General features: G+C 37.9%; 12 protein-coding genes and 3 long non-coding RNA genes across 26 annotated transcripts in view; 4 read left to right on the top strand and 11 right to left on the bottom strand.

Moving 5' to 3' along the window:
- Positions 1-32, bottom strand: part of LOC116192131 (phospholipase D gamma 1-like) — a 4,928-nt gene extending 4,896 nt beyond the window's left edge. The window contains exon 1 of the mRNA XM_031520582.1: positions 1-32. This exon is cut by the window's left edge and continues 934 nt beyond it. Within this exon, the coding sequence (XP_031376442.1) occupies positions 1-32 (32 nt within the window).
- Positions 33-3,667: 3,635 nt separating this feature from the next.
- Positions 3,668-6,888, bottom strand: LOC116196885. Of its 2 annotated transcripts, none has more exons than XR_004154931.1 (2): positions 4,560-6,888; positions 3,668-4,451 (listed from the first exon to the last, which is right to left on the bottom strand). It is a non-coding gene; the product is annotated as an uncharacterized LOC116196885 (long non-coding RNA). The 2 variants fall into 2 exon arrangements; XR_004154932.1 differs by having other exon boundaries at positions 3,668-4,442.
- A 463-nt stretch (positions 6,889-7,351) lies between these two features.
- Positions 7,352-8,377, top strand: LOC116196834. Its single transcript, XR_004154906.1, has 2 exons — positions 7,352-7,699; positions 7,794-8,377. It is a non-coding gene; the product is annotated as an uncharacterized LOC116196834 (long non-coding RNA).
- A 3,934-nt stretch (positions 8,378-12,311) lies between these two features.
- On the bottom strand, positions 12,312-16,839 carry LOC116188663 (homeobox protein HD1). The gene is made up of 5 exons (XM_031518155.1): positions 16,024-16,839; positions 15,666-15,786; positions 13,467-13,657; positions 13,209-13,340; positions 12,312-12,882 (listed from the first exon to the last, which is right to left on the bottom strand). Exons 1-5 carry the CDS (start codon positions 16,342-16,344, stop codon positions 12,739-12,741), a joined length of 909 nt encoding a protein of 302 aa, XP_031374015.1. The 5' UTR covers positions 16,345-16,839; the 3' UTR covers positions 12,312-12,738.
- An 18,553-nt stretch (positions 16,840-35,392) lies between these two features.
- On the bottom strand, positions 35,393-39,242 carry LOC116189266. The gene is made up of 2 exons (XR_004152412.1): positions 36,649-39,242; positions 35,393-36,508 (listed from the first exon to the last, which is right to left on the bottom strand). It is a non-coding gene; the product is annotated as an uncharacterized LOC116189266 (long non-coding RNA).
- A 1,763-nt stretch (positions 39,243-41,005) lies between these two features.
- LOC116213434 (ubiquitin carboxyl-terminal hydrolase MINDY-1) lies at positions 41,006-47,083 on the bottom strand. Of its 4 annotated transcripts, none has more exons than XM_031548378.1 (13): positions 46,673-47,083; positions 46,273-46,391; positions 46,056-46,162; positions 45,878-45,965; positions 44,780-45,629; positions 44,555-44,707; positions 44,418-44,472; positions 44,245-44,326; positions 44,094-44,174; positions 43,624-43,728; positions 43,500-43,549; positions 42,746-42,866; positions 41,006-41,240 (listed from the first exon to the last, which is right to left on the bottom strand). In XM_031548378.1, the coding sequence occupies exons 1-13, from the start codon at positions 46,890-46,892 to the stop codon at positions 41,160-41,162; spliced, it is 2,112 nt and encodes a 703-aa protein (XP_031404238.1). In that variant the 5' UTR covers positions 46,893-47,083; the 3' UTR covers positions 41,006-41,159. The 4 variants fall into 4 exon arrangements, with proteins under 4 accessions (XP_031404238.1, XP_031404256.1, XP_031404248.1 ...); XM_031548396.1 differs by having other exon boundaries at positions 44,843-45,629; XM_031548388.1 differs by having other exon boundaries at positions 44,798-45,629; positions 46,673-47,082.
- A 12,452-nt stretch (positions 47,084-59,535) lies between these two features.
- Positions 59,536-66,260, top strand: LOC116212487 (agamous-like MADS-box protein AGL19). 5 transcript variants are annotated; one of them, XM_031547158.1, is made up of 8 exons: positions 59,536-59,678; positions 60,014-60,218; positions 63,826-63,907; positions 64,463-64,524; positions 64,646-64,745; positions 65,249-65,290; positions 65,496-65,537; positions 65,638-66,260. In XM_031547158.1, exons 2-8 carry the CDS (start codon positions 60,037-60,039, stop codon positions 65,788-65,790), a joined length of 663 nt encoding a protein of 220 aa, XP_031403018.1. In that variant the 5' UTR covers positions 59,536-59,678; positions 60,014-60,036; the 3' UTR covers positions 65,791-66,260. The 5 variants fall into 5 exon arrangements, with proteins under 5 accessions (XP_031403018.1, XP_031403010.1, XP_031402992.1 ...); XM_031547150.1 differs by having other exon boundaries at positions 59,645-59,793; XM_031547132.1 differs by lacking the exon at positions 59,536-59,678 and adding an exon at positions 59,685-59,848.
- Positions 66,261-66,334: 74 nt separating this feature from the next.
- On the bottom strand, positions 66,335-70,639 carry LOC116212468 (protein FIZZY-RELATED 2). The gene is made up of 10 exons (XM_031547102.1): positions 70,050-70,639; positions 69,819-69,941; positions 69,275-69,379; positions 68,654-68,833; positions 68,112-68,174; positions 67,790-67,984; positions 67,384-67,485; positions 67,228-67,290; positions 67,034-67,102; positions 66,335-66,920 (listed from the first exon to the last, which is right to left on the bottom strand). The coding sequence occupies exons 1-10, from the start codon at positions 70,554-70,556 to the stop codon at positions 66,867-66,869; spliced, it is 1,461 nt and encodes a 486-aa protein (XP_031402962.1). The 5' UTR covers positions 70,557-70,639; the 3' UTR covers positions 66,335-66,866.
- A 4,305-nt stretch (positions 70,640-74,944) lies between these two features.
- Positions 74,945-76,289, bottom strand: LOC116212477. Its single transcript, XM_031547112.1, has one exon. It carries the CDS (start codon positions 76,095-76,097, stop codon positions 75,186-75,188), a length of 912 nt encoding a protein of 303 aa, XP_031402972.1. The 5' UTR covers positions 76,098-76,289; the 3' UTR covers positions 74,945-75,185.
- A 1,472-nt stretch (positions 76,290-77,761) lies between these two features.
- Positions 77,762-79,584, bottom strand: LOC116192283 (expansin-A18). The gene is made up of 3 exons (XM_031520789.1): positions 79,264-79,584; positions 78,844-79,159; positions 77,762-78,333 (listed from the first exon to the last, which is right to left on the bottom strand). Exons 1-3 carry the CDS (start codon positions 79,442-79,444, stop codon positions 78,021-78,023), a joined length of 810 nt encoding a protein of 269 aa, XP_031376649.1. The 5' UTR covers positions 79,445-79,584; the 3' UTR covers positions 77,762-78,020.
- Positions 79,585-80,837: 1,253 nt separating this feature from the next.
- On the bottom strand, positions 80,838-83,613 carry LOC116210645 (PGR5-like protein 1B, chloroplastic). Of its 4 annotated transcripts, none has more exons than XM_031544887.1 (10): positions 83,276-83,613; positions 82,632-82,690; positions 82,448-82,544; positions 82,246-82,346; positions 82,034-82,167; positions 81,841-81,892; positions 81,576-81,686; positions 81,388-81,485; positions 81,222-81,298; positions 80,838-81,147 (listed from the first exon to the last, which is right to left on the bottom strand). In XM_031544887.1, exons 1-9 carry the CDS (start codon positions 83,469-83,471, stop codon positions 81,229-81,231), a joined length of 918 nt encoding a protein of 305 aa, XP_031400747.1. In that variant the 5' UTR covers positions 83,472-83,613; the 3' UTR covers positions 80,838-81,147; positions 81,222-81,228. The 4 variants fall into 4 exon arrangements, with proteins under 4 accessions (XP_031400747.1, XP_031400671.1, XP_031400504.1 ...); XM_031544811.1 differs by having other exon boundaries at positions 80,838-81,158; positions 82,632-82,753; positions 83,276-83,605; XM_031544644.1 differs by having other exon boundaries at positions 82,632-82,753; positions 83,276-83,603.
- A 19,351-nt stretch (positions 83,614-102,964) lies between these two features.
- LOC116213234 (anthocyanin synthase) lies at positions 102,965-104,432 on the top strand. The gene is made up of 2 exons (XM_031548104.1): positions 102,965-103,555; positions 103,650-104,432. The coding sequence occupies exons 1-2, from the start codon at positions 103,053-103,055 to the stop codon at positions 104,215-104,217; spliced, it is 1,071 nt and encodes a 356-aa protein (XP_031403964.1). The 5' UTR covers positions 102,965-103,052; the 3' UTR covers positions 104,218-104,432.
- Positions 104,433-104,857: 425 nt separating this feature from the next.
- On the bottom strand, positions 104,858-106,594 carry LOC116213244 (glyoxylate/hydroxypyruvate reductase HPR3-like). The gene is made up of 2 exons (XM_031548114.1): positions 106,056-106,594; positions 104,858-105,572 (listed from the first exon to the last, which is right to left on the bottom strand). Exons 1-2 carry the CDS (start codon positions 106,536-106,538, stop codon positions 105,051-105,053), a joined length of 1,005 nt encoding a protein of 334 aa, XP_031403974.1. The 5' UTR covers positions 106,539-106,594; the 3' UTR covers positions 104,858-105,050.
- A 20,867-nt stretch (positions 106,595-127,461) lies between these two features.
- LOC116208047 (acetyl-CoA-benzylalcohol acetyltransferase-like) lies at positions 127,462-129,503 on the top strand. The gene is made up of 2 exons (XM_031544809.1): positions 127,462-127,621; positions 127,905-129,503. The coding sequence occupies exon 2, from the start codon at positions 127,938-127,940 to the stop codon at positions 129,288-129,290; it is 1,353 nt and encodes a 450-aa protein (XP_031400669.1). The 5' UTR covers positions 127,462-127,621; positions 127,905-127,937; the 3' UTR covers positions 129,291-129,503.
- An 11,072-nt stretch (positions 129,504-140,575) lies between these two features.
- Positions 140,576-143,428, bottom strand: part of LOC116207075 (glyoxylate/hydroxypyruvate reductase HPR3-like) — an 8,054-nt gene continuing 5,201 nt past the window's right edge. Inside the window, exons 3-4 of the mRNA XM_031539937.1 lie at positions 140,970-140,994; positions 140,576-140,873 (exon numbers count right to left, since the gene is read on the bottom strand). Of these exons, the coding sequence (XP_031395797.1) occupies positions 140,576-140,873; positions 140,970-140,994 (323 nt within the window). The remainder of the gene's footprint in view (positions 140,874-140,969; positions 140,995-143,428) is intronic.

Below are 143,428 nucleotides of genomic sequence, written 5' to 3'. Positions count from 1 at the left end.
GACATCATCTCAGAGTAGATGGGCTTAGCCATGAACTGAAAAGACACTCCTTTGAACTGATGGAACAGAAGAACTTGCTATAATGTGGGCAGGGCAACCACCCAAGTAAGAAAAGATCCCCCAGATACAAGCAAAGGCTTCGGGACAATCCTTAACATCGGAGACCAATCTCTTCCGGGCAATTCATCAGACAGTTGGCAGTCATGAAACAGCCCAGAGAGCTTGAAAACCGACGGGGTTGATGCCGATATGACCCGAAATGATTGAGTCCGGTGAGCGAACGGAGATGGGACTCCAAGAAAAGGGTGAGAACTCTGCAAATACAGACACAAAGTCCACATCGGTGGTCGACATATAGCAAAATGTTAAACAACTGGGGTCCCCCGGCAGCCACCACCATGGTCTCGGCTGCAGAATTTTCAAAGCAGGTAATGCAGCAAATGTTCCCATCCACTGTTTGGGAGTGTCCCCGGGTACTCGTTTTCCCTCGTTTCATTCGTCAACAGAAAATCAAACCGTCAGTCAAAGTTGACCCGGCCACGGCCTTCTCGATGCCTGCGACGGGACCTTGGTGTATTTGATTTTAGAGTTAAATAGAGTTGAATTTTGATTTTAACTGAATTGTAATGATTGTGTTGTTGAATTATGAGAAAAAAAATGTAAAAATGTAATGATAGTTGAGAGAAAGTAATGATTGTGTTATTGAATTGTGAAAAAAGTAATTAATAGTTGAGAGAATTTAGTATTAAAAATTGAATTGAATGATTAAAAAAATTAAAGAAAAATGAAAATGTAATAATTGTGTTGTTGATTTTTGTTATATAGTGAATAGAGTTAAAATTATAGTTAAAATTTTAAAAACTTGATTGCAAAACCAAACGGTGCATAAATATTCAAGATTGTAATAATTAAAAATATTTTGGGCAATTAATCAGTTGACACTCATTGTCCTATTTATTATAATTTAATTAATACTTTTATACATCACGTGACGTAATAGAATCACTGACGAATTTCTTGTACCTATATATACATTTATCAGGAGTATTTTCTTTCTCATTTTTTTTTATCAATTGATATATATTTATAGCTTTTTTAAAAAATATTCTTGACGGGTTCTAATGATCATTTTTATTATTTTTCAAGAGACTCCGAGTTATTTTCAATTTAATTGCCGATCAAGATTAGTTCTTTTACAGGCGCCAACTTGACTCTAGCCACGAGATACGTACATTTTCAAATCAATGCTTACAATGTTCTAACCGCTAAAGCTCGAAGTAGAAATTTCCCTCATAACTTACGAAAACCATTTGTTAATTTTATTCAGACAATTTTGCACTGGAGGACCAAAATTTGAAGAAGAAATCTATAATTACCATCTCTAATGTTGAGTTCGGTCAATTAATATGATTAAATGTCGAATAATATAAGTGAGACCTGACCAATTCAAGTCCACCTACTCATGCTACTTTGGAAGGTATTCAATTTATGATGCTGTAAGGTAGTAAATTCAATTCGATCATCAAGAGCGTTACATACTTGATGGCGTTTGCAAATCATACATATAAGTGACCACGGGTATCGACTTAATGGTCTGGTGGTCTTATTCGATGATCATATACTTTCAGTTTTGGAGCATTCAGCATGTCCCCATTACCGATTCCTTTGTAATATTCGTTGGTGTCAGGTTTTCTATTAAGTTGGTACTAGAAAGATCCCTGTCGGTTGATATCGACACAACGGAGCAGTTCCGACCATAAACTATATCTGACAGAAGCTTTGTGTTATCCACATAAATATCTTTAATTACTTCAGTCATACACATAATTGTGCACAAACATATTTTTAATTTCAAAATATTTGCATGGTTGTGCTACAGCAAGGGAGTGATGAGTTCCCACAGATACTGTGACGACTTCCTGCAAATTTTGGATATTAAGCCCTTATCAGTTGAGATAACTTGCCTATTTTCCGCTGATGACACCGATGATTGTTCGTTTACATACTGAAACTGGGACGAATAAGTTATATGACTTTCGTCTCGACGCACTAAATTCTTGAAAGCCTTGTGCAGTTAACTTCGCAAAACTTGCCCGTACTGCTGCCGGGTAATTATAATATCACTATTGCATTCAAAGATAGCAATCTCCATGAAATCATAAGCAAATCACTGCATGTCTTTTGACGTGAATTGTTTTAATCCATAATGATTGACTAATAAAAGCACAACCGAACAGAATTTCTAGAGCTTTTAAGCGATCACAAAATGAAACAAATCTTCCAGTTTATTGTCAAGTTTACTACTGATCCTGATCGGGATTTCCTCGTATATTCCTTGATTTTACCATCCTCATCAGGGAAATTCTTGCACTCTGGAATTGGCTTCACCTTTCCCGTCCAATAGATCTGGAGAGGATACTTTCAGAAGATTACCTCTTTTTTCTGCTACATCATCTGCTACTTACTGCTTCCAGTTTTAACTCACTTAGCGATCTCACCCGTCTCATGCATTCGAGACTCTCCGGTTCCTTAAAGCACTCCTCAACCATCCCAAGATGCTCTGCCCATAACGACATTCTATATCTATGTATCTGCATTCGCACTTTTTAGTCAATAGATGCTGTTGGCACACTTTTCTTTGTTAGTTAAACCGAAATGTCAATGATCAGCTACGTAATATGATCAAGGAACATTGCTTTTGAATCAAGTCATGATATTCCAGTAAGTTTTTGAGTACAAGTATGAAGGTTGTCCTGCACATGAGAGACTAGCAGAGTTCCGGAACCATAAAATGGATGAATCAAACAGCAATCAGATTCCAATTATTCTCTATGAAATCATATGTGGAGACTTGCACGATACAGGGCCAGAAATGCGTAAGATTACCTGTCCTTTTGGGTAAGAATTCTTTTTAGCGTAGGTATGATGAGACTGATATGCACCTATTGCTATTTTCATGTCTCGAGTGCCGTCGAGCGATCGCTGGCTGACATTGGCAGAGCCCAATATCACGTACTCGTCGTCGACTATCATTCCTTTTGAGTGCACATATATCATGATGCGCCGGTTATTTTTGGTAGGTTTCTAGCCCCACAAGATGAAGTGAGTGCAGAGTTACCCAACTTGATCAAGTGTCTGACAATCGATTGCAAATGTAAAAACTTCTGCAGGAATGATACCTGAGCCAATGGAGCAGCTGGAAGTTCTAGGTCTATTTTCTTTTTTCGGTATGCAGCCATTCCCGGGTGCCGTCAAGGCAGAAGAAAGTCAAGTAGTCTTGCGGTTCATATTCTTCCTGAAGCCTGGCCTCAACTAGAGCCTCATAGATGGTCTTGTACATCATTTGCATATCTTGCGCTGCGTGGCAATGCATGACATAAAGCGTTGAAGATGAAAACCAAAAGAACATACATGTGGAATTGTAACTGATCATCACGACTATTCGCCTTCACTAATCTACGAGCGGTCAGACATTTCACCACTCATTGGTCATCACATAGACTTTACCAACAAACTCGGATTTCACCCTTATCTGACGCTTAAATTATTAGGAACACCTTCCGATTGACAAGAAGGAAAGCACCCGTTAATAGAGGATGCCCTGATGCCAGGGGTCCGGTCAGTAGGATAACCCTCCGGCCACAATGGAACTAAAGACAAAGGTATGGATGGCTAAATTGCTCACTTACTATGTGAGGTGATTTGTATTAGATTATATAGTCGTATACAATATTCTATTTATGAAAAGTATCTATACATGACTAAAATACATGATCTGTACAAGGTAAAATATAATGACGATTAACTATAATCTTTGACTACTCTATTACTCCCCCGTAAGTTATACAGGGAGTGCTCCACGTACAGCTTGGATTGAAGAAGTGAAAACCGCAAGGATGATAAGCCTTTGGTGAGACCATATGTTATGTGATCATCGGAGCCAATAAAGCGAATGAGTAATTGTTTGTGCATAAAACGCTCTCGAACAAGAGATAATCAATCTCGATATACTTGGTTCGGGCATGGAAGACTAGATTCATTGTGAGATAGATAGCATAAACATTGTCACACTAGAGAGTGGGAGGATGTTGTAGTAGAAAGCCCAGTTCTCTAAGTAGTGACTGCAGCAAAATGATATCAGCTGTGGTATTGGCTAGAGTCTTGTATTCTGGTTCGGTGCTAGACCTGGTAATAGTGCGTTGTTTCTTGGAGCTCCAAGCAATTGGATTGGTGCCGAGAAAGATAACAAAACCACTCATAGAGCATCGATCATCAAGACTCTCCGCCCAATCAACATCAGAAAATCCATGTAGAAATGAAATAGGGTCAAGACGAAGATGAAGGCCATAAGTTTATGGTGCCCTTGAGATACTGCAAAATACATTTCACCGCGAGATAGTGAGTGGTAGATGGCCAATGCATGAACTGGCAAACTCGATTAACTGCATAAGCTATATCAGTTCGAGTCAGTGATAAATACTGGAGGCTGCCAACTACATTCTAATAACGAAATGGGTCATCGAACAAGTCACATCATGGAGTGATAGCCGAGAGCCTACCGTTATTAGAGTATTTACCGGTTTGCACTCCAGTAGAGAGGTGCAAGAAAGAATATCATGAATGTACTTCGACTAGGTGAGATAAAGACCGATAGAGTCAACACGAGCTTCCATTCCCAGAAAAAAGTAAAGTGACCAAGATCCTTAATAGCAAATTCCTTATGCAAGGCAAATGACAGAGACGTGAACGACGCACCAGGCATCCCAATCAATATGATGTTGTCGAGATAGACTAGGATGAAGATAACGTAAGAAGTGCGCCGAAGAACGAATAGAGAAGAGTCCGCCTTCGAGACAGAAAACCCGAGTTGACATAGGAAATTGCTAAGATGTTGAAACCATGCACGCGGTGCCTGTTTGAGTCAGTATAAAAATCGACGGAGTTTGCAAACATGATCAGGATGAGAGGAATCGATAAACCCAGGAGGTTGAGCCATATAGATCTCCTCAGATAGATGCCCATGGAGAAGCGCATTCTTCACATCAAGTTGTCTGATGGACCATTGTAGAGAGACCGCAATGGAGAGCACCGTACGGATGGTCACTGGCTTGATAACGGGACTGAAAGTCTCATTGTAATCAACTCCTCTTTGATTGAATCCCTTGGCTACCGATCGAGCCTTGTAACGATCAATAGTCCCCGTCAGACTTCTGCTTGACATGATACACCCATTTGTAACCAACGATGTTCTGGGAAGATGATGGAAGGACAAGATCCCAAGTGTGATTCTGAAGCAACACCTGATACTCCTCATGCATAGCTGCTCACAATTGAGAGTGTTTCCGAGCTTGAGCATAGGACCTCGACTTCTGGGGAACTGCGGAAACAATGAAAGTAGTAGGGTGACGAGAAATCACAAAATGAGGAGCAGAAAGAGAACCATCTCAGGATCGCGCGAGTTGTGACCAAGCAATGAGTCCTCTTGGGTGCCTCAATAGTAGTCGTGGGAGGCTTCACTATAGGAACTACAAAACCTGCAGACTGATTAGAGATTCTAGGAGCTGACGCTCTCACATCAACTTCAGAACTAGTAATCTTAGGATGATGATCAGTAATGGATGACGAAAGGGGAATCTGAGGTTCAAAAGGATAAAATCAAGAGTATTATTGGTCGTAGAGGAAAGAGTAAGGACATACTAGGAGGTTGTGTTGAACCCAGTAGTGATGTCTCAAAGCTCACAGAGGTGGGCATATTAGATTGATATGGGAATGAAGTCTCATCGAACATAACCTGAGGAGAAATGAAAACTCGATCGAAGGTAAAATCAAGACATTGGTATCTATGATAGTTAGATGGATAACCAAGAAAAACACACAGGCAAGAGCGAGGTTCTAACTTATGACGAGTGTATGAACGCATGTATAGATAACAGAGACACCCAAAAACCCTGAGTGAATAGTAATCAGTGTGGCGACCATAAAGAATCTCATGTGGAGATTTGAAATCAAGAGACTTAGTTGGCAGTCGATTAATGAGAAAAATAGAAGACTCTAAGCATAGTCACAAAATTTCATAGGAAGAGACGAGTGAAAAAGAAGAGTAAGACCCATGTCGACAATGTGTCAATGCTTACGTTCTGCTGACCCAATTTGTCAGGGAACATGTGGACATGAGATGCGATGAAAAATTCCATTATTTTGTAACTTGGTCTGAAAGTCTGCAAAGAGAAATTCTTTGGCACCATTAGTTTGAAAATATTTAATTTTCTTTCCAAAGAGTTTTCAACTTGCAGACGAAAGGCATGAAAAATTCGAAAAACATCATACCGATTCTTCATCAGATAGAACCAGGAAAATTTGTTGTAGTCATCGAGAAAGTGGATATAATAGACATGACCGGTATGAGAGGTAATAGGAGTAGGACCCCAAATGTCTGTGTGAACGAGTTTAACATGAACTTGCTTTTATTATTTGCAAGAGCAAAGGAACAATTGATTATTTTCTCTTGCTGGTAGGCATAACAAATACGATGAACATGATCATTATTCAATTTAGAACCTAAAGCACGACAACTATAGGTTTTGACGGATGACCAAGACGTTGATGCCATAACCAACTAGAAGAGGAGGTAGACAATAGTGCTTGAGGATCTTCAATACACCTGTCTCTCGACTGAAAGCAATAGAGCCCATCTCTAACTGGGCCCCGCATTAGTTCCTGGTGTATCCAACAGTCCTTAACAATAAAGTAGTAAGGATGAAGCTCAAAGAAACATGTATTACCCCGAGCAAATTTGGAAATAGAAACCAAATTTTTGAAAATATGTGGTGCATGAATGATATTAGTGAGATGTACGGAACAAGCAGGTAATTTTGTGATGGATGAGCCAGAGGCAAGGATAGGTAAAGATTAACATCACCCAGGAAAATATGGTCGGAGCTCAGATAATCATCCTTGATATTCATATTACATAGGTCTGAAGTGATGTGATGCGTCGCCCCTGAATCCATGTGCCAATCGAAAGCCGGTAATCTTGCAGGAGAGGCCTGGGTGAAATGGGCTTGAGGACCGAAGACTGAATAAGCCCGACAATAAAAGGCAGCGTGGCCCGGTCAGTTGCATAGCTGGCAGACGACAGAGGAAGAAGGCCCATAGGAGCGGGCTGGACTACCGGCAGGACCAGATGGGAATCTAGGAGGTGGACCGCGAGGAGATCAGGTCGAGCCCAGCTTGTTTCCACTCAGGTGGGCCTGATAAGCCCGCGGATCGGTAGACTGACCCGACTGGAATGTGCGCGAGTCATAATATTGACCCGACCCGAAGGGAAGACCTCCTTCTCCACCCAAATGGAAGCTCGGGAAGCCATAGACGCTGTTTGCTTCCCCCATCCGAGCGTCCGTTGCCTTTTCCTTTACCTTTCCCGTTGGCTTTGTTCTTGTCTTTTCCACTGGAATTCTTCTGTCGTCCGTCCGCATAGTGAATTTGAGTGAATTGAGTAGCTAATCGTTTGGCAGCGTTGACATAGCTTTCCATGTATGAGCTCCCCTTATGAAGGTCACGCCATTTTTGCTCCAGAAAGTCCTCTTGAGCAGCAGTTTAGGAGATATACTGAGTCTCGAGACTGACCCACGCTTCATTCGAGGTTGAGGCAGAGAGAATGCTGCAGCCGATGTCTTCAGTGACCGCAAGCATGAGACAGGTAAGGGCAAATTTGTCCCTTGATACCCATTTCCGATAATCTGGATTCGGAGCAGAGTTACCATCCGCACCAGTGACGGTTTTGCTCGGCGCAGGAACACGGCCCTCGACACAGTCAAGGAGACTGTAGGTGTCGAGCAGAGGGCTCATGATGCCCTTCCAGAACGAAAAATTCCGTCCATTTAGCGTTACTGGAACGGTGGGCAAAGAAGAAGGAAGAGAGTCTGCAGAATTTTCCATTGAAGGAGGAAGCCGTTCAGAGAAAAGCGGAAGCTGATCGGGGCTGTTCAAGGCCGACAGAGGTAGGATAATGGGCTGAACAGGACCGAAAAGGGGTTTACGAGAGTTACCCGATTTTAGGGCTCTGATACCATAAAGACAAAGGTACCAATGGTTGAATTCCTCACTCGAGATGATTTTCATTAGAATATATAGTCGTATACAATATTCTATCTATCACAACTATCTATACATGACTAAAATAAGTCATACATAAAATATAATGACCGATTAACTAGAATCTTTTGACTACTATTAGGAACGACAATGTATGCAGATAATGCTGATTCAATTTTATTTTGCTGGCAATCTTATGAGCAATTTCCATGGGTATTAGAATGTTGCTCTCTCCCGCAGGTTTTAAGCATGTTACGGGAATTTGATGTGTCAACTGCAAAAAAAAAAAAAAAAAACTCAAAAAGTACACAGTTCCAAAGCGATATAATCTACCACTTGAATCATTCCATACTGTTGAGCGACCGCGAAGAGTTTCAAACTATATGAAGAGCCTCACTACGTATTTAAAGTTCAAGATAGTTCACTGTTTCTTTCTCTTAAATGAAAATTGCTGCTTTTACGGTATAGAAGCAAGGAATAGATTCAACATGTGCAGTCCGTGGGGAGGTTCAAGACAGCAGAAGTCATTTGTTCTTTGCCTGCAATTTCTTTGAAGGAATTCGAAACACTATTCTGCATATGAATGGAGAGAGTAGAAGTAGCAAAGAATGGATTCATGAAGTTACTTGGGATGTTAGGAAGCTGAGAGGGAAAGGTCTGCAGGCTGTCATAGCTAGATTGGCTTGGCATGCCTATGATCTCTACTAATATGGATGGACCGGCATGAATTTATATTCTGCGTAATTGACACTATATAATTGACGTTACATATTTGCAAACATCCAGAGAAAATATTCTTTTTCATGGTACGTTCTATCCGAACACTATTGTTTGTGCAACTTGCGCCGGCCGCCATATGTTTGATTTGATCCCGATAAGAAAAGGACCACGTAATTAAATCAACATTATCCACATCTGAAGTAACAGACAATTTATAACTAAGAAAATTCAATAATCTACTAGTAATTAGTTACATAAATGATATGATGTGGAAATGGAATTAAATTTCCTCTAGAACTGGGTAGAACTGTTTTTTTCTCTTCTCCGAAGTCTCGCGTTTAATTAGTGTCATTGGAGGTGACTCTGAACCATAGAAGAAAAGGTAAGCAAGGTAATGGAATGTTGTCCCAAGGGAAACCACTTCCGACTGGAGGGGCTCGTCCAGTCCCATTCCGATGGGAGGGACTCCTCGAGCCTCTCGGCTGAGGTTGAAGAAGAAAAAAGAACGAAGCTGTCTATCTGTTCATATCTCCAGGAAGATTCATGATTGAAGATTCTATTTCCAGATTCTTTTTTCACGTTAATATACATAATTGTTGCTTGTATAAATAAATAGAAGTCCACAGACTTGATTTATAGACTAAATGCTGATGAAGACTTAAATCTCGGTGTTTGTAGTTTACTTTCTTCAATACAAATTGCCCACATTGTAGACATATCCAACATGTGTGTTTGTGTTTTTTTCCCTTAATCTAGGAGTGTGTGTGTGTGTATTTTCTTCTTGGTCTATCCTATGTAAGTTCATCTCAATTGACTATTCTCCTTTAAAAGCTGTCTTTTCATTAAGAAAATTCGCCATGTAATATCGATCAAATTATAGATGGGATTGTTGAGGGTATTAATCTCACATGGAAATGGTGAATCAAAATCCATTGGTTTATAATGAGAGTTCGGTACCAATACTTATTAGTTTGAACTTTTAAGTGGAAATGAGTCCAAACTCGTATGAGCCCAATGGAAATTCAATAAGGTATCAGAGACCAAGTTACGCGTATGAGCACCCATACGCATGTGCGCACCCACATCACGTCAAATCCAATATGTCCAAATGCAGTTAAGAGTGCGCCTCGTGTTAGTGTCCCCCTCGCCTGAGCACAGAAGATGAGCACGTGATGACGAGTGTTGAAAATATTAATCCCATATGGAAAAAATGAATCAAAATTTATTAATTTATAATGAGAATTGGACACTAACATTTATCAGTTTCCTTGATAAAAATTGAAAAGCATTATACAACATTCAAATATTGGTGATATGTATGCATATATAACAAAACCTCGATTTCATCAAATGCCAATTTTGAATATGATAATTGCTCATAACGGAGTCCAACTTTTCGTGGACGCCTTAACTACCTGTATCAATTTATTTAGCTTGTTTTTCATTTTTTTGTAGTAGATTCATAAGCTCTCTCTTTTTTTTTAACCGACCAAAAAATATCTAATTTTGTGTTCAATAAGTTTCATAGTTTAATTAAATTTCTAACAGTTATATTTGTTGTCTGACTAAGTCAAACCTACTAACATAACAGTGCATGCATAGACATCCCACTAAGAATTCTATAATGATAATAATTTAAGAAATTTATATATATCCAAGTGGAGTTTTCACCCTCCCAAACATTGACTTAATGTTTGATATAAATGTCGAGAAAAAGGGCGATGTTCTAAGTGGTCCCAGTGATATATACTAGCTACAATGCTAATTAGGAGATTATTACTGGCATATACTATGCTTAGTTATGCATATCTTCGACCATTTCATCGAACAAATTTTATACAATCACGTCCGGCAATTGGGAGCATTCAGCAGTATTATTTGTATTTTCGACTCTTCTAAATGTCCATCGACGCATTAATTCAGTTCTATCTGTAAACTATACGGATGGAATTTTTTGCTATTAAATGAAACTGTCAACCACTGCACTAATTGCACTTGATATATCTAGTCGCACGCGTTATGGATGATAAAGTTTATGCTTATGTATGTATCTTCTCCACGACGAATATATTAAAACATTTACACCCAACTGACTGGTGTCAATTTACACATTATTGGTCCGGCTGATGCCTACTAGATTCGCCATTAGTTGAGAGTTAGGAGATAATAATTAATTAATTGAGGTGATTGATGTGGCTAATCAGCTATCTATCCATATACAATAATAAAAGGAGGAGCAACGCGTAAGAGAGAGCCACGTAGGACAAATGTGTGTTCAGGTTGAGTGATTTTTCGAGTCTCGCCAATAGAATTACGACAAATGGTACAATATTGTGGTGTCACCTGGCTCATGGAAGTCCAAAAGTCCATAGATTGCAAAAGTCTAAAGGTCATAACGTACCAAAGTCCAAAAGATTCAAACTGAAGGAAGTCAAATGGTCGCAACCCATAGAATTCCAAACATCTGAATTATTGTAAGTTAAAAAAATCACTTAAATTCAAAAGTCCTATATATTATGGACAAATATTTCTCTTTTGCTACCAGATGATGATATGATTTGCTCTCTTGATTTTCATACTTACAAAGTTCGCTACCACTAAGTTGTTTATATGAAAAAGGATTTAGTTGATTTCTTGATGACTTTGAGGTGATGAGGTTATGATTTGTTATTTTCATTTTCTTAGTCGTAAATTTCTTCATTTTTAATTGACGACTCAATGTTTTTGTATGATAAAGGAGACGATAGAGATGCACTTTTTCATTATTGATATTATATTCCTATTTTTCAAGTTTATGATATCTTGATGAGGTAAAGTAATATTTTTACAATGGTAGTTGATTAGTTCATTGTCATAATAATTCTATGTGCGGGCCTTTCGTCTGGTTTCAAATAATGGTGAAGATGCCATGTCTCGATGCAAACCCTATTGACTGTGTGATAACCGTGTCGCCCGAATGATCATTGCGAACATAGCATAGCCAACCTAAGTACTTTCTCCAGATACTTATGCGCTCATGCATTTCAAATTTCAGTCGTACATCTTATGTTCGGAACTGTTGGAAGATATATACATAATTCACCGTAGAAATATATATATATATATATGTATGTATGGAGGCTCTGCCATCATCACTTGAAGGAACCATATTACTTGTCCCTCATTCATCTGTTTGCATCAAGGTAAGTGATCTCAACCTTTCGATATATAATAACCCGCGATATCGATCAGGCTGAGAGAAGTGACGATAACTCGAAGTAAGCATATAAATCTCCATGAAACTCAAAACTATAAGTTTGTAGGTCGCTAGTGCTCAAAGCTATTTCTACTAAATTTGGTTGGAATTCTTAAGGCTAATTTAGTTACACATACGCATCGTGAGTAGTCTCCAAAACTGTGGGTTCGAATCGCTCTTGCACGCATAACACAATGAGAAAAAAAAAAAGCATACGTAATGAATAAAAGTACTTTCAAACTGTGTTGAAGAGGATCCATCATTTCTCTCTGGAAATGATACAAAATGCAAACCATATATATCCCAAGGGAAATTTAATTTCGACTGCAGACCGAACCAGAAATTTGAAGTACATATCCCTGAAAAGTAATTAATAGATCACTGCAAGCAATGACCTAACAGATTGACTTCCATAATGCACAAAAGTCGAGTTAATAAAGCTATTCAATAAAAGCCCCCCAGTTTTATACCTATACATACACTGTATATCAGTAAAAAGAGAGAAGAAAATTAATGATGAGTTCTTGAATCACATATTAGCTGGAGATGAGCAGCCACTGATGATTAACTTCTATCGATTTGTTGATGTTCATCTTAACTTCTATTCGACTTTCTAGCTAGTTATTGTAGTGTTAATAATACGTCGCAATCACACGAATGATCGAGCGAGTAATGTTGATGATGTACGTCTACCTCTTGCGCTTGGACTTCAAGGAAGTGACGGAGTGGGACGAGTTGTTATGCCAATTGCGCTTCCTCTGGTTGATGAACCAGTTGTTGATTTGCTTCAGCTGCAGCCCCGTCTCCTCCACCAGCTTTGCCTTGTCATCCTCCTGCATTCATTTCCAGCCATGCATGCAAATTAATTACTATCATTAACGTTACATAATTAACGAATTATCTATGAAAATAATTATTACTTATCACATCCATAAATATCTAAACATAGCTCTCATATTGATCAACCATTGAACCCGCACATTTTATCAAGCATTCCGCACTTAAATGTGTATTCTGGTTTTGTTGATCAATGCACATGACGCAGCTGAATTAATCAGAAACTGCCCATTGCCGGCTAGTGGCCAGATGCATTAAAATCAGCCTATGGGGATGCTATATTATTTGGTGCAGTTCATAATAGTTATGATCATATGCTTACAGTAGGGTAGGGCCACTTAGAGTGTTGCTGCCACCAATTCTTGAGGACCGAGGTGGTGTCACCAGGCAACTTCCCTGCCCTCCTCTTTCTCAGTATCTCCTCCCTCACATCCTCAATCTTCGACCTGAATCCCTGATGACATCCACATATACACCAAATATACGTATCATTTATATATAGCTTGCCTGCTTGACCTCTCAGCTGTGTTAATTATCAGCTGGTGTATCCAATTGACATGAAGCATATATGAGGCAATACCTGCTTGAGCTCGATCTTTAACTCCTGACGAACTCTTTCCATTAGAGACCTCTCGGATTCAGTGGGAAGGAGAGGACCAAATCCCATCATGTCGTGGCCCTCAGCTCCAGACTGATCCAATGAGTAATCCATCTGAAGATCATCCTCATCGTCCGACATTGTTGCCCCTGTCCCTTCACCTAGAGTTGCTCCTATACAAAGCAACGGTGCATAAATGTCATATATAATATTGTGTATGTGTGTCTCAATAAGAAGCTTCCTCCCATATCATATCATCACATGAAGCCATACATATATATATGTAAGAAGCCAAGAACCTATTCTGTTTAAGCTCATGTCGGGTAATTAGTGATCGATCCATGTCTTCTACATAAATAAGTTTAATATAGAATTGTCATTTTTTTTTTGTTTTGATTATAAAAGAGGCTATAGTGAAAAACTAAATAAAGGAGTGCATGAAAATATCTCTTCGCGGATTAAGCAAATACATATATTTATACGATGAAAGGAAAGATTTTTTTTTTGTCGAAATACTGGACTGAAACCCAATGTCATTAATTATTACGAACCAATTTCTTTTGGGTGAAAAAAAAAAAAGATAAATTACGGAAGGCATAATATAGGAGCGAGGACGAGCTGCAGTAGTAGCTGGAGCAGCGGAGCTGCAGTAGTAGCTGAAGCTGCAGCTAGTTCATTAATAATTATTAAAAGAAAAGACAAGCATTTTGCGAAGCATATATATATATATATATGTTTTTTTTTCACACATACATATATATATATATATATATATATAATTTTCCAAGATGACCCGGGTGAGGGTGACACCGCGTCCCCTCACTGTCGGATGCCACAGTGCGAGCGGCCCCATGCACATCCGACGAGGGGGAGAGCGTGTCCCGGTGACCGGGAATCACCGGATAAATATGGGTGAACTAAGAAACAAGAAATCACATCATATCATATTTATATGAATGTACGTACCAACAACCATGCATATTGCCGTCAAGGCTTACTTTGCAAGTAAGCTCACGAATATGAAAATGTACCAACTTCTTTAATTAAAGGGTTTTATATAATGTACAAATCACCAGAAACAAATTAAGATGGATTATTTTCCAAGAAAATTAGTGAGATGATAAGATATTCCAAGCTAACTAGTTGGTTCTGATAAATGGTATATATATGTATATATGGTTGCCTCTCCACCAAACCATGTCACCAACTCCAATTTACCAACAAATATTATATATATGATCATAAGAAACAAACATTTGCATAGATATACGCAAATATATTTTATATATATATATATATATATATATCTGTGTGTGTGTGATCTCCAGCATATTCAAAATATGCATATATGTGTGTGTGTGTGTGTGTGTATAGGTCTAAAATCTTAGCTGGCCTCTACGGCTTGCCCCTTTTCTAACAATGCCCAAACTCAACTAAAAATGTCTCGTTTGTTGCCCATTTCGGACCCGCCAAGCTCACAATAAATGTAGACTGAAAAATAAATACATTCTCTCTTCCCTTCTTTTTATTTTTATTTCTTCTAAATAACAGCTCTTGTTTCATGTGAAATCAAATAAAACAACCACTCGTTCAGACATATTAATTGAATATCTTTCGGTTGAAAACCGAAGCAAAGGCTCAAAGAAATAAGTTATCTAGCAATAATATTAAATTGGGACACAATAATCTCAACAATATCTTCTATGTGGTGCCTCGTATAACTTTATGGTACGTATATAGCTAAGGGGGATTCATATTTTGGACCTCAGTAGAAAAATGGTTTTTGACAAGATAATTTATTTAAATATATAACATAACAAATTTATACAAATATTGTTTGATTAAAAGATATGCAGTGCACACGTGGTTTTCTATTTTTATTTTTTGGCCAATGCACACGTGGTTGATTGTTTAGAAATAACAAGCATTAATTAGCTCTATCGTAAATATATCTTTACCATGATGTGATTTTGAGATCGGGCCGTGGCTCAACATTTCGTTTTATAATATTATCATAGCTACTCATAATATTTATTTGCATAAGCATTAATTTGTAAAACACTACATCTGCATAAATGAAAATACGAAAAGTCGGGCCTTTTTCCGTAGCGATTAAATTCCTTTTTTTTTTTCTACGCAGAATATTTGACATGAATATAAGGAGCGTGTGAGATTTATTACCGGTGAGAGCGTGGAGGTTGTTTTCGATCTCCCGGCAGGCCATGACAGCTTCCACAGCATGAACCCTTACATGTTGCTGCAGCTGCTCCTTGAATGAGCACAACACTATCAGATATTGTGCCTGCACATATACATATGACATGTTCATTTACAATGGGCAAAAAAAAAAAAAAGAATCAATCCCATAATTTAACCAATGATAAAAATAATAAATAAATAAAGTAGCTTGGAGGAGAAAGGGCGGTCGGCTCGTCGTGCTCGTAACCGAGAGGAGTGTCGAGTCGACGATGCTCGATTAAGTCGATATTGATTGCATACGGTGATGAATATATATAAGATGATTGATTATAGTAGTTACCAAGAAATTGTCGAGCTCTTGGCGGTCGTGAGGGGAGAGGGAGTGCTGCTGCTGGGCGGCGGCAGCGTAGGAGCGGAGGAGGTGGTGGGCCTGGGCGAGCTGAGCGTCGATGAGGGGGAGCTGGTCGATCGGGGTGGCCTCGCGGAGGCAGGCCACGTGGGCCGACATCAGCTGCTCGTACAGCGGGTGGGTGGCTATCTCCGCCTTCAGCTTCTGCAGGTCCGCCGCCGAGACCGTCCCTTCCCCGGCGGCAAGGCCGCCGATCCCCCCTCCGCCGCCGCGGCCGCCCCCCATCATGGCCAGGTGGTTCTGCTCCTGCATTCACCTTCGCCGGTGGGGGAGGGGAAACGCTAACAACAGTAGTACTATGGAGGGGAGAGGGAGTGTGGGGACCACAAGAGAGACCCCTCTTGTGGGCAAGAGGAGAAATTATGAGACCTGAGCTGGGCTGAGCTCTGAGCTCTCTGCTTGATGATGGAGGAGGGAGGAAGAAGAAGACGGGGCGGAAGGGAACAGAGGGTTGTTTGTCGCATAGAGAGAGAGAGAGTAGAGAGAGAGAGAGGGGGGGGATATTGGGATCTGAGACGGGGAAACTTTATGTACCGTTTCTGAGAGAGAGAAGCAGATTTTGCTGCCGCAGTGAAAGGGAAAATTAATTTAGCAGAAGAGAATGGAAACAAAATCCAAAAAAAAAAAAAAAGGAAGATGAATCAGAACTGAGCAGAGAGAGAGAGACAGAGAGAGAGGAGAGAAGAGAGACAAAGCTTTATATGCTATGGAATCATCATTATCAGAGGAAGGAAGGAAGGTTGAAGAGAGAGAGAGAGAGAGAGAGAGAGAGAGACAGAGGAAGGAGACGAGAAAAGGGAGGCAATTTTTATTTTAAGAAGAAAAAAAAATGACAAACAGAGATAAAGCTGTGTGTGTCCCCAGTGAGGCTGCTTGACTAACTGGATTGCTTTCTTTTCTCTTCAATTATTATTATTATTATTATTTAATTAGGGATGGATTTAAGGAGAAACGTGAAATTGTTCATATATTATGTCGAATTATCGTGAAGTTCTCTCTTTTAGTCCACTTGATTTACCGATGTTATTGTTTATGTACCTTTCCTCGAGTTTCATCCCTTGATAAAATTCCCTCTCTAAAATTGTAATTTCCTATAATTTTCTGATTTTTTGTGTTATATACATAGATTTTTTTAAAAAAATAAATTCATAAATGGATAAAAAAAGAGGATATGAAAAGTCCAATTCCCGATAATGGAACGAAGAGCATATGATATGTTACAAAATATCTCTCATCGTATTTATAAAATATCTGTATTTATAATTAATATATGTTGTTAGTTTGGATTAGAAACATGATCTTTAGTAGGTGCGAGAATAAAACTCTGTCTAGGTATAATAATATTCAACATTAGGTTAGGTAACGACGGTATCCTTATAAAATTTGTTACATATATATATATATATATATATGAGAAATTCTCAAAAGTAACAACTACAACATGGTTAAACTGAGGCATCTGAAGTATATAATTAAAGAACCTAGCTGCTTAATAATTTCAAATTATTTTCATTACATTTTTATACTTTTAATTAATTGGCTATACGCTGGTGTGCAGCGGCAGTATCGATCGGCATATTAACGATGCTGACAATTTCAATTATATGCTCTTGCAATATTTCGGTCGGAATTTGAGCTTCGACCCTCTAGTGTTTAATTAATTAATTTTTTTTAGTTGTTTTACTCATCAATCGATTCCTCCTATGTCCTGATAAACTTCATTTATAGTTAGTATCTTCATTCCAATAGCATAGAAGGTCCCACAAAGAAATACGTGCCAGGCACATTATTAGTAGTATTTGGACGGTAGTAGAGAGAAAGAGACAGACGATAATGTTGAATTAGTTTTTTTTTTGTTTAATTATAAGAAGAGAATTTGGATTAGGTAAGACACATCGCCTGATCTCTCTTTAATTAATTATTTAACTAATTTAGTTATAATGGGTTCTGTATTGCTTCCTCGTGGCTGAGTGAGTTGCTCGTTTCTCGCTCTTGCTATTTGATTTCTTGTTAAATTCCATTGACTCTCCTTATAGTTTAAAAAATAAACAGTAATACAACACTTCCTCTTTTAAAAATTAGATATTCATCACATATACGTCACATGTAAATTTGATTGACGTGGCTAGTGCATTAATATTTTCTTCTAAAAAAATTTAAAATATCTAATTTTTTATAATAAAAAATCTAAAAATTGAAGTAAAAATTACAAGGGGAAGTCGATGGTGGTGGCTCCGCCCACCAAACCCCTTCCTACCCCTTCGACAAACTCCACCGGGGTCTTGATCACCTTAGGGAAGCTCCCTAATGATATGCACCCCCTCCCCACTCTCTCTCTCTCTCTCTATTGTCAAAGAGAGAGAGGGGCCATGAGGGATTCGGTCGCCAGCTTCAGTCATCGCCCCTTGGTGGAGGTTGTAGGAGGAGGCTCCGTTGACGTCCAACAGGGGTATGGTTGCTGGCAAGGAAGCCCCTAAGATGAAAACTTCTTAGGTCACATTAGCTGAATATACACCTGGCACCTAGTCCGTAGCCACATCAGTAAAAGTAATAATGGTGAGTATCCTATTTTAAAAGGAGGAGATGTTACCGTCAAGTTTCAAAATTATAGAGGAGCCATTTAAATTACTCTTATTATCATCGTTTTCTATTCAACTTTTTCACTTGTTCTTTTGTGGAAATTTTCTTATTCTATATTTATTTAGGGAGTGCGGTACCGATTGAATAAGTGTTTATTTTATTGAGTTTTCAACAGAAGCAGTGTTTGGTAAATTTTGCCAAAACCATGTTTTGATTAATTTTTGAGGTTGGAAATGTTATTTTCTTTAGCAGATTGATAAATGCTTATAATAACTGTTTTTATTTATTCTTTAGGTTAAACATTAATTTGAATTTTAACAGTTTTAAATTGTCTTCCCCCAAACGTTTTTGCTTATTTTAAAATCATCACGTATTTTTCAATAATTACATTTTTAGCGCTTTTATTTCAGTAACAACATTTTCAAACTAAGCATTAATTTGATAGGTCATGTATTTTTATTACTATTTCCCCATATTTTTATAAGTTCATGAGTTTCTCTCATATCTGAATGCCCCAGTTATTAGGCATGACATAGGTTATTGAGTAGTATATCCATCCTAATAATTTTGTATTTTCTATTGCCGCATGGCGCCAGATTCTCTCCCTTCCCCTTTTAGAAAACTGATTTTTTTTCTGTGAAATAAAAGTAATATTTAAATCTTGTTAAATTTTTGTTACAAAGTGCTTTTCATTTTTTTTTGGGGGTGTGTGCTTAGAGATCCTCTCCTGCTCTGTCCCTACTGAACTGCAACCACTCAAGAGATGTGATGTGGACGTATCCTTAATTGGGAGCCCTTCCTATCATTAAGGACTTATGTAGAGCTATATACACATACACCCTGCTTAATCGTTTTAATTGCAATCCTGACACACTGACAAAAAGGTTTTTTTTTAAAAAAAAATAGAACCTGTTATTTACTTAAAAAAAAAGATTTCGGTTTTCTCGTTACACTCAATCTATTAATTAAAACTAATTCTTATTTAAGCACAAATTGATTCTGAACATGTTGTGCTTCCCTTTCACTTACTTATATCCAATTCCTATTTTGTTGGTAATATCAGCCAACGTGAAATGGAGTTTATCAAATTCATCAAATATCTCGTGATTAGAACATATATCTAGGCTGTTATGTTTATTAGACATTTAAAAAAAAAGGAAAGGAAAAATCACAGAGACACAAACTTTTGACAAGAGACAATTAATGATGTGTTTGGTTTTAGAGTTAAGTTGAGTTGAGTTTTGATTTTAATTTGGTTGTAATAATTGTGTTGTTGAATTATGAGAAAAAGTGTGAAAAAGTAATGAATAGTTGAGAGAATTTCGTATTAAAAATTGAATTGAGTATAATGGAGTTGTATGTGGGTTTATGTATGGGGCTCACCTTTTTGATTTTGAAGAGTTGATTTTTATTGTGTAGTGAGAACAACTACTTAAAGGCAGACATAAATAGTACTCTTTCTAGAAAAACTATTTTCTCTTTTGTTATTCATCACTTTTTATGTAACAAGACAGTGGAACAGAGAAATAAGTAATAAAAAGAAAATGCTAACAATCTTAATTAATATAATTTATTAATTATAGTACCAAAAAGTAATAAAAATGTGTCGTAACTTCTTCTTCTTCTTTTTTACTGTGAAGCTCACAATATCAGTATGAGGTTATGTTAAAACAAGCACCGGTATTTTAAAGGATACGAATTAGTTCTAATCATATACATGTATTTATGATAAAATTTATATACAATTATAAAATTTTTAACAATGCATCGGGATTCATCATGTAGGACTAAGAAGGTCCTTGGTTGCTTGACCTTTCGGATTACCACTAATAAAAATACGACAATTGGTGCGATGTTGCTCTACCACCTCACTTCTAAATATAAAAAAGACTCGCACGTTTGGAAGATCATAAGTCACATATTTAAATAGGTATATTTATTTATAGAATGAATTTGATTAAGCCTTCACGGAACTTCATATTCATTGGGAAATTAGACATTTTCGAATTTTTATGTTTTGCGACAGATAAGGGAATTTGAACGAGGAAGTTCATGAACTATATATCCAAAACGAAAACTAAGAAGGTGTGCTTTTGGAATCATGAAGTTGCTCAGCATCATATGGTAAGTGAATTATATTGTATACGTATTAGTAGGGAGATGATTTTTTTATTAAGTATATAAACCAAGATTTTATTAGGACAGTCGATGAACTCTCTATTGTTGAGAGAAGACACAGTGATGTACTGAAAAATATAGCATATAGTGTATACATATATATTGTGGTTTTTGATTGGTTAATAAATGCAATAATTATATCACTGGTATTTTTTGAATTAAGGAGGACTGATATGATTGCCATCATATTGAGATTGAGTATTGATATTATTCAACGTATCGAGGTAAGGATTGCATTCATAAAACATTATAGATGTGCATGAGAATAAACAAGCATTCACTTTTACAGAGGTTGAAATGAAAAAACAATTATGCTATAAGTTGATTGGCATTTTCAATGGTGATCATCAGTAATTTTATTAATTATAATTATTTTAGCCTGCAAATATGCGCCGACGCTTTCACCTAGTTTTATCTAATTCTTTCTCACAATATAATTGACGAAAAGGAATTTAAATTACACAAAAAAAATTTAAAGTTTTCACTATTGTTTCAATTTTGACACTACTTTTCATCTTTGACTAAAAAAATAGCTTTTGTTCTCGTTCAAATATGGCATGTTGTTTTCCTTTGGTCACATATTTTGTCTAATTGCTTATGCTGATGTAACACCGTCAAGTAGACCACGATTGGCCAATAAAAAAGTGACACGTGTAATATTATCTCTTAAAAAGTAAAAAAATAGACCCCCTTATTATTCTTAATTTTGCAAACTTGCTCAACTGTTTCCCTCTCTAGCCCCTCCCTTATGCAACTCTCTCTCCCCCCTCTTTCTTTCCCCTATGTTTCCTCCATGCGCCACCTCTTGATTATGATATTAGCGATCATAGGATTTCAGGTTTTAAGGTTTTAGAAATTCAAATTCTAAACATAGATAAATCTATTATTGAGGAAGCTCGATAGCTTAAGAGTTTTTCTTGAGTGGAAATTTTACTGTCGACCATAGCTTTTTCCTCAGAGAAAGTTTGGAGGACCCTTATTGTGAGCGGCAATGAGGACGGACAAAAAGAAAAATGGCTTTGGATCAGACATCATCAGTCTGAGAAGATCAATCATGAACTCTAGATAGCTCCTTGTTCTTGGGACGGAAAAGAGTGTTGCCATGGCAATCATGCTCAAAGGATCCGACATATGTTACACTTTTAACATAGTCAGGCAGTTATATTTTTCAAATTTCAGCTTCCAATCATCAATGAACATTATTCTAAATATTGAGATTCAACAAAATTTTCTCATGAATCAAATAATGATTCATTTCATATCAGTGGTTGCGTGGATCGACAGCTCTCACCACGTAGCTCCCCTCACCACTTGCGAGACCCTCTGATCTGACGTACACATATATTGCTAGGAGGGGGAGCTAAATACGGAAGCTGAAAGGAGAAAAAAGAGAGGTGATAGCAAAGGTGTTGGTGTCGAATGGTGAGAGGAGAGAAGAAGAGAGATGAGAGAGAGCGAATTGCATGAAAAAGGGGCTAGGAAGGGAGATAGTCGGGGCAACTGGGGTCCATTTGATGGTGTTATTATTCACATAAATAATTAGACGGAAAATGTGACGGAAGACAAATAATATGCATTTTTGAAAAGAAAACAAAAACTTGTTATGTCAAAAATGAAATGTCGTGTCAAAACTGAGACAAAAGTAAAAATTTAAAATTTTTTGTGTAAGTTGCCCTTTAAATTATTCCATTACAAATTTTAAGGCTCATGATCCATTTTTTGCAAGCATGTCAATGTTTTCTCAGACTATGCAGTGAACTCTGCACGTCTCTTGAGACAAAAATATGTGAAATTTGCAAGCAAGCATGCAAAATGAAAATAAAATATTCGATGGGGAGCGACGGTTCTTTCTTGCGAGGAAAAAGAATTGCCACCCCAAACCACCCCCACCCCAACAATTCAAAGGGACATTTGAATCAACCAATCACGAAAAAAGCTTCTTCCTTTTTCTTTTTTTTGGTGAATTGAATGAAATTAAATTAGTTGATATTATTATTTATTAGCGGGGAGGGGGAGTTGAACTGTCACTGTTCCGCCTCCTTTGGCTTTGGCCGGTGTTGCTTTTCTCAAGTCTCGGCCCTTTTTGCCTTTTTTTCTTTTCCAGGCCAAAAGGAAAAATCCATATAATAAAGTTTCATAATTTCTTCCCTACCTTCAATTTTCTTTTATTTATTTATTTATTTATTAAATTATATAATTTTAGTTAAATCCAAAACACTTTATAATCCATGCGCTCAATTTCTTTTAGATACGTATACAAGTATTGCTTCATAAGATAATCTAAATAATTCATATCCATGATGATGAAGTCAAATCGTGAAGTATGCTGTAATAAATATGATGGCATGAATTAGTATGTGTTGGTTCAAATGGTTCGACGATTATTTTCTTTAAGCAAGATTTCAAATTCGAATCTTGTGAATGAAATAATCCGCATTAGAGAGTTTTTCCCACTTAAAGGATCGACTCAATTCAAATTGAAATAATTAGGAAGCAAATGAACATTCGGCTTCCGAGGTGCACACCGAAAAATATATGATAGCATGCAGCGCGATGGCACTTGCCTTCACCTTAAATGGAGAGACTTTGGATTCGATCCTTGTCATAAAATTTCTTGTGTTTGATTATTAATTTCCATAATTTCATATTATCCAAGAAAATTAAATTAAAATCAATAATAAGAAATAAAAGAGAGGGATAAAGTGGATGGACACCGATTTGTTTGTTTGTTAGGACACAGGTGACTCCGTACCAACTCTGCAATAGTTGATGAGGGGACGTGGCATGCAACAACAGGTTGTTGTGTACGTTGTTGGGTTGGTGGGGCCACCAGTTGGAGTTAGAAGCTTGCAAGCCTTTGACTTTGACATCTGATGGGTTCATAATAACCGTTTGATCTGTCACGTCGGCAATAACTTTGACGCAACCCAACGATTTGCAAAAGTTCTCTCCTCTCTCAGCTTTTGCTACCTTTCCGTTTCTGCGTGCGCAATGGCCCGGAGGGATGAAGCTATAAGATCTAGCCATGTACTGTTAGATTGTTAGATGGCCAATAATTAAGAGTGTGTTTGGATTCGCATGTATTTTCAACTCAACTCAACTCCACTTATGTTCAATTCAACATTACAATCATTACATTTTTTATTTTTTAAATATTTTTAACCATTCAATTCAATTTTTAATATTAAATTCTCTCAACTATTCATTACTTTTTTACAATTCAACAACACAATCATTACTTAATCATTATTTTCTCTCAATTATTTATTATTTTTTCACACTTTTTCTCATAATTCAACGATACAATCATTACAAACCAATTAAAATCAAAACTCAACTCAACTCAACTCTCAATCCAAACATACCCTAAGTTTTTCATGTAAAATGATTTTGTAAGCATCTATACGTGAACCAGTATGTACCAGTCGGACATAAATATGCGTATATACGTTATATAATGAGACAACTTTTTTTTTTCGGTGTGAACTCTGATATTTGAAAGTCAAATTGGACCTCAATTAATTTAGTCAAGCCGGGTCGACTCACTAAGGGATAAAGCTTTCATATCATTAATTTTCTACATTCACAAGAATTCAAACCCAAGACATTACTTAAGCGGAACAAACATCAAACCGCTAAAATCAACCCATGTTGGTATATAATGAGATAACTTGTTCAGCATTTTAAAATAGTATTCGTTACTTAGCATATAAAACTAACCATATTAGAATGTTCAATTTGTGTCATAGTTACTCTAGAATTTGATGTTGCGTTTGATTTCAGAGTTAAAGTAACTTTCACTTTGATTTTGATTTTGATTGTGGAAAATGATAAATGTGATGGTATTATAAATTTGACTTGGAAAACGTGTGTTTTTGTTGTGTAGTGGGTAGAGTTAAAATCAAAATCATGATTCTAAAATCAAACTATCAAACCAAACAAGCCTAAATCATCGCGACCCTGATAAGACTTCATACAGGAATACCATCCATCCGCCAATCTATAACTAGAAAACTACTAATAGCAAGCAAGTTCGACAAAAAATGGAGATATCTTCCCACCCTTATACTCTCTAGCCTCCAAACAAGGTCTGAACCCCTGGCCTGAAATTTGAAATATCAGTGAGTCACCAATTGAGTTACCACCTCATTGGTTAGCGACCTAAATGCTCAGTAATAGTAAACCTACAAAACATAAGCTAATAACCAATCCGTCCTAAATTCAAACCCCTCGTCGACTATAAGGATTCTATTCCCTTTGTTCCAAGCAGTCTATAGCTCAAACTTCTAACATATAATTAAAAGTGAATCTCTATATTAGAGCAAAATGTATGGATTCTTTGGCGTGAATCCTAATATTCGGATCTCAACTAATTCAATTTGGGCAAGATTGACGCATTGAAGGGTAAAATTCTCCTGCGTTAATTTTTTCTATTAATAGGATTCAAATCCGAAATCTTATTTTAAAGGGAACAAATGTCGAATTATTTGAACCAATTTACGTTACCACAAAATATATACGTTTGAACGTTTGACTAGTGTTTCGTGGTGGTTGGGCCAGTTTTAGAACGAATTTGGAAGTAGGTCCAACGGGGTAGGAAGCAATTTTTGGTGGGTTCACAATCACTGGAGTTGAACTTAAGCAAAAGCCATGAATGAAAGGATTGAGTTAAGGTCCTCCTTGGTATGTGCTTGCGTACGTAAGAGACAATGAACCAATTTAAAAACGTTGTCCTTTACGTTGATTTCTAGAACACATAGTTAATCAAAATATATACTTAAGGCGCGGCTAGCTTCATATCGAACATATAGAATATCTATATATACATATATACAAACTTATATATAATACTAAAGGTTAAAAATCACCAACACTTTTTTCTCAAATTTAGCATGAACATTTTTAAATGATACGTAAAATCACCAATTCACCTTTCGTTATCAAATCTAGCATTCTATCAATCTTCCCGTTAATTTTAACGGATTTTACTTAACGGAGCCACGTGGTACATTTGAATTGGATGAGTGGATCCCACTGGATTTATTAATGATTAATTATTCTAAAAAAAAGAATAAAAAAAGAATAATCGGAAGGAAAGAGAGGAGGGGGTTGGAGGCCATGGTGGCCTCAATCGTAGCCGCTACCTCCCCAGTCTGGGTCGGCAGCAACCTTTATCGTTGCCAGCTACCCCAATTGTAGGGGGGTGGGGGTGGTTCCGTGATCGAGGCACCACTAGCACCAATCGAGAGCAATCCCAAAATTAGGGGTTTTCTCGATTGGAATGGGTGGGCCTCCATCCCGGTTGCTACCCCCCAGTCCGGGTCGGCGGCAACCGGGGCGAAAGGGGGGTGGCGGCGATTGCGGTCAAGGCCCCACTAACTCCAATCGAGAGAACCCCCAATTCCGGGGTTCTCTCGATTGGGGCGTGTGGCGCCTCGATTGCGACCGCCATGCCCTCAATCTGGATAGCCGGCGACACGCGATCGAGGTTACTGTGGCCACCAACTTCCTTCGATTTTTGTTTTTGTAATTTATTTATTTATTTTTAGAATAATTAATTATTAAATAAATCCAGTGGGATCCACTCATCCAATCCGAATGGGCTACGTGGTGCCGTTAAGTAAAATCCGTTAAAATAAATAGGAGGATTGACAGAATGCTAGATTTAAGAACGAAATATGAGTTGGTGATTTTACGTATCATTTCAAAAAGTTTGTTCTAGATTTGAGAAAAAGTGCAAAGTTGGTGATTTTTTCAGCAATTAACCCTAATACTAATTATATCCAAATATTTTTAGGAATTTTGATCAATTCATATATTACAAATACGTTAGAAAAGCAAAAGAAAAATAGTGATGTAACGTTTTCAAAATTATCATCTTTCCAATATGAAAAAATTAATAACTATAACTTTTTTCATTGCACTTGCTTTCCTATTATCTTTTATTGCTGTGGGTAATATCTTTAGATTTTGATCTTTTGTTGTACTTTACAATAGTTCTCTTAATTGAGATTTTTGATGAGTTATTAAAAAAAAGTTTTGACGATAATATTTATTTTAGAAGAAAATCAAATTTCACTAAATGTTGTGCTATTCTTTGTCAAATCTCATACATTAAATTTCGTGAATTTGAATAATTTTAGCTAAAATGAATCAATTATTTCCATTTGAGATTTACTTAATTGAACTTATATAAGATTGGTAATAGTTTTAAAACATCATGAAATAAAATTTAAAATTATATAATTACAAATTTTCTTTATTTTCCTAAGATTACGAATATTTATTTACTATTAAAATAACAAATAACAATAATTATTCGAATTAATGTATTCTTCATTTTCATATTTACTACTATTATTTATAATAGTATGTCATATTAATTAATTTGTACTTAACATATTAATCTATGAATTACAATGTATTTACTATTAGACCCCATTTATTATACAACATTGGTGATAAAATTTACATTGAATTGGCATTGGCATTGATGGTAAAAATACTATTATGAGATCATTTAATACAAATAACCAGTACTTTATCTTTTATAGCTAATTTATTAGTGTTGGGTGGTGAAAATCAATACTTTTTATTATCATAGTTAACAATTCAAATTATTGGACGTAATTTATTTCTTTGCATATGTATAATATCTCTCTACTAAAACATATTGACCATAAGGCATATGTCCATTCTAATCCATTAATTGTAGTCATATATATATATATATATATATAAAGTTAGCTGAAAATTGTACAATTTAACTAAAATGACTCATTTATTTCCATGAGAGATCAAAGTAAATATTTATTTTAATAAAATCTGATACAATTATTTATGTTTTGAGGATAACTGAAAAAAATTACATTTCTATTTTTTGGGTATATATGTATTAATTGTATATATATTTTCAATTATATCACTATTTATCTGCGTTTATTTCATGTAAGTATATCATTAATATAGTATTTATTTTTTTGAGATAATATTTTTTTTAATTTTGAATATTATTTACATATTTACCTTTATGATCTTACAATATTTTAAAATTACATTTCAAACACAATTTAATATGTGGGATACAACGTTATATATATATTTATATGTGTGTATATATATTTATATAATTGTACATCTGTACTTGTCACATCTCTATATTGAAAATCATCGTGGCTAATGTAACCCAAAAAAGAAAAAAAGAAAAATCATCATGACTAAAAGTGGGAGAAGTCGTTTTCTTTTCTAAGCTAGTCCATATTTGCGGCTATTAGTTACCAAATAAGAAAATAACTAATTAAGATATGAATTAAGGAGACAATTATTGGCTAATACTTCTTATGACTCCAGATATTAGGTAAATTACTTCATCATGACTGAACGAAAAGATATACATGATCTACAAAGCATCGATGAACCTTTTTTTTGTTTGATAAATAAGATAGGGGGTTATATTAATGCATAAAAGGTATATCGAGGTTTGGATAACCCTCAAACAATCAAAAGGAAGGAAAATTTGACTTATTGTCAAGTTGGCTTAAGTCATGAGCTTGAGAGTTATCTAAGCGTGGAGTCCAAGTACATTTCCAGTCCCATAAAAGAGCTAATAATCTAACGATATCGGAGACTAAAGGTTTGATTTCCCAAGGGGAACAATGCGAAAAGATGATAGCGTCGATTAGCAGCAGGGCATCTGACCTAATCCAAATCTTTCGCCATCCTTGGTCAAGTGCCACAAAGATTGCGAGCAAGACTGCCCGGGCTTCAGCTTGCAGAGGAGAAGTCATCTCTGCTTTAGAGATCCATGAGTGTGATATGGGCATGTTTGGTTGGCTTCTAGTTCCTGCGAGGCTAGCGTTCTCTGTGGTCCATGCAGCATCAGTGTGTATGAAGTTCCACTCTTCAGAGAGACTGTTTGCTTCCTCTTCACGCTGGCCAATTCCCGAATTGGGCTCAAAATGAGGCAGTGGTGACTGACAGGTGTTGTATTCTGTGAAAGCGCATATGATGCTGCGAAGGCAGTCGGATAGGCCTGCAATGCGTCCTGCAAATAAGACAACATTTCTTAGAGACCAGAGATGATATAAGATGATGGATCCATAAAGAGAAAAAGGTAAGCTGTTGGTCAAGTGGCGAGAAATGTAAACAGGAGGATTTGCAATGAAGTTGACAATATCAACGAGTGCTATGCATGGGATTGCTTCAGCGCATATATCCCATGGCGATTCCCTCCAAGTAACACGATAAAAGATGCATTCTCGGAAGAGATGTGCAAAGTTATCAGAACTGGTACAACATCGATGAACCTGATATAGAATATAGTAGGGGCTCGATTCACCAAAATCACAAGGGGTTGATAGAAAAACTCAACAATGATCAGGGCTTTTATTTTGTCAAGCTTTTCTACGCACCGTTCAAGCTTGTAGTCATGAAGGGCCTTTCTAATTTCCTATTTCTCGCATTGTCTTGCTCGGGCCAAATCGAGCTTTAGAAGCCGATTTTAGCCAAAACATGCTTATCTTTTTTATCGTTAAAGGCCGGGATAATACAAGGACTAACTCATTCATCGAAGTTCATGTAATGCCTTGGTCACGTTTTGTCGGTCCAAACCTATTCTCTCATTTAGCTAGGTAATTGATGCGAATATTTATTTATATGATATCGCGAAATTAAAGCTTTGAAATCTTCTAATAATTAATAAAAGTTCGCAGCTACATTAGTATATTATCGAGGATGAATTTAATTAGGAAAAGGAAGTTATTAATTGAGCTTGAAAGATTAAGCCAAATTAATTAACTAAAATAGAAAACGAATTAAAGATGTCATTTACGAACTTTTGACACAGTTTTCGATGAAATCATGAGATGTACTCAGTCTATTATTTAATACTATACCTTGTTCGAACTCTGATTTATCATAATCATAAAGTGCTTTCAATGATCTAAGATATTTTAGATCTGATTAATTGAACCAAATCTCCTAATTATTGGGGGGAAAAGAAAGGAAAAAAGGGAGAAGAAGTTGAGGGAGACGTATGGCAAGCATATGTAGGGATAGGGAGTGGGGTCACAGTCACAGCTGTTGGCCTTTGTCGCCTTCTCAGTCTTAAGACTGCGACCTACGTTTAGGAAGGTGCCCCTTCCCTCCAATTCCAAAAATTGAATCTATAATCAATAATAAACACTTCAAAAGTAGTGCTCGAAAGGAAAAATAAATACATAAATAAGTAAATAAGGACAACATATTGCATCTAATTAAACTGGTCCGTGTGCTTAATAACAAGCGTATGTATCCCATTTTTTATTTTGCTGTTTTCTCAAGTGATGTTTAGTGTATTATCATTTGAAATTACTGATAATTTTAAATTCTCATTGAGATAGATATTCACTTTTAAAATTATCGGTAATGTTCATTACCATGTTTGGCATAAACTGATAATGTTATACATTATTGATAATCTTGCTGGTAATCTAGATAGACACATTTCCTACTAGTAAAGTGTACTACCAGCTGAGGGGGAAAGTGGATTACTTTGGGATCTAGATTAGTACTTATATGATTCAGTCAAGAATGATAATCTAGTGCTCTTAAAATCATGTTCTTAGTAATTCACATGAATTATCTCGTACCAAATGCCCTCTTAATTTCTTATAATTTGTCAGACTTTCGTATAATTTTTTTCTTAGTATCATATAATATATGTCCTTACGTTTTTTCCTCTTATTTGTAACGATTTGTTTTGTGTGTTTTATCCTCCTTTAAAGTATGCTCATCTAACTTTTTGTTTTTGTGGATATTACCAATATCTTCAATCTATTTGATAAGATACACGCTATTCGACTTGGTTTTGATCATGATTACGATGTGTTTTTAATAAGTTTAAAACTAATCGTCTAAAAGTAAGTAGATATTTATTAGCTCTCAAAATTTCAAATATCATCATGTACTCTTTCCTTTTCAATTTCTAACTTAAGGAGTTTATATGTAGCATTAGATATGAAAATTTCACTTTTACTTATAAAAGGTTATTACGCCAGATATCTCATGGTATCACCTGTTTCTCGAATCTATCTCATGATTTAAAAATTCTCCAGAAATGTCCATGGTTTACATCTGGTTTCAAATCTATCATGGCGTTAATTTCTCCATTAACATTTAACGACGTTGCTAGCGTGAAACGTAAGTGGGCCTATTCTAGTCACTGTGGCTCTTTATCCAGGATAGATTTCAAACAAATTAAAATTATGGGATAGATTTGAGAAAAAATTAAAATTATGGGATAGGTTTGGAGTTTATTTACGTTTTATTAATGGATAATTTGACGGCGGGATAGATTTGGAATAAGATGTAAACCATAAGTCTTTTTGAGTAATTTTTAAAGAATGAGATAGATTTAAAAAAAGGGTAAAACCATAGCATACATGGCGTAATAACTTCTACTTGTAAAAGAAGTATATAGATTTTTTATTTTGAAGTAAAATTCATCCTTAATAATATATAAAAGTTTACCAGTTGTTTCATTATAGAGTTAAGTGGTATTATCAGTAATCTTCTCTTTCATTACACATTTTAAATTTTTTATTTGAAAAAGTTATAAAAAAATATAATTGATGTTTCTCCTACTTTATACAACTTTTTCTACTTGAAAATCGACCGTTCATTTGACCCACTTCATCTTACTCTTTCACTTGCTTCATTATTGATACTTCTTTTCTCATATTTTTCAACCAAAAGTTACTACAAAAGATTAACAAAAAAATCTTCGTCGATTCTTTTTATAATAATTTGACATCACTAGATCAATACTGTCTTAAATTTTTAAAGTTTCATTATTATTGATAACTTGAATTTGGTATTTCTTTTGAATTAATGACTGTCATGTACTAAAAATAAACTTTTGTGTAAAGAAAATTTTAAATTTTAAATTTTTCGTTTTTTTTATCCATAATCAAATAAATTTAAGATCGGATAAAACCACAAGATTTGCATTCTAAAACAACAATTAAAAGAGTAGGTCTTGCCCCCTGTGAAGCGAAGCTCCTACTCAAGTATCAAATAAAACTGGAAGAACGAGGAAACAAAAGTTATAAGTCAAGCTGTGATCATGGAGGTACAATCGATACGAGTCATGGAAGCATTATCCTATCATCGATCTATCCCAAGATATTATTATGGGTGACCAACTGCTCGATAATCATGAGATTGTGTAGCAAAGATGACCACATTAATATTTGTTACGTGATGAATATATATGTCCAACATGTATAAATATGTATAAGAAATAACTTTATAATTGTAATTGATTTTGTTCATCATAATACGTGCAATGATTGCGTGTTATTATATTTTCGGGTACTCTGGTTTTCTTGGAGGAAGAGAGAAAATAAAGAAGTGGTAGTAGGTGGTCCCAAAAGAGGCATGGGAAGCACAAAAATGTTGGACTTGTTGCTTTCACATTTACAAATTTAGGAAAAAAAAATATTACTTTTAACCCATTAATTTTTTGTGCTTTTCTGTTTTCGTCCACTTTTTATTTTATTTTCTATTTTCACCCACTACTTTGATTCATTTTCTATTTCTCTCCTTCAATAACTTTTATCATTAAATAAGCTAAGTGGGATGTCCATGTAATAGAAATAAGAATGCAAATGATGCATGGCACATGCACAGTCCTACACTAGACCCTGACCCTAACCTTTACGTACGATTATCTTCTCCTCTCCATTTCGAACAGTGCCATCTGTTCAACCGTGTTCCCATCCTCTTCTCTCTTCTCTCTTCGTTGATTTGCTCTACAGTGTGAATATGAGAAGATTTTGAGACCTTAATTGCTTCTTACCTTCTCTTTGAGTTTGAGAAATTTCAAGCCTTAATGGATCTTAATCTTCTCTCTGTTCAAATGTGTTCACCTGCTCTTTCTGCTTGTTTCTTTGTTGAGCAGTGAATTTGAGGAATTTTGAGGCCTGCATGCTTCTTATATGTCTATGAGAGAAGTTGGGCCAAAGTTGGGTCAAAATTAGAGTTTGGTTTGACGAGTTTGTGGCAGAATTTAGATGAAATTAGGTTCAATCTTCTAAGCTAAGAACAAAATGAGGTGGAAACAAATTGTGTCGATGAATCTAAACCCAAGTGGGATAATTATATGGGTTTGTGTTAGGAAAATCAAAATTCATACTTTGTTTCATTTCTTTATTTAAGAGAACTTATTTCTTTGTAAATCCAATGCAAATTGTTTCTGTCGATTTTTTTTAAAAGAATCATCCTTCCTCTTCCTCGTACCACTCTAATCCGTCACCGTCTATCCCTCCAAGGATGAGATATATTTTGGATGGGCCCCACAATTTTGTACGAGTCAGCTTAACTTAATGGTAAAGGTTACAAAAGTAGGAAAAGAAAAAACTCATCAAAGGTATAGGACGGACCAAAATAGAAAAGTTGCCAAAGTTAATGGGTTAAAAGTATATTTTTCCTTATAATTTTTTTTTTTCTGATTTCAAAGAAGAGAAGAACTGAACAAGAATAGTACCTGACCTTTCCCTTTCTCTCAAGTCTGTCTTTTGATCCACCCCTTCATATTTTCTCTCTACTTCCCTACATCCCCCCCCCCCCCCCCCCCCCCCCCCCCCCCCCCCCCCCCGCGCGCGCGCGACCACCCAAAAGTCAATGCTTAACACTTGCTCGATTAGTTGGTTTGCCCTATTGCCCCTCGAATAAATCGAGCACTGACCAAGATACAAAAATGTTTACACTAAATTTATGCACTTAGCGATAATTGCGGAACTCATGGGGGACATGATGGATAAGATAGATTTTATGAGTATAATTGGACTCGAGAGAATAGCTCGTGATCATTTCGTTGTGCAAGGAGAATGGCCCATGACCAAAGCCCAAGACAAGACCCGATCTAGGCCTGCGGCATGACCCAATTTTGGACAGCTGTGTGGAGATTGGGTGGCACAAGGAAGGAAGTTGCGGGTCATTTCCAAGCTAAGGTGAGAATGAATATGGACTCGTCTGGAGATGGCAAGAAAGGATATATCATTGGTGCTCAATTGCACATTTATTATTATGCACTTGAAGCTCAAGACAGGGGAAAGTTATCCCATGCACAAGATATATACATAAAGCTCCAAATAGGAAATTTAATATATTGCATGAGGCTAACTTGCAGAGAACCAAGATATTGAGACAAAAGGCGTCCAAGGTATTTCTTGAATGAGAGAAGAAAATTATATAGAGGGTTGACTTCCATGTAAGAGTATGCATGGAAGATAATATTGGAAATAGATGGACGAGTTTTGGATTGACATGATGTTGCCTTTCATATGTGGATTTCCTTATCTTAGTTTTGGCAATTAGGAATAATGGAGATTTATCTCCAAAATTACTAGACTATTTGTTTCTTTTATTAGTCTTAGATATTTAGGCAATAAGTGGAGATGATATCTCCAAATGGGCAAGTAATTTCTAGGATAGTCTTCTTCCTATTAGATGTTTCCCGATTACAGTATCTTGGGCTCTATCCTAGGTCAAGTCTATATATACCGGTTCAGTATTCATTTGTAGCTTTCCTTTGATACAACTACAAAATATGCATTTTTAATATATCTTTCGTTCCTTCATCCTTTACTTTTCTTATATCTTTATATTCCTTGCACTGCACCTTACATATCTACTTTTCCCGAACTTCAATACCATGCAGCTTTAATTCCCGTGCAACGCCGATCCTTTGGCACTTGCCTCTTTTGCCCTTTTTCGAGCTTCTAGGCAATGAACGAGCTTTCATTCGAGTTTAGGTTTTCAGACCTAGGTATGGTTTCTATTGGCTTTGCTAGGCCGAGCTCCGCATGCTACGAATCTTCTGGGGTTCGTAGTTGCATTACTCTCAGGACCGACTTTCGGGTCGTCCATTCTATCGAGTCGGGGGTTCTGACCTAAGGTTCACATCTTTCGACTTACCAAATAGCCGAGACCCACATCCAGCCTCTTCATCAGAGTTTAGGGTTCCAGACTTAGGCTAACATCTCTCAGAGGCCAGTATTTGTTACAAGCTAGCTCAAGTTAAGGTCGGTGTCCCTCACAGATTGAGGCTCAACCTTTCGAGCTAAGGCCATGACCGTTATCCTCCAGGCCGCCTTCCTATAAGTATCGGGCTACTTAATCACACGTACGCTTGGGAGGATCGAAGCGGCCTTACCCTCGAGGTCGCGACATCGTATGAAGCTCATCATCATCAACAGTCGATCAATATCACTATCACTATTTAGAAACCCAACTGTTGACTAGACCTGTGGATCTTAGGGGCCGTTACACTTTACGCTCTAGCACGGTGTGGTGAGGACGGCTGGTGGTTTCGCCCTACGCACTCTTAGGACAGTGCCCTGGCACGCTTGGCAAACTCAACACCAACACGCATCACCCGGAGAGTATAATTCACAATCTAGGCAAAATAATTGTCCGGCACGCCCGGTGGGACCGTGCAGTGATTTCGTGCCCATATTGACCCATACTGCGAAGAAGCATGCATAAATAGCTTCTCAAATCCGGGACTATGAAGAGCTGAGTGATATTAAAGAATCCCACGACAATACAGTCGAGCACCACATAGCCGGTTATAGTTCGGCTAAAGATTATCCAGCTGTCGCAAGGAAAGGAAATCGTCAAGATGGATACAATCGCCACGAAGGAACATCAGAAGTTCATCCAATTTTTTCAGCCCCATGCAGTTCAACCAACCTCAGCCAGCTCAGGCCGGCCTGAACTATCCAGCATACCTGTACAAGCATTCTTCCTATGGGTCGTCGCCTCACAAGTCAACGGTCCTTTCTTTTTCTACTTCAATATATAGCATGCCCAAGGCGCAAGTAACATACTTGCTGCTGGCTCCTTTCGTACGTCAGGCAACAAGCCATTCTTCGTCACCTACAAGTGATTGGTTGTCACAGCCTCGACTGGCCTCTAACCTGTGACAGCCGCAGTCAATCTCTACAATATCTCAGTTGCAATAATTGAGGCCGACCCCTCATGACCAGTCAGTGCATCCTCAGGGCAATTCTATAGAGCAGCCTCAAGCCAACAAGTGCTTCAGTTTTAACCAACCAGTTACTTATCGCAACCAACGTTCGCCCCGCCGACTGCTTTCATGTCTCAGCCTCTACATCAAGCAGTGGCTGAGATTCCGCCCTCATCATTTCAAGATTTTGGGATTTGGTAATCGGTTCATGAAGTACCATCTTCAGCGCCACGGGAAGGTCAACAACTTGGCCTACAGTATATGCAGCCGTTGGTCAGCCAATCGACAACGTATGAGCCTCAATTTCCCATGCTACCAGCCTCGAGTACTTTTCATCCAGCCCCTCAGCTTATATATCAAGATTGCTAGAGGCTGGAACCAACAAGCCAAAATACCATGTTTGTCAACTAGTTTACAGAGCAACTGATTTAGCAGCCGCAACACCAGAACCAGCAGCCCCAGCATTACCAATTGGCCCCAGCTGCATTCCAGGCATATCAGTGGCAGTCTTTACAAGGGCCACCGGTTGCACAAACCATCTAATAAAGGCTACAGTCGTTGCAGCATCAGCTAGCCACAGCTATACATATGCAGAGGCTAGTTGACTATGTTCAATCGCCTTCGATCTAGATGGGAACATGTAGCCTACAGCAACAAAAGGCAGAGATGTGCTCAAAATTCGAGGGTCTTACCGTTGAAGAGTTAAAACAAGAGATTAGAGAAAAAAGAAGAGTTCTTCGAGATATATAAGCCAGGCCAACGGCCGACAAAGCTTCAACAATCACCTCCGTTTACACCAAAGCAAGTCCCACCATCCCCATTGTCGCCACCAAAGGGAAAGCTCAATCAAGAGTCTCTCACTCGACAATCAAATAGTTGCGCAGGGTAGGCTAACCAACAGCTCTCCCCTTTGCAGGCAGATGCGACTAAACCTTTGGCCCCAAAGTTTATTGATGTGGCCAAGACATCGATAGTCAAATCAACCACAAAAGAAGGGAGCAAAGAAGTTCCTGATTCAGCATTGAAGCAGCACAAGAGGTCGGCCTCTCTATCGCCTAAAGGCCAACCTAAAGTACCGTATCTTTTGCCCCCTGTGAAAGCTGCATCTTCGCATTCATCCTAACTCTACCTAGAGGTTAAAGATCTCCAGCGTCAAGATGGCGCCGATGTTATCGAAGAGGCCTTACCCTATGAAAAGGCTAAGCAAACTCTTGACCGAGAGCTGTCCCGCTACAAAATTGTAGATTCTACACATACCGTTTTAGAGGCCGGTTTGATTAAAGTCTTCGTTGATGAGTCAGCCTCGGGCAATCCAACATGTCGACCAAGCTAGAATGATGAGGAAAGGTCCGTGGAGAAAGGCTTGCCTTTATCATCTTCAGCCCGTTAAATGCTAGGGCGAATTCGCCCAAAGAAAATGGCGGTGATCATGAATCTGACAAATTCTCGCAACATTTCAAGCTTCAAGATGATATTGAGGATTTTTCGCATGCCGCCTCAAAGGTTGACGTGATCAAAGCCCTTATTGATGAGTTAACGACCGACATCCCGTCAAGGCCAACAGCCAATGATAAAGACGAAAAATCAAGGCACAGTTTTTGCAAACAAGGCCAAACCTCTAGCAGCAAACAATTCTGTTGGAGAGGGCGGGCCCCTAGCCTCTAGTTCAGTAGTGAAGCTCACCTCCAGTTCAGTAGCCAGTTCAGGCTAGCTCTTGGCCATCAATTCAGCTAGTTCCTCTATTGGCAAGGCCAAAGCATCGGTTGTCATCTCAAATGGCACAGTAAGATTGAAAGGTGAAAGGGTTATGGCCAGGCAAGGGCTACAAGCATCTCCTGCCACAATCGAAGCACACATGATGGAGGAACACTGGTTCCAAGTTTCATCAACCTTCGACTAAGACTCAAAAGCGTCGTGAACAACGACGTCAACGAGCCGGTAGATTTATGGCTGATCAGTCAACATCTATTACTATCTTGCAAGGCAACGTGGTCAAACCTCTAGTAGCCACCAATTCTGTTGCAGAAGCCTAGCCACTGGCCTCCAATTCAGCAGTCAAGTCAGCCTCCAGTATAACAGCTAAGCCATTGGCCCCTAGATCAACAGTCAGGCCAACTCAACTACTGGCTTGCAGTTCAGCAGAGAGGCCAACTCAATCATTGGCCACCAATTCACCAAGTCTAACCAAACTATGGGCCACTAGTTCTGTTGGCATGACCAGATTAGAAGCCAAAGGAGTTCCGAGGAGGCAAGGCCAATTAGGCTTCCAGCCTTAACCCCAAAATATGAACGGAGGAGAATCACACAATCGAGAGACTTTCGGCCAATAACTCGAACTCAAAAGCACCAAGAGCAACGGCGCAAACAAGCTGAAAGAGTATTGGCTGCTCAATTAGCCAACTCCAAGGGGAAATGCCCTTATCCCCTGCAAGCGGCGATCCAAGACTTGAGAGGCACGATAAGGCCATGCCCACTTCTACGAAGAGACGTACTAAAGAGTTCAGCCATGGCACCGACCATCCTCTAACTAGTTCATCCTCTAACTAGGACACAATTTCGATACCTACCTCTTCTACCCCTTTTTGTGCTTTCGGGCAAGGGACGGGCTTCCGCCCGAGCTTAGGTTTCCAGATCTAGGTGCGGTTTCTCTCTGCTTTGCGAGGCCAAGATCCACGCGCTACGAATCTTCCGAGGTTCGTAGACGCATTACTCTTAGGATCGACTTTCGGGCCATCTATTCCATGGAGTCGAGGGTTCCGACCTAAGGCTCACATCTTTCAGCTTACCGAATAGTTGAGACCCACATCGAGCCTCTTCATCAGAGTTCAGGCTTCGAAGCTGAAGCAGCATCTCTCAAAGGCCAATATCTACCATAGGCCAGTTCAGGTTGAAGTCGCTGTCTCTCACAAATTAAGGCTCAGTTTTTCAAGCTAAGGCTGTGACCATTATCCTTATGGCCGACTTCCAAGCAGCCAGGAACTACAAATATTGGGCTACTTAATCACGCGCATGCTTGGGAGGATCGAAGCGGCCTTATCCTTGTGGTTGCAAGTTGCAACATCGTTTGAAGCTCATCATCATCAACACCCGATTGACATCACTATTACTATCTTAGAAATCCAGTTGCCGACTAGACCTGCGAACCTAGGGGCCATAGCACTTTACGCTCGAGCACAGTAAGGATGGCTGGTGGTTTCGCCCTACGCACTCTTGAGACAGTGCTTTGGCACGCTTGGCAAATTCAACACCGCCATGTGTCAGCCGGAAAGTGTAGCTCACAATTTAGGCGAAACAGGAAACTTAACACAACCATGTGATTGATCTTATCAAGAAGCACGCAAAAAGTGTGGTTAGAAATCAAGACTCGGGCTAGGTCGTTTTCAACTAATTAGTCATGGAGATAGGCATTTCGAGACAAATAGTTAATGCAAAGAATAGATATTGTCAGTCATGACTTGAAATCGCGTGTTAGGATGATTGAATTCGGTTGGTGGCTAGTTCAATAATGTTATATAATGTTATATAGATAATGTGCAATCTTTGCTGTTAAACATGGATAATGTGAATACAATATAAATATTGCTAATGAATATATATTATTATGTTTGGTAACTCAGCTTTTATTATCATTTCTCTTTCATTGATTCTTTTTCTCTTCCTTTGTTCTCTTCTCTAATTGTCACTTATCTTGTGCATAGAAAACAATGACAAACAAACTCTAAGGAATTCGGCCTAGGAGCTCAAATATCCATCTGATCCCGAGTTCGAAATTCTTTGGAGTCATCGGAGTGCCATTGGCTTGATTACCTGCTCCATGCGTCACCGGAAGTTCATGAAACCTCGAAATTAGTCGGGCGAAATCTGGACACCATATATTAGCAAAAAAACAAAAAAGAAAACTATGACCAACAAGATTCGACCCTACTAGTGGTGGTGGGTTCTTCTTGTCTCCCAAGGTTCAGGTGATAGGACATTCACCAGAAATCAATGACTAGCCACCAGGAATGTGACATGTGGCATTTCCATTCATACATATATATATATATATATGTATGATGTATGTATGTATGTTAAGAGTAGTAATTGTAGCCTGTGGAAACTTATGTTAGATATGAAATGCGAACAAACCATAGCCTTGGCTTCACCAGCAAGCTTGCTGCTCCTAAAGTAACCGTTGAATTCATTTCGTGGCAGCATGGACCTGCCACCAGGAGCCATGACCAGTTCATCAAGATCGTGACTTCCTGTAATACTGGCGAGTCGTGTTCTATGTTGATGGAAGATGATACTAAAAGAGAATTAAGGATCTAGAATCTTCTTGAGCCATGGGATCTTCTTCGTTCTCGCATCTCAAGAACACTTGATAATTTTCTCACCAGTCTTTTGTGTTTAGTGCCACTATTTATTTCACCTAAATCAATAAAAGAAAACGCTAATAGGGCGTGAGGTTGATCCCATAGCAAGGAGAGGGGCTCATGCCCCTTCTTTTGGAAGGGGAGGGGTTGAGCCCCTCATTCCTTCTGGTTGGTTGGGGAGTGGGGTTCCAGCCCCCTCCCTTTCGTGGAGGGAGCTCCTCGACCCCATGTCCAGATGAGCGGGATGGGTGGTTGGGCCCCTTAGCCCCCAAGCCAAGGAAAGGGGCTTAGAACCTCCTCTTCGCTCGAGGCACCAGTCGCACTTCCACCTTTGTGAGGGCCAAGAACAACAGCCCATGGGCCCCTCTTAGGCATGCTACTCTGGGTGGTTGGAGCCCATGGGCCCCCATTAGGTCCATTATTGTGGGTGCTAGGCCGGAGTATTTTCGGTCGCTTTCCTGGCTCAAATGGTGCGAGTGCCCAGTTCGAGCTGATGGTAGACTATCCTATCACCCAAGTCATGGAAGTGTAAGTCCTTACACATGACAGACGATGGTCATGCCTTGGGTACTTCATCGTGTGCCTGTATCGGCATGAGCATGTTCACCAAAATAAAAGCTGCCTGTTTTTCAGTAACCATTCACCAATTCCCATAATAGAACAGGAGAATCATTCATATTAGCAGACCTGGTTTTGTGGAATGGTATTGCCTGATCTAGGAGCAAATGAGAAATTGAGAGCTTTCCTAATTGAGTGCGAAAACACTAATTAGAGTGCGAAAAGAAAGGGGATAAAAAAGGAGATCCGATGTTGAAACTTTCATATACACTAAGCAAAGGTCCAATAATGTAAGCATACACAATTGGATCAGAGGGCCCAGCATTTACAAGACGATCAACCTCCTTGCCTACAAACAAGCAGACAGCTGAGAGCTAGACGATTCACATAATAATACATTTGTCCTTCGATTTGGCATCGGGCCGACTGGTAGATGAGGCATATCTAGCATTGTTCCTCGGCACCTGCAAAACAGACATTGATAAATTTCTCATGGCAAACAAGCATTAATATAATGCAAACTTAATCATAGAGGAAACCTGAAACAGAGCAGCTCAAGAGTAGGCTACCAGAGGTTACATGCAATGAAAATCTTTTCAGAAATATGATTAACGTATGAACTAGAAGGCACGAACATCTCCAGTTAACACGAAATTGGAAACAAAACTATGCATTTATCAAATGCCTATTGTTTCTCGACCAATTCATTTCCAGGTCATTTTTGGTTCTGGGTATAAACTTCTACTAGTTTCCACACGAGAAAAAGCAGCTCTCCTTAGGGTCCAAACTCATATATTTCGGTTCTCTCTATAGAAAGTAGTAACTTCTTCAGTCTAATAATCTTTTGATGTGCTGATGGTGGCTTAAATTGTTCGCATGTTGGTTGAAAGCTTTTCCACGGGATTCTACTTACATTTATCAGTCATGATCTAATCCCTTCATGAATCCGGGCAATATATCTTTCTGTTGTTCAGGTATGAAATTTAGGTTATGGGAATCTAAACAGGGGAAACGGGATTGGATGGGGGTAGATGACAAAGAACCCGACCTATGGCTGAAGGTTCAAGGATCCTACCTGCAGCACCAGAAGTTCCACCAAGACCAAACTAGGCTCCTAGAAGAATGATAACAAGTTTCTAAACTGCTAACCCATTGACATGTGGGACCTAAAAGAAAAGCCAGTTTTTATTTAAACCATTGGAGGGATCCTCCAGAAGAGGCTACTGAGCTCCAGGCACTCACTAGTTGGCACTAATGTTTATATTTTCAACTTAAAAGAGTTTGAAATAATCTAGTTATTATAAACACCCGATCTGTTAAAAAGACATCTAATTTGGAAGTTCATAGATTTAGCCTTCAAATCTTGAAATCATCTTGAATTTGTCATGCAAAACCAGGAATTGGCAAGGGTAAAAACCAATCTGGAATTCCATTTGCGGGATAAGAAAGCAAGTGAGAATAGAAGTATGAACAGGCTGCCACATCAAGCGCGTGCTTGAAAACTTGAAAAGAGAAAAACAGTACATCCACGGTTCCCCTTGCCATCTGGTAGTCAGGCTGGTTGAAAGTCAATGACTGTAGCTTGCTTGAAAAGAAAGAACCCAAGGTTTTTTGTTTTACCACAACTACTTCAGTTCAAGCTTGATTCACAGTCAGAGTGGATCGTTGCAGTTTACATGCAACCAGACAGACATCCTACAGCCATTCATCCAATTATCGTACTTGACAAAAACCACCAAATTTTTTAGGAGTGAGAGTAAAACTTCATCTTCAGATTGAAGCTGTATGCCAAAGGCAAAGGGGAAAAGTCACTGAACCTGTGACGAATCTAATCCACTAGTAGAAACAGAAGCTAAAACTTGTCATTTCCACAGACAACAATAGTATCTGTGGGACTTGAATACATGCAATCTAGCAGTTTTTTAATTAATAAATTTGTTAAGGAAAACGGGATAGCAATAGAGAGTACCGGGGGGCCGGTAACAAGCCTTGAGCTACCAGTCGATGCTTGTTGCGAGCCATGACGCTGCTGTTGTTGTTGCTGCTCAAACTCTTGTTGTTGTAGGGCTATTGCCAGTTGCAGATCCGAACTGCCAAAAGAGAATACTCACTAATTAAGTAAAAAAAGAGCAGTGCATGCAATCAAATTTTAAATGAAACGAAACAGGATCGGAAGTAAACTATGAAACATGAACAAGAAACACGTTGAAATTAGTCTTGTCCTGGGAAGTTCAATCATTAAGGTCTACCATAGTCATGATCTTTATCAAAAGTGTTCATACACGCCAAAGGAACTTCCAATTTTGTATTCTACCCATCATCAGCACAATGCAAAAAAAAAAAACAAAAACAAAACCAAAACCAAAACCACAACTACCAGGAATTTGCTGGGTGCCACCACATATTACAAGAAAAATATTTCAAAACATCAATACAAAATATTAAGGAATATCTTAGCACTCCCCTATTTTGGCTGTACATAATGAAGTTACCTAGCATACCTTACTGATAGCATCTTAAATGCCCTTACGATCTTTATTGCTATCTTGAAGTGGACCAAATGAGAAAAGAAAGACGATATTACTCATAGCTTTGTTTGGTCACACATTTCTTACGCAGAGTTTGGAAGTTGCAAGACCCAGTTGCTTCATAAGTTAAAAGGGGGAAAAGGATATGCAGGATGATAGATCAAATAAGACATGCCAATAAGGGAGGATGATTACTTGACATTCAATCCAGCTTGTGTAGCACTGTCAATGCTCGCAAGATAATCCTGAAGCACAGGAACTCCAGTAAGCTTCACAGCTCATGAAACATCAAGGGAATATAAGAGGAGAGAATACTTACCGCGGTGTTTGCCACCGCATTATGCTCATCCCACACACCATTAGACTGATTTTCCACATTAAATTCCTTGAAGTTACCAGTCATGAACAGGGTATCTCCATTGACCTGATAGTCAACATCCAAATCAATAACGAGCATCATGCAACTATCACTGATGGAATTCATTGTTTGATTGCATCCTATATTAATAGATATTAATCCAAATTTCTGTGACATAATTTATTTACAGGAAGCGCACAACATAATTGCAATTTCCAAATTGAATGAGGAAGCACAACATGACCACTGATTCAATAATACTATGTTAAGTAGCATTGGCACTTGTAGGAAAAGTTGTCCGCCTCCAACTAAACGAACCACAAACCTCAGTACCCAATACCTCAAGAAATAGATGGCTGATTAAAGAAGAATCCCGAGCTTTATTTTTTAAACTTACAGTGTTATTTAAAGCTGAATAAAATAGTCCTTACCTCATTTAGTTTTTCCCAAACCAAGTCTGGCTGGTTTATGTAGCCCTGGTCCGTGGCTAGAAGATATAGTTCACCCTCGTACTGCAAAACACACATGATTTCAGATGAAATGTCCATCGATTTTCAACTGTAAATGTATATTCAAACTGACCTTAAACATGGTACTAAAGTGGTTGTTCCGAAAGAACACACAAAGCTCGCGTTCTTTCAGACCATCTTGGAGGCAAAAAAGGCTGCAAACAGCATTAACAAGGTTCATACAGAAAATCAAACACTTTTGCTGAAAATTGGTAAAAGACTTTATAATTGAGCTCGACAACATACCCATAGAAGGTCAATTGACTAGCATTGTTCTTCAAGAAATTCCGAATCAATTCCCCTAACAAAGATTGAAAGACAGAATAATGTTGTCAGAAACCAATCACATACAAGAGGAAAGACTAATAAAAAAATTTGCTTACCTTGCTGTGGAGTGATATCAATCGTAGACCCGACTCCACAATCATCAGCTGGGCTTTTGTCAGATTGCCTGGCAAGAATGACCTCACCTTCATACACAGGCTCCTCTCGATCTTCAAAGTGTGTCGGTCGAGAATCCAATATGCTTTCTTCTCCTTCATATAAGGGTTCACCGTCATCAATACTTGGTGTAAAAGCATCACTTTCATCTAGGTGCTGCAACCTACCACTAGAAGAATCTGAACCTGTATGGGATGCAGACATGCTTGACAATATAGTGCTACCTCCACCTTGATTTTCTGCCGCTTCAACAATAAAAGCTGGTGATGCTTGTAAGTTCCCAACTTCCTCAGTTTCTTTTAAGGGATCGTTCTTGATTTCATCTGTTGAGTCATGCTGTTTGGCAACGGCAGATGCATCTCCAACTTCAGTCAAAGATTCAACATTTTTGGTACTAAGTTCATCACCGCCAAGAAGAGCTTCCTTGGATTTCTCTTGCTTAGAATGATCACGATGATCTCCAGCACCTACACTTGTAGATGAAGCCACTGCTTCCTCCACAGTGTCTCTAGAAGATACTACACCATTTTGGTCTGCCAAGGTTTTATAGACACTTTGTTCTGATACCTCCACCTTATGAGAGCTGGCTTCGATGCAACTTCGATCCTCTGATATTATGTTTGCATGTGCACCGCTCCCCGTGTATTTATTATTGACCAAACTATCAGACACATCATCTTCATCATTACCAACAACAGGAGATGGTCCTACAGAATCTGGCACATCAGCCTCTGACAATTTTAAGGCCTTCAACAGCTCCGCTTCTTCCTCAAGGTCCCCTTTCCTCGCCACATGATAATCAGCAACTGGATGTGAAGGATCATCAAATGATCTAACCTTCGAAAGGCAAGGCGAAGGCACTCCTAGGGCTGCAGTTGTTGCAGCAGCGAAATCTATGCAGTCTTCTTCAGCAGGACTCTTATGCTCTTTGCCAAAGACTTGCGTTTCCAAGGCAACAAGCTCCCCCGTGAGAGCATTATATGACTTGTTTGCAATTGCCTCAGCGGTATCTTTATCCTATGGTGGAATAAAAAAAGAAAAGAGCTCTGAGTCAGAGGACGACATCAGCAAAAATGAACAAATCCTAATAACCCTGAAAATATTCAACTTAAAATTCAGAATCAAGGCCGTTATGCTGCCTGTTCTCCACTCTTAGAATCCATTGAGGTTCAAAACATAATAGCATAGTAAAAGACAAGATGATCAGCATATAAACAACCAGACAGAATTAAAATACAAAAATTTGATGCTTAAAACGAGCTTACCTGGGGATCAACTATCCAACCATGATATAGGGGAATATCCAGCAGATCAAAAATTGCACATTCTGGAGTGAATTCAAAGTCGTCTATCCTGCAATTAACACACGTATTCTACTCAAGACCAAAGAAGAAGGAGAAACACAAAGAAATAGAATAATAATAATATATGGTAGAAGCTAACCTCCTGAACTTTATATTTACATCAATGCCAGTTGCAAGTCTCGGCAGCAGATCAATTGCATCGGCGATGTTCTGCTGTTGATTTTCAATGTACCCAGCATCTTTATTCTGCAGTTAATGTCAAACAAAGTAATCAAGAGAAAGGCAGAACGATGAGAACCTATTATCACCAGAAAATAAAAATTTTCTTCACTAGAAATGGAATAAACATTAATTACATTGACATTACTGTTTGAATCGATTAGTCTCTCAGCAACCAGTGAAAGCAACTTCTCCTGAGAAACTTCGGTTGTTTCCGGACTCAAATTCAAGTTGTTCCGAAGCAGAAGTATATTACCTATGATAATACCAAAGAAACATTAATTATTCACAGGTCGATAGACCAGCTATAACAGAAACAAAAATCACGATTGCACAATCAACTAAAAGCAACCTAGTCTCAAACTTCAAACCATCAATGGTGATTAGGTCTCACGCATCGATTGCACACACAATGCGTTAATTACTCCGGCTTCAATCTGATTTCCAAATCCTCACGGCTGGACGCAGCGATGGATTCGCATTAAACAGAGTAAACGAAGAATAAGCCCTAAAAGGAGGGGGCGAGAGAGGAATTACAGATGGCGAGCAGAGGACAGGGGCCATTGTCGTTCTGGAGAACGATTGGAGTGGTGCGGCCGAGGAACTGAATCAGCTTCGTCTTGTGAATGCACTCCTTCTCCTTCGGAAACGTCTGGTGTTGCTGCTGCTGCTGCTGCTGATGCAGCTGTTGCTCGTCCCGCAGCTGCTCCTCCATTGATTGAGGAGGAGAAGAATGAGAGGAAGCAGAAGCTGCCATGGCGATTCGAGCAGTACGCGAGACCAGCAGCAATCCCTCGCCCTAAATCGAAGACTCGATTGCTCGACGACCTCAGCGCGCGGAGATGGCGAACGAGAGAGGAAGAGGAGAAGAGCTGACGAAAAGGAAAGAAACAGTTGCCGGGCGAAGCCTCGGTTGATATATATATCGCGCAACGGCGAGGGAGAAAAGATGCAGCGCCTGCCGAAAAATAAAAACATAAAATAAATAGAATTGGATTTGGAGGTTTTATTTTTATTTTCAAATGTTTACTTCTTTAGAATTTTCTTTTCGTGTGACGGCAAAAACAAAGTCTATTTCCCACTTTTTTTTAGATATTCTTTCCATATTTTGTTATTTATTTATTTTCTATTTTCTATTTTAATAATTATTCTATTTTTTTTCCAGGTATATGAATTTTTCAATCGTTCCGTTCAATTACGTCCAAGTCCCTTTTTATGTTCGAGTTGGTTCGGTTTTGTTTCCATACTTTTTCTTAGGGAAGAAGGTTCCTTTGTCCTTATCTTTCCATGGCAAACGATAAATAGAAAATAGAAACAAAGGGGGGAAAAAAGGAAAAAAAAAAAAAAAAAGGCTCCACAAAATCAACAACGCTCCATTGATGCCTCTATTTTTTTTCCCTCATAATAGTTCATTTATCCATATTTGTGCACACGCATATTTATTGCATGAAATCGACGTGTATGACTTTCCATTGCAAGCAAAGTTGATGCGTGCTCAACGGTAACGATCAATAAAAAAGCATTTTGCTAGGGTGTAGACCAATATTCGATTCTCACTTGAACTAATTAACGAATTATGTTTTTCTTTATTGCTAGGCCAAAAAAGAAAAATAATTGATAAAGTAAGTCCCATATGGCATTTTGATCTTGATCGATAATTGTATTTTCTAAATGTGTAAATCGGAAGTAATGCATATCATTGGTGTGACGTCACGTTAAGATCATTTAGTCGCAGTATATTAACCCGAACTCTTACTACAGTCATTACCTTTTATTTACAGAAATTAGTGCAAATGCATAGGGCGAGTATATAGTTCCTTGTTTATATATGTGATCATGGTTTTGAATCTCCACGTGTACACCTTTTTTTCTGATGAATTAAATTGTACGCATAATTTGGACAAACTCCTTAGTCCTTACGAAAAAAAGAAAAAGAAAAGAAAATTCTAACTTTGCTTGTAACATACCATCTAATATTTGGGTGCATTTACTTCGTGCAAGAATTTCCCTCCCCCCCCCCCCCCCCCCCCCCCCCCCCCCCCCTTATCATCTCTGCTCCATCTCCATATCTCTTGGGGATAAAGGGGAAAAAATGTTTATACCTATTCAATAATTTGATTATCTAATACAATTAAAAGTTTTCTAATTTTAATGATATGAGGTGTGTTGGAAATTGATAATTGCCCTAACAGCAAGCGGAATCTACCTATATATAGTATATATAGGGGTTAAAAACTCACTAAAAATATTGCATGTCAGGATTAGACAGACAAACGAGACATGAATCATTGTAAAATATTTTTTTACTTACTGCTAGGCCAAAAGAAGAAAAACAATTGATAAAGTAAGGCATCACCAGTACGGTGATCTAATGGTTAAGTATCAATCGCTCCACTTGAACATCACGAGTTCGAACCTCACTGAGGATGTAGAGCTCGCGCACTATGTGGGTATATTATGGGATGGCGGTGGCCGGCCCATAATGCTTGATCCAATGGGCCTTAACTTAATTCACTAGTGTGTTGGTGGGGCTGCGGTGACCAAGTTGGGCTAAAGTCTCGGCGAGCTATGGCGAAAGGAACATTCCGTGGTGGTTAGGTTCCCTTAGTTGGGGCAGCCATAACAGGCTAATAACCCGACCTAACCTTTAATTTATCAAAAAAATTGATAAAGTAAGGCAACATGCATGGCATGTCGATCGTGCTCAATAGCACATATTATTTTCTAAAAAAGGTGTAAACGGAACTGATGCATAATATAATATTGGTGTGTGATGTTAGGATTATAGAGTCGCAATATATATGCTGAACTCTTACTATAATTTTTAGTTCTGGACATGCCCACAATCGGGTCGTGTCCATACAAATTAATGCAAGTGCATAGGATGTATATGTTAAACGGACAGCTTTGACAAACTCCTTGCCAAAAAGGGAAAAACGAATAATATGCTTAACTTTGCTCGTAACGTACCATTTAATATTTTGGAAGCATTTAATTCGAACAATGCTTTTTTTTTTTCCGTTGTTTTTCAGCTCTACTCTATCTCCATTTTTCTACGGAGAAATAAAAGGGAAACATATCCCTAATCAAAAAATTGAATTATCTTATATAACTAAAAGTTTTCTTAGCTTAACCATAGCTGCGGCGCAAATGATTAGTGGATGGAATTTATTTACAGTGCGGGAATTGAAAATCAATTGAAAGTATCTTATAGCAAGATAAAGTCGACGACTCGACAATTGGACCAAAATAGGTTTCGATCAATATATGAAGATACCTCATATTAAAAAAAAAAAGGTAAGGTCTTTGCTAATTCGATTTAATTTTAAGCAAAATTATTGGTTTAGTAAACCTAATTTCTCAATTTTCTGAAAATATATTTTATAAATAGATGTGCCTTTACACCCTTCGATCTGTACATTAAGACTATGTTTTGGTCATTGGGTTAGAGTTAGGGATAGAGGTGGGATGATTTCGGATTGACTCATGAATAGTCAATTGTCCCAATATAGCATTTGAAGTAGTCAAGATTTGAGATTGGGATTTAAAAGTAAAATAACGAAGGTATCCTTATTACAATTGTTTCTGTATAAATTAAATATTTTTTAAAATTCCTCAAATTAATAAATAATTTAAAAAACTAAAAAAAAAAAGAGAGAAGCAAAACAGTTGAGAACATAGTTGGGGCAGTGATTGCCCTGCACCAACGATCACTGTCCGACGAGGTTACTAGCAACCCCAACGGTCTCGACTTGGCCGTGGCTGCTGTTGTCAAGCCGCATTGCCAAAAATCGTGCCCCTTTCTTTACTTCCAGGAGCAAGAGAGGAAGGAGAAGGGGGCGGTGGTGGCACGATACCGGCATCACCACGAGGGTGGTGATGGCCACCGTCAGACCACCACCGCTCCCTTCTCCCTCTTCTCTCTCGCTCTTCAAAGAGAGGGGAGGGGGCACGATTTCAGAGGCAGCATAAGTTTGATGGTAACCATCAACGTCCGGTCCATGTCACTAGCGACTCGGCTACCACTGCGAGGCTATGGTTGTCCGTGTTGGGTCTTCACCACCCTTTTCTTTATTCTTCTTTCTTCATTGGTAGATTTGGTAACTTTGAAACAAAATGAGGGGCAATAATGTCTCTTTGCACAAATCATTATTCTAATCCACCCTTAAATTACCCTTTAGTTGGGGCTGGTACCGTCAAAAATACATCCAATCTTATCCCAATGTCAATCCGTTGTCACCAAATATGAGTTTAGGATTTCAAAAAATCCCGTTCTTTATTCCGACCACCAAAGAAGGCATCCAGGGTTCCAAGGTTGATGGAGGTCTAGTAAAGCAGCAGATTGAAGCAATTTAAGTAGATATTTTTTCTACAATATAATTATATCATCCAAAAGCTTGATGTCATGTATATTATATATATTAAAAGTATAACCAAACCGACTTTTCTGGTTGAATATTGCAATAGATTAATTCCTATAACCACCCCTCTATATGAATAAGAATATTTTGAAAAAAAAAAAAAAGGTTCGCATCTTGATTATTTATTGGTCTTCATTGGCAACAATAATAACAGTTGGTCGGAACGACTCCATCAACGCAGCGTTTCTGGAACTTAAAGTTCAGGGGAAAAATAAAACACGTATATCGACTTAGAGCCTTTGCCTCCGTTATATTTCAAAGTCAAACACCTCAATCTATACATGTTTCAAGAATCAATCGACTAGTAATTTGAGTAGTAATTTAGGTATAGCTCAAACTTATTGTTATCGTTTTAAAGGAGGATTATGCCAGTACCAAGACGGAATTATGCCAAAGAGTATTCCGTTAGATTAGATGAGGGGCCGAAAGAGAATCTATAGGTTAGATGGGCTTTCTTTAAATCTTTGTGTGATGTGATGAGGCCGGGCCTCATATTCGGTGTTGAGCCCATTAGGCCTGGGCCCAGACCAGGTCAAGTAAGGCCCCGTAATAGACCAACCCTGTCTATTGGGAAACTCCTTCACGGGCTTGAGAAATAGAAGGTGAACCCACGTTATAGTTTTCTCTTAATTATTTGGGTAAATTACATTGGTAGTTCAAAAAGTTTTAATAATATATCAAGTTGGTCTAAAAGTTTTTTTTGCTACTTGATGATACAAAATGTTTCAAAGTTGTAACATGATAGTACAAACCGTCATTTTGCCATTGACGCCGTCAAGCCGACGCTGATGGTGCAAAGTCGATTTTTGTGGGACGTTATATGATGGTGCAAAATGTTTTGAAGTTGTAACTTAATAGTACAAAATGTTTTACGTAAGCTACATTATGGTATAAAATTTACAGTTTTGTAAAGGACGGCTTGACGGCGTCAATGGCGAGCTGACGGCTTGTACTATCATGTTACAACTTTGAAATATTTTGTACTATCAAGTAGCAAAAAAAAATTTTTGGACCAACCTGATACATTATTAAAACTTTTTGGATTACTGGTGTAATTAACCCTTAATTATTTACTAGATGAATGCCGCGCTACGCATGGTTTTTACTAAATTCTCCTTAAAGCACCTATCTTAAATCCATTTACCTTACTTTTTTTCCTACTCACAATAGAATTCGCGTGACATTTTTTTAAAAATGTCATGTAAAATATTATTGCTTCTTGTAAAAGAAAAATGTCTTGCATGTTGGTTTTGAGAAGGAGAAAAAGAGAGTGAGAGAAAAGTGAGAGGGGGAGAAAAAGAGAGACAGTGATTAATTTATATCGTTAAATTTATAATCATATCCTTAATCAGATGGCTTTATCATAAATTAAGATATTGCATTTTGGGAAAACGAAAGTGAGACCTCTTCTGGTTTTATTATAGTAATAGATAATAGATAATATGTGTGTGTGTGTTTATTTGCATCTGATAATGGGATGGACCATGGATCTCCCTTTCATTCACGCATATATTAGCTAGAGAGGTGAAAGTTTTTCTTAGTTATCTGACAACTTGGTATATCCCAAAATAACATTGTATATATGTGTTGTCATCAGAAATCAAACATATGCATGACTCAAGGGGTTGAGCTCGACCCCTAGGGGTTCAACAGAGTATGCACCTCGGGATCCCTATCCTGATGCGATACTGAACGCTTGAGCGAAAGGAGAACAAACAACAGCTAATTCAAAAGGAGAGCACTGCAATGCTAGCTGCGCATTATCGACAACATTGTCCAAATAAACTTGTATGTCCCTTGTAAGCAGAAGACCTTTCAGTTAAAATCATAACAATATTACTAACTAATTAAGTAATTTATTTTGCTCTCTACCATGGATGGATCGAGAGGGGGCTAAAGGAGCAGTCGCCCTCCAAAAATATCGAAAAGAAATTTATGTATAGTCGTTTATTTTTTCAAGAAATTTCTTATGTTTGTCTTTCTAACTCGAAAAAATTACCATCCTATTTGTCATTTCAAGAAGCCCGCCCCTTTGGTTCAAATCCTGAATCTGCCCCTGCTCTAAACGACGTACATGGATTAATGAAACAGAGAAAAGAGAGAAAGAGGAACAAGCAAATTGCCTGCTTGTACTGTAAAAGAAGAACCTGCTGCTATAGTGGAAGTAAAAAAGTGTTGGGAGTGGTTTCTGTGCTCCCATCTCAACCCACCCAGAACCCTAGCACGAGTGTTAGTACTCCCCCTTTTTCAGTAACGCTTAGATCAGTATTAATTATATTTAAGGGCATGATAAAATATTTAATGTTAATTATTAGGTTTAGAGGGGATGATTTATTATTTCCCGATGCTTTTGATGCACGTCTTTATATATTTCTGCGTCATTTGGAGGCCTCTTTTCAGTACATTATTGGTGGGATTAATTAAAGAATGTTTTGAACGCATGTCGTGGCAGCTGACATTTGCCCTTTAGAGTTTGGTGGCATGGACCACGTAATCTCCACGGCATCCGAATCTATCAATCAATAACATATTCAGCCCGAGGACGTGAGTGGGTTCAGATATTTCTCGAGAAACAATTTAATAAGTAGCAAAGAGAGAGAATAAGAACACATAGAGTCGTATATGATTGAGGAAATATATATTAATCCTTTCGAATGATAAGACATATATAATTTTTTTCTGAATAAAAGGTTAAAAGGGGAGACCAATGTAGCAACCTTAACCTCATGGAGAGATCAAAAGAGCTCCTCAGCCGCCATGGAATAATGTCCCATTTGTTTGATTGGATAAAGGATTTGATGAGACATGAACCCACTTAAATCACAATGACCCTACCAAAATGCACAGTGAATCAGAGCAGTTTTCATAAGATAAATGATAAGAATCTACCGATACAAATACATTCGTATTTAAGTCGATGTTTCATCCCTTAACCTCACCTTTAGAGGGCAAAACTCGTCCCACTGGGTTATTGCCTTGATGGTGAATGATATGACATATTAAATGTTGAAACCTTTCTCGTTTTGATCAACAAATAAAAATCTTGACGCATGTCCACTCACAAGCCTTTCCTTACTTAAATTATACGTCGTCTGATCAATTATATAGGATGTTTGGATTCTGCAAACATTGATCCAGCAATTCGTAAAGAGATGATTTCGAATAGTTTCTTGACGGGACCGGAGATAAGTTTAGATCATGTCTGGTCCATTTCACCCGGTGAGTGGGGTCTATGGAGCAACTGCTTAGTTGGAACCGGCCAGTTCAGGAGTCATGTCAGAGGTAGAGGGGAAACAACTGATCTAGTAACTGCATGATCCGGGTGCATGTGCGCCCACCCTCACAACAAAGGGGAAACCCGTCGCCATTTCTATACGCCTGGAGCATGATCATAATCTCTCTGTTTGCATAATGACTCGTTCCTAGTTACGGATAGAAAATATTGATGGAATGTTACTTACATAATGCTTGAGAATCCGTATATGCTCGATGTTACTGATGGACATTCTGCTTTTTTTTTTTGTATATAATCTTTTAAAGAATGGGCCCCACTTGCCAATTGCCCATGCAGCTGATCTGCTACTGCTAGAATCGGATAGACCATAGATGTCAAATCTTTTCACGGTCCAAACTTGGGAGCTTATCCATTCCAGTCTTGCTGAACTTAACCGACTGAAAAATGTAACATAATCGACTGCAGCTTGCTCTAATTCATCATGTTCATTTTGCAGTTGACTATGTTTAATTGGACTGATTCTCTTTCGGGATTGGATAAATTTCCTCCAAACTTTGTATTATATTTGGACCAATAAATGAAAATTCTTGCTGTTACATATATATCTCCATACCTACCAAATCTACAATGTGAGGCTTCAATTCCCTCATGAAAAATGTCCGACATCTGTCCCTCTAGGGGACTTGTACGGGGACCCATCAGTTAAGTTGATCCAATAATGATCTGTGTACAGTGAGGGATGTTGAGGAAGCTCCTTTTCTAATTTCATACAGATTTTCAGAGGAAAATATTTCCCAATATGGTACAATTTCGGAAAAAAGGACATATTTTCACCTGTTTGTCAAATCGTATTATGAGATTTTTAGATCTCATAACTATCTAATCTAAAAAATAATATTATTACATACGACGTGTTTTATTTATTGATTTATTAATACTTTTAATGCGTGGACTGAAAATAGATTGAAGACCCATCACATGAAATTTCATTAAATAAGAAGGCATGCATGTGCAGTATATCAAAGCTCGTTAGATGCAATGTGATTTATTCATTTATTCACTAATATCGATGGTATTGGTACTTCTTTGAACTTCTTTTGCTGAATGTTCTTCTTTGAATTTCTCTTCACTTAGTTATTGACATTAGAATGGATTTGCAGACAATATTGCTTTATCCCCGCTCCGATCAAGGTCAAACTTGATATCCAACACTGCAGTGAACACAATAGCTGAATCATACTTGAAATGATTAATGTATCTTTTCTGTTAACATATCAACTAAATAGCAATTCATTGTCCTATTATGGGACCAGATGGCGAGTGAGGAAGTTTTCCCTCACTCCCTTCAGTTTTTTTTCCTTATTTTGTTTTCATATTTTCTATTTCTCCCCCTTTTTTTTTCACTCTTTTCAATCCCGATTCAGACTCAATCATTACCAGTTACACCGAGAAAAATATTTTTTCTCTAATTTCTTTTTCAAATTTTTGGTTTTCATTAGAAATTGATTTGCTGTAAAAGTAATTTTTTAATTAAAATATTGAATATTTGGATTCCGATTCTCAACCTTTTGTTGCCTGTGATTTATTTTTCTAATCTCTATACCAACAATCACATGATTATATTTCCAAATTGAAATTTGCAATGAATAACTTTATCATGCTTCTAAATTTAAATTAAATGATCATAAAATTCCTTATAATCTATTGAAATAAAAAATAAAAAATTAATCTTGTGAATGAAAAAATTCATGATTTAGAGAGTACTGTCCCTTATTGAGTCAACCCAGTTCAAATTGATTGAGGCTCATTAGACTTTCAAATACGAGAGTGTAAAAAAAAAAAAGAAGCAAAAGAAGAGAACCAAACCGGTGGTTGAACCGGTTGACCCCACGACCGAGTGAAGAGTCCAGTTTAACACCTGAGCCGAGTTTGAAAATGTTGCTTTGGATGAGTAGAGTTCATTCTAAAACTGAATTTACCATTTTTACATTCTCTTTTGTTTTATCATATATTTGCTAATTAATAAGTTTGCCTTTCTATTCTTACAAATTATATGTATAAACTTCTTGACTAGGCCATATGCATCCCTTACAACCAATATATATATATATATATATATAACTTTTATTTCCTTTTTTCAAATCATATCTTCTTCAATTATGCTCCCAGTTGATATAAGATTTCCACAATATATATATATATATATATATAAATATATGCTAATCGTGGAGTCCTTACATTGCACATGATTAAATGTGATTGTTTTTGCTAATTTTATTATATAAAATATGTGCTATAAATTTTTAAAAATAGTAATTTACTATCAATAATAGTATGTTATTAGACTATATGACTAATGATAATTTAACTTCACCAATAAGATAGGATAAAATTACATAAAAGAAGAGAACTCAATATAAATATTAAAAAATCCAACATTGTCAAGATTATGCATTGTAAAATATTGAAAGAAAAGTTCCAACGACATGATGAATTTTTATCTTCAATGTTATCAAAATTTAATACCTAAACCACGAACACAAAATTGAAAAATCCTAATTCTGCAAAAATTTATGTGTAAGAAAAAACAAAAAGTTGAAAAACTCATATAAAAAAATATAACTGTGGATGTATCTAAAATAAACTACAAGCATGCGAAAAGTTAAAGAAATATAATATTAGTAATATTTTTCAGAATCAGATCAGTCACGGTTTATGTGTGGTTCATCCACTATTTACAACGTATCATACAAAATAAAATATAGATACATCATATCTTTACCTATAAAAAAATATGATCTGATTTGCTTTTTGAAGAACAAATATATGACACATCATATATATATATATATATAATAAACAATATATATACATCTATATGTTTTATAAAAATTTAAAATTCGTTTCGAAAAAAACTCAGAATCGGTCCCATAAATCTATACAATATCTATATGTTCTAAAATAAAAACTAAATTCGTTTTTCTAAAAAAAAAGAGAGAATATCATGACTGATTTCATAAATCTTTATTTATTTGTTTCAAAAATTTAAAATTTAAAAATTAAAGAAAACTCAAAATATCGAGAAAATAATAAAAGGTTTCACAAATCTATATCTATTTATTTTTAAAAATTTAAAATTTTAATTTTTAGAAAAAGTTCAAAAACTCGAAAAAATTTCATTCCGAAAACGGAGCGTTCCTAAGGTATTCAGGCCAGATCCACGTATATAATATTTTCATATATATATATATATATATATAGTGCTCATCATTAGCATTTCCCAAGTAACCCAGTTATCGAAAATTTCTCATAAAATAGTCAATTAATCCTAAAGTGTCATCCGAAAACTCAGGAGTAGTTATTTTATCGCTTCAGTGAGTAGGACTTCATAGCTCATACACAATACAAGGCTAATGAAACATAGTAGTGCAATTATTCAATCAGAAATCCAAAAATGATATATTTTCATAGGAAAAGTGTAATAATGACACTCGTTGATAATATTGCATAAGGTTAAGGAAAATGATTCTTCAGCCGAATATAGACCCTGCCAATCTGCCGAGATGAGAGTACCTAAAAAATTTGACCATGATTTTGCTTTTAGTTACCAGCCATGCCACTATCACTGTGATGGCAGAAGTTTCGGCACGATTTTCCGCATGATTAGCATACTCTAAGGTAAATTGCCTATCAAAACCAAAACTTTTCACATTTTATCGATTCCAGTACGAATACACCAATGATTAATTTGGCGTATCAACTTTAACACGTCGTAAATTTTTTCGTCAATTTTAATCAAAATTACTGACGTGCACTTACTTATGCTATGTGACTCATAACGGTTGGACGAATGGGCCCCATAAGATTTTCTTTAATTTAAATTATTCTTAAAAAAATCAAAACCCTCATTGAAGGGGAGGTGACCGGTGATAGGGGTCTCGTCGATAGACACCATCCCCAGTACAAGTCGCCGACGATATCAGTGATCTCTTATCATGCAAGATCTTGAATTCGAGAAATGTTGACGGTAGAAACTCCATAGGGAAAATAAACATAATAATAATAATAATGAATAGTGCGCTTCACATGCCGCGGGAGCTGACAAACGTGGCTCTATGACTTGGCGGGGTGCGACTGGTCAGTTTCCCCACAACCTAAGTACGGACGGATTCGAGTTGTCTTTCCTTTTTCTTCAAGGTAAAACCGTACGGACAGGCAACGTCCTTTTAATCGGTTGGAGGGGTGAAAGGGGGAGCATGGCTTTGGGAGGGTTTTGGTTTGCTCCGAAACCTGCGTGCAGTTGGTGCGGGGAGCTGTCCGGAACTGACTGGCAACCGACAGCATTGTTCACAATTGTCACATGCCCCCCCCCCCCCCCCCCCCCCCCCCCCCCCCTCCCATTCCCATGTACTCCACCCCTCGGCTTACCCAGCAGAAACCTGCTCCAGTCTCCCCCCCCCCCCCCCCCCCCCCCCCCCCCCTCTCTCTCTCTCTCTCTCTCTCTCTCTTCACCTGGATCAGCGGACATGCCAAATAAATCGAGCACGTTAGGAAATGTGAATTAGGAATTAGCCACTTGATTAATTTTCTGAAATCTGAATAAAGAAAACTACGTAGACGCAGGGTCGTGCATACCATGGGATGATTAATTAGTAACTCCGTGACATTGAATTAAAGCGGTGGTTCGTTAAGTAAAATTACAATCATAATAATCTCAGTCTGATGGTTGTCATTACTCTAATTTATTTCACTTAATGGTATTTTTGGGGAGCGAAAAATGGAATGAAAAGGAATCTTCGATCTTTAAAATAGCAGAGAATAGAAGAGAAGAGAAGAGAAGAGAAGCACACTCATCTCTTCCCATCAATGCTCTTCGTACGTAGCCTTAATGGTGTGGGTGACTGATTCACTAGCAAATAGTTGAAATTCCCTCGTGAAACTCTGTAAATTGTTTCAAGCATCACCGCTGAAGTTTTCCATCACAAACTTAACTCCTTCAAGTTAGACAGAATGAGACTATCCCAAATGGCCGATGTTTAATACAAGTGGATAAAACTTCACGTAGCTTTCACTGGAGTGAATACTACGCAGTATCGTAAGTCTGAATGAATTCCATAGTAACTCTGGTGAGGAGGCATGGACATGCTTTCGATCCATAGACTTGTGGGCTTTCATCAACTCGATCGGATAAACTCCTCGTCTTTAATTCGTAAAGAAGAAGTTTCTTTCTCTACATTTAATTATTTAAATGGCATTTATCAAAAGGGTGCCGCCTTGAACAATAACGCTATATCTAATTACACCACAGCCACAAGTGATGTCCATTGTCGACAATTATTCCCTGCTTTTCCATGTTTGATTCTTTTTCTGGGATCTGCCAGTTTTGGTCATGAGCTTACCAAAAGAAGAAAGAAGAGAAGATATTCTCTCTCCTTTTCTCCCCCATTTTCCCATAGGCAATATCTTACCCTTAAATTACCATTAGGACTGTACTCTTTCGCCATAGCTATACCTCTAGCTAGCCTAGCCTCTATTGCTTCTTTTTTTTTTCTTTTCCTCTTTGAAGCCGGGTACATTAACATTTTCGGTGAGATCATGAAATTGTTATCAAAATACTAATAAATCTTAAACTTATGCGCTGTAGATAAAGTTTGCTCTCATAAAATATATAGTTTAGTTTATCAATTATATCATATTTCGTGCTTAATCTATCGGTCTTTATGATAAAGAGAAAGGATTAGAAATGGGGGGCAAAAAAAAAAAACAGAAGAAAAGGGTCGTCCAATGAGTGGACTCTTTGGTTTCTCCATGGAAGAGTCATTCTAGGGTTTCTTGGATTCCCCAAACTCCCTCACAACTTTCTCCGAAATTAGGCCGCTCCCCAAAGGTCTTACTCCAGAAATTTCCTCCCCGCACCCAAAAAACTTCTTTTATTTTCTTTCCAATTTCGTCCAAGATCTGTCATATTCTCTTTCTATTATTGGAAACCTTATACTTGAGAGGTATTACTCATATTTGGCCTTTGGTGGGTGAATTTCTCACGGCTTCTCTCAATCAGTCAGTCTCTCATCACTCATCCATCCCACATTCATCGGTCTTTCCATTATAGGGTCTTTGAGTACGAGAAAATAAAGCCCTTCTCTAAGATTGCTGATTTATATATTTCCACGAAATCTGATCGACTTTCTTGTCTTGTCTTGTGGGTGTTTGAGTTCGGTGCAGGATATCATCGGAGTTTGGTGAAAATGGTGAGGGGGAAGACCCAGATGAGGAGGATAGAGAACGACACAAGCAGGCAGGTCACGTTCTCCAAGCGGAGGAACGGCCTCCTCAAGAAGGCCTTCGAGCTGTCGGTCCTATGCGACGCCGAGGTCGCGCTCATCATCTTCTCGTCGAGAGGGAAGCTCTACGAGTTCTCTAGTGCAGGGTAAGATTCATTATCATCAAATAATGTCCTTTTTTCATTGTTTGTACCGATCTAGAGCGATAAAGCAAATTAGAAAGTTTCTCCACTCCATAGATCGATGAAGAATCACGAATGGTCAGAAATTTAGTTCATGACATAGGGGTTAAAAACCAAATTTTGAAGTGAAAATTTCTGTGTAATAAGCTATAGATTTGTCATTCAAAAGCCAATGATAACTTCTGTATTTGCAATCAAATTTTTCACTGACACACATTCATTCCCAAAAAGAAATTTCGTTTACACAATCAATCTATGGATTTCCAGTCTCAAAGCCATTTCATTTTAAGGAATCCCAAGGCCGATTGATTGCAATTTTCGAATTAGAAAAGATCTTTTTCATCAGTTATTTTTTACAATTGTGATCCTTATTTTCTTTCCTTCGGTGCGACCACGGAGATCCTCAGCCAACTAACTCAGGCTAATATAATCTGGTATCAATTTGGATCCTTATTTGCTAGTTGGGAGAGAGAAAGGGGGGCCAGGAAAAGAGGGAGAGGGAGAGAGGGAGAGAGAGAGAGAGGGAGAGAGAGCCTACTCATTCACTGCACTGTCTTCCTTCAGCAATCAGCGGATATGATTCTAAAGAAAATTAGCATTCGGCCATTACACACCTCAACTGATGAGCAGCTAGCTGGATTAATGGTTCTCTGGAGTCAGTGATCGTACAATTTTTATTTGCTTTATACAATAGTAAAAGTTTCAACTTTAGCTAGAATACAGTGGACAAAGGAGCATGGAATTTGACCGTGCTTAGTAATTTGCTTCGGTTCGAAAAGTACGGGTTTTGGATCTATAGATTAATATGCACCTTTCTTATTTTCAAGTTGTAGACTCTCGGTAGACGTATTTATCGATCACCGAGTAGGACATAGATGACTGATATTTTTTGGTAGGGAAGGGAAGATACATAATGACATCAATTAAATTATAGTAATAATAATATCGTCATCAAATACTGTACACAATTTCCATGGAAAATGGAATCTTGTGATGAGGGGTACTTTTTAACCGGGGGTGACCTCTCGAAGGGGACGCAGCTTTGTGTTTTTCCATGAACTAAAGTACAAATTGTCACCCTCTTAATCGTCTTTAATTAACTGAGTGCTTAACATTAATTAATCTCCATTAAAAGAATGGAGTTTTATCTTTTATACTACATCTCCAGGATCCATGCGACAAGTCCTTTTGCCTTGTTTTTAACGTTATTAATTAATTAGCTTCTGATGTGTGTATATGTGTTTGATTGTGACCACAAGTCTAGGTCAGTATAAGAGGTTTTTTGAACGCACAAAGACTCCTTAATCATGTCATAAGTGTTTGACTGCTTCTGCCTAAGCTTAAGAGATCACTGAGGGACATCTTAAGCCCTCAAATGGAAATGTGCTTGTTACTTAGTACTTATATTTTTCTGGAATATCTTAATGAGCTCAAAACATCGTATTAATAAATAACAACTATGGGTTACTCTATGTTCGTGCGGTCAATTTAAGGGTTTCAGTTTGCATTATGATCCAATATTTAACTACATAAAGGAGAGATTACATATGGTAGCCTCAATCTCCCTAGACTTTGCTCACCGTGGTGTGAATTAATTGCTCGGATGGAGGCATTTATAGCTTGCTTGGGTTGCGGATTGGGAGGATTATGGAGGTATCAACCCTCCATAACCTGCTGCTCCATAGCACTTCCCTAACCCGTGATCCATACAAGCGGTTAGAGAAGAAGAAGATGGAGAGGATTCATAAGGCTGAGATATTTCAATAGATCTCTCCATTCAAATGGGAAATATTTTTTCGTTGGATATAAAAGAAATTCTTTTATCATTGATTCGGGCAAGAAAACTTCGATCTATATTAATTAGAGGGGAGGGATTTAAGAAAGAATGCTCACCCTCCTTTTCCATATCCTTCCAAACATTAATTGATTATGTGCTATCTAGTTAGCTACAAATCTTGTTATAAGGAAAATGATAAGGGATAAAAGAGGGAAATGAAATAAATTAAGAGGGTAGCTTGCTCACTCATGAAATCTAAAGTCAAGTAGCTAAGTTACCGAAAAAAACAAGAAGTCAAGTAGCTATTATAGCTAGATATTGAATTAATGATAAGCATTTTTTTGGGTAAATTTCAATGACACCCCTATAGTTTGTAAAATGGTTAGCGACATTCATTCCTTTCAAAATTAGCCATACATTGTCCCTCCATTTGCCGATTTCTATTGTTTTTTCTTAAATCGGGTCAGAGTTGGTTCGGGTAAGGAAATTAGGTAATGGATTGGTTTGTGCGGTTCCATGACATTAGATCCACATGGCAAAATGAATGTTCTCTTGGTGCCACGTCAGCAAAAGGAGGGGTGATATGTGGTTAATTTTTTAAAAGGGAGTGTTGTTGGCTATTTCACAAACTATAAGGAGTGATGTCAAAATTTACCTTTAAAAAAAAAAAACTTATCGGTACATTTACGTCCTTTGGTGTATATATCTCCTCACCCTCGCTTTCAGATTTACTCCCATTTTATCATTCATCCCTCTCTTCCTCCGACCTCCCATTAAATTTTCAGCTCTGTAACTAACTATTAAGCAGCAATCAGTTAATAATTAGTTTCAACCAACACAATCTTGAACTGGGTTCTAAGCTTTGTCACATTGTGCAACTACTTGAATTGGGTTCAATACTGTTGAGGCTAAGTTCTTTCTGTGCTACGAATTTTGAAACATCATGATCCAAAGGATGAAGCGCAATGACTTTGGGCTTTGTTAAACGGGTAAGATGATGAGCAATTAATGCATCGAAGAAATATTGGATGATTATATTTCAAGCATGAAATGATCAAGAGGGTTGTTTGATTTCTCTATATATGAATTTCATTATATACTCAAGGTTGGCCTAATCGTGATTTTCAAGTCTTTGAAGGAGCGTGTGACCTTTATCGATCATATGGAAGTCTTGGTCACTTGCAGCAAGCCCAATTATTTTATAATTAATAAAATTTCCATTTAAATTGGATAATGTTTCTATATATGCAGGCAAACTTGTTAACTGTATCACCGTGCATCAATATCATAATAGATTGATTAAAGCTTTCAGAATAAGCCACTTCAATATTATTAATCCTTCTTCCGTTGCAATCAATTGCGAGACGTGGCAAGAAACCTATATAAGGAAAATAAGAGAGTTAACAAGTGCTGTGCTTTTCATATTACTGCTTTGAATTTCATCTGGATTGGTAATGAATTCTGTAGCTTATCAGTTAAGCACTTGCATAGCCAAAGAACTTCAATGGAGAAGGGAATTATAGTTTCCACAATGCTTGAAATGGTTATGTAATCTTGGTAGACTTCCAGAGTGAAAAATTAATCTGAAAAATCTTGAATTGATTATATGTAATCACTACATATATGTTAGTCTATGGCTTGTAGCTGCTAGGGTTTGGATTTTCAGTCTAGCTTTAAAGTCTCGTGATACTCGTACTAGCCATATGAGGGCGTTAAATGTTGAATACCAGCAACTGTTTCATATAATCGGATATTAACTGATGAACCGGCCATGGGACTCTGGAAATGTTTCAGCTTGAGCAAGACTATAGAACGATATGAAAGGCGATCTAAGGACCTTGAAGCGAATAACAGATCTTCAGAAGACAACTTGCAGGTCAGCCTATCAATTTTTGCGCTCATTATATTATATATTTTCTCTTCTTGTGTTTCTTACAGCCTAAGGCATTGCATAATTTATGATCATTTTCAAGATCAACTATGGCGTCTTCATTATCCTATACACTGAATTCTTTCCATGATCAAGGTCATAGAAAAGGAGGATGCATTAAGTAGGCGAAAAGATTTAAGCAATAAAAAGAAAAGTTCTGTCTCAATGATTTAACGTATAGCTCAAGCTTTTTCATGATCGTTAATTATGTCTAAGTTGTACAGCCTGGTTTATCATTTGAGATTTGGAATGACGACATCATTAACAGGATGGCATAAATACTTTAGTGTTGTTTGAATATATCAGCATATAAGCAAGATCTAGGATTCTTGCTTTCCGGAAATCGTATGTAGATTCGGGTCGAGCTATCTATAAATATCACCGGCAATAAGTACAATATGGTCCTGACGAATGATGTTTGCATGGAGAAAGGAATAACAACATCAGTTCAACTAGAACAACCGAACTGAACGTATGCATATGATTTGCTTGATATTGCAGCATATGAGCAGTAACACTTCAGACCTGGAGAAGAAACTTGAGCTCCTCGAAGCTTCTAAAAGGTTTGAACCAGCGATACTTCATGTTAATTAATTTATTTGTGCGGTTCATTCTATATATACATACATAATATATTTTTCCTCTTTGCGCAAGTCTTTTTTGATTTAGTATGAAATTCTGCAGAAGACTACTGGGAGATGGTCTCGAGTCATGTTCGATTGAGGAACTACAACAGCTCGAGAACCAGCTTGAGAAAAGCTTTAGCAGGATTAGGGCAAGAAAGGTACAAATAAATATAGATAAAATTATCCGGAAAAAGCCTCTCCTTCTATAGTTTGGCAAATGGTCTTCTGAATACCGTATAATTAGTAGCCCTCATCCTCGTGCTACTTGAGGCGATGACCACCATGAGGCTATGGTGGATGCCCATCATTGATCACCAGAGGTTTGCAACGTCAGCTTTTGATGTCTCAAGCAAGTGCAACACCGGTCGATTTCGACTCTGAGCCCAGGACCAACGACCCTGGGTCTTGTTTCTTGTTAGCAACAGACTACTAGAGATGCTGTGCGGAAGAGCAGCATGCCAGTCACGTGGTGGTGGCGGCAGTAAAAGATAGAATAATCACGCAGCTTTTACCTGGACAAAGCTAATCACAGTCGTTATATTTCCTCGTCCCATAAAATTTTCTATGGAATGAACATAGCCAAATATATTACAAGATAGTAGAAACTGTTTTTCTATTATGTACTTCGCTGATCTTATGGTATATTGCCTGTATTATGCAGAACCAGTTATTCAAGGAGAAAATCGAGCTTCTAAAGTCAGAGGTATGTAATTAATTAGAGTTTAATTGCTGTACTAAATTTATGAACAATCATAACTTTACCTTTTAGTGGGCCGACTTGACTCGAAGTTGGACTAGTCGGAGACGATTAGGCTTCCACATGCTAGATGGTGCAGACCCAAAAATCTACAAATTAATTATTATTAATATCGCATAGTTGTTAACTTCTTGTGTGCCTATGACAACAGGAGAAAAAACTTCTAGAAGATAACAAGAAGTTATGCGAAAAGGTATTTATACATACATTCACTTATCAAGAAAAAAATAGAAATCGAGAAATGATTGGAATAAAGAGACTTAAATTCATCTCCTAATGCGTATTTGATGAAGCTTGGGAGGAGTGGGTCACTGAATCCAACATTACGACAATCTCCTTCGACCACCCGGACCCGGGAAGTGCTGCTGCTATGTGCCGGGGGTATGGATGTCGAGACGGAGTTGTTCATTGGACCCCCTCACAAAGGTCGGCCTCCTCAAAATTGATGACCCGAAACGACTAATTGCTTTTCCACATATATATGGTTATGATGTTTTCATTATAAATCTGCATCCTCAAATACTGATCGAGACTGCTGTCATTGATCTTGTGTGCTGGAATAAAACATACACATCGCTCGGGCCAGTCGGATGTGGTGGTACCCATCACGTCCCATCTAGCTGTGGGCACCACTCCATCCAGTTGATAAGTCTTATCGACACTGTCCTTGATCCCAGTAAATCCGATCTGGGATAGTATTTGTAACATTTACGAGTACTTTGTGAATGGTGCACATGTCATGTACATACTGCAGGAAAACAATGTAAGCACTGTGTACGTAAGTTGGAGCATACTAGCGCAGATGTGTGTGATGTCTATATTATTTGTCGAACAAATTAAGTTAACTGCTAAAGCAGCCGATTCGGCATCGCCGAATATCATTCTATGGCAGTTTTGGTCCTGTACCTTGATTTGATCAATCAATATTAGGCATCAAGTCTGGCATGCTCACCCTTTTCCCCGGTCCTTGACAAATTAAGCCTTACAGTATACTAGCACTTCAGTTCCGGGTTCCATCTTTAGCCCGGAGTATCAATTACATGCTCAAAGTTTGGCATTCATGACTGCTAATAGCCCACAAGAGATACATATCATTGATAAAGAGAGAGATAAGCTATGCTGCAGAATCTGAATCCCAGCAGTGGAAAGACGGACTAAGGTGGGAAGAGTAAGAATGCGTCATCATCATTCAGAATTTACAATGCTATCCCGGATTCTACTGGATACACATATCAAAATGAAGAATGATTGCTTGAAAAAATCATCAAATCTTGGCTAAATAAGACCAATTGAGAGAGATGGAACTCTCTTCTTCTATTCACATCTTCGGCATGGTTGATGATATCACCTCACATCTCTGAATATATCAGTGGGAAAAGGGAGTCCAAAACTTACCAGGCGGCTTTCAGTTCTTCAGTCCCATAATTTTACAAGCTGTAAAATATAATAGCGCATTCTTCGAATCTGGACCGTGATACAGCAAAAGGAGAACATCCAGAAGAGCAATGAGAAAGCCCAGTAATCACCGAATCACGGTCCTTCCGAGGAACGATGATCCGATCTCGCTGTTAGTGTTCTGCAACAATACCACCAGTATTTCTCAATAAGAAAGTGCATAGAGTTTCCAGTAGAGTTAGGAAGCTAATGGGAGAACCCAGTTAGTGAGAGGATTGTGGAGCATATCTTTACCTGCGACTTTGGAGATGGGAACACGTTCCAAAATCTGAGCGTCTCATCTCCAGCTCCTGTCACAATTGTCTGAAGAAAGAAACAATCGAGAATCAAGAATAGATATATGCGTTCAAAGGAGATCCCAGATAGTAAAACTTCACATCCACTGGCAAAAAGTAAGAGGTGATAAGACTAAGGAAAGGAGTCATTACCTGTCCATCAGGTGAAATTGCAAGATACAGAACCCGGAATGTGTGCCCGGTAAGCGTCGCCAACTGGAATTTTTTTTTAGGCAGAAGTTAAGGATTAAAACTTTTATGGGAACAAGATTTTAAGATGACTAGCATAAGCAACACTAGTCACATTACCTTTGACATTGACGGATATCTCCACACTATTATCTGGTTCTGGGAGTACCCATGAGTGCTAACGAGTTCGTTTACATTTTTAGACCACACAAGATTGCAGACCTGCATTCATAAATGGGAACACATTAAACCTTATGAGATGATTGAGCCAGAGTTTTCACAAGCAGAGAAGACAATTGAATCGGCTGATATATGTCCTCAAGGTTTCACCACGGACTTAAATTGACCCAAAGATAAATTTTAAGAATCATATGCGTAATCTTTTTCATATGGAAATTCAGTATATCTAAGGACAAGGGAACTGGTTCATAAGAAAAGTCAGCTGATCCAGATTTTACCAAGAATAGCTGCCCTGTCCCCCAAAGAGGTTGTTTGTGTTACTAAATAGAAACTAATTATCTTTTACCTGACTTCCCGTGTCAATGCAACTCAATTGTGAGTTTGTGGATGTGTTCCAGAAACGAATGCAGCGATCTGCTGTTCCACCTCCTGATGCAAGAAGACCATGAAGATGAGGCGACCACGCAATTGCTTTCACAGCGGCTGTGTGTTCGCTATACTTGAGAACAGGCTGAGTTGAATGTTGATTCCAGACAAAAAGCTGAGAAATAGGCCAGCATTATTCAGTCAACTTTAGATGGACTCAATTTCCAATCAGGTGGAAAAGAATCGGGGAAATGGTTTCTCAGTTAAGAAGTTTCAGAGAGGGCATAGAAGTGATCACTTACTCTGTTATCATTCCCGCCTGATGCTAGTTCACGGTTATCATGAGACCATTTCAGTCCACAAACCTGAATTACAAGCAAAGGCCTATTTAAGATCAATTCTTCTAGAAAAGGTTATTTTCATGCATCGTAAGTCCATTGCGATCCAGCTGAATGCAATTTTAACTGAATTAATTAGTAAGGATTATATTTTAATGATATTGATCCAGACAAGCTTTAAAATAACCTTTTTGTTTTATTTTATTTTATTTTTGAGTTACAGAAAAGCTTTACAATAACATAAGCGATACATGATTAAGAATAAGCGATTGAGTCTTCATTTTGTCATCAGACGAAGGCAGCATTAATAAGGAAAAAATCAGATAATATTGGATAGCTTATCGCTGCATTAAATTATATGTACACCAATATGGAATTTTTCCATATTTAAATTTGAAAGCAATTTTTGTATTTTAAGTCAATTACAAAAAGTTGCTGATTCCACACACCAGATAACATTAGGAGGACCAGACTGAAGGAAAGGAAGAATCATGACGGAGACAAACCTCTGACTTGTGTCCTGAGAGTTTACTGACAAAGTCATCCTGAGCTCGCATGTCTCGTTGGAGAATGCTCTTATCCCGACTACCTGAAGACAATAGAGACGAACTCCAAGCTAAGGCACCAACCCTCAGACGATGACCTTCCATGGTCCTTACTCTCTTGCAGCAAGATGCATCCCATAACTGCAGAGCACATAACTCAGAACACTAGAGATAAGAAATCATATATGAAAAGAGGAAGACAGGATCGTTAGTCCCCTATAAGAAGAAAAGTGAACACGATTGATATATATTGCAAGGAAACACGCAAGGGACAGGCAAATTTCAAACCTACAAGTGTGAGCGAGGTTCAAAACCAATCCCATGCAACTAATAAATAACAAAACGAAAAATGATTCAAGGCTCAAGGCTACGGGAACTGGTCCACATAAAATAACTTGACCGGTGAAAACACTTGAATAGAAAACAAGCCAAAGAGTGTATATTCCCATCAGTCTACTCTCATTCAAATTCCCATCGTTGGTACCATTTAAATGTCCACTACCAAACTAGCTTGAGCTAAAATATAATGCGAAATTCCATTTAAAAGACATTAACCTTCGGTTTGAGCAAAATGTAGCTAACCTGGAGTTTTCCATTTCTGGTTCCAACGGCTAGATGTGTTCCACGCTGAGCCCATCCCACTGAACAGACACTATCATCGATGCCCAAGTCGCATAACTTTGTTACCTGCTCAGTTAATGCAAACAAAGTCACAGCCAATACCAGGCACATGGAAGGTTAATAGCTCAAACTCCACAGTTACGCTATAACTAAAGTTTCACCAACAGAATACCCATTATTAATCTTCAATGATGCGAAAAAGGCCACAATTACACAATTGAACCAAAAACTTCATCTTTGCTCGACAAGTTCACAATTTAACACCGTAGATGCACGTTATGTCGGTTGAGCTTTTACAGTATCAAGCTTTGGCCACAAATCCTGAAACTAATATTCATCCTTTTCTGTTTTATCTTGATACTTCTCCAAATTATACCATGCAACTGTAAGTGCTACTAAAGTACAGAAGCTTCAAATGCAACACACTGATGCAGCTTTACGGAATTGTGACAATCTCGATCGAGGCAATAATATGCGAAAAAAAGGAAAATCATGACTCCCTCACCTTACTGCTGCAAGCATTCCATAAATAGACGCAGTTCCCTAACCCAACAGCAAGCACATTGTGCGGAGACCAGTCCACTAGGTTCAGGTAGAAGTCATCTTGCAACGCCGGCGCATCCAAAACCTTGAACCCAAGGAAAGGGGGACAAAGCAATCAAGAAAATCAGTCCACATGAATCACCCAAAACTCGAGAAACAACGAATTCCCGAGAAAAAAAGACCGAAACCGCACCTTGTATGGCGACCTGGGTACCTTCCTTGGGGCCTTTGCTGGGCCGCGAGAGGCTCCACCCGCCGGATCCTCGTCTTCGAACCCGAAAGGCATAATAGAATGGAGTGGCCGCTTCGTCTCGGTCTTGTACCGGAAAATATTCCGGGAAGCGGAGAAAGGTTCGTCCTTTCGCTCGGGCGTGTCGGGCCCGAAGAGAGCGGCCCTCAGAAGGGCAGAGTAGGCGGCGGAGGAGGAGGATATTTCGTCCTTCCCGTCGGCAGGGGCGGGCTTGGGGGAGGGGTTGAGGCCGAAGAGGGCGAAGTTGGAGCCGGATCGGGAGGGGATGAACCTGTCGGAGTAGATAGGCTTGGAGGGGGACCGGGAGTGGGAGGGATTGAGCAAGCGGGCGATGTGGGCCCGGTCGGACGGCGTCGGGAGGGCGTCGAGGAGGAGGGAGGAGGGGGACATGGTGGGAGGGAGGTTGAGGTGAGGTTGTTGAAGGAGTGGGACAGGCGTGGCATCCTCCATTGATCTGAGAGGAGGAGAACGGAGCTCGGAATTTCTTGATGGGTAAGGACTGAGAAATTCTCGAGTTCAAGAAGAAGGAGAACAAGAAAGTGTTATATTTAATGAAAATATTTTGTTTTCCTTTTATTTTATTTCCTCTTTTTGTTGTTTTCCCGGGAAAAGTTCGGTAAATATGCCGGGAAGGGGTCACTGGGAGGGGAAACCAAAGCCGCCGACGACGAAGGTTTTCTCATATTCCTTTTCCTTTTCCTTTTTTTTTTAATTCCGTTGAATCCTTTTTCTTTTTTATTAAGTGGTATTAATTCAATTCAGTGAAATTAATAACGGGAAATCTAGCCAAAAAAGGAATCTACCGCAAACAAAATCAATAATAAGACTTCACAAAAGGTAATATTGTCGAGTACTAACTCTCGTTTCGGGGAATCGTAAACAGATGGGTCGGCCATAGGAGTGTGCGGGTCCAGTTACCTTATTTTTTCACGATACCCGAACCCTATTATGTAAGGGACATGTTCTAAGATTTTGAAACCAGATCCTATCATGTTGAGTCCTAGAACCGGGACCTACTCGGTTCTGAATATCATGTTGAAACCTGTAAATTTTTGTTATCTCGCTAAATAAAACTGAAATGTCTTATACATAATCAGTAATCATGCAAAATAAAATGTCGACATAAATTTAAATTGTTTTTAAATTAGTGATTATATTTTTTAAATATAAGAATATCTGAATATCACCACACATATATAAAGGGGAAATTATTATTTGGGTCCTAGTATCAGTTCCTTTTTCGATTCTGAGTACCCCATATGTAAGAATCGGAACCGAAATTGATTTTTCTCCGGTTCTTTATTTTAATACCCTGACTCTATCATATTTTCAATACGAATTATCCAGACCTTACGCTAACGAGTAGGTTTCGACTGGTTCTGGATATACCTGGTATCTGTGCACACCCCTAGTCGATTTTAAGGAGTCTAGAGAGAGGGGGAGCCGGGGGGCCTTCTAAGAGGATTGCATGGTGAATGATAAAAGGCTTATGTAAACCGTTGGGAATGACAAACAGTTTCATAGTGGAACTCCGGGTGATTTGATCTTGGGACAAAATTTAGACATTCAATCGATCACGGTAGAATTGGATGTGAAGGTGGTTTTTGAACTTGTGCGGGGCTCTTTTGATGTTCATCCTGTTCTAATGTCTTTTGCTTTGCAATGCAGGAATATCAGCCATGGATTCACTGGGTTTAGGGCTAGAAACATCTACCGAGAACCAAACATGGCAGTTGACTTTCTGGCCTGACGTGTTAGAGATTCTTCTGATTTTTTTGTTTTTAATGTATTTTGATGGATCTCGCAAGCGATGGTAAAAGCTATTTTGTATGACCTTTTGGGGACGCCTAGTCTAGAATTGGAGTGTATGGATTATGCCAATACTGTTAGCACTTGAATGAATAGTTTTCTCTTTCTGACCCCCCAAAAAAAAAAAAAAAAGAAAAACAGAGGAATATCGTCGAGTACTATACAGCTTCCGTGATAATTATTAACTGTTGACGGCAAGTAATCCGTTTAAGTCATTCAACAAGAGCGACTAAATCGTTGAGTACTATAGCATCCTCACGACGCTCAATCACCGGAATCCAAGGCTCCACATATAACCATATCCCTTCAAAGTTCGAGGAGCACTGCGCTTGATAATTGACGCAGCCACTGAGGGCGCCCGAGCAAGCCATAAGAGGTGTCACGATTGAGACCCTCCACCGGCTCTGGCCTTTGGAGAAACCCGAATCTTGATCCCCGAAATCCGAGCGCAAATACGGCGCTACTCATCCAACCATAAAACTGCAAGAAATAAGATTCATGTAGGAAGAGACAGATATGTAGAAGACCTTTTGGCGATGACTCTTATTCTTGGGCCCTGGACATAACCAAGAAGGCCAGTGAAATATGAATTCTAAGACCACCTACTTCGATGGGCTCGGCTGAGAATCTAAAACTAATTAAGGTCCAATCCGGTAATTTCACTTCCATATGGTCAGGGAGATCACTTGGTCTTACGCATAACACGGGAATTATCGGTATCTTTATAAGCCTAGATGCTCGAATGATAGGTCCAAGTAACAACACGGCTCATCATGGTGTATGTGGTGATTGGGAGTCGTCTTTGCTCAAGGGTTGCCTATAAGCAACAATTATCGAGGAACTCCAAGCCCGTTAGCCTGGTGAACATGCGAGAATTTAGGATGTAATTCACCGAATTGGGCACTTATATGGGAGAGAATTTTAGAATGTCCATTTACACTGTCAATTATAATCCCATCCCATCAGATCAAACAACCATCATTTTTACTTTATTAGTGCAAGGTGTGATATCTAATTGAACAACTGCCAGAACTACAGGGTAATCGCGAGTGGATTCGGTTATGTATATTAGGAACTAAAATCATTTGAAGATTATTTGGTCCTTGAATCGTTCATCAGTTTCAGTAGCATGATTTATCCAATTCTGCATCGGTTTGCAGGAAGAGGATTTAGGGACATTTACAAGCTGAACTCGTCATTCCCACTCATGCCACGCTCAAGGGCAGCAGCCTTGGAGGCGACCTCGTCAATAGTCCAACTCTCCTCCAGCCTGTCTTCGTGTTGCTCATCGCTGTCTCTCCAAATTGGAAGAGGGTCGCAACTGAGTATGGCCTGAGTGGGCGATCATGATTCTCTCAACCAGCTTGTAGTCTTCGAGGTAAGAGGGGATGGTTGCCCCTTGTTGAGAGTTAAGAATGAGTTAAGCCCCACATCGAAAATATAAGAGGAATTTCCACAAGTTTATATAGATTGGGTACCACAACCTATTAGTTCGAGTTTTTTTATTGGAGATAAGCCAAATCGCTTATAGGTAATTGGTATCAAAGTGGGTTATGCTACCGCGAGCACGTGTGTGGACTCACACCACGCCAGGGCAAGGTTTAACGTCTGTTTGTGAGGGTAGCCGGAAAATTTGAGTCTCATGTCGAGTCAGGCCCGAGTGTGGAACTCATTTTTTTGGCTGAAATAGCCGGCTCAAGGTTCCTTTTGCAGTATGAGCCCCGAGCCATGTGTCCACAGGAGCCTCCCATTGCAGCCTGCACGGACACTGTTGTCCCCAGCCGCGAGCTCCACATACCACATGCGGGGGTTCATTTGCCACAGGACGAACCCTTTTTTTGAGCTCCGAGCCTTTATCACCCTCATCTCGTTCTCGAAGTCCGTAGTGACCATCTTCAACTACCCCTCCTCAGCGTCAAGGACACTCTCATCGTTGTTGCGACTGATATACGATAGTAGAAGACAATATGAACGAAAAAGCAAAAGGGACATGCCCCCTAAGATATTCAATTAGCCAATTCCGCCTCAATAAATTTTTACTTGTCAATTAAGTTGTCTATAATGAGAGGTTGTTCGATAATCCTATTTCGCCACATGACGTGAGAAAGCACCAATTAAATTGTAATAAACTGAATAATAAGTGTTAATAATTCGACTAATTGTAGTAAATTTTTTTAATTGAAACTATTTTATTGGTTTTTCCTCACCATATCATTATGAGGTAGGATCATTAAAATTTTTCACCAATAATTGCTTTTGAATATGAAAGAGTTTCATTAAAATACTGAGTTTTAGAAACTTCAACAACTAATAATAGGTTTAATTTTTATTTTCCTTTTCTAGAATAGAAGTTCTTCCTACGTACATTCATCAAGAATCTGTAAATATTGCTTTCTAAATATGTTAATAAATTTAGTTTTGTCAATTTTTTGGTAGGATGTTTTATTGTATTTTTTACTTATATGTCAAGTATATATATATATATATATATATATATATATTGTTCCAATATAGGTTTTATGCATTGCCCCCTAAAATAACAATCTCTGACACATGAGCTCCTAGCTTGACTATCGCCCTATTAGAAGGCCCTTGCGGGTTCAGAATGTGCACATGAGCTGCCCCGCCATTAGGCCATGCCAAGTCGGAGCCATTCACAAGTTGTGGATGATGATTATTTTTCACAATAGCTAGCTGTTATGGACAACGATTTCTCGTGCGAAACCGTGAAAACGACTACATACTATTGCACAACGAGAGAAAAGCAGGCACTAGTGATAACTCAAAATTGGTGAAATCAAACTTCATCTCATTTAAATTTCAAAATTGGTAAAAGAAGCCTTTGCTTTGAAGGGGTTCTGTGGATAACTGGGGAAAGCTTTTCAGGGATGAAAGCCTCAACCTTTACTTCTGCTTAAAGTAAAAGTCTCCATGCTCTTCCATAGATCTGGCTCGCGAACGATTTCTGGCTAAGTTCTGATCGAATAACATCATCAATGCTTTCTGTAATGTACGACTATGGAAACCGATTTTCAGTCATGTAACTGCATAAATTCTCAGGGGGAAAACTTATGAAGAAGTATCAGCTCTTCCTGAAACTTTCACTCCCCTGTTCCCAATTACAAGAATGAAACCAAAAAGAACACATAGAAAAGAAATCTCCCAACCTTACAGATCCAACTGTTCATTTAAATTTTACAGAACAAAAATAAGTTTAAAGAAAAAAGCAACAAAAAAAAAAGTGAAATAAGAGAAATCTAACTTTGTGGATCAACGGTAAGGAGCGGAGTACCCGTGTTCGATAATGGGCATGGTCCGGGTTCCAGCAGCGGTAGGGGCGCGCACATGCCCCACCATCGAGACCTGCAGCGCCTCCTCCTCGTAAGCCCTCCGCTCCATCTCCACCCTCCTTGACTTCTTCTTGGCCTTCACGAGCAGCGCCACCATCAGCAGGCTCAGCAGGAATGCCCCGAGGGCTGCACCGATCGAGCTTCCCACTGCTACCTTCCACCTGCTTGCTCTCCGTGTCATCTGCACTGGTGGCTGCTCTGTCACCAGCCCGAAGTGTCCGTGCCCTGTCACCTTGCACAGGTTTGATTCTGCTGCACCTGTTATGGTCGGTTCCCGGTTTCTGCCGAAGCTTGCGCATAGAGGGACGATTCCAGGCTTTTGCTTGACCCTTGAGACGGAGCTAAAGTTGATTGTGATCGGGTTTTCTCCCGCGTGTAGCCCGAGCTGGAAAGGGTCTTTCCCGGCATTATAGGCCAAGAGGCCGAGAACTGGGGACACAATCTGGTACCCAGAAAGGTCATAATTCGAGTAGAATAACGAGGACCAGTTGAATCCTAGGACTTGCCGAACCACCAGGACTCTCTCCACGCAGGGCTGGACTGTCACGCCGACTCCTATGCGGACTTCCCGTAGGCGGGCTCCGTACCTCCTGAGGCTGCCGCATCTGTACCGGGCAATATCAACCCGAATGTCCGATAGGTTTCCCGGAAGTTTCACCGTTTGAAGTTCTGCAGTTCTGAAGTAGTGGTTGCTGTAGGACTTGAAGGTGTAGTCCTTGATGAGGAGATCGAGGGAGTGGGCTGATTTGATCTCCTCAGAGAGGCCTCTATCAGGTTGATCGGATATTAGTACTACCGTCAGGAGCATGAGGAGGAAAAGGGAATGCTCCATAAATGAATCAAAATCTCATGACTATAAGTGTCCTTAGTTTTCCCCTGCCGGAAAATTTCTGCGAGCCAGCTCGGTTTCTGCAGTTATAGATGCTGAGAAAAGGCTGTAATGTTTGAGTGGCCGGTTTTATTGGGAGCTAAGGGACTAAACAAAAAGACGCGGATTTGATGAGAAAGAGTGCTTGCTTATAAAAAAGTGAGGATATGGAGGCTGAGTTAGATGGAAACTTGGGGTCTAATTTGATTTGTGGAAAGGTGCAAAGAGTAGGCCACACTTTATGATGGGATGGTGCAAATGTTCTGTACTTTTCTCACTGTCAATTAGGCTCGCACTCCCTTTTATCCTGAAAAGGAACCCAAGACAGCTCCGGCTTGCCATGATTCGAGAAGAATGTACTTACCGAGGAATTTAACATTAAGCTCTACACAGGCTTCGTCTTTTCAAATGCGATATAATATGTTAGGGCTCAGTGTTAGGCAAGTTCAACTTTTAATTTTGGAATGACTATATCATATCCGTGATTTTCATATGAAGATAGAGAATTCATCCGTTTAAAAGTTCAAACTCGCTACTTAACCAGCTAAAGGAGTGGACCAACATTCACATAGCGAAGACTAGCTTTCTCGGCTTTTCCTAAAAGCACCTGGAATCCTATCTGATGTTGATGCACTGTTGGGTCTGGGGGCATGGATATAGACTCAAGTCAGGAGAGGTTGAAAGGGGAAGTGTTTCTCACTGCAAAATCTTAACTTTGTCTATTGAAGAAAGTTTGGTTTAAAGTTGGGGAAAAGGAGGCTGGAGTCAGATGGCCTGTTGGGGGCAATGATTTTGAGTGTGGGATGATGATGAATCTTCATATGACTTGATCAAGAAAAGTGAAATAAAAAGGCGAGCAATAGCATGCTTGAATATGATATAACAACTCCCCCCCCACCCCCCCCCCCCCCCCCCCCCCCCCCCCCCCCCCCTCTCTCTCTCTCTCTATTTGCAAATTGGTGTGATAGCATGTTCCCCACTCTCCAGCCTTGTGGGCCACAATTCTACTTAGCATGGCCTCTCTTGGTTGACTTGAGCAAGGAAGAGAAGTCATGTCAAGTCAGGTCAACGAAAGGGGCAGTAAAATTTATGATTCAATTGTGCATTGCACGCTTAATATCACCTGACGGCCAAGGAAGTTCTAATATACAGTCTCTTTTCCTTAATATTTGTTTTTGAATCTTCTTGGGAGGCCGTGGGAAGTGACTATATCGAAGGTTTGACCACTGCGACGAACAAAGAACGGCTCGGGCCGTGGTCTCACAAGTGGGCCCAAACCGGGTCAAGAGAGTTTTGAGAGCTGGGCATGTCATGGAAGCAGCTGGAAAAGTGTTTGGAAACTCCTGACCGGGGCATGATCAGTGGCGCTGTCTCCGGTCAGAGAGGGGTTTTCACTGAGGAGTTAAAACTCTGTTTACCCACTTGTTCCGTTATGGAAACTTTCTTTCCATGAAAAAGTTCCTCATGGGCGGTATCCTCTTTTGGTGGCTTTCCATTAGAAAGTAAACAGAAGCAAATACGAGCAAACTTTCCGGGACATTGTGCTCTCCTCGGAATTGAACCGATGGATAAGTTCTTCGAAGCTTTTCCCTGATCCCAGAACTTGTAATAGAAATATAGGATTTCTCAGAAGATTTTGTACCATTTATTTATATTTTCTTCTGTATGATTGACTGCACATCCCGTTCCGAGATCCAAAATGGACGTTCGTTTTTTTTTTTTTAAAAAAAAAAAACTATCCTCACAAACAACAATAACAATAAGCAACAAAAAGTTCTTTAAAGATAAAAGGGCGTTCAAATAAAAGCCCCAACTGCTCCCACAAAAATGCAAAACATTGCAGGAAAATTGGAAGAAAGGTGGAAGCCAAAGTGTTCGGTGTGTGCTTCAATGGAAATTTACTTTGGCCTGGTAGGTTAGGCCGACGTTCCATTTGGAAGGGGCGACGTTGTAGGCGACGATGGTCTGTTTAGTGGTGAGGGAAGTGATCCTGAAAGACAGGGCTTGACCTCCTAGTGAGGCAAATGCTTGGTATGAAGCTCCCCAGTTGTGACTCATCCTTATCCAAGCCGTCCTGCTGCCCTTCACCCACATTGCCCCGATGTCTCCGGCACCGCCAACGTTCATCACGTACACCAAGAGCCAGTAAGCGTTGCCCTGGAACTGGAACCGGAGCCCACCCGCCCTCAAGCACGGTACCCTGCGGTTTCAGGGCAGATGTTAATGGGACTAGAGTTCATGAACAGATATAAGATGTCGTGATCATTGATTAATTACTGTCTATTCAGGGTGATATTTTCATTGTGGCACCGAATGGCATTAAGTTGACCATCGATTTGAAAGGATCACTCAATCCCTCCGGATCTCAACCCAATCACACCCTTGTTCTAGCCCGGTTTGGATTTGAGTACACACTAGGTTGACCAACGCGGCACAACTTGATCCTTTCACCCAACTTAGGTGTTTGGCCAGACATTACAACAGTGACCCAAAGTTCGGATCAGTTAGGCTCGAGTAGGCCCAGCTTGGGCTCGACCTATTTGGTAAATCCATATCAACTCATACTCCCGACCACGACTCAACTGACATTTTATAGGGTCAAGTAGTCAGCCAGTTCGGAGACATTGAACTTGTTGAATGCTGAAGTATGAGAATTTGTCAAGAAGATAGCGAGTCAAAAAAAGGTAAAAGAATGGGCTGCTTATCTTACCTTCTGTACGTGACAGGGACAATGCCTGCCTTCCACTGAGCAATTTTCATGAAGGCGGGCTTGGACATATCAAAATGGACTCGGGGAGGGTTGCACCACCCGCCATTGTTGGAGTCCTGGGCCCAGTTCGGTGGGCAGAGGTTGGTCGCGGTGACCGTTATGAACGGGCTCCTTGCGTAACACCAGCGCGACTGTACACACTTAATCTGGTAACATTGACCACATGCATACCCGTTCTTGAACAGCGTCGAGCTAAGCGCCACGGTGTTTGTTCCATACCCGTTTTGGATTAGGTTTCCATACCCACATGCTCCTCCTGCAGAACCCCAACAACAAGATTAACATTATAAATTGGACTTGTCCATAGTTCACTTAGAGTGATAAGCGCCGGCTATTCCTCTAGCTGTATCGACTACATACCCATGGTTTCAGAGGCGGTCTCATCGCCATAGAAAGTGGCATGGGCAAGGTACCACGGGGACGGTTTATACACGGCAGGAGAGCTATAATAACCACCGGAAACTGCTGGTTGGACAGCAACAGACAATAACAAAACCATCAATAAGAAGTCGAATCTTCTTGAAGTAAAGATCGACGCCATGGTCCGGAACTCTAATCTTGGGTAGCTTTCCCTCCAATCTATGGCTTTTGCAGGCACTATGTACACATGTTATTTAATCTGCTTGTGTTGTTGGTATTTATAGTTAGAACACATAGGTTGTTTGACTCTCAAATCGTGACCCCCACGAAGATTTGGTTGCATATTCATGGCAAGTCAAATGGACACTTCCATAATTTTTGTGGTAGAAATAAGCAGAATATATATATATATATATAAGGATGTGTTGGTCGTCTCAATTTTTGATATAAGGGGGCTGCACGAATGATTGAGGGATTTGGATAAATGGCAACTGCAAACGTGAGAACCGCAATGTACGATGTCCATTTTATGGATTGTTTTACCTAATATAATTTTGTAATTTAATTTTGCCATTCCGGGCATGCTGGCAGGTTTTTATTTGTGCTTAGAGTGGTTGACTTGTTATTAAATTAAAAAAAAGACATATTATTAAATGAATAACCAAGGAATTTTGGGAAGAATGTTGGAGGAATCTGAGTTTGCATAATGTTTTCTGGGAACCAAAACTAATCGGCTAGTGGTTCTAAATTTACTACCATGTGATTTGGTAACTCTAATTTCCCGGATTCGAATTTTCTTTATAAATTTGTGTCAAAACATTTGCTCGAAGTGTGCTCTTCGCTTGAGTTTGGGGGACACCAATTTTGTGAACTATACTTGGCCTTTGGTAGTGCTACATTGACAAGGCCAATATATGCGCTGGTTGTTCAGTTCGTCTGATATATTTGCGGTTGAAAACAATAGTCCGAACATTGCATAGTGGGGAGCGGTAAGGTTTCCATCCCTACTGTCCACTATTTTATTCATTAAAATATAATATTTTCCGAGAAGGAACAAAATGCTATCAAAAATAATATAGCACAACGGTGCACGGTTTTACCTCTTAATCAAGATATTCCTACCGGTGCCTCTTTATAGCTATTAAGATTTCTACTTCACTGTACTATACACATGAACCTCGCTAGTAACTCAAAAAAGCTGAGATGTTCCAGTTCCTGTTTTTGTATCGTTTATGATTTATGGCATAGCAGCGCCAGCTTTAAGGTGTTATGTCAAATGTTGTTCCAAAGTTTGATCCTGAATTGATACGAAAAGTCAATTTGCTACCCAGTGTTGTAACTGCTGCACAACAACAGAGTAAATGGTCGGGAGAAGATTGTAAACTCTCCCAAGCGACCCATCCAGATTAAGCTATACTGCAACTTACCTTCGCCTCATGGTTTGCCTTTGCATTCGTTATTATTTTAACACAAAATCTCCAATTCATTCCACAGAAATTGGGTGAAATGAAGGGACCAGCCGGCGACAGAGCACGAGAGCAAACCGAAACCTTATGGTTTCCAAGCAATTTCTCTGGAGGATTTAAAAGGTTTTTAAGTACTGGTTTCTCATCAACTACAATGTTCGAACTGTTCTCTCATAATTCACAAGCCTGTATTGTATTTTGAGACACATATACATACAAGCTAACAATATATCAATATTAACAGGTGAGTTACAGTTGATAGTTATCACACACAAACAGATGTTCCTCTTCATTCCATCGATCAACCCGAGCATACGAGGTATCGTGTGGTCTTGCTATATGCGCATGATGACCAGATAAAACCGCTGTCTTCATATTTTGGAGCAAGATCATCTTCTTCTAATAGGATTCCTGCATCCTAATCATGAACTAGTTTTACATCAATCAATGGACAAAATATGCAAGTTTGGTTCGGGCTGTTTTGCTCGGTACCTTCCAATCAAGCTTCGCTTCCTTCAGGTAATGTAATTAACCGCATTTTTGAGTCGTATACCAACTCAGTTTCACAGCTGAAGCAACAGAGCAACAACAAAATTATCGACAAAAGAGAGGAAGAGAGCAGAAAAATTGAGCAATTTGAGCCTGTTGGCTAACTTACTTTGAACATTTGAGCTTGTTGGTGTTCCCGCCACTAGAGATCGACAATATGGTGCCAAAGAATGAGACGTTCTCAGTTCCACAGTTTGGGCACGGGCCCTAAGTACGAAAAGAAGTTAAGGCTTTAGTTGTGTTTGGCATAGTGAAACAATGTAAATTGCTCAGCAAACGTGGTGATGAGGTTCAAACCTTCAAGATGAGAAAATCTTTGACAATGGCATTGGTAAGCGATTGGGCCAACCAAACAATGAGCGGAACTGCAGCGAACCACGTGAAAATGAAACTAAATGGTTCCGGCAGCTGCAAAATATAATTGTGCGTGTTAGGAACTCAAGAAGGTGGAAAAGGACGTCCACGACTATCAGGAAGGAACTGAATAATGTCAGTAGGTATTATCCCAACCGTGAAACTATAAAACTCTACTAAAGTTAAGTAGTAATGGACCTATGGTTACCTCCAGAAGGTACGTGATCTCGAACCCAGTCAGATCATCGAGGAAAAAGAAGCTGGTGAGGATGACAAATTAATGATTATGGTAACAACGAAGGGAAAAAAAAAAAAAAAGCAGCACGAAAACTGATGCACGTGTTCATAAACCTTGAAACATCAGGAATGTCTTCAAAGAAATCGTATAAATCATTACTTACAGTCCTAAAGCTATAACAGAAGCCGGGACATTCAACAAGAACATCTTGAAGTAGTCCACGGACAGATCGCTGTAAACCTTCCTACTCCGGAGACTGCACCTCGGGCCCTCGACAACAATTTCGCTACCCTCGGCCTATGGAAAGCACAAAAGCTTAGCTACTAAAAGGTTGAGTTTTAACATATTTTCACTACATATGATGAACTTACGAACCTTTAGTCTCTGTTTCAGCTCATCGTACTCTTGGTCGTTCATGATCGGTTTCCCGGCCACGTATGCCATCGAAGCTTCTAGAAACCTCTGTTCATCGGAACCTGCAGAGTTGTGGGAGGATCAAATAAGAGAGATCGAAAATTGAAAGAATTCATTTCTAGTTGTCCTTCAATAAAGATTCACGACTAAGAGCAAGACGTACTTAGCATGACCACGCTGCTTCCTTCCCACATTAGCTCTTCCTTGAGATTATCGAACTCTTCATTCGACATAATAGCCCTGCCCTCGTAATAGAATGCCTGTACGAAATAGAAAATTAAAAATAAAAGTACTATATGAATCATCGGTCCTCAACGATAGGAACAGAAAGCTTCTGATGTTTATACCTGCATTGCTTGAAGGAACTCCTGCTCGAGTTCTCCCAAGGACTTCTTCTCCTTATTGTCTATACTGCAGTAAGGCAGAACATTACTATCGACTACTTCGGAACCACCTCCTTCTACCTTACCTAAAAATAGCGTAAAACCTTGTCAAAATCTTGCGAAACACACTGCATTGTAAATACTCAAATAGGCAAGATACAATACGCAAACTCTGTGTCCTCTACATCTATGTACTGTTATGGAATGGCTTTATGATTCAGGAACGAAATCTACCCTTCTTTCTAGAGACGGAAAATCAGGAATTTGCCTCTCTAGGCCTCTAGTTATGTCATGCCAACTCCAACTTTGAGCATATGTCGCTTCTCTCGTAACTAATGATCCGATCAGGATCAGCAGCCAGAAGACATCGCTGAGCCAATTGGAGTTGAGACTTATATCATTACATGTAACATGACCCATAACCAAGCAATCTAAAAGCTTGAACTGGAAGATAGACAGGTTAGAACAACTGTAACCCGGCCCAGGAGGTTCTAAAGCTAGCTAACCTTTTAAATTCTAGAAGAAATCTTCCCGAATTATCAAGAATTGGCCAGCAAACAATCTAAAACGGTGTATCATATTTACTGTCTAGTAGATCATCACAGTACCTTGTTGATCGGCAGTGGCCTTAGCGGGGAGCACGAGAAGAGGGCGCCGGCGAACCCAGAAGTGTGCTCTTCCGTGAGCCCTCGAAGGGGATGCTGAATGGAGTGAAGTCGAAGGTAAAGAAACTGCAGGTTTCCGGTTGGGCACGGCGAAGAGCCGGCAGCAGGTAACAGCAGCCCCTAACTTGGTAGAGGCCATTGCTGATCAGATCAAAAGGAAGAAAGCTGATGGATGATCAGTTGATTCTTTCAGTACTAGTAGGTGATAAGTTGAGCCAAGATAAAATGTTGGGCAATGTTTTTTTTTTTTTTTTTTTTGGGGTGTGTTTGGAGGGAAAGAGAGACAGCTCAAAGATAAGGCAGGGGAGGAATGTGTGGAGGGAAACGCAACCTCCGTTCATGTTGTGTCTCCTCACCTTAAGATCAAACGGTCCATTTTTATCTCAAATTCTCCAAATTTGGGGACTTGTACGTAATGACTCATCTCTCGGGGGCCTGCCTTGCAAAGCTATTCCACGTCACTCTGTTCGGGTGATTCTCCATCGGCAGTTTCCTTCGGATGTCCCCGCGAACGCTGACACGTGGAGTAATTGGATTGACCACGTGCATCGTTGTCCTGACACGTGGCTAACTGGGCCCCACGGGATATTTTTTGCCACATGGACCACCTTGGATGTTGGAGCTAACTGAGGCCATACGATTCGATTTGGATAGTGAAGGGCCCACAGTCAATCGGCTTCCAGTAGCGGGTGAACCGATATAATATACGGGCGACAAGCCAATCCGTTTAGTGGATGGGCCAGGAAATGGGCCTTTTGGGCCAAATATGGGCCTAGGCCTAATATAACTACTCTTGGGCCTGTTGCCCATTAGTGGGGCAAAAGCCATGTACAATGGGCCATGCCCAACTAGATACCCAAGTCAAGAGTGGGGAAGGTCTACCTCTCACTTTTTTGGACTTTAGAGAGCTGAATTATGAAACAATTGTGCGAACAAGAGAAATTTTGTTCATTTAAGTTTGCCATGCCTCTATATTGAGGTAATCTCGACAAGAGAGTGCATGAGGAAAATGGAATTCCGCGTTCAATTTGGCTGTGGTGACAAGCCAGCACAGCTCGAATATACTACTTTCTATGGTAATCTCATCTAGGACAAGTAATTTTTGAACCGACATGATAGCAGACATGATCACGAAATTGAGTTAAGCAAATATATATGGGTTTATACTAAATATATTTCGTATCTAAACAGGTCGAACCCATTTAAATAATCATATTTTAATAAATTCAACCCGTAGTGGTAAAAAGAACATGAGTTCGACCTCTGTAAAAACGATTAGGCCCATCTATATATATATATATATTATACAAAGTTGTATTCCAAATAATAAATAGGATTAAAAATGTAATTTTTCATATATATACTTTCAAACAACTTTCCTTAGAATAGGAGCAATTGATAGCAAAGGCGAAATTAATTGCAAATGTAATTTTCTTAATGTCCTCTGCTTAATTCTTCCCATATATAGGTAACGTCAGAAATTAAAAGCTAAAATTTATTCCCAATTTCCTATGAATGAATAACTGTGCAAAAATAAATGTAATGACAAATTTACTAATTTAATCCGTTTCGATTCTTCCTATGTATAGGTAGTGTCAGTCACTTATAGATACCTACTAGTGTTCAATCCCGTGCATTACACAAGTTTGTGTTCATATATTTATATTTTATACGAATAATAATTATCACAGTTTAAGATATTAATTTACTTATTATTATTATTATTATTATTATTATTATTATTGAAAATAAAAGTTCTCAATAATCAATTTTCAATAAAGTTGCATGAGTGTTTTTGGATAGTTCAATTATAATTTTATAATCAACATTCTTATTATGTCTTGTAAATTTATTTAATTTCTTTCACAATTTTAGTTTGTATTATATATAATTATATTATTTTATATATTTTATATTATTTTTAAATTTATGAAATTTTCCTTCTGGATAAATATTGTTATTAATCTATAAGATATCATTTTTTTTCAATTTATATAATCTTCCTTCATGGGTAAGGATTGTTATTGTTATATATAATGAGACATGATATATTTTTATATATGTATATTAACTCGATTTTTCACGTATTCTTTTTATATATTTCTTATTGTTTTAGAATTTATTAAAAGGTAAACATTGGTATGATTCATGATTCTTATTTTTAACACGTTAAATATTACTTTTCAATATGCTCGTACATATATGTGTTTAATTTTTATGATGAATTATATATTTTTTAATTAATTTTCGTAAGAATATCAAAATTTGTCTTAATTGTATTTAGTATGAGATTTATGTACATTAATAAATATTTTTAATTATAATTATTTGTTTTTAAAATTTTTTCCATATTTTTAAAATTTTCTTTTAATTATTATATATAGTGAGTAGGAGATTTAGATAAATTAATTATATTTATTGAAAATTATTAATTATTGTATATTTTTTAATTTTCTTTCTCCATATATTTTAAACTTTTTTTAAAGAATTTATTATGCACCCAACTGTGAATCGTATCATTTATAACCGCATCTTCACTTAGACTGGTATTTTCGATAGGGCCAAGCCTATCGCTTGATTTACTTAGGCCATACATGTATTCTAATTTCCCCTTAGACAACATCGAATTGAACCACCATTTTTCTATAGAGTTTTCGGGGCCGTTTGGATTCAGAGTTAAAGTTACTTTGATTTTGATTTTGATTGTGGAAAATGACAAATGAGATGTGATTATAAATTTGACTTGAGAAACGTGTGTTTTTGTTGTATAGTGTGTTGAGTTAAAGTTAAAGTTAAAATTTTTGAATTGGGAAATGTGTATTTTTGTTGTGTAGTGTGCTGAGTTAAAGTTAAAGTTAAAGTTAAAATCAAGTAACTCTCAATCCAAACGGGGCAGTTCTTGTCCCAATTTCCATGAAAATACAATAGATGAATAGTCATTCGATGAAAAATCATTTGAATATTTCATTTTCTATCAGAATAAGCATATGGTTGGTGGATCCAATCATTGGGATTATTAACTAATAAAATAAGGAGTGAGTATTATAAAAAAAATGATTCTATCTTGTGAGAATCGAGAATATTCCTTCACTATAACTATATATGATATAGTTGATGATATATATGATAGAACTCTTATTGAATTTAATTAATTTATTATAAAAATTTTGAAATTATAAATCGAAATGGGAATTTCTTTCATCTTGTGTCAAATTTTGCTGATAGCCCATATTCCTTCAAGATGAAGATTGCTAGAGAAAGTTCATGGTATATTAATCCTACTTTTTTCTCGGTGAATTTTGTATTTCATACACAATGGTTAGAAAATGTTCTTTTTTTTGTTTGAATTAGATTGGATGTACTAGGCGAAGGGCACACATTGTTATTTATTATTATCTCATTAATTTCCACATATACTAATATTATGAATATGATCAAGTAAATCTCTTCTTTATTTTATTTTATTTTTTATATATACATATTCTCTTTCAATTATTTTGGTGATAGCCCATATTCCTTCAAGATACAAAGATTGCTAGAAAGTTCATTGCATTAATCCTACTTTTTTCTCGGTAAATTTCGTATTTCATACACAATAGTAAGAAGTTCATTTTGTTGTTTGAATTAGATTGGATGATACTCGGTGAAGAGGACATATTGTTATTTATTATTTATTTCATTAGTTTCCAGGTATACTAAGATTATGAATCTAAACAAGTAAATCTCTTCTTTTTTATTTTATTTTTTAAAATTCATTGTCGTTTGTTTGTTGATCTTTTGAAAGTTTCTATTCTCTCTGTTTTTTTAGCTAATAACTCTTAAGAGAAAAATAACTTTTAGTGAAGTTTATAATCAATTATTATGTGAATATCTATATCTATATTATAAGAAATATAATATTTTATAAATAAAATGAATATGTACATTCATATTATAAAAATTAATCAAATATCTAGGATAATGCAAATCTTAAAATTTTATGAATTTGGTAGATTTTTTTTATAAGAGTTTGAGGATTTTCAAAAGAAAAATAGAAATTAGATACTATATGAAATAGAAGTTACACTCTAGGATTTTGTATATTTTATATAAAAGGGAAAATTCCAGAACACATCACAGTTTGAAAACAAGTATCATAGTGCATCATATTTTGAAAAATTAACATGATACATCACGAAAAATTTGAAAATTCTCACTGTGCATCATTTCCGTCAACTGATGGACGAAAAGCTGACGTGGCATGTTAATTGGACACACGGTGACAATGTGGTCATGCCAACTCAACATCTGGGTCCCACTCCCTTCTTCCCCCACCCTAATTAAATGGTCTTAGGTTCAATTCGTCTAATTAGGGTTCATTTCGCCAATTAGGGTTCAATTTCCCCAAATCGAACTTCAATTCGCCCATTTCCCCCAATTTTAGAGAAGAGGTAATCGGCGGCAAACCCATGGATGCTTCGTTTGTCTTCCTTAGTTGGTATAGTGCGTTTCATTTCAATGCCTATTAAGTTCAATTCCTCCAATTAGGGTTCATTTCCCTCAATTAGGGTTCAATTCCCCCAAATTTCAGTCCAATTCGCCCATTCCCCCAATTTCATAGAAGAGGTAATCGGCGACAAAAAGATGGATGCTTCATTTGTCTTCCTCAGCTGGTATAGTTCATTTCATTTTCAATGCTTTGTTTGCATCTATATTTCCCCTAATTTCACTTGCAATCGGTAAAGAGAAGTGGTGATGGGTGATCCTGAGGTCGATGCTCCGTTTGTCTTTCTCATATGGTATCGGGAAAAATAAGTGGTGATGACTGATCCTTTGCGTTTTATAATGTTAATTTTGCTTCCTCTGTTGCTAGTTGTTGCATAGTACAGAGCATAATTGCTGTCAAAGAAATGGTTTCAAGTGGATCGATTGAGATGAGGGAAGCTTTTTCAATATCGTCTAGTGTGTCTCGAGGTGATAATGAATGTCATCATGGAGTTAAAGCTGTAATGTTGACTTCATGGAATGAGAAGAACCCAGGGAGAAGATTCATGCGATGCAAATTTTGGAAGTTTTGTAAGCATTGCTGATTTATCAATTTCTCCTGAGCTCGATTCGATTTCTCTTTAGCTCGATTATGCTTGAAGGTTCTGTATAATGTATCATGATATGACAGTGAGTTTGTGAGTTTGGTTTAATGCATCATAATATGATGATGATGCTTGCTAGTTTGGTTGTTTTGGTAAGATGATGATTGCAAATATTTTGAATGGTATGATCATGAGGACACAAAACACACAAAGGATGTTATTAGGTGTTTGATTAAGGAGAAGGAATGCCTTGTAACAGAGCTAAAGCTGATAAAAGAAAAGAATGAGATTTTGCTTGTTAAGTTATCGATAGTTGAGGATAAGGTGGAAGTATTGAAATGAAGAAATGATAACATGGAGAAAGAGATCTTGGGAATGAGGTTGCAACTAGAAGATGCAAAGTCAAATTGGAACAAGATATGGTCGATGAAAGCTGTACTTTTGATCATTCTTATGTGTATGATTGTATTGGTTTGGGTCTATGTAGGCATAAAAAGTGAAAAATCCTTATATTTGCTGTGACAAAAGCACTGTTCTGCTGTAGTGAAGATTGTACTGATTTGGTTGTATTTGTTTGGTTTAGGTGTATGTGCTGCCAATGTTGGCAAGACAACTTTGTGTACTGTTGGAAAAATGTATAAATTGGTACTTTCTGTACCATTCTTCATGACTTTATGTACTGATTTGTAATAGATAAAATGCCTCTTTTTGTACCATTGGTCTGCTCAATAGGTACTTGTGAAGTTTCATCCATTCCTCAAACAATACTACTGATAAAAACAGTATTAATATTGTCATAACAAGAGAGACACAAAAGACAGTCATGAAAAGGGACACAACAGAGACTGTATTAATCTATTAAGTATTCATGCACCAACAAAGACAGTCATGAAAAGATGGTGAAACCAAGCCATCCACTACTCCCATAAACTGTACAACAAAAGATACACAAAATAGTTAGAACCAAGCCATTCATTTGTCTTAGAAACTACACCAAAAACTTACACAAATTAGCCTAAATCAAAGCATCAACTTGTCCTATAAATAACAGCAATAAGTTATACAAAATGACCTCACATAAACTGAAGCTAATCATGTTTTTCTTTGCACAGGTCATCCTTAGCAAAGGCTGACTCCAGTGCATTTCTTCGTGCTCTGGTCAAGGGTCTTCTAGGTTGATGGACTTGTTGGTCTCTTCTTGTGGATATTTGCCCACTATACCTGCCAACATAACTAGTCATGAATGGTTGCCTAAGCACGTGATTCACATTTATGCACATCATCATTATAGGTAAAAGACAATCAATGATGATATCACTAACACCTTCATACCCACATAGCTCAGAGTCATCCTTCTCAGTCTCATCCTCTTCACATCCTCTACTTCCCAAACATCATCATTAGTGTCATCCTCATCACCATCGCCTGCTACCCTTGCGTCCATACCATCATCACTACTATCTTCCATCCTATCTGCTTCAGTATACACAGTAACTATTTCATATTTCAATCCAACCTCAGCCATAGACATCACATCAGGATCAATGTTCATATCAACCAAATCAGCATCTAAATTACTTTCAGGAAGTAAATACCACATTCTATTTGGTTCTTTGTAGCCAAAGTCATTTAGATGTCCCTTCATCTCATGCTACGATATTGTATCATTATCCACAGTTAATATACAACTTGTACCCCCTATGTACTTAACTGGTAGAGCTAGTTTCATGTGGCCTCCGTAGTATAGTTGCATACCAAACTTAGTTCCCACCCTATAATAGCCAAACAAAAGTTCACTGAAAGTATAGAACCAACAACAAACATCACTTATTCTAACAGCAGACAAATAAACCACGCCAAACTAGTTGATCAAGTTATGATTTTGAACTTACACTGTCTTCCTCTGTTGGGATGAGAAGGACACGATTCACTGACAGGCCCCAACTGCTCCAAGTTTCCAACTTTATCCAAGTTTTGCCCCTCTTGCAACTAAAAAAATGATTTTATGTACCATCATGAACTGTAATGCCATAATCAACACCAACTCAGATCGTCCACATGCAAATGGAATAAGGCAGTATCTGTTATTAATCATTATATCTGCTCCTGCATTTACCAGTTGTTGCTCCTCTTCTCGCAAGTAGTCCATACCAGCCAACAATCGACTGCTTTCTCCCTCATAATTCTGTCGATCCTTCCTCCGATCATTGAAGATTTATGGTTTTGATCAACTCAGCTCTTGATTTGTGAGAGGAGATGCAAAGACACTCTGTTCTAGAGAAGGGCGGGAAAGAGAGAATTGGGGCTGGGGAAAATAAGGAAGTGGGACCCACAAACTGAGTTGGCACGGTCACATTGGCACCGTTTGTCCAATTCACGTGCCACATCATTTTTCTGTCCATCAGTTAACGGAAATGATGCACGGTGAAAATTTTTAAAATTTTCGTGATGCACTATGTTAATTTTTCAAAATATGATGCATTGTGAAATGAGTTTTCAAACTATGATGTACAATGTCATTTTCCCTATATAAAATGGATGAGCATATATTTTAATCATGTTGAGAATTCAAAATGATTATATTTATGTGAAAGAGCAGGTGTGTACTAATGTACATATTTAGGCACACTTAATTAAATGGATTAAATGTATTGCGTCAGTGTCAACTTAAAAATAAAAGAATCGTTTGTGTGTTTTTCATATCTCAATCGGTTTAATGAACGTGTCGAATTCGGGACTAGACGTTTTGACACGCACTTTTTTAGACACGAACCACCTGAACATGAAACGTCGCACATTGCCACCCCTAATCTCTCCTTAGCCGGCGGCGGTCAATGATGAGCAACCGCAACCTCGACTTTTCCACCTCTCTCTCTCCCTTTAAAACAGGAGCGAAGAGGACGACTTGGAGGCCCCAAAGTCGGCCACTAACAATGTGCTTTCTCTCTCAGTGGGGTTAATGGGACTTTTTACAATTAAAGACACATATTAAATAACCACTTTATATTTTAAAAAATAGTTAAACAGCTAAACAATTTAGAATAAAAATAAGTAGGGTGTCTCACTTTTTTTTAATAATTAAGAGGTTTTCTTTTGCTTGACTTTATACGTCAAGTCTATTTATATGATGTTTATCAATTCTACCAAAAAAATAATATGTTTAATAAGCAAGTTGAATGTGATTGACATTGCTTTCGACCTGCGATTAAAGATCTTCCGTTGAACTCATGGACCTCGTTTTATAGCCGAATAAAGAAATAAGCTAAATGAAAGTACTGAAATTTTAATCTTAATTCTTAATTTTAAATAATTATCAAACACCATTTAAATTTTACTACCTCCCTACGTCTTGCCCCTGGGCCTTAGCGTTATTAAACTGAATAGGATTAAGTGCTGGAATTTCAGTTTCAGCTCTTAGTTTAAGTAATTAAATACCACCTAACTTTTGCTAACTAGACTTGATTAGGGCTATTAAGTTATATATTTTATCTATCTTGCCCTATGTCACGGCCCTCAAGCATACATACAGTACGTGTTCGGCATCGTGACCATATATTTTAGGAGCTAGTCCAGTATAAAATTCATGCCACCATGCTCAACTTTTATGCAACCAAAAACGATGGCCGTGAAAGCTCATCCAGGTGAAGCAACTGATCCATGACAAGGACGTCCCCCCTTCAATTCGTTGTTGAAAACTGCTCTGTTAATGCCCACAGATTAGTGATCATCTATGTCGAGAAAAAGCCAAATCTATCTGCTGCATATTTATTACGAAGTTTCTACTTACAGTCATCCAAAATATGCATAATCTTTTTAAAAATATATGACCGTTTTGAGAAGATCTTTTGTAGTTTCATTGCATTACGTATCATACGAAGAAATAATCATTAATTTGTTGGAAATAGGGACAATTTGGATTGTCCCAAACCAGAAATATGAGAGGAATTTCAAAAGTTTATATGAGGTTTGGATTCAACAACTTATCAATTTAAATTTTCGAGTTATAGATGGGTTTAAATCTTCATAGGCCAGTAAAATGTCCAACATAATCACATGAGAAATTATCATAATTATTTTTAATTATAACAATTTTATCAGTTTTTCTTGGCATCTTTGTGATGTAGAATAAGTAAAATTCTTCTTATTTTATAGGGATTTTTACTTAAAATGGCCCATGGTTTGTCCGTTTTGTCAAATCTATCATATGTTTTTTTTTATCAAATATATCCCATGGTTTATTTTTTGCATCAAATCTATCCCGGCGTTATCTTTTCCGTCGACATCTAACGGCCGTGCTGACGTGACGCCTACGTAGCAAGTGTGGCCCACTATCTCTCCACGTGCCACGTCAGCACGGCCGTTAGATGTCGACGGAAAAGATAACACCGGGATAGATTTGATGCAAAAAGTAAACCATGTGATAGATTTGACAAAAAAAAGCATAGGATAGATTTGACAAAACGGGCAAATCATGGGCCATTTTAGGTAAATACCCCTATTTTATATACAATGAAACATGAGATGACGTTAAGTTTGTCCAAGGCCACCTAAATTGAAAATTAACTAGTTGATATCTGCGCTTTGGGCGTTTGCTTCTCTATATAAAAATAAACAATAAACAAATACGTACTTTAGATATAGAAAGCAAACAATATACTTATAGAGAATGCAATTCTATAAATATGTATAAATACTCGTGAAGACCCAAATTTTATCTCGTCGAAGCCTGCATGCATGCGACAAATCGCACAGCTTGGGAGTGTCCACATTCCCGTAGGGGACGCATGATAGACAAGCATGAGAATGAGTCGCCACTTACCTATTTACAACCCGGAGGTTGAAGATCGGTAAGTTGCACGGGTCTAGGGGTATGAGATACACTTAGTTTGCTAAGGCATTGATTTTGTGGAATAAGGAGTTCCGGATTTGGGGGTTCTGCTACGCGCGGGCCTATATCGTGCATGCCATATCGGTTTTCTATTTGCCTAGGGCTTGCCACTTTTATTTATTTACTGCATGATTAGGCTGTGCTCATCTTACCGGTTTTGACACCGTAAATTCGAAGTAAACAATTGATTCGGGCTAAGAGTTCGAGAGAGGACTAGGCTTGTACATCGAGGAATCAGTTCACTATCCTCGTTAAACGGTTCATCGGACCGTGATGGTTGACTTCCCGCGCGAATAGAAACCGCAAGGCATTGGGTTTACTCGTCCCTAGATAAGTAGGTCGATTCGACCGATTCAGCACTCAGACCGTTCACTCACTGACTGAGATTCTTACATGAATAAATGTATAAAATAAATCATTACATTATTCTCTCAAATAAGTACAAATACAAATTACAATAATTGGATCTCGGTCGGTTCACGTTCGGCCATTATTTAGCTCAGGCTCATCGTGCATTTAGGAAAACCAAAATTAAAGCGACACGGGCTCATAAGAGTTAGGGGTCGGGTTCGACCGAACCAGCGGGTCCTACGAGAACCAAATGGTCCTCAAGATAACTGGAGGACCGGTCGTGCTCTCAGGTAATTGTCTAACATCATTCCACACCTCTCAACCCAAGTCATCCCCCACTTGGCTAGCACTTGGGTCAAAATGGTGACTCGATTTTGGACCTCATTCCGCACTCGGGTGTGTGGGGGCATTAGACCCCATGGTCGATGATTAGGGGCATTGGACCTCGTGTGAATCGTATCCTAAAGAGTCGAGCTCGACCCTCAAGAAAATAGAGAAAAACAGACAAAAACAAATTAATACATAAGAAAACATACAAATTGTGTATTATTACTGGGTTCATGTGATTTATCAGGTTATGAACCGGGGTCACTTGGCAAGTAAATCCTACCATAAAGAGAAAAATGGGGTGATATATTCAATGTGAATCGGTCATGAACCGCTCTGGGAGGGTATGTACCATTTGACGGTACTTTAAAAGACCCGACATGCATGATGTCCATAGTCAAGTCTCGCATGTGTGAGTTGCTTTTAAATTTGTTATGTATTATGATAATGTAACTTTTACAGATTATGACAAAGGTGTGTTTTCGCTTGAAACCTAAACCTTTGCTTAACTATTTGCCTGCGTTTGATTAAATCGAGTTTGAGATTAATCTGTTTTTCGTATTTTGACCCGTTTTAAGAACAAATTTAGGGAAATTGGGGCATAAAACACCACGAGGGTGCCAAGGTCTCTGCACATGACCTTTCACAGGCCGTCCCCGCTAGTACCTCTAATCCGATTTCGTAAGTGCCCGAATCTACACTAGGATAACATAAACATACAAATAGAAAAGATGGGGTGTACGAGTGACCATTGCACGTTGACAGGCGCCTGCCCCTTTTCCTATTCGGTATGTTTCGGTCATCCTAATGTCTAAGGTATCAGCGGGTCAAGAACCGGTGGTCATGTCATTGAACAGGAAAATGCATGTGTGTATGAAAAATCGAGACCGCATGACACAAACTATCAGAAGTTGGTAGTCGGTGTCGATGGATCCCTCGGGGTTGTGATGACCCCGAAAGAGCCGAGAAACCGGTCGTTCCGCCCGGAAGTGGTCCAAGAAGGACTCGTGCATCCCGACTTGAGCCGTTTGAAATCGAGCCTAAACTCAAGTTAAGATACATGAGTACTCCCTAGATATCCATGCTACGCGTGCCATGTGTTTCGGTGCTTTTGAAATTGTGAGTTTTAAAAGGGCATGGCCAACAGTTCTTGAATCGTCGACGTGATTACAGATTATTGACCGGTTCGTGCAATTTATTAAAGGCCGAGTTGATTAATTTAGCCAAGTGAAATGTCCCGATTATCTGTGTGTGGAATTATTTAGTTGATTAAAAATTTGTCGAATGCTTTAGTTTACGGGTCTCGAGCCATCGAGACGACCATTGGTCGACCGCCAGATAACAATTCTAATTCTTGACCGTCATGGAATTAAGTCTAATTTATTTAATCGACTTTACGTGATTAAACCGATTCGTGTGAGGTTTCAATAAAAAATGCATTTAAACATTCCAAAGTGCATGAATATAGGCAAAAATGATCGCGATAAAATTTAATTTATCGGTTTTAAGTCCGAGTGATCAATTAAGCTAGTTTTGGTGTATTTAATCGGTTTTATTCCTTAAAGCCAAGTGCACATGGAGTCCCGTTCATGTGGATTCATTCTTATTTCATGCAACAAATTTTAATCTCGATTTTCATTGAATCCATTTCATGCTTGAGTTGATTTTCGTTACATGTTACGATTTTTTTAAAGTCCGAATTTTATCATTAAGCCGGTTCACGTCTATTATCGATTAAAACACACATTTCATGGTCATCATCCATGCAAACATCGAATCAAGCGAGAAACAAAGCCCTACACATATGCCGCTAAACTCAAGGAAATATACCTTTCTCGGGTTAATGTCGGGATGAGCCCGTAAAGCTTCAAGAACACTCGGATAAGGGCTGGAACGGGACTGTCAAGGATCCTTGAGCAACTGATCGTCCCCAATACAGCTCAAGAATCCCGAGTAAGTGTTGAGGAGTGGCAAGTAATTGCACCAGTCGATACCGCAGTAGTCAAGATGAAGGATATCTTGGCTCAAGAGCCCGAGAATGAGCGGCCACTTGCAATGACAATGGGAAAAAGAGAAAAACAACGTCAAAGAGCCCGGGAAACACGAACACAGCAACTCGGAAACAACTCCTCAACACAGCAACAACGATGACAGCAGTAGAGGGCCAAGAGAGGAGCAAGAAGGATGAATGGGGTGAAAGGTGATAATGATCGAGGGTTGAGAGTGGTTTGCTTGTTGGCTGCGGGAAATGAGTTGAGGAGGAGATGGCCGGGGAGTTCGGGGAAGGGCGTGAGCTGGATAGTTGAAGAGGCGAGGGTTCGAGCTGAGGGAGAGAGGTTTCGTGGGAAAGGGACCGAGAGAGAGAGACTGCCAGGGAGAGAGAGGTCTAGAGAGTCAGTCGAGGGAGTTGGTTAGGGTTTTTTTTCGAGAGTGTGAAGAGCTGAGGGAGGGAGAGAGGAGCTGGGGGCGTCTGAACTGAGGGATAGGGAGTGAAAGGGAGTTGAGAGTTGGTCCGTGAGAGAGAGGCGAGCTGAGGGCAAGTGCTGTGTTGTGAGGTGAGGGGTTAGTCGTGAGATAGGGAGAGAGAGAAAGAGAGTCGGCCGTGTGTAGTCGAGCTGAGGCCAGGGAGGCTTCTGTCCATGAGCTTAGGGAGAGAAAGAGAGAGAGTGAGTTGAGAGAACTGAGGTTGAAGGGGGAGAAAGATCCCACTTAGCTGAGAGCGGTCGAGCTGGGGGGACGTGAGCTGGGGGAAGCCGAGCTGAGGGTGAACCGTGAGCTGTTAGAGAAAAATCGAGAGGAGCTGGTATTCTCCTGCCAAGCCGAGGAACCGAGAGGATCTTGAGAAGAAGAGAGCCGGGTCTGTTCTCCTTGCTTCTTTGCTAAAGTGACCATGGAGCAGAAAAATGGAAGCTACATAGATGAAGGAGAAAGGAAAGGAAAAGAAAGATAAGAGAAAACCGGTCAAAGGGGGCCAACCCCTCTGTCGATTTTCCTTTATTTATTTTTTTTAAAAAGAAAACTATCACCGTCATCCCTCAGCTTTCACACTGCCACCAATTTAGTCCTTTTACTAATTTTGTCACCATTTTAACACAAACGTTTGCCTTCCGCCTATCAATATGGTCCTCGACGTCAGTGGACATAACGGAAGTCTGACGTGGGTGCATTGCTGGACCAATCGACATCAATAAAATTGGTTTTTTAATTAGAAACATGTGCCAGGCTCGAAACGGCACCGTTTCTAAGAAAACGGAGCTTGACCGTGGACCAAACAGTGACATTGTGGGACTTCATCGTGGCGGCGAAGGAGCCGATGCCGCCACCGATGTCGATGCTGAGCCTGAGGGCGGAGCCGAAGGATTTGGCAATCTGGAGGAGCTGGGGGACGGGGAGGTCGAGCTACGAGGAGTAGGAGGAGAAGCAGGAAGAGTCGTGGCGGAGGGTTCAAAGCTGAGGGAGGGGTTGTACTGGTTGAGGCAGGAGAAGCTCTTGACCTTCAAACACCATTGTTTTAGCGAAGGAGGACGAGGCCGCGAAGTGCGGCGGCCTCACTGTAGGGGGTGCTGATGTTCGTGGTCCCGGCGAGGACGGTGACGTTCTGGGACTTTATCGTGGTGGTGAAGGAGCTAGTGCCGCCGCCGATGTCGATGTCGAGCCTGAGTGGGGTAGACATCATGTCCTACAATATTTTCTGGACCGAGCTATGATTCTCGCTCTGATCTGCTTCGCTCAAGATTCCCTGCTGTTGAAGGGATGCATTTGCAAGTGAATTCACAGAATTCAAGATGTCCACAGAACTCCGACTTGGGTTATTAGATGAGGATGGTGTCGGAGACTGAAATGGAGATGCGTTGGGTTGGGTCTTTGGGATGGTTGTAGTAGAGGTACTCGGAGATGCAGTCTGAATGCAATATGAACACCACTAACTGCTCCATATGGACTGCCTGTGTTACCCATCGAACTTTCTTGCCTGGAGTTCATAGAATTTTGGTGCAGAAGACCTATAATCGTGCTAGAAGAGGCGAACGTGGATGCGATGTTGATCGAGTTATCTCTACTTGCTACTCTGCTGCTTGGATCAACTTGCATTCCTGTGGCTTGAGAAGGGGCCGGATCAGTTCTTGTGTTCTAAGACGTTGATTGCTGCGGATACTGTTGTTCCTTTAGTCGGGGTGGTTGTGGCAGGAGGAGGCGATCAGGGAGAACTTCGGAGGATGAGTGTCTCGGAGAGGACGGGGTCGTAGGGGCAGAGGGAGAAAGGGGTGTAGTTCATGTACTGGTGGAGGAGTGAGGTGGTTGTGGCAGGAGGAGGCAATCGGGGAGAGCTGGGCGTGGAGGAGGAGATTTGGCGGCGGGGCAGCGACTGCGGATGAGGAGGAAGAGGATTTGGAGGAGTCCATCCACTGACGCTGTTTGGTCTAGCAATGCACCCACGTCAGACTTCCGTTGTGTCCACTGACGTCGAGGACCATATTGATAGGCGGAAGGCAAACGTTTGAGTAAAAATGGTGGCAAAATTAGTAGAGGGACTAATTGGTGGCAGTGTGAAATCAGATAGATGACAGTGATAGTTTTCTCTTTTTAAAATTATTCTTACGGGCGTCTTTAGGGTGAAAAATTGATTTCTCGGAATCCGTCGACATTTTCAGAATAAGAATTTCGAAATCACGAAATTGAAAAAATAATCAACACTATGAAAATTTCAATTTGTATCAATGGAGATCGAATCTCAATAAAATCGATGTTGAACATCTGACACTCGTCGATTGTAATTGTTTGATTATTTTCGAATTTCTCATCTTTTTGAATGGACATCCGAAAAATAATCTAAAAATGTCGTTGTATTCAGAAAAATTAAAGGATCGATATTACGTGGAAAAATACTTTTTAATCCCAAGCATCAACTCGAATTTTGAAAAATATCAAAATTGTTGCACATAAGTCTTGAAATTCTTGTCTCATCAACCGAGCATCCAAAAATAAATCCGGGACCATCATTGCATTAAAAAAAAATTCATGGATCGATATTATGTAGAAAAATATTTTTCAGTCCCGAGTTTTGTTCTAGATTTTGAAATTCGAATTTAACGCGCATACGGCCTGAAAACGTCCAGTAGAATTTTTTTTCTGAAAAATTTCCAATTAAATTTAAATTAGAAAAATGCCCCTTAGTTTAAAAACCGTGAATACTTGAGCAATTAATCAAAATACTTCCCTTCGATGGGTGATGAAATGACGATTTTATCATTCCTTAGAGCCGGTGGACCAAAATAGAGTGCTGACAATACTCATAAAAATTAGAGATATCATGTAGAGATATATATATATATATATATATATAGTAAACATAGTGAATAGAAGGACGATGGATAAAATGAATTTTATTAAGTATTTATAGGGAATCAGTACACTAAACTTGGAAAATATCACGTAGTTCGAGTTGTTCTTCCTGATTATTGATAAAATTTTTCAATTTTTCAAATTTTTTAATTATACATTAGTACATGCAAATTTTCCAGATATATTTCTAACATTCGTTGAATATGATACCAATATATGCTAAATGCATGAGTTTTCGATCAAAATACATCGAATTTCCATAAAAAAAAAAAGCAACTCAGAAAGATGCGTTAATCAGGAGCCGAGGGTTATCGAATGGGCTAATTTGAACAACTATGGATGATTAACTAAGAGCTGGCTGTTCTCAAATCGAATGCTCATATTCCACTCCTTAGCTTTTATGTATTATATATAGATTTCATCGGGTATATTTCTACGATCATCAAAATGGCAGGTAGACATTGTGAGTTCAAGAATTTGATTATTAGTACACGTCACTACAGCATAGAAAATCTAGATCCACAAATTAATAAATTAATACATTGGGGATACGAAAATTTCGCGAACAAGTTTTGGCAGCTATACATGTACCAATCAAGACTCATTGACGTCACGTCGCCGCACTAAAGTGCCACCTACGAGATGAGGCAATATTTTTTTACACCGACATTTTCTTTTTTGGTGTATACTCTAATAATATAATCGAAAGTCCAACAATATCCAACAAATTCAACTCGAGTTGAATCCAACTATTAACAGATAAATTTCTTTCAATGATCAAATTTTTTTTTCCGTTGTATATATCTCTATGACTACATTCGTACTATATTAATCTATTATGTAACTTTCACATTTTGAACTTATATATATATATTATGTCGAGACACTTCTGACCTTTTCCGGTAGAATACGTGGTCGAAGTCCAATGGTGTTGATCCCTTCCCGCCCGGTCTGAGGTCTATTTTTTATTTCTATATTATTATAAGGGTAAATTACACAAGTGGTCCAAAAAGTTTCATGAATATTTCAAGTTGGTCCAAAATATTTTTTCGGTAACTTTTTTGGTACAAAAAGTTTCAAAACCGTTTCAATGTAGTACATATCGTCAATTGCCCCTGACGCCGTTAGCATTTTGCTGACATGACGCGTCCTATGTGTCACTTTTGTTACGTACAACCAATCACAGTGCGCCACGTCATTTAAAAGAAAATAAAATTTGAAAAATTTCAATAAAAATATAGAAAATTTAAAAAAACAAAAAAGTAAAAATTTAGAAAATAAATAAAAAAATAATTTTTAAAATTTTTAAAATAATTTTTTATTATTTTTAAATTTTTTAAAAAGAATTTTAAAAATAATTTTAAATTTAATGCTTAAATTTAATTTTAATTTAAATTTAAAATAATAAAAATTATTTTACAATTTAAATTTAAATTTTAAATTAAAAGTTTAAAATTATTTTTAAAAGTTTTTTTTTTTTCTTTAAAATTCTTTTTAAAAGTTTTTTAAAATTTTTTTTTTTTTTCTAAAATTAAAAAAAAAATTAAAATTTTTTTTTCCAAATTTTTACTTTTTTTTATTTTTACATATTTTTATTTGAAACAAAATAAAAATTTTAATAGTTAATAAAGAGACACGGATAGGCCCACTAGAAGTATCGAATCTAAAACATGTTAATTATCAGGCGAAGTCATGTTTCACTGCGCTACACCCTATTCAATCCCGTTTAAGATTTTTTACTCGAGCAAAAACGCCATTGCCATCTCCGCAAGTTATTAACAGATATTCTTGATTTTGAGAACCTTCTCTCCTTTTTGTCTCTCTCTCCCTCCCAATTGTTAGATGAGACAAAGAGACTGAGGCAGATTGAAGTCTGAACGATGGTTGCCCAAGAACACGAGCCACCAACCGCACTTACGACCTCTGCCCTCGTAAAATTCCAATATATACAAGGTGATGAATATAAAAAGACCGAAAATTGAAAATACATGGTAGTGCGGTCAAATTTAAGTAATTAAATAACAAATTAAATTCATAGTAAACATCACTTAAGAAAATATAGTTAAAATTCGAAATTGAATTTTCAAGTTGAGAGGTAATTTGGTGATACTAATTTTTTTAAGTGTATACCCATTTTTGGGGCCAGCAAGAGGTCCATTGTGTGGCGATCTCGGAAATGTCGTTGATGACATTGACATATACGTGATATACACGAATCATGAATGTACGATATATGACACTTGAGGGCAACAACGATGGAATTATGCTAGAATCTCAGACTTTTCTATGTCCCATTGTAGTACATGATCTTGGTGGATGAATCGGTTATAACGTATCGAACAATTTTGTAGACTACATGTATAGATATCCTAATCAGCACTGATGTATATATGCATAGGTCCGTCTAGGTAGGGAAAGATGAAGTCGAACATGTATGATACCTAAAAATTTTCGCTAAGACTCCTAATTTTCATTTGGAATGCACGTCTTTTTTTTTCCATTGAGATAAAATTAGTGCTTTTATTTTGTTTAAAGATGAAATTATACTTGACGTTGGTTTCTTAGTAGCTATATATTTCTTAGGCACGATAATTCTTTGTAACTAGGCTCATTTTCAATTCTAAAATTTCAAACTACTAGGATGCAGTGGATTCCACTCCTCTTGTATATCCAGATTTTTTTCCTTTTTTTTTTTGACGTGGGACCACCAAAATTAGTAAGTCTTATCAGAAATAATAAAACGTTTTTTCCACCGAAAAAGAAATAATAGAATGCTACATGTGAGTGATGAAGTTTATTGGGCTTTCCTCTTCGTACGAAATAAATAAATAAAAATAAAAGATAGAAATATTGACATTCATGAGAAGATGCCAAATATCTACCTTATAAGTATATAACGCGAATCTTTCTTTCAATTCAATCTGTTGAGCCAAAGGAGAACGATCTGATCATAATCAGATGCATTAAGCTCTTTATTTTTTTCTTTTTATGAATTTAGGGGCCGAAGCCTGAGCATTAAGCTCTTGGAGACACAAAAAAACGCACGCATTGCCGTAGTGGGGGGTCGATATGTAGTCGTCCAACTATATCTAGGCAAAACCTTGGTTAGGCAATCATCATCACATGTTCGAAGGCTCTCCATAAGACTTACTGTAACTCATTATCCCGGTCCTGAGACAATGAACCAAGCGAGAATTGTAATAGTATACATCATTATGGTTAGGTGTGAACCAATGAGAGATAATCGATCGAGAGACTCCTAGCCCTTAATTATTCTTCAAATAAACTTTGGGACGTTCTCGAACTTGATCTATTCTTTTTCTTTGTTTTTCGGTGGGTGATCTCTCTTCTAAAATGGGAACAAATCATACAAGAAAAGTAGTAAATATCTATTATTAATGGCGGGCATGATCATGCATGATTAATCATCTCCTTCTCCTCCATATATAAGTGGAGGTTGAGCCCCTCATCCCCCCATGCTGAAACCTTACAGTCAGCCCACCTGCCACCCCCTTGGACCTCTCACAACCTCACAATGGCACCTCAATGCCTCAATTCTTCCCCTCTCACGTGCCCTTACTTACCCGCAACTCCCTTCAATTTTAAGTTTACAACATTAGCAAATCAATCCTATAAAAGCCCGTCGACACATTAACTTGCCGGTCAATTAAGCATTTGCCTATACTTCACATTCATTCATCACATAGTAAGAGAGATTTTCTTCGTGCTCGATAAGATAATTAAAATGGTGGCCACGGTGATCCCGAGAGTCGAGAGCCTGGCGAGCAGCGGGATCCAGTCAATCCCGAAGGAGTACGTGAGGCCGGAGGAGGAGCTCACTAGCATCGGAAATGTCTTCGAGGAGGAGAAGAGGGATGAGGGCCCTCAGGTCCCGACCATTGACCTAAGGGACATTGAGTCAGAGGACGAGGTTGTCCGGGAGAAGTGCCGGGCCGAGCTCAAGAAGGCCGCCGCTGACTGGGGCGTCATGCACCTCGTGAACCACGGGATCCCTGACAACCTCATTGAGCGGGTCAAGAAGGCCGGGGAGGAGTTCTTCAACCTCCCCATTGAGGAGAAGGAGAAGTACGCGAACGACCAGGCCTCGGGGAGGATCCAAGGGTATGGGAGCAAGCTCGCCAACAATGCCAGCGGGCAGCTCGAGTGGGAGGACTACTTCTTCCACCTCGTGTTCCCGGAGGACAAACGCAACATATCGATCTGGCCTAAGATCCCGAGTGATTACAAGTAAGTAATTTCCACGATCACTATAACTACAGTACCACTTTTACTTAACGTACTCAGCATTTCAATGTACTTATTAATTGGTCATCCCATGCAGGGCCGCGACCGCAGAGTATGCAAGGCTGCTACGGGCATTGGCGACGAGAGTGCTCTCGGCCCTCTCGCTTGGGCTGGGCTTGGAGGAAGGCAGGCTGGAGAAGGAAGTTGGCGGGCTTGAGGAGATGCTGCTGCAGATGAAGATCAACTTCTACCCGAAGTGCCCGCAGCCGGAGCTGGCCCTCGGCGTGGAGGCACACACCGACATCAGCGCCCTAACCTTCATCCTCCACAACATGGTCCCGGGCCTGCAGCTCTTCTACAAGGGTAAGTGGGTGACCGCCAAGTGCGTTCCGAACTCGATTATCATGCATATTGGGGACACAATCGAGATCCTCAGCAACGGAAAGTACAAGAGCATCCTCCACCGTGGGCTTGTGAACAAGGAGAAGGTGAGGATCTCGTGGGCGGTGTTCTGTGAGCCACCCAGGGAGAAGATCATACTGAAGCCGCTGCCCGAGCTTGTCACTGAGGCAGAGCCCGCCCAGTTCCCTTCCCGCACCTTCGCCCAGCATATCGAGCACAAGCTCTTCAGGAAGAATAACCCAGAGGAAAAATCTAATAAATGAGCATGTTCAGCATGTTCTATAGTTTCATGGATCTGGTCAGGAACTGTCATGGGACTTTCTAAGTTGTCTTATGAACTGATAGCATGTGGTCTGGTTTCCGTAATGTCTTGGTCGATATTTGGGCTGTTTGGGTCCTCTCCATACATGCTTCGTTAAATAAAGCTCTTCTACTCAGCTTTCTTCACTGGAAATTTGAGTTGCTGTTTTTTTCTTCATTCTTGTTGACATTCAATCGAATTTACTTGCATCTCAATTTAATGGTTAGGTATTCTCAACTAAATCAATGAGCATTGCGCCCTATCCGGCAAGAAAGAAACATGTAGTTTGTTCTTTAACTTGATCAAAGGCAAGTAACTTTCTCGTGTTCGACACTCCGCAAGTTACCGAGTTATAGGCGTCTTTAGTGCTTGTTAATTCAATGGTACACCGATATATGATTCAACAGATCCAGGGCATGAGAACCGATGTTTTACCTACCTTGCAAAGAATGGCACCGAAATACAGGGAATGTTTCAAATAGATATTACCTCATCTGGAGAACTGTGAGGCAAAGAAAGGTGATGTTTTCGCAGATGAAATCGGAACAATTGCACAATCGACGAACATATAAACTACATAAATTGAACTGAACCCCCTGACCTTTCTGGAATCGCTCATGTCAACACCTTCTGGTTTGCAGAAAATGAAGAAGCATTGATCCGTAAAGTGAATTGGGCAGGTTGATCAAAGTGAATGAGCTGGTATCGACATATTTCTTCAATTTGAAACCGAAAGCTTTATTACAGAGTCCTTTGAGGATTCCGACTAAGTAAATATGTGTAAAAAAGCGTCATTCATAACTGCACGACTGATAATAGGGGCTTGTTCGAGAAGAAAGCGATGAAGTTGTCCACGATAAGATCCTCCACAGCCCGGAATGACTCAGGAGTTGTCACAGCAGAGTGAGGAGTCAGGATGACATGGTCCAACTCCAACAGCTCCTTGGGCACGTCAGGCTCGTTCTCGAACACGTCGAGCCCAGCCCCACCAAGCTCACCACGAACCAATAATTCCACCATCCGCTCTTCATCTATGAGGGCCCCGCGGCCCACATTCACGACTACTCCTCCCTTTCCAAGGGCTCTCATGACTTCCTCACTGATGATGTGGTGGGTTCCTTGGGTCAGGGGGCAGCAGACGATGAGGGCATCACTGTTAGAGGCGAGCTCCACGACGTTCCCGATATAGGCAAAGGGGACGGTGGGTTTCTTGCTTCTCGAGGTGTAGGAGATGATGCAGCCAAGGGCAGCTAGCCTCTTCACGATGCCAGAGCCGATTGTTCCTAGCCCCACGATCCCAACTCGTTTGCCGCGTAGCTGCGATCATTGGAGTCTCAATTAGATGATTAAAGCAAGAAATGTATGATCAACTGACACTACTTCAATCGAAAGCCATATTTGGTTCCGGAGAATGGAATGGAGTCATGACAAGATAATCATTCAATTAGCAAACATTCCTATATAGGGAAACTTCGATTTTTGACTATGAGAATAGAGAAAGGAAATTGTTACCAAAAGAATCAATCACGAAGTCAGCATGTACGATAACCACAGGTTGTATCCATCAACTAACAGTCACCTAAAATGATCCCCAAACTTGCCCGAGTCAAAAGCTTTTGAATCTCAGATCAGAAGAAACCATAACTAATCCATCAGTCGGCCTTAGCAAGCCCAAACTTGTCTTCGTCAATGAAATGATGAAATTACCATAAACCCTTTTTCCATAGCTAAATTGGTAGGCTCAGAGCACCTGATCATTTCTCAAGTCAAATGTATTACTCTGACCAAGAGAGAACCAACCTTGGATCCAAGAGGGTACTCGCCCTTCACAGGCCACGACCCAGCACGGACGAACCGGTCGGCGGCGGTGATCCGCCGGAGGACGTCGATGAGAAGGGCCACGGCGTGGTCGGCCGCGTCCTCTGCCAAGGCGGCGCTGGCATTAGTGACGGTGATGCCGCGGCGGCGGCAGAACCGGAGGTCAACATGGTCGATGCCGGCCGTGGATATCACCACGAGCTCGAGGGATGGGAGGAGCTCGAGGGTGTCGGCGGGAAGGGGAGCGAGGCTCGCGCAGAGGAGGGCACGGACGGAGCGGCCGTGGCGGGCGAGGAAGGTGTGCGAGTCATCGGCCGAGTCGCAGGGGTCGAGGACCCGGAAGTGGGCCTGCAGGCGGGCCTTGAGGGGAATGACGAAGGTGGCGGAAGGCCGGCGATGGACGAGAACAACCGGCAATTCCTCTTCCATCCGTGGGCTTTGTGGGGCTCCGGTGGAGGACTCCATTGAGCTAAATTAAACTTTGTGGGCTATGGTGGTGGTTTGGTTCCCAACTTAAGTAGGAACAAGACAGCCGTCCTAAGGCCTGACTCATGCTTGACAATTCAAACATTATAATATAGAGAAAATTATCACTGTCATCCATTTACTTGCACTTTATCACCACTTAAGTCCCTCATTAATTTTTGCCATCAATTTCGCTTAAACATTGGGATTTCGTCAATCAATTTAGTTCCAGCCGTCAATGTCACTAATGGATATCTGACGTAGCTGTTTGGTTGGACAAAACGGTGTCAAAAAAATAATTTTCTAATATGACTTTCTAAAACTGTCATGGTGATCCTTTTACTTTTCTCAAGCCATCACTTTAGTCCCTCCTCAATTTTTGCCACCAATTTGGCCTAAATGTTGGAGTTTCGTCTATTAATTTCGTCATCCTCGTCAATGTCGCTAACGAATGTCTAACGTAGCTGCCTTGTTAGAAAAATGAGGTCAAAAAATTATTTTTAATCAGAGTTTCCAAAACGAAGTCGCTTTTGGTAATTTTTTTTTAAAATTATTTATTTATTTTAACGGATGAAGGGGTAGGCCCGCCGGGACCTCCCCAAACCAAAGGGCAACGGTCGACCAGGGAGGCCCCGATCGGTTTCCCCTCCTTCCCGAATCCCTCTGTTTAACTCTTTCGATGAAGGTAATGCTGATGATTGAAAGAAGAGATGCATAAGCTCATTAGAGAAAAGGAGGCTGCTCGAAGGGGCCTGCAGTTGAGCTACTACGATGGAGAAACACTTGAAAGAGACTGAAGAGGCAACATGAAGCTCGTTATAGTTCTTAGGAAAGGGAAATTGAGGTTAGTTGTTAGAGCTGGACACGAGGCTGAACTAAGAATGACTTTAGAGCTCCTGATACTACTAATCCGTCTCCTTATCCGATTAGTAGTATTAGGAGCTCCGAAGTCATTCCCAGTTCAGCCTCGTGTCTAGCTCTAACGACTAACCTCAATTTCCCTTACCTATAGCGAATTTCAAGTCGCCTCTTTAGTCCCTTTCCAGTGTTCTTCCATCGTAGCAGCTCAGTCACAGGCCCTTCTGAGCAACCTCCCTTCTTTGCAACGAACTAATGCATCTCTTCCTTCGATTAGCAGCATCACCCTCACTGAAAGAGTAAAACAGAGGGATTCAGAAAAGGAGGGAGACCGACTGGGGCCTCCCCGGCCGGCCACTGCCCCCGTGGTCTAGGGAGGTCTTGCTAGTCTACCCCTTCATTCGTTAAAGTAATAGATAAATAAATTTTCAAAAAATGCCAAAAGCGACTTTATTTTAGAAACTCTGATTAAAAATAATATTTTGACGTCATTTTCTCCAACAAGGCAGATAAGTCAGACATCCGTTGGCGACATTGACGGCAATGACGAAATTAATAGATGGAACCCCAATGTTTGGGCCAAATTGGTGGCAAAAATTGAGGAGGGACTAAATTGGTGGCTCAAGGAAAGTAAAAGGATGACAGTGATAGTTTTGGAAAGTCGGATTAAAAAATTATTTTTTTTACACCGTTTTGTCCAACGAGGCAGCCACGTCAGATATCCGTTAATGACATTGACGGCTGGGACTAAATTGATTGACGGAACCCCAACATTTAAGCGAAATTGATGGCAAAAATTGATGACAAGGTACAAGTAAATGGATGACAGTGATAGTTTTCTCTATAATATATTATTGAAACAAAACTGACTAATCCGACTAACAAACAACGGAACGGAAAAAGACAGAACAGAGATGAACGTATGATATATGTGATCCAAGTGAGCGGTGCGTCAGTAGTACGTCCACGAGCAAAGGAGGCCCAAACTAAAGCCAATTACAAGTATGTGCGAAGATTCCTAAAGCAAGAATCATATCCTCCGAACTACAAGCTCTCCGAATTACCTCTACGACCTCCCCGAATACAAAAGAGGTGTCTCGAAATGGATAAAGAGAGACTTCAAATCTTACATTGATTATGTTAGATAATTTTTTAAATAAAATGGGTATAATTCGGACTTGAATTCATATGCAACCCAAAAGTTTAAGCCAATGGATTGCTGGATCTTTGTCTTTTATGGATTTTTTCCATATTTTTCTTTCAATTGGTGTGGGACATTTTGTCCTCTCACACTCCCCAATTTTTCTCCAACATCCCGCCCTCACATGGTATCGTGTCGTTTTACACGAGCCACGTGACCTTAATCAATCGACGGGACCACACGACTTAATCACACCCGTCCTCACTTCGATGTCCCGACATCGGATACAAGGGTGCCTGCTCGAGGCGCACGTTACGCTTATACTCGAGCCTACGGGTCACACGGACCCGCGCATACATGCGCGTTATGCGCACCTCACGGCACGAAGTCGCCCTACACACCCATGATTATAACCATGAGTTCTGATACTAGTTGGATAAATTTTTAAATAAAATGGGTCTAATTCGGATTTGAACCCATATGTAACTTATAGGCTTAAGCTTTTGGATTGCATATGGATTCGAGTCTGAATTAGGTTCATTTTATTTAAAAATTTATTCTACTGTTTATCACCCAGTTTTTCTTCGATTGCAGACATGATGTCTCGGTTAATCATGTCGTGGGTCTCGTTCGAGAGAGTGCAGCATAGGACGAGAATGTCGCTCTTAGAGGAGGTTGAGGACGGAGTAGTAGGGCAATGGAGCCAGCAGCTGCTTCTTCCTCGAGGTGAAGGCGATTACAAAGCCAAAAGGCTTCCATCTTTTTTGCTACTTCGGACCCGATATTGCCCAGTCCCCTGATCCCAACTTGCTTTCCACCCAACTGCATTGTTACATAAACCCATGCATAATCGATCCATCGATAAATTTAATCACTTCCAAGTTGTAGTGCTTAAGAAAGAAAACGTTTCAAAGACGACTATACAACGTGAACCTAACTGCCCAATGGATCTATATAATCATGGTCCGTGATTATAAGTGGACATTAGTAATATCAAAACCAAAAACCTTGGGCTATGAATGATCTTCCCTGAGCGAGTCAAGGCTGGTAACACCATAATTCGGATAGATCAGTGTCAAGCGGCACCTGCTAATTAACTCTTCAACAGTTTGCACTAGGCCCGACCAAAAGCATGGTCGGGGGCGGGGTGGTGGTGGGGGTGGTTGTGTATAGCTTGGTAATGTAATTATCGAAAACATTGGAAGATCTGATATATAGCCTGATACCTTGGAATCGACTGGGAAAGTGACTTCCATAGCCCACAACCCTCGACTGAAGTAGCAGTTGCTGGCCGAGACCCACCTCAAAACATCGAGCAGCAGTCCAACGGCATTCTTGGAGAATGTGGGGACGTACGTTGATGACAGAGATACCGCGTCACCGGCACTCTAAGATGTCGATGTGGTCGATCCGGCGCTGGTGCCAACAACCAGCCTGAGGGAGGGGAAGAGACGGAGGGTGGAGGTTGGGAGGGGGCTGGGGTGCGCGTAGAGGAGAGCACGGACGGAGGGGATGCAGCGGGCAAGGAAGGACTCAGGGTGGGTCGGGCAAGGACCAAGGGTCAAGGATGCAGAAGAGGTCGAGCAACCGATCTCTGACTGCACGTTTGGTAGTAAAGAAAGGAATTGATAGGGAATAGAAACGAAAGAATTGAATTGGTAAAGAAAAATTATGGCAAAGAATAGAGGTTCTTCCATTGTTTGGTAGCACGGAATGAAAGCAATAATAAGTAGCGAATGAAAGATCAATAAAATTTGAAGACCAAAATACATTGAGTAATAAATAAATAAACCACACCGACAAATTGTTGTGGTTCCACTCTTGTATACCAAGGCACAGTTTTATTAGTTGGCTCGCAATTAATAATAAGCTCAGCACCATAGTTAGAGTACTGAAATGAAATCTCAAAGCTGCTGTTGATTGTAAGTTGTGCAGAAAGAGAGTCCATCTATCCCATCTAACTTCAGCTGCCCCTTTCTTAGAAGTATTTGGGTCACAATTCTGCAGAAATGTGGCTTTTGCAGAGGGGTGGTGGAGTGGAGTTCCGACTTGAATTGGGCTGCCTCAAGACTGAAAGGGAAAAGTTGTGGATACTGTCGTAAATTAATCAAGCTCGAGCGACATGCCTTCCTGTATTTTATCTGGAAGAAAAGGGATTTAAGTTTTCATTTCGAAGGAGAGACTTTGGTATTCTGTTCAAAGCTCGGTTCGAGTGCGCACGATGGGTAGGTATCAAGAATTTGGAGCAAAAGATCACCAAGGATTCCTAGAGGAGGCTTCTGCTTGAATGGGGAGTTAGTTATTCCCAGTGATTTGCCGTTATATTTCTTTTTCCCTTTTACTGCTTACATCAGTTATTGTCTAGGAACATCTGAGGTGGGCTTTTAAGGGGTTGCGTAATAGTTGGGCGTGTGAGATCCCAATTTCGGTCCTGTGTGCCTAACTACTTTGGGCCTGCGAGCCTTATTTCCTTGTTGGGCTTTTTTGTACTTTCGATCCTATTTCGTAATAAAGGAGCGTGTTGATTCGGATCGGAAGAAATAAACCATACTGTATCTAATAAGGTTAACTCCTTCCATTAGATGATTGTGGCATTTAAAAATATCAAATGATAGCCTACCAAAAAAAAAAATAATCTCGACTGCGTGGTATTAGAGCGCAAGTTCAATACGCAGTGCACAAATTTGTCCACATTTAATTAAATTTCACAGCCTCTAAAACAATTTCAACCCATTCGTGAGGGATAGTATTGAATAATAATAAATAAACCACGCCATATTTAATAAGACTAATATTTTAGATTAAACAGTTGTGATATCTAAAAATCTCACACTTACATATTATAATTATCTACAAAACATTAAACAATAAGCATAAACATAATATTGGAAAAGATCGCAGCAGGGCTATGCATGGGTCCGTTTGGTGCAGGTATGAGGAAATTTTTTGTTAATCTGAAGTGATTGGATTTTTTATTTTTAAAATTATCCTCGAGAATCTAGTCCGAATTCAAGAAGAGAACCGATCCTCTACGGATGGAGTTTTTTTTGGGTCGATTCTCGGGCAACCCGAATACAACAAAGACTTGAAAGAAAAAACTCAATTCATTCAACAAAAACACAAATGAGATAAAACCTGTAGTCATCACATAAAACTTGAACAACAATGGCTTCACTGGGATAATTAATACTCCATAAACCGTAATAGCATCACCATAATTGACACAAAACTAAAAGGGACCACAGGGACCGAAACTCCATCAAAAGCAAAACCATACCAACTACAGAATTTCTAGTCGGTTAGGGGCAAACAGGTTTTCCATTCCAAAATCCAAAACCGTATCCACACCCGAGCTACAAATAATAAACCGACCACTAGAACCGAACAGGATTTTAAAAAGCCCGAAAATTTGGAATGGTTCAGCTGTTTTTCAGCGCTGCCGCAGTGCTTGATTTAGTTATTTTACGATAATAATATACTAGAAAATTTTGGCAACCACCAGGAGATTGTTGCCGCCACCAGATAGCTGGCATCACTATCGGCCAATAAACCTTCCCCGACCGATTTGCGGCCAATGATGCCAGTTCCTTCATCGTCTTGTCCTTAGCTGGCTATGTCAGCGTGTTATGGGCGATCAGACGCCTTGGTTTGCAGGGGTAGGTGAGTGGGCTTGGGAGTCATGACGCTCGTCGTGGATCCCTACGGCGTAGGAGAAGCTCGTATATGGCTTCTTCGTGCTCAGACTAGAGAAGGGAGCCCAGCTGTTCAGTTCGCAATGCCATCCCCCGGCAGCTTCAGCGGCCATGGCAGTGCTAGGCAAGTGGGAGTCATTTGAAAATTTGATGAGATACAAGAGACGAATTAGTTAATTCGGTGTTTAATTTGACTTGGGCTAAAAAAGAATCGGCCCGGAATGCATATTACTTATTTCACCATGCTGAATGGTGGTTTGGGATTTTACGGAAATAGAGAAAATTTATGCTGAGAAATTTTAGTAGATCGATTTACATCGAATTGAATTAGTCGAGACTCATTATACTTCTGAATAATAAGATGTACATTGAAAAAAGAAATTGAGGCCCCATCCGCGAAGTACATCCTGAAATTAAGTGTGTACCTAATTAAGGAGAGGGCTTTCCATCCGGAGTCGACCCGACCCCTTTCCTTACTACCAAATTAGCCATCAGTGCATCATGCACTAGAATTCTCTCAAAATTTTCAATTTTAAAAATTTTAGTCATATCCATTTCGATTTTCATAAATAATAAAAAAGGAACTAACATATGTATCCCTTTCCCCAAGAGGAGATATACAAAAACTATACTTATATATAATATAGTCAGAGATGAGGCTTTTTATCTCACTTTTACTTTCCATATTTTCCCTTAGCATGTAATGTCTATTTATTGATGACCTTTAGATTTTGGGCATCTATATATTATATGAAGTTGAATATAGTGTTATAAATAGTGAAATAATTGTATATATATATAATTAGGATTAAATTAATAAATGCATATAAATTAAGAGTTTATAAATAAAATGCATATAAATTAAAATTTTATGAATAAAATTAATAATAATTTTAGAATATAAGCATAAATATATTTGGACATGAAATATTTTAATTTTATTTTATCAAAATTAATAATGATTATAAAATCATCCTCCAAATTTATGGCATACAAAATTTTGACCGAATTGGAGAAATAATAAGTTTGAAAAAGTTACATCACTACTCCTTCTCCAGTATAGTAGTATAATATATGTGAAGGAAAAATAGAATTAAACGCAGCAAAATTATAAAATGATAATTAAAATTTTTCATCTCATGAATGTTGAATCGTAACCTGAAATCATATTCCGAGCACGGTATCTCCTTTTATTCGAAATCAACAATGCGGCCTGTGATTATTTTCCTCAAGGATTATCAAGTTTTACCTTTTGAGCTTCAATCCTCGTAGACGATTATAACCGATCACTTGTGCGGCCTCTAGCTTGTCCATAGAACTAGTTCGTCTCCAAGGAATTGCAAGGAGATCTCGAACACCTTCAAGCGTCCAAAATGGAAAATCAATTTTGGCTTCTAATCGGCAGTCAAAGGCAATGGCAGTGGGTTGGATGAATAACCCGTGAGCCTAACCTCTCTATTTCTCTTTTCAGTTTCGTGGAAGTAAATGTCTGCCTGGGGTTAAGAACATGAGAACATATCTATATATATTTTTGCATGAATAACCCTAGGGATTAGTTTGCAATAATTAATTAATTCACAATCAATTATCTTATTGCTAATAAGGCTTCACACTGTTAAGTCATCTTATGACTAAACCTCCAAGAGGAAAAGATTATTTTGTTCTCAACATAAGTTTCCAAATCTAGACCTTCGAATTATGGAAACTTTCCAAATAAGAAAACCCTTATATTTCCTTAAGGTTTACCTTGATATCGGATTTGACTTTGGGATGTTCTAGCAACCCCACAACTATATTGCAAGTCTAATCTAAGAATTAATTCCTAATTAACTATTTTAATTAGACTCAATTCATCCTTGGTTCGAACATATCCTATTGTGTGTGACTAACTAGATTCATCACTAAGTGGCAATGAGATTATAATTTCAAACTCATTTAACATCACTAAAAACTCTTTTCTGTAACCAAAAACTTGATTCTGAAAAAGCCTTTAGTTCCCAAAGATCATGACTGACACCTAGCAATTGCATATAATGATAATTCAAATAGTGACGAATGTGCAATTTGAATATTCTGATGAACTCGTGACCATATTTGCTATACACTGTAGTCTTTACATTGCAGATCCTGATCTAGTCAGGATCATGATAAATGTCAAATCCTATAACTGATTATATGGAATCTCTGAGCTTCCATTCACCGATCATAAAGACTTAAATTAGAAACCTCTTTATATTTAAGTCCAACCACCTTGGCCAGCGACTTCCTGATAAAGGATAAAACTCAAATTCATAGGATCTTTCCCTGTTGACGCAGGTCAATGAATCCTATCTCGATTGGTCACCTACCTCCATACGCAACTAATTAGGACCACTGTTTACCGAATAGCCATACTTACAATAAGTATATAAGCAGGAGCAAATCATAACTACATTTGTATGAAACAACCATACCATCTCAAGTCTAAGTACTATATGCACTAATATGGTCAAGATAATATTCATTGACGACAGTAAAGTATTAAGTGAATATTATCTATACGTTATGTTCGATTCACTTATCTCCATAACTATCTACACGTCTGTCTTGATATCTAAAATCAAATTGCATGAGGGTCACTACTCATTTTCATTAGTATCTATATACTAATCATGAATACAGATAGAGGTAACGGTCTAGTCGGAATAATAGTGTCCAACCAAGATTTCAATAATTGCAAACAATTTAAACAACTTGAACCAAATAACTCTGTCACTCGTATTCTCAACTTTTTTGAGATTGAAGTATCTGCCAAATATCTTAAGAGTTTATTCTAATAAAATAAACATTCATGAATAATGGAATAAATATTATTTTCATAAATAGGAATTATCTAATTACATATATCGGCTCTAGGGTATAAAACTAACAACATGAATTAATCTAATTCCTTTAGATATTTGGATACATTTATTAGATATATTATATATTATAGAAAAAAGAAAAATTCTTTATGAAAAGTAGAAAGTTATCTAAAAACAATTAAATTTGAATTAGATAAACTCATTTATATTTATAGTAAAAATTTTGTGCATTGCACGGGCCGAAAAACCTAATATGATAATAAATTCACATTACATAATAGCTACCACTCTTCAATTTTTCTTCTCTTTCCCTCCCACAGCTCTCCCTCCTTCCTCCTTGGCTCTCCCCCAAGTCTCACTTGCACATCCTTACCGACGCATGTAACCAAAAAAATCTATATATAAAATTGCAAATGAGTATTTTTGTTTATATACATAATAATTATGTTACAATTATTTATGATTGATCTATTTTAGTGATATCAAAGAAATTTTTTCTATCTGTTCTATTTCGATTGCAAAAAGAAATCAATTTCTAATATTAAATTAATAGAAAATAAAATAATTTTTTTAAGCTAAAAACTAAGTGTCATATTATAAGTGTCTCTCTTATTTAAATAATTCAAAATATTAATCTCGTTATTGAGATTTCTATCTCAAAAAAATATATGTAAAAAATTACGTCCAATAAAATTTGAACATTAAACCTTAATTTCATGAAATATATAATTGGATCCATGCGTAGCCTGGGTATATGATCTGGTATAATATAGATTAATAGATTGCCTCGGACACAGAAAGCTACTCAAGGACAATAATATTGAGGGGACCGAATATTAATGCTATTTTTTTCATTGGACCGCCACTTTTTAAATTTGGACGATAATGATTACATTTAAGAAATTATACATATATATGTACACTAGATGGAAATTCTAAATTGATTATATTATTGATCACCTGTTTCATCATTTTGGATTTTTATGTAAAATATGGTAGGTCATTACTAGTAACAGGTATCCACCCTAATATATAAAGCCAGAGACCGGGTTTTCTGTCACTTTCTGTTACCCAAATCGCCCATGTCATGTATTACTAAAAAAGACTGATACATTTTGATCCTCCAATTTTTCAATTTCCATTATATAAATTTTCAAAATCAAGAATATGGTCCATGAATTTTCAAAAATCATGATAAAATGGTCCTTTTAGGGACCAAACTGTTGGCCAAAATAATGGCTAAAATGACCAATTTATTATATTTTTTGAAAATTTAGGGACCAAATTCTTAATTTTGAAAATGTATGTAGTGAAGTGCTGATAATTGATAAATTGGAAAATCAAATTTTTAGTGAATTCATTACTTAAATAATAATAGTCACCAAATTAAGGGTATAAGCGAAATACTAAAATTAAGTACCCGCTACTCTTATGCCTCCTATTTTCACTCTCCAACTCTCTCTCACCTCCACCCTTTAACCACCCTACTTTTTGTCGGTGGAATAACCACCCTGCTTTAACGTTAGTGTTTTCCCCTCCCCAATGCACCTATTCAGATGAATCATATATACAAAATTTATTCGGGTTAATAACAAAAAATATCTCAAACTTTTCACATTTTGACGGTTTTAACACAATTTTTTTCAATAAATAATTAAATTACAAATTACCGATTTGATAACAATGTTAGCATACCGTCGATATCTCCATTAATTTTAATCGGATTTACTGATGTACACATGATGGTGTCATGTGCCTCACGGTGATTGGTATAGTGGGTCTCACATTTAAAAAATACTCTAAAAATTAAAAATATAACAAAAAAAGAAAAAAAGGCCATAAGGCCGAAAGTGCAAAGGGGGGGAGGAGGCTGGTGCAGGGGCTTCAATGCCAGCCACCAATCCTTCAATTGGGGTGGTGGGGGCCTCGACGCCGCCCCCCACAGCCGGCCACTTCTCCTCCTCTTCACTTGTGGCCTTAAGACCTTTTTTTTCCCTTTCTTTTTTGTTATTTTTAATTTTCAAAATATTTTTTAATTTTCTAAAAAATGTGAGACCCACTTGGCATCATCATGAGCCTCGTGCCACTGTTATATACATTTCAGCAATTCCGGTTAAAATTAACGGAGATATTGACGGTATGCTAACATTATTATCAAATCGATAGTTTATGATTTAATTGGCTGAGAAAAAAAAGGTCATACCAAAATTGTTAAACTGTGAAAAATTTGGGACTTCTTTCATTATTAACCCAAATTTATTCTTTTGTTCTAATTCTTTTGATTTTTTTGTATTAATTACTTATTTACCTTTTAATTATGACTATTTTATGGGTAATTTTATTGGTTAATTTCGTATCAGCACATATGCTATCTTAATAAAACTTTGAGAAATGTCTAGTATCACCGCGCGTAGCGTGGGCATGAACTCTAGTATAATATAAGTTGAGGGTGAGCATATTATATGGTAGACTTATGTGGGACGTCATTTGACATGTGATGTGCTCCATAATATAATGGAATACTTTCGACATCACACGCACAAATTCATCTAAAGAAACTTATGATTATATTTCATTTTTTGGGAACATATTAATTCCCATAAAATAATTAATGTCGTTGTCGCCGTTCACTTAATTTATATCTAAACTCGCTTTTTTGGCATGTTCATTGCATAGGACTTTTACTACCAATATATTTGCATTTACCTCTTCAAATTTTAATTATTTTTTAGTTAAAATTCAAAAAATTAATGAAGAATTAATTCTTTGCGGTGTGTAATATCTAGTAATTATATCCAAATATCTTAAAGAGTTATGATTAATTAATATATTACTATTATATTAGAGAAGGAGTAGTGATGTAACTTTTTCAAAACTATCATTTCTCCAATTCGAAATAAGTATGCTAAGTTTTGAGGATAATGCTGTAATTATCTTAAATTTTGAAGATATATTAAAATTTAAATATTTCACGTCCAAACATATTTATGCATATATATTAAAATTAATAAGTATTTTTATGTATAAGCTCTTAATTTTTACTCATTTATTATTAATTTAGTCATATTTAATTATAATTATATATAAATCAAATATATTAAATATATATTCTTACATTTTTGTTCTCTAGAAAAAAGGTTCTTACCTTCCTTCTTATTCTACTAACAGGCAACCTCTACATCATGAGGTTCAGCTAGATTTCGATAAAGTATTACACAAAATTATCAAAAATAGAAATTTTCAGTTAGATTTCGATAAAATATATCTCATCAGTGGAGTACTTTATCAAAAGGGACAGAGAAAGAAGTAAAGAAAATAGGAAGGAGGGAGAGAAAAATAAGAATGGGTGATCATTTTATTAAATTCCTCGATCAAAGGATAAGTAATTAGTAAAATTTCGGGAAAATGACACTGTTGATTCTAAAACTTTACTTTTTTTGACATTGAGTCCTAAAACTTTCACTTCGAAAAATCAAGTCCTGCAAGTTCTGAAAAAGAGTCAGCAGTGGTCCTAAAAGTTTTGAAAAAGTGAGACCAGTGATTCTATCTGTCAAGTGCCGTTATCATGCCGCCTATGTGGAGTTAACGCCGTACGTTTCGACGATATGGCCGTTAATTTGCTGACATGGCAGCTTGAACCGACCGGAAGCACCCGAAAAGCACTGGATCCCAACCCGAAAGCCCAGATCCCGAGCCGAAACACTGGAACTCAAAACCCACTCTTTTACTCAAACGCATTATACAAACCCGAAACTCTCCTTCTCAAACCCGAAACTCTTCTATACAAACCCGAAAACATTGGACTCTCCTTTACTGATATACCGAAAAGAAGTTGTCCTCTCCTACTTCATCTTGTCGGTAAAGGAAAAAGAAGACTACATCTGTACTCATATGAAGAAGAACAGTATAGCAGACTTTGGTACCGAAGAAGAAGTCTGTTTCTCTGCTATCATACAGGTTTCTCTTTCTCTATTGCTTTCTCTTAAAAGAGGAATTTTTAGCGTCTTGGTTTGTCATCTTGGTTTGCTCGATTTCTGTTCCAGTAGGTGGGCGTAAGACTTGTCTGTTATGTGATTTCAAGTGAGGAGAAGCTGACCCGAAACGAATAACAGTAGTAGTTGGAATGAGGATCAGCAAACCGACTCGAAGAAGAAGAATACCCGAAGTAGAAGATTATCCATCCAAAGAAGAAGAATATCCGAAGTAAAAGAAGATCCGAAGAAGAAGAATACCCGAAGAAAAGGAGGGGAAAGCTTGAGCTTTCTTCAGTACTAATAATTTAAGGTTTTACAAGGTAGTGTTCATTACTGATGAATTTTTTGGGCAAACCGTATTTCAATGAAAGATAGATTGTCAATACTCATTACATGCTTGTTCTGTTACATTGGTATTGTGGGATGGATAACTTGAACTATCATGGATACATACTTGAAATACACCATTGCAGTTCCTTCAAGGAAGAAAGAGGGGAAATTTTGTACAGTGGGGGTGAGATAATGCGTTGTGATGGAAATTGGTTGTGGTTTATGTTTATGATAGACAAATGTGATGGAAGTTGGTTGTGGTTTATGTTTATGACGGACAAATGTGATGGAAGTTGGTTTATGTTTTTTGGTTTTTGTGTTGATCTGCAAAGAGTTTTTTTTTTGTTTTGAAGCTGTAAAGATGTAAACAATTTGTGCTATAATATTTGATTTATTTGGCCAATATTACTGTGTTAACTTATTTGGCCAACAATACAGAAAACAGTTAATATAACAGAGAACAATACAGTAGTAGCAAAAACAATAGCAGCACAACAGCATTAGCAAAAACAGCAGCAGTTACAGAGCAATAGAACAGTAGCAGCAAAAACAGTAGAAGCACAACAACAGTAGCAAAAACAGCAGCAACAGAAATACCAGCACCACAATGCAAAAAAACAGTAGCAACAGAAACACAGAACACCAGCAACAGACATAAACAACAGACATAAACAGAAACATAATAGCAGAACACCAGCAGCAGAATGCAAAATTTGAATAAATATAATCAGAACAGACATAAACAAAAACAGAATAAGATAATTTGAACAGACCTTATATTTCATTACCAAGAAGTACAAAGTTTTCCACATCAGTACAATGTACAAGCCTACAAGCTCATAGGTGAATTTACAATCAGCAGGCCTTCCTCCTACTTGCCAATACAGAACTTACATCCCAACCAAATCCCAAACAAAATTACTATCATAACAGAGATGACTACTGCAAAAACAACTACCCTAACATCACATCGAATCTTCTTCTTCAGATACCTACCTCCTCCTCCAATTCCTTAATCTTTAACTTTAGATACTTCATTTCCCATTTAGAAGATGAAACTTCTTCTTTAGCAACAATTTCAGAAATCGAACCTTCAAATGGATGGTCAATCCACTTAAAATACCCACACCCTCCATTATCCCAGTACCTTAGGCATCCAACGAATCTTCTACCTGGGTTGTTTGTTGTCCGTGAAATTTTCTGTTGAACTCGCAATCCGCAGCTACAAAGGCCGGCATTGCTCCCAGATACAAAGTTTGTGGATTCCTTTGAACCAAATGTGTCTACTCTTCGGTGCTTTTCTCTGGAAGCTTGTTGTCATTTTCTACATCCAATGACAGCTTCCATGCCAGTAATCAAAGAGCTTGCCCTCTCTGCTGCCCAAACTGCCGAAAAATGCAATTACAACAACATCAAACATCAACCTAGCTATTATTATCTGAAACAACAAATGAAGAGAGAGAACACTTTGCTGATTCTTCTCAATGAATTTTGCCATGTTGCAGTAAATTACTTACTAATGTATGCATGCAGTCTAAGAACACTTTGGGGTTAACACCCATCCAAACAAGTAGGGTCAATAGACACATTCGGCCACATACAAGCACTATCCTTGAATGTATACTTGAACCTATCAATACCTAATTGAAAAGAATTAGATTCCAATTCCTAGGCCCGAACTTCTGATTAAGTCAATTTCACCTTAATTTAACCCAAATAACCCTAATTAGACCTGAAATTCTGTCAAATTAACACCTAATTGCACTGAGAGTGCCATTCATCAATCAAGATAAAAAATCAAAGCAACTGGCCACAATCTAGCCTAATCATGCAATAGCCATGGCTAATTAACTCCACATTTGGCAGCTCATAAGCAATAATCATACATACCCAATGAAGAAACGCAGGGCAAGAGGACATCAACAGGGCTTCGTCACCCTTCGAAACAGGAAGCAATGGCAAGGGCCAAAAACCAACAACGAATCCAAGGACTGATGGCAACAACGAAACCAAGGACTGAAATGCTTGAAGATTTTTGGAGAAATGGCAAACCACAAAATCACTCGGCACGCATAAAAGGGGAAAGAGCATCCTTTAGGATTCCTGGTCTGAAGAACTCGAGAGGGAAAGGGGAAGGGGAGAATGGAGGTCGATTTCGCGTCGAGGGGGGGGGGATTAGGGTTTTAGGAGGGAAGGGATTAATGCTTGTGGGTTTCGGGTTCCAGTGTTTCGGTTCGGGATCCGGGCTTTCGGGTCGGGATCCAGTGCTTTTGGGTGCTTTCGGTCGGTTCAAGCCGCCATGACAGCAAACTAACGACCACGTCGTTGAAACAGACGACGTTAACTCCATGGAGGCGGCACGGTAACGGCACTTGACGGATAGGACCACTGGTGTCACTTTTTCAAAACTTTTAGGACCACTGCCGACTCTTTTTCAAAACTTGTAGGACTTGATTTTTCGAAGTGGAAGTTTTAGGACTGAATGTCAAAAAAAGGCAAAGTTTTAGGACCAACAATGTCATTTTCCTGTAAAATTTCTTATGATAAGGGTAAAAATAAGAAGAATAGTGAAACTAAAATGGTCGTCTTTCTCTTTATATAATAGCTTAGATATTGATTAAATAACAATAATTAAAAGAAGGGAAAAAAGTGAGAGAGGAGAAAGAGGTAGTGATATAATAAGAGAAGGGGCGTGTAAGTTGGTTAATAAAAATATAAATTTACCTATGCATCCTTAATTACCTCCTCATCTAATAGTTCACGATTTACAATTTCATTATTCAAAGGGTATTTTGAGAAATAGAAAGTTAAACCAACTAACTTCTTCCGTTCGTAAAAGTATAAATATAAATAAATATATAGATATATATGAGGGAACAATACATTATTTATTCCCTACGCTTGGTCGAATGTTCGATTTCATCATTTTCATTTTTAAAGATTTTATCCTTTTACGGTATGAATCGTATGATAATCGTTTTATTTCATTCTTTAGTGTCATGCGTACATTTTTGCATACGTAGCAATCTAAAACATATTTATTTTTAAATTACAAGTATAAAAATTAACATAAATATATAAAATATAATTTTGACCATAATTTAAACTAAAAACATTAATAAATTTAAAATAAAATAAATAATTTTGAAAATAAAAAAATGATTAGGAATAAAAATAATTTAAAAATAAAAAATAAATTAATTTTGAAATAGTATTGATTTAGCCGAATCGATACTTTTTAAAAATCGATTGACAATTCTAGCAAACTTATAGGGACTTCCACCATACTTTTTATTTTTATTATATATCCCATGTGGACATGTTACTGATAGCTACAAAATATTTCACATTGTTATATCCATATTATTATCTGGTTAAAACGCAGTCATCATAGTCTGGACTAAATATGTATATAAAGAATTAATTTTAAAGAACTGATTTAGCTAAATTGAAATTTATAATTAAGGTAAACTTACTGAACTTCAGTTATGATGTTCTTGTATATATTATTAGCTCATGCTTTTGGATTGATTTAGATTCAAACACTGGTAGGTCCAATGAACATTTACGCTTTCCAAGCAAATATATGTTTTTTTTGGGTAAAATACACTCTCATTCTTTTAAGATTTTACCCATTTATACTCCAGCCTGTTCTTGGTCAAATAGACACACCATCTCATTTTTAATAGAAAAATTGATATTCCACTCCATTGACTATGTTGACCTAATAGAAAAAAAATTCTTTTGGTCTTTAAACTTTTGTTTATTTTTAAGATCATCCTGATTCATCTTATTGTGCACTTTTGTTCTTAAGGTGATAGAGTTAGTCCACATTTAGTCTTGCTGTTAAATTACCGTCAAATCTATGGCATGCAAATATTTTGCGAGTGAAAAAAGTTCGAAAATTAAGAAAATATATATTAAAAAAAAAACGCTTGCATAGTCAATGACCATTGGAGTTTTTGTTTTATCTGGGAGTACGTATGACCACCGGCCCTCACTCATAATATTGATATCTTAATTAAATTAAGACCTCTAAAATCTCAATATTATGAATAGAGGTTTTGTCGGCATTACACCACCACCCCAAATTATAAACCGAGAAAATGGTCATCCATATCTCTGTTGGAGTGTTGACGATCTTCACCATGAAACATGAGTTTCATATTTAATTTGCTACCATGCAATTTTTCGTGATTAATAAAATAATTTTTAAAAATTAATAAACAAAAAAGGAAACGTCAACAAGGAGCGGGAGAGCGATGATAATGCATGGAACCACCTTGGTGCATCGTGGCCCACTGTTCTATGGGAAGTGCGTGTACAGAGTGATGGCAGCTAGGGGCAAGGTAAAGGCGCAGTCGCACCCCAATCTAGATCACGGAGGACTTGAAAGGACAGTTAAAGTTGTCAGTTTTAGGTAGGCTCTCTACGTTGTTGTCCAATTTTATAAATTTATCTTAAAACTTTTTTTCTTAAAAATAATGTTTTTGTAGTAGATATGATCTTTCAGTGCTATATGTAGCAATTTTGTTATCGATCTTGAGAAGTAGAGGTCTTGCCCATAGACACCCTCACTGGTTATTTACGAGTTGTTCCTTTCATATTTTTATTTCCAAATATTTTTTTATTCTTAAATATTGTACATTAATAGGTTTATCGAAAATTCAAATAGTAAGATAAAATTGAATAAATCATGTATCTTAAGATGAGAATACTTTAAAAGAAAAAAAAATTAGGTGAAAGTGAAAAGCAAATAAAAGTAGAGGACCAAAAGAAATTTATTTTATCCAGTCAACAAGATTAATGAGGTAGAGTGTTTATTTTGCTTAAGAATGGAATGAAATCGCATCAAGCAAAACTTTAAGGGAAGGAGTCTATTTTACCTTTCTTTTTATTAATGTTTTACTTTCTATAATTCAAGCAAGCAAGAAAGCAAATGCATGTCAGTTTTTTTTTGTTAATTAAAGCTTGTGAGTTTGTCCTTGCAATTATGTTTTTACAACTTGTCGGTGGCTTGAATCTCCTTGAACGTGTTTGAGATGAGATCTGTTGTGAAGATATATATATATATATATATATATATATTTGCCAGATTTGCTGAGATCTGTTGAGAATATTTAATGAGTGTATATTTCTTCTCTATCTTTTTTTTTAATAAATATTTCTTCTCTATCTTTTTTTTTAATAAATATTTCTTCTCTATTGTTAATTAAGTCATCAATTGCTTTTTTCACTTATAAAGAAAGTTTGTGTGCCTATTACAATGAATTATAAATCATGATAGCTAATAAAAGGACAATGGTAGTCTCATTGAATATCGAACCTAGAGCCTATTAATTGTCAGGTGATGGTGTACGGCACTGCGCTACACTATTTTTTTTTTTTTGTAGTTATTAAGTGCATTTTTACTCAATCCATTTAATTGAGCTATTTTCTTTTGTGTTAAACAGACAAACTGAATTGTATTAAGTGTTGAAAAATTAGTTTAAACACTTATATCTGGTAATCAAACACCACCCAGTCTCTCGAAGGTACTCTTTCATGCAATGGAAGGTCCGTTATTTGGTTTTCTTTTTCCTGATCATAGCGGAGTCATAGGAGTCATGGCTGTCATAAAATGATAAAGAAGGGTAACAAAAGGATGCGAAAAGCCTGGCTACCGAGAACGAATACAAAATCCATTTGTCTCGGTTGTTCATTTTTTAAAGGAGGCGTGGAGTGTCAATATCATTAGATAAAATCAAGAATACCGTGGTTCTCGTGGTAAACGGTCAGATACATCATCATCTTATATATATATATATATTAACACGATTTTGCAGCCCCATCACATAATATCATATTTTATTTCTTTTTTTTGTTTCCTTCACGGTTATTGGGACGATAAGATCACGTGTCTACCCCATTACGGAAAATGCCATCTAATGTTCAACGTGAATATAACTATGTCAGTCTGACCTGCGAGTCTAAGCTGGCTGCTCAGAAGCTAATAACTGAAGACTTTAGTTGTCTTTTTAAAAAAAAAAATATTTTCAATGCCTTCTATATATACGAGTTCTTGACATTGAAAAATTAATGAAGATTTCCTTCCTCAAAAACTTATTGTGATCATTATTTCTATTTTCTTTTGCTACTGATTGTGTGGTGTTCCCATACAGTTCTTGATTCTAAAGATTGAAAGGCCCCAGTGGATCGATGACTTTTTTTTTTTGAGTTACAAGGGAGGCCAATGAGTCTAATATAATGAAATATAAATCATAATATCTAATAAATGGGTACCAGTAATTTTTCTGAGTATCAAATCTGAAATTTATTGGTTACCATATGAGTGCATACGCTACTACGTTACGCAATCTCTTTGATTGGCGGATCAATGACCTTTTATTTGATGAATTAATTAGCCTTCCAAGCCATGTATAGTCATATTGTTATGATGCAGACTGATTGAATAAAGACTAAAAATCTAAAACTGAAAAAATACAAAATCTTTCTAAGAAATAAGAAATACTACACGAGATAATATAAACCTCAAAGAAAGGCCATCCTAATTATTTCCACAAAGAGGATCGATAATCGATATTGTGCTGGTGATATCCAGTCAAGTGTCTTCATAGATTTTGTGTGCACTTGCCGTCTCTCTTGTCCGGGAATTAGGGTTCTCTGATAAATGTTATGTATTTGTTGGTGTTTAATACAATTGAAGTTAAAATCGGAAGAGCTTTACCCCTAATAGACCAACCCAAATCAAACTGGATTAGCTGAGTCTTTTGACTAACAGGTGTATGTACACCAAAAAAAAATGAAGTTAACAGAGGAGCGAATATTCTCCTCTCTCATTCACAGTTGATTATACTAGAGAGAAAACATATATACACTGAGCGCTTGTTTAGAGTAAGAGTTATACAAATGATTATGGAAAGGGAAGATAATTGAGAATTATTATACCAATTTATATATTAATTCTCCTTAACCGACCATAACCCGCACCCAAACAAGCTCTAAGTGCCGATTGTAAACAGCAATAAGGGAAGAAGCAAAAGAAACTATAAAAGAAGACGCATGCAAAAAATGAGGGTTCACGAGGACGTTGAAAAGATAACGTCGGCGCCAAATAAGGGACAAAAAAATTAATTAGGTGCTAGCATGGATCCAAATAAAATAAATAAAATAAAAAAGGTGCCCAGATGATTGACATTCAACATATTGTTGAGGAGTAAAATGAGATAAATCACATATCGAGAAATAAAAAAGAAAATCCATGGATTAATATATAGTTTGGGTACCACCACTTATCAGCTTGAGTTTTTAAGTGGAAATGGGTCCTAGCCTGTATAAGCCTAAATGGAAATTTAATATAATATCAGAGCTCGGGGTTACGCGTATGCGTGCCTAGGCGCGGGCGCGTGTGCGCACCCACACCACGCCAGGCCCACTATGTCCGAGTGCAGCCAACGTGCGCCTCGTGTTAGTCCCCCCTCGCCCGAGCACGGAAGATGAGTCCGGATTGAGGTCAATTGCTGAGGGGGGTGTTTAAAGACACATGATAACGTGTAGGTAAAAATAAATCACACATTGCATGTGAGAACGGGTGTTGAGGATATTAATCCTACATAGAAAAGATGAATCAAAATTCATTGATTTATATGAGACTTGGCTATTACCACTTATCAGCTTGAGTTTTTAAGTGAAAATGAGCTAGAGCTCGTATAAGCCCAATGAAAATTTAATACACACTCGGGCGAGGGGGGTCGCGTTGACCTACGAGCCGAGCTTCTATTTTCGGACTCGGACTTCACTGGCGTGCGTCCCAGGATCTTTACCATGGGCTCTGATACCATCTTAAATTCTACTGGACTTACATGGGCTTGTACTCAACTTTCAACTTAAAAACTCGAGCCGATAAGTTATGAGACTCAATCTCATATAAACTATTTTATTTTCTTTTTATGTTTCCGATGTGGGATTAATTTTTTCCAATTGATTTTTATATTCTCAATACATATATTTATTATATCAGCCGGCCGGTGCCCCCCCCCCCCCCCCCCCCCCCCCCCCCCCCCCCCCACAAAAAAAAGAATTAATATTAGCAACATGGCGATCAATTTAATGGAAAGAACAGAGCTTTCACTTTTCTCTATAAGTTGGCCACTCTGTAAGCCCCCAAGCAACAAACAAAGTTAGGAAGTGGGTGCGTGAGAGAGCGCCCCTCCGGTGGTGAGAGTGGTTTGATCTCCACCCATAGGTAATTTCTTACATAGTTTCTTTTTAATTGTGTACATCAAAATTAATTGTGAATATCATCTATACCATAATATTGATCCAGTCGATCTATGTAACAATTTTCATTTAATTTCTTGAAAAAAAAAATTCTATGAAACGCTAGTCATTTGTTTGGATTGAGGAAAAGGGATGAGGCCGGGGGAAGATTTTGTACTAGTGCAAAACACTATCCACTTTGTCTGTTTCCATCTTCAATTAGAGTTTGTGCAAATTATTCTTTTTAACCTTTTTTTCTGAAAGATTAGGCATACGATCACGTTGCCGGAATTGTCATTGTCATGGAGGTTCAAGTAAGGTACAACAAATTGGTGAAACCATCATCCCCGACCCCGTCTCACCTTCGAAAGTTGAAGTTGTCCTTCATAGATCAGCATCAGGGTCCTTACTACCCGGGAATAATCTTTTACTATAATGCGGCCCCTGGTGAAGCCGAAAGTGCTTCGACGAGGGTCCGTCGACTCGAAGAATCACTTGCAGAGACACTGACCATATTCTACCCTCTAGCAGGGAGAAACGGTGAAGAGGGTGACAACTTTGTGGTTACCTGCAATGACCAAGGTGTCCAGTTTGTGGAAACCAAAGTTAATTGCAGGCTCGATGAGCATCTTCTCGATGGGGTAGCCAGCGGCTCCGACATGCTCCTCACTCGGCCAATGGTTTCGACCAGAGAAGTGAGGAGCTCCCTACCCCTGCTTGTTGTTCAAGTCAATGTGTTTGAGTGCGGTAGCTTAGCTGTCAGCGTGCAATTTCTTCATGCCGTCAGCGATATGAGTTCCATATCCAAGTTCATCAATGCGTGGGCTACAACATCTCGTGAGGGCATTACGAAGGTAATCACCCGGCCGAGCTTTGATACTGGAAGCCTATTTCCGATCAAGGAGGAACCTGAAGAATCATTTCCACTGCCGATGGAGGTTGAAGGGGATCAAAAACTGGTATTGAAAAGATTCGTATTCAATGCCGAAGCATTATCAGATTTGAGAGCCAAGATAATGGCTACCTTCGATTCACAGGGCAAAGGAAGTGATCTCCATAAGAAGAGGCCTTCAAGAGTGGAGCTCGTAACAGCCCTCATAAGTAGGGTTTTGATTAGTATAGATCAAGCGAAAACGGGACAACTGAGACCTATGGTATTAGTTCACTCCGTAAACTTTCACACGAAAACACAGATCCCGATACCGGAGAACGCACATGGTAACTTGTTTGTGGAGTATTGCAGCTCTCCGCTCTTGCCCAAGGAAGACAGTGATTTAGGGTTATTGTGTACACTGTTTGATTGGCTCAGAAATGGACTGAAGAACTTTGTCGGTCAGCTTGGCAAAGTAAAAGATCCCGAGGAGCTTAGGTTCAAAGTGGCTGCAGCACAAGAAAAGTTGGGTGAGCTCATGTCAACAGAAGATGCGAAGAATTTAATTCTGTTCACAAGTTGGTGTAATTTCCCCGTATATGATGTCGATTTTGGTTGGGGGGCGCCGGGCTTGGCCAGTGCATCGAAATTCTACGTAGAATTGATCTTTTTTATGGATACTAAAAGTGGAGATGGAATCGAGGCCTGGGTGACCTTGGAGGAAGACAAGATGTACAGGTTCGAGCGCGATTTAGATATCTTAACATATGCAAAGCGATACTGATTAATTATGCCCAGAAAGAGGACAGATATCGTGTTGGTGATATCCAGCCAAGTTTCTTCATTTATTTTGTGTTCTTGCCATCTGTCATCCGGGTTTTAGAGTTCTCAATATATGTCTGTTTATGCATCTTGCTATCTTTTGTGTGGTTTGTAATTCGTTGGTGTTTAATTATTTGAGTTCGTATCACTTCTAATGATCCGTTGGTCTTGTTTCTTTCTTGATTTGCAAGTGTATGTATGTTATTCCATTAAAAAAAAATGTGAAGACAGTTGAAAGAAAAAGTATAATATAGTGGCACACGTTTTCACTTAGTAACTAAGAGGATGAACCATGGAGGGTCATTAAACTTGTTATCCAAACTATAAAATTTTGACTATGTTCAATGGGTGAAATTTTACGTAATATCAAAATGGGTTATACTTTCATATTTACACGTGGGTGCACTATTTAACGTTGCTTGTCCGATTGATACACGAGTGAATGTTGAAAATGGTTCAGGTCCATGCGTCCTCCGACACATGAAGCCGTGAGTGTTGAGATTGGTTTGGGTCCATAAATCCGACTGACACATGAGGCCCATGAATATTAGTGATTTAGGTCCACGAGTCCTGACAAGTGATGGGTGTCTTGAGGATGGTAAGTCTCCTACCGGAAAAATAGAAAGAAAACATTGTGTCTTTGAGAAATTGAATATCATCTCCCTACTTGTTTAGAAAATCAAACTTAACTTAATTTCGCTTCACTTTACTTTTTCCTTAATTCAACAATACAATCATTACATTTTCATTTTTTTTCAATTCTTTCTCATTTTTTGATATATTATTACAATAACTTTTAATACTAAATTCTCTCAATTATTCAATATTTTTTTTTCTCAATTCAACAATACAATCATTACTTTTTTGTCATCTTCTTTAAATTCTCTCACATACTTTTTCTAATTATTTTTGTCTTCAGTTTCTTAAATCAAACTAATTAAAACTAAATCAAATTAAGTTAAACTTGACTTCGTTACCAAATGCAATATAATAGCTCGAACTTTTAAGTTGAATATAGGTGTTGAGGTTGGAGATGGACCAAATAGACCCAACGAAAATTTACACAAACAAGCTATAAAAGTTATTCACCATGCTAATAAGTGCGTTTTCAAAATTCGAACTTGTGTTTTTTTAAGTTGACGGTGCTTACTCAATTAATAGCTGGTTAGTACTTATTAGGGAAAATAACACCACATAACACATAATTTTACTGGTTTCCGCATTGTAGTACAAATTCAAATAATCTCATGATACAGCACGAGAGTTTATTTTTTGCCACACAGCACGCCGTTGGCATTTCGTCAAAAAATGGACGGTATGCTGACATGTCGACTTTTTCTAGAATAATTTTGTACATATGAAAATTTGAGGGACCTAAACCCAATTAAATAAAATTATAGGAAAAAAAAAAGAGGAGGAAGGGCAGGGATCGAAAACCCACTTAAACTTCTAATAAACTAATATTTATTTGTGTTTTTCTCAATCGGTGGTAAAATAAAATATTGTCTGAAAATGCTGCTGTAGAATTCTTTACAGGTGGATTAAATTTAAAACGGATCAGTGTAATTCCTCCTTTATTTTATTGTTTTCCAATCCAGCACAGACGATAGATACATATATATATATATATATATGTATGTATGTATGTATATTCATATTATAGATTTGAAGGGGGAAATAAAAGCCACATGATTGGGGTGGTGGAAGAGCAAGATTCCAGTTGGACCCGTATTCGATCTTCCATGCCTGATGCCTGTCCCCCTTCAATTTTTGCATGGGCACGACAGCAATGTGTCATTGCATTGCTGGCTCCCTTCTGTCCCATTGTGATTTACCCCTGAGAGCCGGTTGTAGCCGGTTTAATTTTTAGAAGTCGACCCACGCAATTTAAATCACGCCGTCCCCAGCCCCAACAACCCCCACCCCCAAGTACCAACCAAAACCACAAAAAAACCACCCCCGGCCAAAAGAAATAAGAAGGAAAATTTAAAAACATCAGAGTCGAAGGATGTCAGGAATTGACCACGTCGCCTACTGCGACCACACTCCCAAACGAGACTGTTGATGATGTCAAATGTTGCTAACAACTGAGGCTTCGAGCTATTTAAGAGAGTTCGGACTGTCGCTGGCAGCTGCCACACGCCGACTGACATCACCTCATTTATGGATGTATAAGTTGCTCACAACGACCACACCTCTTGCACTACTAGAATTTGCTCCAATACCAGCGAATTTTACCTAAGGGAATGTTACATCGGTAAAAATCCGCCAGTAATCCCTCTTGCACTAATAGAATGTGCTCCAATATTGAGGGATCGTTCCCATGGTAATCTCTTAAATTCTAGTAGTGTTCTCTTCTCCATTTCGAAAAGAAAGAGGTGGAGATTGGAGTGATGGGATTTCCATCGCCGGCCCCCACCCTGCTCACAAGGTCGCCCTTCGAAATAGAGAAGAAAGAAGGGAGATCAGAACAATACCGGTGGGTTTGAATCCCGTGAAAATTGAATATCCCTATCTTGTTTTTGGGGTAGGCCAAGACTTGTGATTGGATATTAAAACCAAATTACCATGATGTCCTTATATTAGTTTAAGAATGTATTTAAACTTTTTCCAAATAATTAAGTACTTTTAATAATTAAAATTGCTCACAATACTTAAATATCAGTTTACTTACCAAAAGAATACAACATAATAAACTTTTATTTTCAAAATAAAATAACTTCAGATTTTTTTTTAAAAGGAGACTAACCAGATTCAAGAAGGAAAGAGAGGGCGGTGGTGATCGGCGTCAAGCCCCACAGCCCCATAAATCGTCATTTCCCATATTCTCTCATAGAAAGAGAATGAGGGGAGGCAAATCAGAATTGTGGTGGTCCGACGTCGACCACTATTGCCCCGATCGAGGTCGCCGATCAGTAGAGCAATCATTGGTGACCTCGATTGGCGCCCAGTGTTGGGCCACCACAGACCTTATCTACTCTCTCTCTCTCTCTCTCTCTGTCTCTCTCTCTCTCTCTCTCTCTCTCTCTCTCTCTCAGAGAGAACATAGGAAGGACAATTTCTGGGGTGGTTGCGCTCGACACCAGCCACCATCACTCCAGGCGAGGTCGTCGGTGACTTTTGGGTTTGTTAGCGACCTCGTCGGGGGCGGTAGTGGTCAGTGTTCGGGGCCCCCACTATCCTCCCTAGCTTTGACCGTTAAAACAAAAAACAAAATAAAAAAACAGTTTTGGAATATTTGAAATGGGGGCAGGGGGCTTTTTTGTCTTTTTAGTATCTCAATTCACCCTTAAGCCATCCTCGAGTTGGGATTAGCTCCCTAATTGTTATATCCCGATGAATCCCAAATCTAATTCATATCCTACTGGCACCAAACATGGGTTTAGGCTTTTAGAAATTCTATCATACCCCATATCCCTACAACCAAACGTGGCCTAAGAAGTCACTTATAATCTACGAAATGTAAAAGATGATGTAACAAGTAATATAATAAATTTGTCATATAATGAGTGTAACAAATCTTCCCTATAATAAAAGATATGGCGTTAATCCCATGTTTTAAGTTAATCCCATATTTTAGAAATTCCAATTTTGCCCTTCCTCGTTAGAAATTATGTCGTTTGATTCCTGCCCCCGAAAATTTCCTACAATGCTCGCTTGTCAAGCGATCGGTCATCCTATTTGCCTCCTTCTGCCTACTCCGGTCACCCTCCTTCTGATGCCCCGATTCCTTGCCTCGCACCGATTGCTTCGTTTATCTTCCTTTCATTGTCCAACGCCCTTTCAGCGCCGCTCCCTCCTACTATTTGCATCAGTGCTTTCACCACAATCAAGTAGCTAACCAATTGGTTTCAGTTTTTAACAATAACATTCCTATCTCGCCGACCCTCCTGCCTCTTCCTATCTATTGTCCTCGTGCTTGACCTCCCTCGCCAGCCCGTTGCATTGAATTGCCTTCTATGTCGCCAAATAGCTTCAACGCTTCCTATGAACGATGTACCTACTCCTTCCATTCGTGCCTCAAAGGTTAGAGGATTTTGGTTGAAACCTCAACTTATCGTTTGAGGTGTATTGTATTATATTATATAGATTTGTACAACGTGTATAGATGGAAAGAAATAATTACATGATTATAATACAATATCTATACAAGGAAAACTAAGATGTGGAATCATTATTTTCTCTATTACTCCCCGCAAGCTTAACGGAGAGTTCTCCACGTGAAGTTTGGATTGAAAGCAGAGAAGCGCGCAGAAGACAGTCCCTTAGTAAGACCATCAACAAGCTTATCATCAAAACTGACAAACTAAATACGTAGCTGGCCTCGCATGAAACACTCCCGAACAAAGTGATAATCTATCTCAATGTGCTTTGTTCGAGTGTGAAAGACCGAATTCGCAATGAGATAGATCGCTGAGATGTTATCACACCAACGTGTCGGAGGTCGGCGCTGCGAAAATCCCAACTCCCGAAGTAACGACTGGAGCCAAATTATCTCTGTAGTAATATTAGCAAGACTCTTGTATATGGATTTCGTGCTAGAACAAGCTACCATGCGTTGTTTCTTAGAGCTCCAGGAGATCGGATTAGAGCCAAGAAAAATAACGAAGTCACTAACAGACCGTCGATTATCAGGATTTTCGGCCGAGTTAGCACCAAAAAAACCATGAAGTGTCGAAATGGAGTCCAGTTGGAGATGAAGCCCGTAGGTAATGTACCTTTGAGGTGCCGGATAATTCGCTTGCCTGCAAGCCAGTGAATCACGGAGGGCTTATGCATGATTTGACAGTCTTGATTAACCGCATAAGCAATGTCTGGTCTAGTCATATAAAGTATGCCATAAGATAAATGACATGTTGGCTAAAGATAACAAAAATAGTAAAAATTATATGATAATGGTTATATTCTCAAATTTAATGAAACTATCCTCAATTTTTCAAATACAAAAGTCACATGAAATTTTGAAAGGATAATGATATCAGTTAAGTTGGAAATGTAATTTAATTTAATAACATAATCTTTCTATGCTTGCATATTTACTCTTCAGTGCAATTTAAATGCTCATATGTTAATAGATACCGAAATTTTTATCATAGATTGTTTATATATTGTTGATAGATAGATTATGTTAGAATCGGATATTCCGTGAATAATTGTGAAATTCAAAAGCAATTAATAAAATTAAGTTAAAATTTTCATTCTAATTATTCATCGATTGATCCGTTTGACCCTAACAGGGCGGGGAAGTTGTGCCCAATGAAAGAAGGGGATGTTACCAAAAAAAAAATGAAAGTAGACCCTCTACACTAGTAAATTAAATTAATATCAATAGTTTTCATTTTTTTTTCAAAAAGGGAAGTCTATTAATTCAAATTAAATGCCAACACTAATGGCATGGTCCATAAACACCGATCTGGGACTGGACTTACTCAAACTGCCATACAATATAGTATTCGCCATCCCCTTGGGAGGTCTGTCAAAATACAATATAAAATCATCAGAAGAGTGCCTAGCATATCGCCCAGAAAGTTAGCTATCCCATTAGCTTCCCGGTAGATATGTCTAGACCTAAACCTTGGCCGCTTTTCAAAAACAAAGGGCATTAGGCCACCATGATCATCAATAACCCCCCACGAATTCAAAACCCATTTGGCATCCAATCTACAGTAAGAGATTGAATGTCGAAATCCTGAACCACGATGAAACCGTCACGAAATCCCTAGAGCTCTGTTATAAGGCTGTAGTTCCCAACTATCTACAAATATAATGGTTAATGTTGCATTTGATTTCATTTGCATTTGATTTCATAGTAGGATTTTAAAATCAGATTTTGATTTCGAAAAAAGAGTGATATAAAATGAAATCCACCATTTGACTTTGTATGAGTTATGTTGTTTTGTTGTGAAAAAAAAAGTGATATAAATGGGGTTTACTCTTTGACTTTGTATGAATTATTTTATTTTGTAATGAGTATAGTTAAATTAGAATTGTGATTATAAAATAACACTCACAAATCAAATAAGGCATAAAGTTTCCCAACTGAATCAGGATTTATCCGGCGGGAGAAGAAAAGGCAACTAACTTTCCGGAGTTTGATGACTCGGCAAGCGTTCCAAGTTATCAATGTTTGGTACTTGTTATTTTCAATGACATATTAATATGATTGGTAGAAGCGAACTGATCTCTTCGGAATCCATCGTTAATATTTTCCTGTTGAGAGAATGAAGAAGGATTGCTCTGTAAAGCGAATGAGACTAGAATGAGCTGGTTCATTGTAAGTTACCATTCAATAAGATTCAAAATTGAATCAATCAGACATGACTGCTCCAGTTTGATTTCGCAGTTAAAATCATAAAAATTTTAACTTTAATTTTATCTCAACACACTACACAATAAAAATATACATTTTCCAAGTAAAAAATTTGAACTTTAACTTTAACTCAATACATTACTCAATCATTTGTCATTTTTCACAATTAAAATCAAAATTACTTTAACTCTGAAACCAAACGCACCACGTATCGATAGAATTCAAACTTGGATCAATGAGACATATTTCGTGAAACGTGAATATTACGAAGTATTCATTCAAAGTTGGATTATAGATGTCAAATCAATCAATCAAATCAAACGCTAGCCTTTGATGCACTAAAACTTCTAATTAATTAGTATAACAATTGATAATACTTTTTAATGACCAATATGTGTTCACGATTATTAATAAATAGAGTACAAGAAATATCTTTATCAAGGGTAAATATATATATATATATATATATATATATATATAAAGTTGTTACCCGTATAATAAATAGGGTCAAAATAGTAATTTTCTAAATAATATAAGACCATAAAAGTAAATCGATTGACTTTTTCACAATAAATTATTTCTTATTAATTAAATATAAAATTATTAAAATAAATTATGTAAGAGATTAATGAGATGATTTAAAATATATCAACTTATTGCAATATAAAAAATAAAAAAATGTCAAATATTAACGAGATAATTTAAAATAATTCATATATCTTATATCATTTCTTATTATAATATATCAACATATTTCAACATATAAAAATTAAATATTTGATATAAGGGTGTCATAAAATTTCATATTTAAAAAATGTGAAATCAAGTTTGTGTAAGTATGTAATATAGAACGATTAATTAAATATAGAATGTATAATAATTGAAACCGTTAATTGAAAATATTTATGGAAACATTAAAAATTAGTCTAATTTTATTAATTGATTATCATATGAAAATTAAGATCAATATTGACCGTTAATTGAAAATATTTATGGAAACATTAAAAATTAGTCTAATTTTATTAATTGATTATCATATGAAACTTAAGATCAATATTGAAAATATTTTGTTGTGTTAAGAGGTAAGTATATATTTCAAAATTCAAACTAATTGTTGTAAGAAATGATATATATATCGGTGTGTATATTAAAATGAACATACACACACATATATATATATATTGAATGCAAATTATAAAAATAAAATAAAAATTAAGCTTTAAACTAAGAAAATCTTAAACGATGTTTAACAAAAAGATGAATCAAACCTTTATCCTAATTACAAAACTTAATATATGCAACAAATCTATACTAACAATATATATATAAAAATATGACACATATTTATTGAAATAATTAGTTTTGAATTATTATTATTATTTACTTATTCTAATTTATAACATAAATAATTGAAGGTTATTATTTGTAAATTGAAATTAATAATTAGAAATTATTATTATTTTCAATAAGAAAAAAATATATATACACCAAAAGATATATGAAAACGAATCCATACAATGCATGGGACAAAAAAGCTAGTATAGAGAAACAATTATAACATTTGCCTTTAAAATTCTTGTTTTGACAAATACAATATAAGTCTCTTATGTGAATTTTCTCCGTCTCTAATAAATCTACATCACAATTACTATTAGTAAATAAATTCCTTTTGTCTCTAAAAAATAACTTTTGCAAATATACAGTAGAGTCATATTGAAAATATGTCCTTAAATCTTTTTTTAAAACAAACGATTTATTTACTTCTAAATCTAATCTTATTTACCATTAATATATATTCTTTTAGAAGTAAAATACCATTGTCTCCACATCTAATTCTTATTTGCCTTCAATGTAATAAATTTTATCTAAAAAGCAATTGAAAAAATGATGAAAATTTGATGGACTATTTTTATCCAAACAAAAAAAATTGAAAATAAATTATAAAATATTCAAATTACTCTCTATCTAAGCAGAAATATCATTTATTTATTTTATAGGTATAAATTACGTTTATTCCATATATTAAATTAAATAATAATAGTAAACTATTATTTATTGTGTATATTATGTCATTTATTGTGTTTATATGATTTTTTATTATATAAATTTTGGATAATTAAACAATCTTCAAACTACCAGCATGAGAAAAAAAAGATGACAATATATATATCAATATATGCGCAACGTTTGATTTACTATTATATGTACATATTAATAATTTTATTATCTTTAAATAATTATATATGTAAAAATATATTTATAGAGACTTGACATTTTTTATTATGAGATATAAAATGTAATTCAATTGAAAAATGCATTGGTGGTGAAATAATAAAGACACGAGAACAAAAATATTGTGCTAGAGACCAAAGGTACGATAGGGTTCAATGTACAATATAAAGATATAAGAGAGATCATACTCAAATATAATTGGCATAATTTACTTTTGAAAAAACTATATAGAGACAATTACAATAGTCCTGAATAATAAATTTAGTAGCAAAATTTGTTGTTATATCTCCTTAGACAAATTTAATTATCACTAATAGTAGTAATTAGTATCTTTTTTTTTTGGTTAATTTGCCTCTATTAATATGAAGCAACGGAGGCAAATGCAGTAGTTTATTCATTTCCTTTTTATACTTTTTAAAGCAAATAAATATATATTAACAACATATTTCACTGTCTCTAATAGAATTTTTTTTTTATAGTGTTGGTGATGTTAAATTTTGACGTGGCTATGTCTCTCCAACCCCCAAAGGCGACGCCCACCAGACTGACCTCTCAAAAGCCGGAATCATTCTTTTCGGTGTGCACCGGCCTGAAATATAGAAGTTCAATCGAGTTCCGACCAATTTAGATTCGAGTTAAATTTGCTAATTAAACTCTTCAATTATGAATTTTCTCTAGTTACGACTCCTTGCATAAAAAAGAGAACCAATTAGTGATTGTTAGATCGTGTTTCATGGGCATTCTGGTGATGCATTCCATCTGTACACAAAAGTCTTGACTCGATCGAGCGCAGCGGAAAGATACACCAAATTATAACCAAATATTATATCCACCCCATGAATGTAATATTGTTTCCAACCAAAAGCCTTATATAGTGCGATAGCATTACATGGTATGTTTGCACGACCTGTCAACACAAAAATGTACGTACTATCGATCAAATTATGAAACAGGCACATATAACTTGTTCGTACAAATCATTTACACGAGATAACTCTTCAAGGATATATACTATCATGGGTCTCACAATGTTTGGTTGCCTGTCATCGCTCATCGGGAGCTATCAAAGCTCTTAATTTTATATTTGCAGAAATTCTGTAAATTACATACTCGCTCGTCTAATGGATCTTTGTGTGTAAAAACTAACGAAAATATGTCGCGGGCTGAAAATATTAAGTCCGGTTCGAAGTTTCTTATTTCTTAAGATTATAATTAAATAATTCAAAACATATACACAATCATGTAGAAAATTTTTGAAGTTGCTTCTCCAGTTTTTTACATTTGAACATTACAAAACTAATTATGAAACTCATCCAAAATTAATTTGCATTTATCCTATAAATTATCTAGAAATTACTTACAGATTCTCAATGATTCAAGGAATAATTAAAATGATAATTTATTTATTTATTTTTAAAAAATTAGAACTTGAATAGTGGATCATGAAAATCCTTTACGCATTTTAATATCCCCCGGTTGGGAAAAGGCCGTTTGGCAAATAGTAAGGAATGATAGATTTGATCCAATTCTTAGAAATTTATTATAATCCAAAACAATGTGATATGCTCGTGAATATCAAGTATTTATTGAAGGGATGAATTTTAATTGAAAGCGTGATTGAGGTCTAATGCGTTTTTCCATATATATATCTGTGTGTGTGTGTGTGTTGGGAATCGGATTTATGGACCCGGAACAAAATGGGCTCAGCCCACATGGGCAAGGCCCGCTGCACATCTGGAGCTGCAATAAGGCCCGTAACCTGAGGAATGTGGTGTGGCCCGATTGAGAGGATTGCTTGTGCGCTATGCAATTAAAGATTACCTTCCTGATTGATTTATCTTTGGGATCTCGAGAATATATCGAGAATCTCTCCAAATTAGGCAATTTGTATATCTCTAGTTTTTTATAAATATAAAAGTATGACGCCAATTTACAGATTACACACTATTAGCTCTCATGTGAGGCTTCTGATTTAATCCATTATCCCATTTGGTATGTATCTATGTTTAGGTGGCGTTTGATTCGACTTTCGAGTATTATTAAACTGCTAAGAAGGCCAACATTGGTGGAAAAATTGACTTGTTTATCAAAATACTAGGAATATAGGTGGAAATGCGAAGATTATGGTGTTTGCAAAGCATATTGGATTTCTGAGTATATAAAGGCTGATGTGATTGTAATTTTATAATAGTGTCATTGTTTAATCATCACAACATTCTTTAAGAACTGTACATTCTGCGTAATATGTCCGATAAAGAAGGGCGAGCTTGATTGCACCTTAGCTGAATTACAGCCATTCGTTTCTACTAATTATTAGTTGAATTACTGTCATCTTGCAGCCATCCGCATCATCTCTCACATAAAAGAGAGAGAGAGAGTCGTCTTCAGCCCCAAATTGTTCCTCCCAATCATCTACAAAACTCTCTTTGGCCCGTTCTCTCACATAGATATAGAGCTTGAATGAAAAGTTTGCAATTTTTTTATTCTCTCTTATAGTGAGCTTGGTGGGACTATGAACCATCGAGTTGAGACCGTGGGGCTTGGATGAAAGATTTGTCTCTCGATTAGTGATGTGGACGACACTCTTATTTATGGACCGGAATACATTAGATACAAATATCAAATATATATCACACATAAATACAATTTTCTCAATCATATCAAATAAGATATTATGGATATCCTGATATCTTCTTTTATTCTCTTTAATACTTACCCCGAACCAATAATTCCACCATCGGCTCCTCATCTATGAGGGCCTCACGGTCCACGTTCACGATTACTCCTTCCATTCCGAGGGCCCTCATGACTTCCTCACTGATGATGTGGTGGGTTTCTAATTGGGTCAGTGGGCAGCAGATGATGAGGTCGTCACTGTTTGAGGCGAGGTCGAGGACGTTCTTGATGTGGGCGAAGGGGATGGTGGGTTTCTTGCTCCTCGAGGTGTAGGAGATGATGCAGCCCTGGGCAGCTAGCCTCTTCGTGATGCTGGAGCCGATGGTTCTGCTCCACGATTTCAACTCATTTACCCTTTAACTGCAATCATCCAAATCTCATTGAGATGATTCAAGCGCGGGATTTACGATCAACTGAGACCACCTCTCTCCAACGCCATATTTGGTCCCTGAGAAAGGAAGGGAATTACGACAAGATCATTCAATTACCATAAAACATTCTCATAGAGGGAACCTTCGATTTTCCCCACGAGGAAAGAGGGAAAAAATTTGTTAGTAAAAGAATCGGTCATGGATTAGCATTCACGATAATTGCAGATTACATTAATCAAGTAACAGCCACCTAAAATGATCATCCAACTCACTCAGGTCCAAACTCTGAAACTCAGATTAGAAACCGTAAGTAATCCATGAGTGAGCCTCATCAGAGAGGCCAACAACTTAGAGTTGCATGAAAAAAACTCAAAAAATCAGAAAACCAAAATATACCCCAACCCTAAAATTTAAGTTTTTCCTATTCTAAAACAGTTTTCGAGCGGTTTTCAATATCAAAGAAACGCGAACCGAAATAATGGTCCCAGATCAGAACTACGGGAGGTACTTGAACCCAACCGAAAATTTGTCTTCTCACTTAATATTCTCTTTTCTTTTTCCGATTATAAGGAAGACTCATGGGTCTAGTAAAATAATAAAAGTCCTAACATCTAGTAAGAAGGTACGGGTAGTTTCACAATGAATATTAAATATGCAATCTATAAATTACCATATGAAAGCAGATGTCATTGCTCTACACGTCCTTTTTTTTCTCACTTAATATTCTTGGTTTCTTAGTTTGTGTCATACTATTTGTATTCAATGTTACCTACGAGGGTTAGAAGGTTTCTTAACTAGTTTTCTATCCCCCGCACTGAACGGGTTTATTTTTGATATTCCTATACCATTTCTTTTTGTAATTATTTACATTTTGTTGGTTCGCAAGAAAACTGGTTGGTTTATGGGTTTAACGTTCCAATTCTGAATTTCGGTCCTCAAAGTAGACCCGGACCAGGCAAGAAACCGGTTCCCGACTAAACCGGTCTGCCCAATCCGATTTTAATAACACTGATTTATATATATTTACTTCATCGCCCATTTTTTAAAGATGAAAATTTTGTTACATCTTTGTTTATTTTTTTTATATCATATGTTCATAAATAAAAATAACAATTTTAATCTTATAATAGAAATTAAGTTAACATCCAATTAAATAAATGAAATTCACATGATCAAATCAACTCTCTTAAACTCTTTGAAATTTTGTTCATCATTGAGAGATCATTTATTGACATAGGTGTCAATTTTAGTTATATGAGTTAGTGACTTGTTACTGTTATTTTTTGGAAAATTCTTATATGAAAAGCTTTTATAATTTTCGTGTTCTGTCTTTGTATTTTATGATATTTCATCTTTTCATACATTTATTTCTTTATTTTATCATATATATATTTAAAAATAATTTCTTCTTAAGACTCATAAAAATATAAAAAAAGGTTTAAAATTTCACACAATAATTTTTTAATAATGACCTTTTTGAAGTTGGAATAACTAACTTATTCAGTATTTTTTCTAAAATCTCTCTTACAAATTTGATTTATGCATTTAAATACTCAATTTTTTATATTTTAATTTCTTTCACATGTTAATAGTTTATGATTTAATTCTATATATGATCAATTAATTTTTTAACCAATTAAATATTTCATAGTTATATAATTATAAATAGACTATTTTATTAACTATGACCATATTTAATGCAAAGTGGACTCAATTTTACTATATAATGGATTAGATTGTTGGAATTGTTACCTATTAGATTTTCTGAACTTTTTTTTCTGGCGTTTTGTTTATGTATAATGAGAATATTTAGATAAATGAGTTTAAAGGTGTAAAATGTTTCTTTATTCTATCTGGGACCCCAAGAAAATCAAACGAAAAGATGGAAAAGATAGGTTGTCTAAGATAGGTGGTCTATTTTCCTTATCGCCAAATGATTTTGGGTGATTTTTTATGCTAAAAAACTGATAAAAAAAAAGAATGGGATCCAAAATTTTATTGAAAAAAAGAACCTACCCACCTTTTCACCCCTATACAACAACTAACGTGACTTCACCAATGAAAAGCTCTTATAGGTATGTAATTCATACTCTCCTTAGACTTGAGCGATGAGAGGTTGTCATGTTATATTTTTCAGCATTTCCTTGACTTCTAATTGAATGTTTTTTCACTCGCCTTTGTTAATGTAATACATAAATTAACAGTAAATAATGAATTTAATAATTATCTTATTTATTCTCCAATTCTCAAAGCATTTTTCCATCTGTTTCATTTTCTTTCTTATTTGCAACGGTTTCCCCAATTCCATTTCTCATTCTCTGCCCTGAGACTCTCTCCTCCTTGGCCCGGCTTTGCAAAGATTTGGAGATTGCAGTTTGCACATGGACATCTTAGAACCATACCATTCCGGTGGCGACGTTCAGGTAAAAGTCTGCCTCTTCCTGTCGAATATAACCATCGAGCTGATCTCCCCTTTTAGTCATTTTGCATCCCAGATGTTTGATTCTAAAA

This window comes from Punica granatum, chromosome 1 (assembly GCF_007655135.1).
Source record: "Punica granatum isolate Tunisia-2019 chromosome 1, ASM765513v2, whole genome shotgun sequence".
Taxonomy (NCBI): domain Eukaryota; kingdom Viridiplantae; phylum Streptophyta; class Magnoliopsida; order Myrtales; family Lythraceae; genus Punica; species Punica granatum.
The sequence above is the reverse complement of the archived record's forward strand: the minus strand, read 5'-3'. Positions and strand labels throughout refer to the sequence as shown.

Excerpts from the sequence above, each read along its gene's own strand:
- LOC116212468 (XM_031547102.1), bottom strand. The coding sequence starts at position 70,556 with ATGGAGGATGCCACGCCTGTCCCACTCCTTCAACAACCTCACCTCAAC. Across the intron at positions 68,834-69,274 it reads CCAGAAATGGAAAACTCCAG|TTATGGGATGCATCTTGCTG; the intron begins GTTAGCTACATT and ends TGTGCTCTGCAG. Across the intron at positions 67,103-67,227 it reads CAATTTCACCTGATGGACAG|ACAATTGTGACAGGAGCTGG; the intron begins GTAATGACTCCT and ends TTCTTTCTTCAG.
- LOC116192283 (XM_031520789.1), bottom strand. The coding sequence starts at position 79,444 with ATGGCGTCGATCTTTACTTCAAGAAGATTCGACTTCTTATTGATGGTT. Across the intron at positions 79,160-79,263 it reads GACCGCCTCTGAAACCATGG|GAGGAGCATGTGGGTATGGA; the intron begins GTATGTAGTCGA and ends GGGGTTCTGCAG. Across the intron at positions 78,334-78,843 it reads GTCCCTGTCACGTACAGAAG|GGTACCGTGCTTGAGGGCGG; the intron begins GTAAGATAAGCA and ends CTGAAACCGCAG.
- LOC116213234 (XM_031548104.1), top strand. The coding sequence starts at position 103,053 with ATGGTGGCCACGGTGATCCCGAGAGTCGAGAGCCTGGCGAGCAGCGGG. Across the intron at positions 103,556-103,649 it reads AAGATCCCGAGTGATTACAA|GGCCGCGACCGCAGAGTATG; the intron begins GTAAGTAATTTC and ends CATCCCATGCAG.
- LOC116212487 (XM_031547158.1), top strand. The coding sequence starts at position 60,037 with ATGGTGAGGGGGAAGACCCAGATGAGGAGGATAGAGAACGACACAAGC. Across the intron at positions 65,291-65,495 it reads TCGAGCTTCTAAAGTCAGAG|GAGAAAAAACTTCTAGAAGA; the intron begins GTATGTAATTAA and ends CTATGACAACAG. Across the intron at positions 65,538-65,637 it reads ACAAGAAGTTATGCGAAAAG|CTTGGGAGGAGTGGGTCACT; the intron begins GTATTTATACAT and ends TATTTGATGAAG.
- LOC116210645 (XM_031544811.1), bottom strand. The coding sequence starts at position 83,471 with ATGGCCTCTACCAAGTTAGGGGCTGCTGTTACCTGCTGCCGGCTCTTC. Across the intron at positions 81,687-81,840 it reads AGATCACGTACCTTCTGGAG|CTGCCGGAACCATTTAGTTT; the intron begins GTAACCATAGGT and ends TATATTTTGCAG. Across the intron at positions 81,486-81,575 it reads AAGATTTTCTCATCTTGAAG|GGCCCGTGCCCAAACTGTGG; the intron begins GTTTGAACCTCA and ends TTTCGTACTTAG.
- LOC116212477 (XM_031547112.1), bottom strand. The coding sequence starts at position 76,097 with ATGGAGCATTCCCTTTTCCTCCTCATGCTCCTGACGGTAGTACTAATA.
- LOC116188663 (XM_031518155.1), bottom strand. The coding sequence starts at position 16,344 with ATGCAGGAGCAGAACCACCTGGCCATGATGGGGGGCGGCCGCGGCGGC. Across the intron at positions 13,341-13,466 it reads TAAAGATCGAGCTCAAGCAG|GGATTCAGGTCGAAGATTGA; the intron begins GTATTGCCTCAT and ends GGATGTCATCAG. Across the intron at positions 12,883-13,208 it reads CTAAGTGGCCCTACCCTACT|GAGGATGACAAGGCAAAGCT; the intron begins GTAAGCATATGA and ends AAATGAATGCAG.
- LOC116213434 (XM_031548370.1), bottom strand. The coding sequence starts at position 46,892 with ATGGCAGCTTCTGCTTCCTCTCATTCTTCTCCTCCTCAATCAATGGAG. Across the intron at positions 45,966-46,055 it reads GTAAATATAAAGTTCAGGAG|GATAGACGACTTTGAATTCA; the intron begins GTTAGCTTCTAC and ends TGTTAATTGCAG. Across the intron at positions 44,175-44,244 it reads ACTTTAGTACCATGTTTAAG|TACGAGGGTGAACTATATCT; the intron begins GTCAGTTTGAAT and ends TGTGTTTTGCAG.
- LOC116213244 (XM_031548114.1), bottom strand. The coding sequence starts at position 106,538 with ATGGAGTCCTCCACCGGAGCCCCACAAAGCCCACGGATGGAAGAGGAA. Across the intron at positions 105,573-106,055 it reads AGTACCCTCTTGGATCCAAG|CTACGCGGCAAACGAGTTGG; the intron begins GTTGGTTCTCTC and ends CAATGATCGCAG.
- LOC116208047 (XM_031544809.1), top strand. The coding sequence starts at position 127,938 with ATGGAGGTTCAAGTAAGGTACAACAAATTGGTGAAACCATCATCCCCG.